Below are 132,043 nucleotides of genomic sequence, written 5' to 3' on the forward strand. Positions count from 1 at the left end.
AGATAGCACGTCACAATGTACTAGGAGTTTGGTATCGAATGTAAGCCAAGCGATTGTAGCAATTAATGTGAGATCAACATATTGGCCAAAATTTTCAAGCCATGGCTCAGTCCATTACGTTAGATTCCTAAATAAAAGAGGCGTGATTGGCCAAAAAGTGCTCAACAATAAAGCCAATGGCAGCTACAAGCACTCAGCACTTCTGGGGGACGAAAACAGTCTATTTTGATACCTAAATGTGGATGTAGAATCAGAGTTAATCTAGGACTAGAGATCATCTTTTCTGACCTCCTGCACATCACAGGCCACTCTACCCCACCAGTTATCCCTGGATTAGACAAAAGCAGTACAGCCCTTGGGAGATTAAACTACTGTGTGCCACAGGCAGAGACTAGGAGGGACCACAGTGCACCAATATCCAAGGCTCGTGCAATGGCAAGGGAATTGATTTGGTGAGATATAGCCACTATAATAGTAAGCGCAGGCACGGCAGGTTTGAAATTATAACCATTTTAATTAACTTAATATATTTTCTCTCATTTCCCCTAGGTGGCTAAGCAGCTACAGCCTTCAGTCATCTGGATTGGAGATGCAGAAAAAACATTCTACAAAAAAGTGCCAAAGTCTGAAAAAGAGGTGAGGGGCTCCTGTTTGATTTCTAAACCTATAATAATTTCACATACCATAGTAGACCTGACCCAAAGGAACCGGGGCATTTCCCAGTGTAACATGTACCACCACAACCAGACCTGCCAATGCTCACTTTATAATAGCTTGCCTCACTTTTACTTTTTTAAAGAAAGTCTCATGACCTCTCACAAGCTCTTGAAGAAGTCACCTCAACTGGCCTTATTTAAAAGTAATTTGCCCAGTGCTCATGAGTGCTGATGGCACAGCAAGAGAAACAAGAATGAAAGAAAAATGGGAGACCTAAAAAAGACAAAAGAAGAAACTAAGACTTAAGACAAGCTTAAATTATTCAGCTTTATTTATCAATAATAAAGGAACAAGGACAAATCTGCATTGTAAAAATCAAGAGAATAGGCCAAACAGTTAAGTTAACAGATTTTTATTTACCTCCTGGAATTCCTGTTTTAATTACTTTCTTTCCTTTCCATAATCAGCAATTTCCCACAAGTAAAGAAAAGAAAAAAAGCAATGCAGAAACACACTGTGTTTCGTATAAAGCAACTTGTACAACTGCAAACAGGGTCACATGTGAAATACTCATTCAATTCACAAAGCTTTCAGGACTTTAGCCACAATTGATTCTTTGAGTCTATGTCAAACGGAACCATTTTTTAATTATTTTTTTTTAAAGGTAGCTTGTATTTTTTGTCAGGACACAAATGCAATATTTTTAAGATACTGATGACATACTAACTGTCTTAGATTAGCCTGTCATTTTACAAGCTGTTTAGAGTGCTTATTTTATGACTTGCGTATATGGTGATTGATGCCCTCTGGTGGCTGACATACCATACTGAAAGCAAATAATTCCCTAATTCTCAAATCTTGGTTGCAACTACTATTGTAAAGAAGATTGTGGGACAAATACTGCCTTGAGTGTTCATAGCCTTTGTCTACTGGCTTCATTAGCAGCAGTCTGTGTACATCTAAGGACAGAATTTTGCCCTGATATAACTTCCAAAATGCAATGCTAGGGACAGTTGTATAAATTACACTCCGATCTGTTCACATTTAGTGGAAATTCACGTATTTCCTTGATTGAAATAGATGGGCTCCAGGACTGAGCTCACTTGTCTCTAGTCCCACTGCTACACAAATAGCACAAGCTGTATCCAACATTCTGAACCAGCTACAGGAGTCTATAACAAGCAGTCTGAGCAGGCCTCAATAAGAGAACCCCCAACAGTAATGACAGCATAGGGAAAGAGGAATCAAGGAAAACAGAAAGCAGAAAGGTAGCTGGAGATGGTAAGCTAAATTCTGCCTTGGGATACAGACAATGAGAGCCAATTGTGCACCTTCCCAGCCAATGATTTTGGGACAATAGGTTAGATTGTAATAATAGAAAACGTTATATTATGTGGAAGGCCCATTATAAAACTGGCCTCCATTGCCCTCCTTTCAGGGTCAGCCCTTTCCTGCCTTCCCAGAATTGACAGCCAGACAGTCAAGTATTAAATCAGTCATGATAACCCAGTTGCTAATGGTGCAAGCAATACAGTCACTATCTTTCTTCAGGAACCTGGGGCACCTTCACAATACACCCCACATTCTCCAATCCAGATTTGGAGACAGCTGAAAGCCGGGGTACCCTGCTCAACAGCCTTTCTTGCTACAGACATTTTTCTTTTAAAGTGAATGGGAGTATTATTAGCTTTCAGTATATATCCCTTCAATACAATGGACATACATTATTTTCCAATACACAACAGGAGCTGTAGACACACTAATGCCAAAATGGCTTTCTAGGCTTCACACTGGAGTGGCGAATGTAGGCAGTGTTGTGGGGTGGAGGGTTGGCACTAGTACAGTCATTTAGATTTTAAAAATAAGATTCCTACATGTAACTGACTCTAGATCAATGGAAATACAGAAAGCTACTACCTCGACCCAAAAATAGATTGCTCAAAATGTAATGGCTGAATTAGGACTTACCACAAAGACTAGGGGAAAGAGCAGAGGAGAATTTTTTGTTGTTGTTGGTTTTGGTTAATTATCTGACAATTCCTGTTGCCAAGACACCCTTCCCAGTAGAAGGATGTATTAGCGACCTATAAACCAGGAACTCTAACCGGCACTAATAGTTTAACCTCTACCATTTATTTCAGTGAAGTGCTAATTTTGGAGCCTAATTAGTGCCATTTAATAATGATAATTCTCTCAAATAACAGTTTTCATTTTCAAAACACTTTACGCACATTAAGGACTCCTTCCAACAACCTTATAAGATAGGCAAGTAAAAATCCAAATGACTCCCTAAATACTGGGCAGTTGTGCAGCTAGTGTGAACTCGCTACAAACCCTTTTTAACACAACTATGTGGAGCCAGTCCTCACCAGTAGCACAAACTTTTATTTTAAGAAGTGCTTTCAGTGATACTCTGACTAGTATGAACAGGGCCAGAGAAGTGAAATCTCTCACCAAAGGCTACCTAACTAATCAGTGGCAAAGCTGGGGTAAAGAACTCAGGAGGTTGTTGTTTGAAGTCCTTATTTCAGACCACTAAACTGTGTTGCCCACTAACACTTCAGTTCTAATATTATTAAGCAACAGTAGGACACGCATGCTGCAGCCCTGACAAGTTGATAACAGATAAGGCTCTTCCACCTTAATTGAATTGGCTCATTAGCACTGACCCCCCACTTGGTAAGGCAATTCCCATCTTTTCATATACTGTGTATTTATATCTCTCTACTGTATTTTCCACTCCATGCATCGGATGAAATGGGTTTTAGCCCACGAAAGCTTATGCCCAAATAAATTTGTTAGTCTCTAAGGTGCCACAAGGACTCCTCGTTGTTCAGACTCTCAGTGTGACTTTGAAGAATGACTTATATATTCTCTCTTTTTCTATATTTTATCTAACTAAACTAGAGGAAAATGATATTTCCTCTTCTCCTTGATTGTTCGGAGTTTTCTTTCATTTCTAATTTCTCATCCTTTGTACTCTTTAATCCAAAGAATAGGCACTTCCCTTCTTTCAGCAACTGCTGGTACAAGCAGATGAAAACCTTTGCCTGGCAAGGGCATTCACAGGGCAGGATATAGTCCATCCTTGAAACTCAGGTACCTCGGAATACATAGTCTCCTCTATATTAGCACTATGGAAGGCTGAGTCCAGAGCTAAGTGAAGGTCTCCCATGTTGCAGCCTGACATACAGTAAAAACAAGGAGACAAAGTAAAACGTTCAAAAGACCCAAAAGTGACTTGGGAGCCTAAGACCCATTGACTTTCAATAGATTTGGGCTCCCAATGCCTAGAGGCCAGATTTTTAAAGGTATTTAGGCACCTAATGTGATTTTCAAAAGTATCTAAGCACCAAACTCTCATTGGTGCACAACACCCATTGAGGTCAAAGTGCTTTTGAAAATCCCTTTGGGTGCTTAAATACCTTTAAATAGTGGGCCCTAAGTGTCTTTTGAAAATAGAACTTAGCCTCTCAAATCACTTAGGCCCTTTTAAAATATTTACCCTAATCCATTGCTTTGCAGAGCTGATTATTTTGTATCTACATGCATCAGTTTATGAATTTTAAAGATACAGTAAGACCACAGCAACATATAAACACTGCAGGGCCCTGCTCATTAGTGATATAATATCTATGATGAAATATGACTTCAAACTATTGCAAATAAATAAGTACTAAGTTTACACAGCCAAGTGTTTAAGTTTATGAACTTGGAGCCTTGCTAAGCTAAAACCAGGGCAGAATGCGAGGAACCCACTTATCTCGTTGAAAACACAGCTGCTTGTTTGTAAATCTAGATCTCCAAGATACCAGAGCAAACATTACAAATCCTAGCAGTTTTCTTGGTATTGAAATTAACCAAGTACACTGATATTATCCAGCTGATATTAAGGGATTTAAAAAAATAATAATAAAAGAGCTAGCTTCCTTCCTGCCTTTCAATTAGTCAGTGCCCGCAGATGAAACAGGGAAACACTGGAAGTCAAAAACGTCACAAATTCATAATAGAAATTAAGTGCTGACTCAACCTGCAGTAGCCAGACTTGACCCAGGAGGCAAAAGCTTAACTTAGTCCCACTTATGCTGAGTATCTCTTCTCTTTACACTAAGGCCTGGTCCCCACTAAGCCCCCACTTCGGACTAAGGTACGCAAATTCAGCTACGTTAATAACTTAGCTGAATTCGAAGTACCTTAGTCCGAATTTACCGCGGGTCCAGACGTGGCAGGAAGGCTCCCCCGTCGACGCCGCGTACTCCTCTTGGCGAGCTGGAGTACCGGCGTCGACGGCAAGCACTTCCGGGATCGATCCCAGAACATCGATTGCCTGCCGCCGGACCCTCCGGTAAGTGAAGACGTACCCTAAGTGTAGGACAACAGAGAGCCATAAAGCTTTCTTTATATAGAGCATTCAGAAGGTGTTATTTTAGGACAGTTATTTCACCTGCCTAACTCTAAAGGATGGGTGCTAAGATTTCATTTTTTTCCCCATGTATATATATATATCTGCTCCTGAAGATGGAACCTAAACGTCTGAAAAAGAATCTCCCCAAAATCCTGAAGAGTTTGAAAGCAGAGGACAGAGTCCTGGTTGTGGGGACTACCCAACGTCCCTTTGATGCCGACCTCCGACCTTTCTGCAGAGTTTACAAAAAAATCCTCCTGATTCCCAGGCCAGACTATGCTTCAAGATTTGGCAAGTATATTAAATCATCATGGCAGATCAAGATCAGCTGTTTATATGAAAACATGCTAAAGCAATAACATGCCACAGAAGGGATGCCTTTATCTGGCTATTGTCAAAAATATGATTTAATCTCAACTCATACACTGTGTGCGCCTAGGCACCTGAGATTTTCAGTTAACATTATGGTATAAGACAAGCTAAAATATATATATATCAGTCTCATAAAAATGAAGAAAAAAGTTTTGTTCTCCGGTGGCTGTACTTCATTTTATGTATTTAGGTTTAAGATACATTGAATCTGGACTTGGACTATTGTTTTTGGCTCTATAAATGCCAAGAACCCATCTGGGTGCTCATTTTTATTTTAACCCAACTTTTTACAGGAAGTCGAGTCTGACCGGCTGTTATTTCTAACTGGGTTCCACATTTTAAAGAACATAATTTAGGTCCTATTCATAAACGGTTTCATTTTTGGAAGATTGGGTTATCACTATCAAAAATCCTTTTTTTTTTTTTTAGGTTTATAGATCAACTTTAAGATTCCAAGGCAAAGTTGGCAGATGCCAGAAAAGTCACCATTAAGATTTAAGCCCATGTATTATCTTCAACAGTGAATTTCCTAGAGTTGCTTGTTATTTACCCATTCACAGTCATACATTGTGGCTATCAATTCTGTGAGCACTCACGCAATTTAAAACCACAAACAAGAATCAAACAGACATTTTAAAAGACTTGCCAAACTCCACAGCAATCTGCTCCCCAACATTCACTCCTAAGTCCCACTAGCTATTGGTAAGATCACCTCTCTTCCTTTGATATCTTGGCACAGCTGTGGATAGCTGCCTGATTGGAATGGGAAGGGGCTGGTAGCAGAGCATTCTCAATTATGTGTTTTCATCTTTTGAAATCACTTCCCCATGGTTCAGAAGAGCCCAGACTTGGTGACTTTCAAAACCACAAAGGCTATTTAGGTTAATTTAGGTCAATTTGGGTTGAATTACAGACTCCAGGGAACTTAATAGACCAATCAGTCCCCCTTCATACTCCTGAAAAAGTCTGGAATGAGGTGCTGTGGTGAACTAGAGGACTAAAACTAAGGATCTTTCATCAGACTCCTCACTGAGGATATCCTGCCACCAATCCCCTCCTATCTGAGCCGGGGGCTGTTAACATAAGCACCTCAGCTGCTCACAATTGCTAAGACAACAGACTTTCTTCATACTGTTTTATCACTTGTGGTGGAAGTCCCAGGCAGAATTAAAACAGAATTAAAACAAACCTCTTAAGTCCCAGCTGTACCACAATTAGTCATGTTGGGGTACTCGTTTACAACATGATTGTGCCGCAAACAAAGTACACAGGACTGCATCATACATGTACCAAATTACCAACTCATACAACAGCTCTGTGAAGCTCAGCGTTGTACCACCATTCAGAAGCTTGCTCACCGCAGTTTGGTGCACGAAACAGCAAATTTTTAACTGTGTTAAGGGCTAGTCTGTTGCAACTCTGTCCCACATGCCATCATTTCCATAGTGCAGATGGAACTCTGGCCTCTAGACAGGACCAGACTGTATAAAAACAGTAGGACACGCATGCTGCAGCCCTGACAAGTTGATAACAGATAAGGCTCTTCTTATGTTAGGGGAGTGAGACATGGCTAGGATGTGGAGAAGGGAGATGGAAGAAAGTGAGTTTGAATAGTTCAGATAAGCCGCTGGGCGCTTAACCGCCATTTTATGGGTTTTACTCATCATTCATTTAGAATCCAAAGGAGAGTTATAACCAAAAGGGATTAAATCATTAATCTTAGCATGCAAAGAAAAGTCATCACCGTCTAAATTTTAAGGTAGATAAAATTTGGCCCTTAATTATTTAACCCTGCCCCTTTAAAATTATCACCCACATTTTCACCAAACAGTAAGTTTATTCTTGAGATCAGACCGACAAACTGTAGGAAATCTTGCAACATTCTAAAGTGCTTTCTTGGTGCCAACCACCCTTAACTCCCTTGCTTGAGGAACTCAACACCTATCATGGCCAGTCCCCCGGTTTGAGAGTCCAATCGAATTTTTGTAGCTGATTTCTAACAGCCTTAAAACACCAGACATTCATAACTACAGATGCCCAATTTTCACATGTAGCCTGTAGCCCTTCTACTTTTCTACAGTACAAGATCTTTCATTTATACCCCATAGGGGTACAGCAAACACACAATGGCAGTCATTACATCTGGAGATCTGATATTAGTCATGATGTGCATCAGTTTCTCATCTTATCCATGATCCTCGCCTGCAGTGGAAGCTACGCTGCACAACACACGGAAACACAAAATAAATGTTCACCGCTGCATGTATCAATTTCCCTATTATGAATCAGTGATTCAGCCAATAGTTATTGAGAGTAGGTATCAATCAAGTTGAAGAACACTGTTTTCTAGAATGAAAAACGAAGTCAGTGGTTATGATTAAAAGTCCATAATATCTACATTACAATAGAAGGAAAGGTGAAGCAGTTTTTCTCTTACACAAAGACCATTACTAGATGCTGCAACAGTCTCATAATTGTAACTCTCCCCACGCATATTATTATGCCATGTACTGTGTCTTCAAACACAGATCACTCATGTGGCACAAACTGCACTACCATACTACACTACTACAATTTCAATCCTCTATATGCAATTTGTCTGTCACTATTTTCACTTGTTTTACTTTTCAGACAAAGAAAATATTTTTTAAAAGACTTTCCAGGGAGACATGTTTAAGAATCTGTGGAATCTATGGTGGTATAAGACTTGTAATCAGCATGACTTTGGGATATATGCATTACCGTGCAAAGGGTGAAGGATGTTTGTCTTATTTATTATGATATTTTTGTGGCACCCACAAAGTGCTAGGTGCTTTCAAAATCTGAAAAATATGGTCCCTGTCCTCCAGAGTTTGCAAGCTAAAAGACAAAGGCATGAGATTAATGCACCGTAGTATTTACAGACATAGCCCTACGCCTGCAAAGACATACACATATTATTTTAAACATTGTCCCCAAGTCTTTGGAGGCTCCAGGCCTTAGACACCTAAAGTAGAGTAGTGAGCCCTTGTTCCTCTCATTGACTGCAGTGGAAGCTACCGGCTAAGCACCTATTAAAATCATGCCATGGATGTAAGTGTCTAACTTTAGGCACCATGGTTTAAAAATCTGGCCACATTACCTGAATGCATATATACAGACACACACAGATATACACAGAGTAGATCAAAATATGCTTATTTTAATAGTGTATTTCCCCAATATGTACAGGGTGCATATATAAATATCTGTATATATATAAAATCAAATCTTTTGGTTTTGCTGATTGTACTGATGTCCTATGTTTTCATTTTCCTTCTCAGAAAGAACCTTAGGTTCAAAGTGATTAGCCAGGTCACTCAGATTGCTTTTCCAACTCCTTAATACTTGTTTTTGGGTTTCTCTTCCCTCTCCTGCTGGTGATGAACAGTCTTATGGAAACACATCATCCTACAGAATGGAGGGGCTGTCACCAAATCATTGAACATAAGTTGCCTAGCAAAGGTTTCCGATGGTTTCACCCAGGGACACATCGTTTATGCAGTGCAAACTGTCCTCAGTGAACGACGCCTCAGGCAGATGACTAACAAGCCACTGACAGCTGCTGAGTTCCTGAGTTCCCTGGCCAGGCAGGACCCAGTGTACAAAGAGGAAGAAGAAACGTATAAGGTGAAATTAACATCTACGTAAACAATGCTCGTTTCACTCTCCCTTTCAGTGTTCTCACTCACCTCCCACAGGTGTGTCCTCTAACTACAACCAAAATATGACCTGCTACAGACTAGTAGTAGTAAGCTGCATCTTAGAACGTGTCTGCACCTGAATGGGATTGGTGCCGAGTGTCTCACTGGGTTAGAGCCATTGTGTCTGCTAATTGCTCATGCTGTCCTCTCCGCTGTACAAGAGCCCTACCACATACTGAGCAAAGGTGAAGGCAATGGATGTTGAGAGTACCTCGCACCGTTCCGGACAGGGCCCTTACACTGCAACCAATAGCAGAGTGTAAGTGCCTCTCTCTGCTGCTCATTTCTCCTACATACACACAATCAAATATTATGTAGGCCAGAAGGGGGAACTTTTAACAGCTGTCAGTGCTGCACTCTGATTTTCTTTCTTTACTTCTCCAGCAACAAGCAGTATAGAGTTCCCAGCAACTTCGACACACAAAAATGACTGAATCACTGATCGCCAGTCACCTGAGTCTAAACTCAGCCACTGGTTGGCTGGTTGCTCTCATGAGACATTTACATCTCTCTCCAACGTCTAATCTCAGCTTGGTGCACACATTCCCCCAGTCAGTTGAACAGTCTCCAATTTCTATTCAGAAACATTTGGCTCTATGAATATTGTCAGTACTTGTATTATTTGGCATTTTAGTCTTTTTGCTCACCCTTACTATCTGTCCAGTATCTTACCTCAAGGTGTAATTAATATTTCAGTGTTGTAACACAGCAGGAAAAATTCATTCCCAACTCCAAGAAGCAATCCACTTATGCTCTGAAATGTGAGGCCTGATATTTGTTGTTTCTTTTTAACTGAGGGCTTGTCTACATTACCCGCTGGATCGACGGGCAGCGATCCATCCAGCGGGGGTCAATTTATCACGTCTAGTCTAGACGCGATAAATCGACCGCCGAGCACTCTCCTGTCGACTCCGGTACTCCACCGGAGTGAGAAGCGGAAGCAGAGTCGATGGGGAAGCGTCAGCTGTCCACTTACCACAGTGAAGACACCGCGGTGAGTAGATCTAAGTATGTCGACTTCAGCTACGTTATTCACGTAGCTGAAGTTGCATAACTTAGATCGATCCCTCCGCACCTCCTCGTGTAGACCAGACCTGAGCTAGTGAAACAGCAGATGTTATTCCTATAAACATAACTGGACAGCACAAAGTACGCTGACAGCAATCAAATAATTTTGAATCTAGCTAAAATATTTCCCCCACTATCCTGTGGCAATGATTTCTTTGCATTAACTATATCCTTCTTTCAAACGTATTTCCTTTTACCTGTTTTAAATCTGTTTCCTTTAAATGTCAGGTAGTGTTCTTGTGTCATGGCACAGAGGAACTGATTGCCAAAATGGCCTTCACTGTAACATTCAGAGATCACTCTTCGCTTTCTTTTTCACATGAATTAATTGAAGTCTTTTAATCTCTCCTCACATGGAAGCGGCTGTCCCCTGAGCCGCTAATCATTTTCATTGCTCTTTGCTGGACCTTTTGTGTTGCGTTGTCCTTTTTGAAGTGAAGTGACTAAAACTTAAAGCAGTATTCAAAGTGAGGATTAGTACACTGATGAATCTTTGATTTCTATTCACCCTCAACGTGAATCTCCCCATTTGACATGTGGTTATGTTCTGCCACTGTACCCAAAATGAATATAAATAATGGGAAATGGTGATAATAGGATTTCTTAAATTCAGTTATATACACTCATTTAAAAAGGGACCTAGTCACTGCACCTGTTTGATACAAAATAGTTAAGTAGAAACAAACAGATCACCTTATTGGATCAACCAATGATCCAACATCCTCTCCCGGACAGTAGTCAGTACAAGATACTTCAGAGAAAGATGCAAGAAAACCTATACTGATAATTATAGATCAGCATGCCCCCAGGGGAAGTTCTTTCTTAACTCAAGGAAGTCATTTGTTGGTTTATGCCCTGAAACTTCAGGGTTCAAATCTCTTAGAAACAGAAACCTAACTGTGTATCTTCTTATTCATTAGAGAAAATCTAATCTAGTTTGGATTCTTGCTAAGCAGTTGGCTTCAGTAATATCTTGGAGCAGTTCCACTAGTTGCAGAATCTGTGAAGAAACTGTCATGGGAACATGCCAGTAAATAGGTTAATAATTTAATTAAACTGAATATACAAAAGTAAGGAAAAGGAAACAACAGATGACACCAACAGCAGTTCGTGTTGGTCCCACTTTCAGCAGAAGGTTGGACTAGATGACCTCCTGAGGTCTCTGCCAACCCTAATATTCTATGATTCTATGACACTGGAAATCATTAACCCCACCCTGCCACATAAGGCAAGGCCTTTGCTAGCAATATGGAGTGCGGGTTGGAGTAGGTCTCAATATTCCCTCACATTTACCACGTGCTGCCACATCGTTTAGTTAGTCCTTAATAAGCTGTTCCTAAGAGTTCCATCACCATGCAGAATTTCTTCAGAGAAGTCTAACAGCCCAACAGTTTCAAGGTGCAACCCTTCAAAAGTTTGTACTAGCCCACAATATATGTGCACCATCACTAGACCTTTCTGCCCCACCCTCACCCCCAGTACAGTAAAGTACAGCCTAATTATTCAAACCCACCTAGTTTTGGGTGAGATTTTGTATAATGCAGAGTTAGCAGAGTGGGTAAGATAGAGAGGTTTGAAGAATAGGTATTCAGTTAAATCAGAATAGTTAGATTGTGCATCACAATATTATAGCTGTTCCACAGCCAGTTGGCCATTTTGCTACTGGTGCATTTTGTTTACCCGTTTAAGGCATTTAATCCACAAGACACTACAAGCCCCAACAGAGTGAACACCATTGTGAATGGAGATAGTGTAGGTATAAGTGTGGATGGAGAGGAGTAGAGATAGATGGGAGTTGACCTAAGTAGGATTCTGAGGTGAGAGGCAGAAGTCAAGACATCAGGATACTGGTTCTTAGGCTTCTGAGAGGGAAAAAGCCAAATTCATCCCTGGCATAACAAAAGAGATGAATATAGTTAATAGCTTTTTCATCATGCACATCAATATCTAGTCGCATCTTGAGCTGCAGAATGGACCATGACATTGTTAATACAGACACGCACACTTCAAGTTTGGGAAAAGGTTATTTCCTATGCACAAGTGATTTTCAAATATTACCAATTCAGCCATTTTAAATTATTTTAACATATCCCAGAGAGGTCTGGTTGCCATTACAGTCCAAGAGCTTTGCAAATTTGCAAAGCAACCAAAACAAAACCATTTACAAGACACAGGACTATGAACAAGCACATGAAATCAATAAACAGCTTTTGAAAAATTATGATTTAACTTTCCCACTGAAATTAAAAACAACTGAACAGATTTCGAGAACTACCAAAAAATAGGCTCTTTATACTGCCAAGTTGCAGATCAGAGGTAATTTTGACAAGAGCTACATACCCTTGGAAATAGGGTTGATCATGAAGTTCTAACACTCCAATAACTATAGCAACACAAGTGGCACAGCTAAGTGTTCATGTTAATGAGGGACTCGGAAAGCAGATGATTGCTACACTTCTTGTTATAATGGTGTTCTCAAGAGTTCTAAGGATCTTGTTTCAGCTTCTCCACAAGCCAACCAGAATTGTAAGGTTTTTGTTAGGAACACTTCATCGTACATGCAAAAGTTACTTAAATGTTCTTTCATGCTTTTTTTCCTCCCCTCTCACCACTTATTTGATTCTCCAGGTTTGGTATGCCAAGACACCTCTGGGGAAAGCACGCGCCAGAGCACTGATGGAAGGTGAGGAAGTAGGAAAAGGAAAAGGAAAAGGAAAGGATAAAGGGAAAAAGAAGGGAGGAAAGAAAGGGAAAAAGAAGAAAAAGTAATTTATTTCCTTGAGGAGATCTCATCTGGGAATACATCACAAGAAGTATATTGATCCATTTCTCTGAAGAGGGATGAGGACATTAGAGACAACATACACAAAAATCTGTGGCCACCTCCGGAGGACGGCTATATTTCTAAGTGTGTTTCATGAAAAAAAAAAAAGTTGCAAATAGGACGAGACACCAGTGTGACATTTAACTCCCACAAGATTAAGAGCTAATGACCACTGACTTTCTCAAGCATCATTTATTCTAAAGAGTTTTTTAAGAATTACTTAGGACTGTATCATACCATCAAGTTTTTAGGCAAAACTCCTTATTGATTTCAATGAGGAATTTTGCTTAAAAACTGATGTCGTGTTAAGAGCCTTTAATTATTTATTTTTATGTTATTAACCTAGATGCTTTGTAAAACTAACTGCTTTCCATACCTGTATGTCTAGTGTATTCTAATTCCCAATAAAACAGTTATAAAGGCTCTTTTTAATTTTTCTCTGACCACGGGCTGTTACCAAGCACTTAATGTAGGCTACCATAGGCTGACCAACATTTAGTTACAGAAGCATGTACTTATTCACAGGAGGACCAGCACAGCACTTCATCTTTCTACAAATGTCACCATGCACAAACATTCAAATGTTAGCTCATACACAGAGGAAATTCACTTGAATGGCGTTTATTTCAAAGAGTGTTTGTGAATACTGTTTGGTGATATTTGACTAGCTCAAACCACAGTGCTGCAATATTCAGGTTGCTAACACTGTAAGAAGATTTAAAAAAAAAAAAAAAAAAAGATTGGAACTTTAAGAAGCCATGGAAATACTTCCATTGGTCCTAGGTTTAGGCTAAATTTGGCCTGACCTGTACTAAGCTTTTCAAAAATATGCACACCTTATAGCCCTCTTCTGCAAAGACTTCCATTATGCACCTGAGCAATTCCATTGACTTCAACGTAACAGATCCATTGACTTCAGTGGGACTTCTCATATGTCTGACATCGTGCATGCACTTCAGTCTTTGCAGGATCGGGGTCGTGGTTTGTGTATGTATCAGCTTGTAGCAGCAGAACCTGAAGCTTCAAATGGCCTCATCTCTTCCTTTCAGGGAGACCCCAGAGGCTTCTGACAGACAGCCCTCTAATTGTTGGCTCCCTTGGGCATTTGCTATTGTTGTCCTTCTTGTTTAACAGCTAGAGTGTGGCGAGTCAAATAATGAAAGCATTTATTCACGAGTAACTTGTTTAGGGAATTGACAGAAAAAAATCCTTAAATCACGCACTGAATATGACTTGATCAACAGAGTAGTCAAATAACGACACAATTTATTCACAAAGTAGTTTACCCACAGAAACTAACCTGAGACTGGACCAGCTCTAACGCCTTTGGAGGGGATTGCAAGCCAGAGCCCCTACTGGGTACAGTATCATCAATATGCCAGTGATACCTCCAGAGGTCTTTTACCCAACATCTATCAAAGACTGGAACCTCTACGACAGCTTGCCAGCTCACAGTCCTGGTGCTTGGTGGGAGGAATAAACATTGAGGAAATGAAAAACGTTACACTGCACCTCAGTAGAGGGAATATGGCTGCTTGTTATCTAGTTAGCTCACAAACCTGGAGGTCTAATAGGACTCACATGTGCGCCTAAATTTCCAGATAATACCTGCTTTCATCTCTAACTAGCCAAGTGATTGCAGCCTTTCCTTTCGGTGTGGGCTTCATAATGTGTATTCGATCATAGTATTTAAGTTTATATACAATGCTCATCATCACCATGGTATCATAGTGCCTATACATACCTTTGTTTTCGCAAGGCTAGAATACTGTAACACATGCTACACGGGATTACTCTAGAAGGCCGGCCAGCAGTTTCATCTAATGAAGCCTGCATCATCTCACTTTTAGGTAGGGCAGTCTAATGAGACCATAGTACACCCATGTCCCATGCCCTCCTCTGGCTACCAATTCACCGCTGTTCTAATTCTTGTGTGACAGAGTCACTGAGAAGGGGCCTCAGAGGAAAAAAAAAGGGAATTTTTTCAAACAAACTGCCTGTATTCTTCTGTCTGGTTTGTTTGGATCCCAAAGCTAAAGTCCTGTGAGAAAAGTGAGTCAGGTCAGGGCTTCCCTTTCTCCCCAGTTTTCCACACCAGAGCACAGTGGTTTCAAGAAAAAAAGACCCAGAAATAAACCCTGAGAGATTTGTTCTTACCTAGAAAATGGTCAGATTATGCTGCCAAACAGGCGTGTCCTATTGAAAGACCAAAAAGAAAGAAAAGCCTACTTGTCAAGCTCCTCTTAACAAAGCATACTGGGAAGGGGAGGAGTCTGAGGCCCTATAAAAGGCATACTCTCTTACATCACAGTTAGTTCTAGAAAGGGTGTTGGTACTGAAGGTGATTCTAGCTTGGAAGAGAAACCTGGGCAAGGAAAAATAAGTCTAAAAAAGCTAATGTGAGAGATTAACTGCATATAGGAGGACTTTGGGAACCATATCCCTGAGCACAGTGGGAAGAACTAGTTGATTCTGGTTTAATAAACCCTCTCTTTTCTGCTACTTCCCAGGGGGAAAGGGCATGTTGACTCACTACTACAGGTGGTGATACCTCAGAAATAGGCCTCTTTGGGCCCATAACCACTACAGTCCCTGAGCAACTTCCATCATTCATGTATTCTTATCCTCCTCAACCCTGTGAGGAAGTATCCCCCAGTTTTACCAGTGGGCATTGAGACATAGGGAAGATTGCATGATGTACCCAACGTCCTACAAGAATTTTGTGGTGCAGCTGGAAATGGAACCCGTTTTCTGAGGCCCAGTTCACCACCCTGTGCACTGACCCATCCGTCCTACAACAGTACTTGCATTCAATGGAAATGAAATAATTCCCATTAGAAATCCATCTGAGCCTGACAATTTTTAGAGCAAAAAGCAAGATCTTTCTTTGTTCAGGTTTCTTTTTTCCCACCCCATCAGTAGCAGTTGGGATCCCATTGGTAATTAGTCCCCTGGCTGCTAGAGTCTTGACAGGTAGTGAACAATGGGATTCTATGAGCATGAACAGTGGCCTGTATTTAATCACTTGCACAGAACCGCTACAACATTTGGTGTAATTTTTTACAGACGCTTGGCTGCAGCCTGTTGGTAGCTTTACAAATTCAGGCATCCTGATCTTAATATATTCCAAATAAAAAAATCTCCAACTATCCTTCTCAAAGAGTTCCAGACTCTAAAAATAATATTGCTCATCTTTGTATTAACCTTTTGTAGTCTCTACAGTCAGCAGGAAAACTAATTTGGACAAATTCTGCCCTCAGCCCCACTGACTTCTTACACATAATAGTTATGGTCAACTTCAACAGGGTGGCTAGGGAATTACTGATTGCAGGATATGAACTGATAAAAATAAGATTAGGTTGGACATAAGTAAAGCCATTATATAACATTCAAGGAAGTTAAATAGTATTATTCGTCTAAAAACTAAATTAACAATGGGTGGAATCCAGGAAGGGACTTTGGCATTGCCCCACTCAGCATCACAACACCTAATGTTTAGGCAGCTAAACTATCACAGGAACAACACTGAAATACACAAAACCTGAGTTAGGCATCTAGGCTCCCTGTACAATGAATGGAAGAGATGGGCACCTAAAGAATGGGATCCACAAAAGCCAGCACACTGGGCAGCTCCCTGTCTAAGCTAGCCAGTGGGAGACCCCAGTATGCTAAGCCCTGCCCTTTCTCAGTGATAGGGGCCTCAGTCCAGGATTCAGGGAGGTGCCTAGCTCTGCTAGCAATCCACAAACAGGAACCCATGATCCTGTCTTAGGTACCTAATTTCTTGCGGGAATGAATTAGGTGCCTGCCCCACTACACAAAATGGCTGGAGGAGAAGGTGGTGGTGCCACTGCCAACTTACTAACTTGTAGCCCACTGGTTTGAGCGCTCACCTGGGAGGTGAGCAAACCAGGCTCAGATTCCCCTTTCCTGGCAGACAGGGGAGAAAGGATTTGAACGGGGGTCTCCCACCTCTCAGGAACATGCTCTAACCACTGAGCTACAGGACAGTCTGATGTGGGGGTCTCTCTCGGTCTCTCCTGTGGAAGCTGTTCCACTGTGGATAAATAAAGGCAGGGTGATTGGGCCAGACACAGAATGACTCTCTAGTCCAGTGGTTAGAGCTCTCTCCTGAGAGGTGCTTACAGGGGTCTGTGGAGTTGTGTGGACCACGGTGGGGTTTAAGCAACCAAGTAGCTCCCTGGATTCCATCCAACATGACTGGCATAGTGTATGTCTCTCCCTTGGCATATTGCTCCATTTCTAACCACGTACGCAGAAGTGCGGAGCATCTCACGCCCACTCACATGCCTGCACTGATGTGCATGACAGGAGAGAATTTGACTTCCAAGGTTTTTCCATGTGTTCTTCCAGGTTATAGAAGTAATTAAATGTTTCCATTTCTTCTCAATTTAGCCTTCAACTGAATATCACAGTGGTGGTCTCCTGGCTCTGCCCTTGTAAGCCATAAAGCTGGATTGTACGTGGATATTAATAGGACTGGGACTTGGAAACCACAATTGGCATATCTGTGTAGCAAAAAAGAACATTAGGGGACAGTTTCACTGGCTGGTTAAGCGGGGTTTACAGCTGACTTGCATTGCTAGAATGGCACAAAGCCGCCAGGTTGCTTTGGTGTGTGGAGGTGTATACCTACACCACCTCCAAAGAGCGCCAGTCTTAAAAAAAGTAGGGAGCAATTTTATTGCTATTTAAGTACAAGGTATAATTATTATCAGGGAATGTGTAGCTATTTGAAAATAAAACCCTTGCGTCAAGCAGGGGCAACACTCACTGTAATTTCAGTGTTAATGATTGAACTATGTAATTAAGTGGCCCCAGTTGATTCTCGAGCATTAGGTCCCACTGTGAGGCTAATAATACTCGCGAAAGTATTGCTGCTAAAGGTGTTCTGTGAGTCTTACATATTTTCAACAATTACAGGGTGGATTACTTCTAAGCTGTATACCAGATACAAGGTAATTAGACTCCTACCTCTTTTGAAGTCTTCCTGTTACCGCACTCTGATAGTACAGTTATTTACAAGAGCAGTTAGGAGAAATGCTGAGAACTCTAAGGGGAACTCTACTGCTCAGTTAACCTGGGTGACTGGCTTCTGGTTCTGAGAACCCAGGTTAGCCTGGCCTGGGTGTGAGTGTTAGAATCAGAGAATCTCAGGGTTGGAAGGGACCTCAGGAGGTCATCTAGTCCAACCCCCTGCTCAAAGCAGGACCAATTCCCAACTAAATCATCCTAGCGGGGCTTTGTCAAGCCAGGCCTTAAAAACATCTAAGGAAGGAGAGTCCACCGCCTCCCTAGATAACCCATTCCAGTGCTTCACCACCCTTCTACTGAAATAGTGTTTCCAGTAACAAAGCCACACCTGCATTACTGCGCCCTGTTTCTGCCCCCAGCTGGGTGTGTCTGGAGGCATATTGCATGGTTCTTTGTGCTGAGATGCTTTAGGATTCTTTCCCAGTCAATATATCTATTCAAGTGACATCATCATAGGACCTAATCACATCAGCCATACCATCAGGGGCTCCTTCACCTGCACATCTACCAATGTGATATATGCCATCATGTGCCAGCAATGCCCCTCTGCCATGTACATTGGCCAAACCGGACAGTCTCTACGCAAAAGAATTAATGGACACAAATCTGACATCAGGAATCAAAATACTCAAAAACCAGTGGGAGAACACTTTAACCTGTCTGGTCATTCAGTGACAGACCTGCGGGTGGCTATATTACAACAGAAAAACTTCAAAAACAGACTCCAAAGAGAGACTGCAGAGCTAGAATTGATATGCAAACTAGACACAATCAACTCCGGTTTGAATAAGGACTGGGAATGGCTGAGCCATTACAAACATTGACTCTATCTCCCCTTGTAAGTACTCTCACACTTATTATCAAACTGTCTGTACTGGGCTAGCTTGATTATCACTTCAAAAGTTTTTTTTCTCTTAATTAATTGGCCTCTCAGAGTTGGTAAGACAACTCCCACCTGTTTATGCTCTCTGTATGTGTGTATATATATCTCCTCAATATATGTTCCATTCTATATGCATCCGAAGAAGTGGGCTGTAGCCCACGAAAGCTTATGCTCTAATAAATTTGTTAGTCTCTAAGGTGCCACAAGTACTCCTGTTCTTCTTTTTCCCAGTCAATGTCTGTCCTTTGGGAGAATTCTGGGAAGGCATTGGAGGATTATCAGCACTGGAGTAACACCTGGTTCTAACCTGTACCAACAGCCAGGGCAGTTCGCCTGAGGTTAAAAGCACCTCCAAACTGAGGTCAGAGTTTTCTCTGTGTGGATAGTGGGGAGGGAGAGTGTCTAAAACTCAGGTAATAGCCAGGGTGAACTGTGCAGTGAAGACATATCTACACTCTGGCCCCTGCAGAAATGGGTGTTGCTACTCAGTGAGAGTACTGTGAAGCCAGCAGGGCTTACCCAGAGCAGACCAATAAGTACAATGGCCAACGTTTGCAACATACCGGGTCTGATTTACTGGTCACTAAAATACTGTAGTTAATAATACAGTGGGTTGATTCCCTAAATCATAACTTATTATTGTTTGTATTGCAGTAGCATTTAGGACCCCACAGTCATGGCCGGGACCCCATCAGGGCTTGCCTGTAGGGAAAGGCTGTTTATAACAGTTGCCACAGCTTGCAATACAGCAAATATTTATAATGGACAGCATGGTAGCTGGGCTCCCCATCTCATTCTAATATACCATGTCTCTTGACATTGTGCATTTATGGCAAATGGAGCCATGGCTCCAAAATAATCCAGAGTTTGCAGGGAGGGGAATCCCTCATCTTGAAAAGTCCCAGCAGAATAGGTACATTTCTTATAGCAATACCACTTTGCAACAGCGTAGAGGAAATCAGTGAAGTGTCTTCTGAAGGGGGCCCAGCGTAACCCAATCTCCTGCTGATTTCTCTATTTTACTACTCCCAGCGGAATCCCAGTGCACATGCGTGGAGCTGTCTGGCTGCCAGAATTGTTCTTTGTGTTGCCAGGAAGCTAATCCAAGAGCACCAACAAAGCAGCGAAAGGAAGCTGTCACGCTCGTTTATATATGTGAGTGATCTACAGAATTATTGGTTAAATTATTTAAGTGTCCCATTATTATTAAATTACTGGGCATTCATTGTAAGAACAGTCATAATACAGTAACTAATTTGGTATTAATGTGAGTGTCAGAGTTTCATTGCAGTTATTCTGTAATTCATCATAAGATAATTTACCAATAAATTAATTGGCTTAATTGCTTTCTACAAACCCAGGAGAACTACATATGATATGACTTTTTTTCAATGTTCATATTTCCGTCCTATTTCTTCTGTAATCCTTTAGCGGTCAATCTCATCAGATGAAAAACTTGCTCTGAAATTTTCAGGATACCTCTGTGCCATTAAGGTTCCGTCATGAGTAGGGAACAGAATTGGACAGTTCTACCCCAATGGGCACAAAGGACTCTGCATTGGCCCTTCATATTTTCACAGGGTTTTAAACATAGCTTTAGCTCCAATTTTCAAAGGAGCCCATTAATTTGGGTGCCCAGGTGGAGACTCCTAGATGTTTAAACTGTGCATCAAAAACTAAGCCCCCCAAAACTAATGAACTGTAGGGTCTAAGTATCTGTGCTTCAACTTATCTGTGTGTGAAATAGCTCTACTTCTAACCTGTCTCACAGGGGTGTTGTGAGGTTTAGCTAGTGTCTGTACAGCATTTTGGAGGTCTTTGGATAAAAGGGCCAGTACAAATTACAAAATGTTTTAGATTTGTTTCTGTTACAATAATGCAATGTGTTTTTATTTAAGCTAAGGCACTTACAAACTTGGTTGATAAGCCTAAAACAACACATGTCATTTACCAATAGTATTTGGGAAAAGGATAGATAAGAAGTTGAAACTATTTTGCCGTTGCACTGAAAGTTTTAGGCAAATAACCTCAATACCAAAAAAACAAATGTCACCTTAAAAAACAAGTTATGGTCTGAGATAACAAATGCATGAGCTCATTCTCCGGGCTGGTAAATTCATGGTTTGCGTTTTAGAAATAAAATTCCTACAAAGGATTACAATGAGATAATTGATTAGATTAGATAATTAGATTACAATTAGATAATAGTAAACTAAATCAATTTCTCAGAGCTGGGAAAGCCAACGACATGTATTATTGCGCGCGAGAGCTACAAATAAATCGTTTATATTCACTCATTAATTTCCATCCAACATTTATTACTCTAGAACAAAATATAGGGGGGAATTAAAACATTGAAAAGATGATTGTGGCCTTTGCAGTAGTTTCTAAACCTAAGTCTAACAGAGCCTTTTGGCACTTGCAGGCCCAGATAAGACCTTTCACTGTTTACAAGAATTTATTGTTTGTAAATACCCTCAGATATGGAAAGTACCTAGAGTATTTTTCAACCTATTAAATGTACTAAGGAAAAATGCCAGATTTCAATCTGTCTTATTTATTCACAAGTTGTACTGTTTTAACTGTACTGGCATTTTGCTGTTGCTCTGAAGTTTTGGACAACTAACTTCGTTACCAAAAAAGAGGGTATCGTTAAAATAGTATAACCTGAGCACTTCCAGCCAGTAAAATCTCTAAGTCACTAATGCTTTAGGCTGGATTTGAACCAGCAATCTTTATATGAATGGTTAAAATGTCATTATCAGGCCCATCAGCCCCCCGCCCCCTATGTGGGCTCAATACCAGTGTAACTTATTCCCATAGGCAAATCAGCTATACTGGGATAAGCACATTTATACCAGTATAACTACTGGTAAAATAAATCACACCACCAATCAAAATAGCTATATCGTCACAAGCTGGGTAGACCAGGCCTAAAAAGCAAAACCAAAAAAGGATGTGTAATCCTTTGAGAGTTAAGCAGAATATGCACACAGTCTGCTTTGAAGTGGTGGCATTGTTTTGCAATGAACGTGAGGAGATATGCAAGTACCGCTCTGGTGGATGGACAGTCAATATGCAAAGACCAGAGGCGGGAGTTACGGTATTCCTACTGTCAAGTGTCTGAGTATGGCAAATATGTCATCAAAGCACTTTAATTTCCAGCAGCAACAATTGCTCCCAAAAGTTAACATGGGAGTTCTCCATCAACCCTTCCCAAAGCATGGATGTAGGTTATTGTTATGTGTGTGAAGCAATAAATATCATATTTCAAGAAACAGAAATCACTTATGAAAAAAGTACCTTAGGAAAGAAAGAAAGAAAAATACTCCACAAACTCAAACCATTTGGATATGTTGTTCTTGAACTGGCCCCAACAGTGCCCTCAACACATGTACATGGAGTGGGGTTCTTAAAAGCACTCACTGCTAGTCTAGCTTTGCGCCCAGAGAAGTTGGTAAGAAAGCTCCCATTGAATTAAATGAGGGACAGTTAGGTCTACACTGAGTGCTACAGAGAAGTCCACCCCTGATGCCAAGATATTATGGTGCTGGGTGCTTCCTTGAAATAATCTCATGTGAGATGGGGAGGAGGAAATGGAGAATATATGGAAAAGGGCCAGCGGGGCAAATGTTGGGAGGAAAATTAGCTGGGGCTGGCTGTTTATGGACTTTTCAGCTAAGCAAACATAATCTGCCCGTACACAGAGAATTTATTAAACTTCAAAACCACACATGAGTTCAGGCTTGGTGCAGATGTTTTGCACAATCCTACTTCTATGTTGTGACGTTGCACCCCATATTGCTTTATGGAAATAAGCTTATGAATGTAAATATGACATAACTGGAATATGTTTTATGCTACATATGCCATGTAACATTTCTCTGCAAAGATTATGATCTACTGAATATATTCATGCTATTTGTATGTATGTATCATTTTTGTATTTGAAGTTATGAATATTGGCTGTGTACTTGTTTGACTTTAAGTAGCCTCAGTAAGGCATTTGGTCAGCTTCTTTAGAAAGGAATTTACAAGTTAAGTGCCCAGTCAAGAAACACTTAATTGACAATGGATCTTGGAAGACTCCAATCCACATAAGAATTCTACTTGAGAACATTCAAGATAGTATTTGAACAATGGCTGCTACCTATAAGTTCTGAGTCATGCATGGACATGTGACTTACCCATGTGACTCCAAAACTCCATTTTGTAGCTGGATTCTACACAGGGGAAGGGAGGAGTGTCCACCCACAAGAGAAAGTCTATTTAAACCCCTCCATTTTGTCTTCAGCTGGCTCAAGAGAGAGCCTCTCCAACCCCAAAGGATACCTGAAAGAAACTGGAACAAAGAACAGTAACCACGGGGGTGTGAGTGATTGCTGGACCCAGACTAGAAGGAGGCTAGTCTGTAAAAGAAACTTACTGGAACATCCCTGAGGGTGAGATTTCATCTGTAATCATTGACTTACTGTATTAGGTTTAGACTTGGGTGTTTTCTTTTATTTTGTTTGGTAATTTACTTTCTTCTGTCTGTTATTACTTGGAACCACTTAAATCCTACTTTTTGTATTTGATAAAGTCACTTTTTACTTATTAATTAACCCAGAGTATGTATTAATACAGGGGTCTCAAACATGCAGCCCCCTGAGTTATTTCCTGCAGCCACCAAGCTCCCCTCACCTCCTGCTCCCCCTCCCCGCCCAGCGCACCGTGTCCCTGCTCCTCTGCCTACCTCCAGGTGCTTCCCGCTGCCAAACAACTGTTTGGCAGCACGTAGCATTTTCCAGGAGGGAGGGGAGAGGAGCGGGGAGCCACACACTCAGGGGAGGAGGCGGGGCAGGGGCAGGGATTTGGGGAAAGGGTTGGAATAGGGGCAGGGAGGGGGTGGATTTGGGGCAGGGACTTTGGGGAAGGGGTTAGAATGGAGGTAGGGAAGGGGTGGGAAGAGGCAGGGTAGGGGTGGGGCCTCATGGAAGGGGTGGAGTGAGGGCGGGGCCAGGGGCAGCGGGAGAGGTGTCAGTGATGCGGCCCTCAGGCCAATGTACTAGTCCTCATGTGGCCCTTGTGGTCATTTGAATTTTAGATCCCTGTATTAATACGTGGGGGCGGGGGGGCAAACAGCTGTGCATCTTTCTCTATCAGTGTTATAGAGGGAAAACAATTTATGAGTTTATCCTGTATAAGCCTTATACAGGGTAAAATGGATTGATTTGGGGTTTGGACCCCATTGGGAGCTGGGCATCTGAGTGTTGGAGACAGGAACACTTCTTAAGCTGTTTTCAGTTAAGCCTGCAGCTTTTAGGTGACATGGTTCAGACCTGGGTCTCTGTTTGCAGCAGGCTAGCATGTCTGGCTCAACAAGACAGGGTTCTGGAATCCCAAGCTGGCAGGGAAAACAGACTCAGAGGTAGTCTCAACGCATCAGATGGCAGTTCCCAAGGGGGTTTCTGTGATCCAACCCATCACATATATACTTTAGGCTAGAAGCCTAATTGTTCTTTTGAGCAAAAGCTGCCTTTTGAAGAAAAGTCAACGATGCAGCCCAAATAGCCTCGTGAACCAATATTAGGCTTTAGACACAGCTTGTAGGATTTAATTTGACCTTTGAGTCAAGCACAGAAGAAATCCTTACAACACATACAAACAGTGCCTATACCAGATCATAGTAGCAAAGCAAGGACACCGAAGTGCCTAAGTTCCAAGCACTGGTCTAATCCAAGTACAAGACATTTATTTAAAAATGGAGATGGCTAAAAGCACTATGAAGTCATGTTTTTACAATGTAAGCATGTGGTATTATTAGAGACCTGGTTTATGTCAAGCTCTCAGGTTATGTCTTTAGTGCCAAAGTCCTTTAATCAGACACCGTAACTCCTGTTATAACCAGAGCCAACATTTGCCTTTGATCGTTGCAAGTTTCAAATGAAATATTTTTTCTTGGTACTCCTCACTGACCAATTTAGAGATAATGTATCTGTGATTGTAGTTGCTTTCCAGAAAGAGTTGACTCCTTTTGGATGTGGATTTTACAGACAGCACTTAAGTATTCTGGCCACATTGCAGTAAGACTCCAATAGTTTCCTGCTTCCTTGCAAAACTCCCTTCTCTGGGAGTTCAATAAACATATATTGTATTGTCTCAAGGCAGAAGAAAAAAAGTGCTCAAAAGAAGAGGGGTGGGGCAAGGCATGCAAAAATTCTTGTGTTTTCTACACATTGCTCCTCTCTACATAGAAATTAGATTGTAATTACACAGACTGTACAGACTGTAATAGACTGTACAGGATTCTATCGAAATCACCAATAAGCCAGGCTGTTCTAGCGTGTGCATTACTGCCATAGGGTGCAATTCATCCCAAGTGAAAAGTACTCAAAAGTCCCTATGCATGACTAAAGCCTCAATGTGAGACTGAAATGAGATTTAAGGGGTGCAGAGAGCCAGGTGCAGGCTCCCTTAGACTGGAGCTTAACTCGGTGCAAACCCTTTCATACTTGCTCAGCTTTATGCATGTGAGTAGTCCCTTTCACGTCAGTGTGCTCCCAGATAAATGTTTGTGTGTATTTCCAGGGTCAGAGCCTCTAAATATATCTTATCTGCAGTGTGAGTCGCTATTTCTCATAAGCCCTCTCTCATTTCTTCCAATCTGCACTTATTCCAGGACTTACATCGGGAGCTGGTTAACATTGCCAACGTTGGGCCTGATACTGCGAGCTTCTGGCAAGCTGAACTCTTGCTAAAGACAAGGGAAGAGGAAGTGTTGTTCAGTGGCTAGGGCTCTAGCCAAGGACTTGGGAGACTGGGGTTCAAGTCCCTGCTCTACCACAGACTTTCTGCATGACCTTGGATAAGTCACCTAGGCCCAGATCCAGAAAGACATTTAGCTGCTTAGGGTACATCTACACAGCAGTCCGGGTAAATAGAATTGAGGTTGCACACTAAAAATTGCAGGGTGGGTGTTGTGGCACCAGTGGAAGCTTGGGCTAGCCACCTGACCCCCTGGGTCTGAGCTTGGGCGGCTAGCGGGTGCCACCATGTCCACCCTGCTATTCTTAGCATGCCAGCTCGGCTCAAGCAAGCGCAAGTCTGTCTCCCTCGGGCGGGGAGGCTCTCTCCCAGCTGCAGCATAGAGATCCCCTTAGTCTCTTTGTGCCCCAGTTCACCGCCTGTAAAATGCAGGTAATAGCACTTCCTGACCTCACAGGAGTGCTGTGAGGAGACATCCATTACAAAAATTCTGCGGTGCTCAGCTACTCTGGGAAGGGTGACCATACAGCTGCCTGAGAGTTCCAGGCACTGGGCTTACAGGTTCCATCCCTAGGTAAGTGACTTGAAAATGACCATTTAGACCACAAATAGCTCCTGAAGGAATAGCTTGCCTCTTCTGGGATGGCGGAGGGGAGAGAGAGAAAGTTCCTTTACCAACAAAGGTACTCTACCAGAGTGCAAGCGCTCGTATTTCCTTCTCTTATCCCAACCTGGACTATGGTTTCTAATGAAAGAATGTTGCATTCAATCTCAAATTGACTGTAAAAAGTGACATTTCCAAATCTGGAATCCATTTCTCAGCGACAAGCACCAGAGTATACACTCCAGGCCACTGGTGCGTCTTCTCAGGGAAGGCTCTCAGTGTGGGAGGCCGTCTGGCCTGGAAATTAAGACACTGGACTACAACTGTATTCTAGTCCCATCTATGCCACTGACCAGCTGTCTGACCATAGGCAAGTCCCTTCTCCTCTATTTCCACTCCCACCTCTCTCCTGGTTCGAATATAACCTCAGCAGGATGTGGACTGCCTCTTGCCCCACGTAGGTACAGCGCTTAGCACAAAGGGGCCCAGATCAGAGCTGGGTCCTCTAGGCACTGCCACGGTAAATAAATCTAACATCAACCTTGTGCCTTACACCACTCCCCAGGCATGCACAGCTGGTTGTAGCTGATTGTTTAAGTGGCCATTAAAAAATAGAACATGTTTCTCCCCAGCAAAAACAAAATCCTATAATACAAAGTGAAACTGACTGTTCTATTAACTCCCATCCTGCATCAGCAAGTTTCTAAAGTGTTGAAATGTTATAATTGACTTTTCTGCTAGTAGCAAAATGTCACTTTTTCGTAATACCTCATAAGTCAGTAATACATTTCAAAAGCCTCTAATGCTACTACCACAACAGGACTTACAAATTAGCACATTTTTAGCTTTTCATTAAACACAATACAAAAGCCGTCTCATATTAGGGTTTCTCTTCCCATTATTGAAAGTACTGGCACTTTGGAACTTCTGGTAGCAAATTATAATGCACTCAGCTAGGGCCTATTGTAAATCAGCACTTCAAAAAGTGTCACATACTCGCTCCTCTTTAAGCACTGAAAATATTGGAGTCTATTTGAAAAAGCCTTATGGAGTCTCTCTCTAGCCTTGCAAATCATCACAGCACTGTGTAGAGCTTCCTTTTATTTTCTCATGGCATTAAGCCATTTTTATTCTGACAAAAAAGAGGATTGTTTCTTGCTGGGATTAAAAAAATACATAAGATAACAAGCTGGATAAAAACCCCAAATCATTTAGGGCTCTATTCTCTTCCACATTTGTCTTATGTGCTCCTGGTAGTGCTGCATCCGTGGGGCTGACCTAGCTAAGCTCCTGCGGAGATGAGTCCAGATCTGAAATTCTAGACCTGTCCCGTAATTCAAAATCTGGGCTTGGACAACACAGTGTGCCTGCTGCCGTGACATGCCCACAGCACATATAGATGGTGGCCTACAACGATGACATCAGGCTGAGGAAGGCTTTCACAGGCTGACTGATAGAACCACGGCCGCAGAGCAATCAAAGGCAAACGTGTACGTGGTTCTGTCTAATTCCCCACTCTTCTTCTAACAAAAGGTACTGACAAGGCTCTGCCTTGAAAAGCCTGGGCCCCGGGAGGACATCTTTCTGTTTTGCGCTGCAAAAGTGGGGCGGCTTCTCCTGTAGACCAAACAAGTGCTGGTGCACTTTTGTGTGCCTGCCTCACATGAAAAGACCTAGCATGCCCTCGAGTTGGCCCTTCGGCATTATGACCCCGATGCTGGATTCCCACTGCTCTGGGAAATCACTTGATTTGTAGAGGCAGGAAAGAGCTTTCCTGGCCCACAGCACAGCAGTCGGTGCCTTCGCAGGTGACCCTCTCTGCTTAGAGGCAGCTGTCTCCAACTAATGGCCAGTAAATTGTAGTAATACCTGTACTGCCATGCTGTTTCCTGCATGTAAGTGCTTAAAAATGGCTCACGTTAGTGCTCTGAACAGAGCAGACGGGGAAGCTGGCAAGCTGAAATGTCTCCCAGCACAACACCCCAAGAGAGGCAGAAGGAGAGCCAGAATAAAGAGCTATGTTTAAAATGGGCACTGTGGCATGTAAAGAGGCCCGCGGTGTTAAAATGGCGGAGCTAGCACACGTGGAGGAAAGCTGTAACATGATTATCACTGAGACGGACATTTCTATAGGACCTGGTGGACGAACGTGCCTGACCAATGGGGCCTAGTTGGAAGCCAACAGGGCTCTTCAAGCACAAGGCTTGGGATTCACAATCCACTGACAGTTAGGGTGTCCCCTACTCAGGACAGACAAGTAATAAACAGTTGAAGCCCAACTCATGCAAATGGCGTCCTCCTTGTTTGGTCAGCAGCAGAGCGAAGCCTAGCACAAGACAGAGCACCTCAGGGGAGTTGTCTTGCAGAAAAACTATCCAGCCCTTTAAAACATTTCTGGGGGAGTAAATCTTTTGGAGTCCGAATTCTGAATGTCTTAATTAAATAGAGCTGGTTGAAACTTTTTATCAAAAAGGTCTCGCACTGGCGGGGGTGGAGTGCGGGGGAGTTGTGTCAAAAGCAAAATGCTTCAGGGGGAAAGAATTGACTATTTTTTAATTTTGTGACAGGAAATTTCAACTGAATCAGAATATTTTGATTTCTAATTGAAGTTTTCATTTCAGTTTTTGAAACCAAAAAACTTCTGTAAAGTTGGGATTTCTTTCTTTCTTTTTTGCCACAGAATGCAAAAGAATGAATGCCAGGGTATAGTTTTCTCCTCCTTCTCCACTTCCCTCCCCCTGCCCCTCCCTCCCCCCCACACACACACTTGTTTTTCCCTTTCCTCCTTTTGGAAAAGTTAGAGTAGCAAAAAAAAAAAAAAGTGGGGGTGAGGAGGGGAAGTAATGGAGAAAACTAATAACTTTTTCCATTGCATTCACGGGCAGTTTTTATTTTGCCATTTTTCAACCAGCTCTATTAGAGAGAGAGAAGTAATTCTTCTGCTCTACTCCGTGCTGATTAGGCCTCAACTGGAGTATTCTGTCCAGTTCTGGGTGCCACATTTCAGGAAGGATGTGGACAAATTGGAGAAAGTCCAGAGAGGAACAACAAAAATGATTAAAGGTCTAGAAAACATGACCTATGAGGGAAGATTGAAAAAACTGGGTTTGTTTAGCCTGGAGAAGAGAAGAATGAGGGGGGATATGATAACAATTTCCAAATACATAAAAGGTTGTTATAAGGAGGAGGGAGAAAAATTATTCTCCTTAACCTCTGAGGACAGGACAAGAAGCAATGGGCTTAAATTGCAGCAAGGGAAGTTTAGGTTGGACATTAGGAAAAACTTCCTAACTGTCAGGGTGGTTAAGCCCTGGAATAAATTGTCCAGGGAGGTTGTGGAATCTCCATCACTGGAGATCTTTAAGAGCAGGTTAGACAGTTTATCAGGGATGGTCTAGATAATACTTATTCTTGCCGTGAGTGCAGGGGACTGGACTAGATGACCTCTTGAGGTCCCTTCCAATCCTACGATTCTATGAAAAGGAAACTATTGAAAGAAAGGAGTCGGGTGGGAGTGGAAAGGGGGCGGTGTGGAGGATATCTTCCCGGAAGCAGAGAATGAGGGAAAACTGGTCAAGAGGAACAGGCTTCTTGTACTGAACATTATAGAGGTTAGAAGGTGAACAATGTTGCTAGCTCTGGTTGGGGTTATTTTTAAAGCCCCAGCTCCTGGAGCCATGTGATTGTGAGAATCTCAGCTTTCTTTTTTTTTTTTTTAAACTCATGGTTGTGGAGAAAGATTGAAAATGTGAACCTTAAAGGCTCAAAAACTAGACCGGAAATAAAAAGAACCCACTTTTTTAATAAGTTGTTGTTTTTTTAGCCAGTCAGATCTTAAGGGCCTGACTCATGATTTTTGACTGCTTGGGGATGGCAATATTGACAATAGCTCCCAGCTCTTGTCAGGTTAGACACAGAGCTCCCTCCGCCCAATACAGAACAAGGAAGGAGCTCATGAAAAGAGGCAAGGAAGCTCTTAGCCAAGGGTTGTGACATGAAATAGCTGAAATTCACTGATAAACACCTGATAAATTCAGCCAAGCAAATGGCAGAGCTAAGATACAATGCCCTCAAGATGGACATTGGTCCAGATAATTCAACCAACCTCAACAAAAAGAGGGCAGCATTTAATGGGCTGAAGTGGAATGTCAGATGAACTGATGGTCTCAAATAGCCTGATTTGGTGAATTCAACTCAGTTCTTCAGGACTCAGTCTGAAGCATGGTATGCACCATGGAAATGCACGCCAAGCTAACCTAAACCAATAGAATGTTTGTCTCAATTAAAACCTGCCAAACAGTGCATTTCTTAAAGGATGGATTATCTTTGTTTTTCTCAGTAGAAAGTGTTACCAGCACCCTCCAATGTGGGCCTGATCCAAAACCCAATGGGAGTCTATTGAGTTCAGTAGACACTGGATCAAGCTGTTCAGAATGTTTTACCAACTAGCTAGAACTGTAATAGATCAAGTATTTAATATATTAACACTACGGTGCCATATCACTTATATAATTGCTGTACAAGCTTACAATGTTGCTGTCCTTGGTTTATTCTTTCAATGTTTGTTGTTTTATTCTGTAGTTAAAAGAGCAAATATAGTACCTTTTATTAGGATGTTTGTTCTATTTTAAAAATAAGAGCATGTGCATCACCTTTGATCCTCATAGCTGCTCATAAGTGCCTAAGGGACTTAAATTCCATTTTCAAAAGCAAGTTAAGCACCAAGGAACCTAAATCCCTTGACCTTCATTGAGACTTAGGGTCCCAAATCACACTGAGTCTCTGAAAATTTTACCCCAAGACTTTAACTTTTATACCACATGCACAAATTTCCAGTACAATATGTTATTAATAGTTTTATGGAAATACCCTTAAACCAGTGGTTCTAAAACTTTTTTTTACTGGTGACCCCTTTCACATAGCAAGTCTCTGAGTGTGACCCCCCCCCCATATAAATTAAAAACTTTTTTATATATTTAACGCCATTATAAATGTTGGAGGCAAAGCGGGGTTTGGGGTGGAGGCTGACAGCTCATGACCCCCCATGTAATAACCTCGTGACCCCCTGACGGGTCCTGACCCCCAGTTTGAGAACCCCCGACTTAAACTGACATTTCTCCACGGATATAAATTTTCAGTGTAAACAGCAAAAAGCCTATTGTGTAACAAAGATTGGTAAGTTTTTAATATGAAATTTTTTAGCAAGTTTTTAATATGAAAATTCTTGATGGGCTGTTAATTCACTTGGAGCAGTCTTTCTGTTGTAAAGGCTAAACTGGGAATTGTTCAATATTCCAAACATACCCACTGCATACAAAGTTAGTTGAAAGTGGCTTTTGGGAGGGGCAGCCATGCCATTCTAGGGGAAAGAGGGGGTGTCCAGTGACTCTAGGGAACCTTAAAGCAGAAAGAAGGTACAAGAAACATTTCTTTATTCATCGTAAAAAGGTACTGTGCTATTCTGGGTGTCTGACGGTACTTAGGACAATACCACAAACCCGGGAGCAAACCAGAAAGATTCCAGCAAAATGGCACCCCACCACAACTCAACCCAATACGCAGGACTTCTCCTATCAAACCTCCATCTCCCATGTGCCATCCCCCCCCACTCCTGCCATTTGGCCCCAACCTTTCCTGAAGCTCAGGACATGATGGGCTTAGCAGCATGCCCTGAACCATCGGACTATTTCAGACAAAGGCAAAAGCTTGTGCCTCCACTAAGAGCCCCTCTCGGAAAACACTCTATGGCCAGTCCCCCCTCTATTAAAACGGACAGGGATCCAGCTTTGCAGACCACCGCTGACACTCAGACATGTTTTGGTGATGAAATTCTAGCTGTGCACTATTGGGAGTTGATTAGTAGGTGTGACATCAAAAAAAACAAAACAAAAAAAAGAAAGAAAACCCAGCCAGCCAATCAGAAGGTGGCTGTGGACACTCATCCAAAGCCACCCTCTGCCATTGACTTGCTGCGTGGCTTCTGGCAAGGCACCTCATCTCTGCCTCAGTTTCCCAATCTAGAAAAGGGGGATAATGCTTATCTCTGCCAGGAGAGGAGTGAGCACACTTTGAACGTGTCAGTCACTATGACCAGATTCTGCTGCCCTTAATGAGTGGTACCTTACTATGTGAGTAATCCCATTTAAACACAGTAAGGCATTACTCAGCGTGCGTAAGTAATGGGGTCAAAATCAAGCCTTAAAAGTACAGATCTCCTGGGCTGAGATCCTTTTACAGGTTTGTCTCACACATTTATTTCCCTACTTCCAGGGAGGTGCTGGTAGGATTTTTTTTTTCCAAAGCAGGATTCCACAGCGTGAGCCACTGTCACATGCTCCAGCGAGCAGTTTCAGCACTTGGAGCTATTAGACTTTCCACACCAGGACTAGCTCTTTCCATCCGCTTCGCCTAACGTGAGCTGATGACAGCCGCCGCATTCTCTGCAAATTATGTCACCCGTTTGCTGTCTCGCATAGTTCCAGGTAGACATGATATATCTCCCTGAAAAAGAGGGAGGGCCTGAAGCACTGCAATGTCAAAGAGACTGACTCCTAAGTGCATCGAAAACCACATTGGTACCTTGGTGAAAGTGGGGTAATTTTCAGTCCTAGAGATGGGGCATAGCCTTTTACCAATTCCCCTGTAACTGCGGGGCTGGATAAGACAGAATCTGTATCTGCAACTCCCCTCGATTTGGATCTGAAAAACCAAAACAGTCTCCTCTGCAGGTCTATTGCTACCATAGCTGAAATGGGTGTGGGAAATGCATACGGTTGTGCTTGCCCCGGCACTTACCCTCCATGAGTATGTGGGGGAGGGAGAGTGCAGAAATGGAAGGGGAAGTGTCTCTTCTGGTGAAGGGGCAGGTGCTCTGGGCTCTCTCCCTCTCTGATAGCAAGCTGCAGGTTCCTTCTCACTCCTGCGGGAGCTGCTGAACATTTCTGCCTGCCTGCTCCTTGCAATAGGAGCAGTGATGTCATCAGCAGGGACTCCAGCTGTCTCTTCTCCTGTTTCTCTTACAAGCAGTTGAGTCCAGCTGGACTGTCACATGTCCCCCTGCTGGGATGGACTGTGGAGGACCTTGAACTGAGGAGACCCCACCTATGTGCCTCCATCCCCATGAATGCCCCAAACTACTATTTCTAGAAGAAACTGAAGCACTTGCAGGTAGCCCTATTCCTGTTTGGCCTCCCAGTAGCACATGATCTGAGTGTCAAAGCAGGAAGCAGAAGGCTCTGGGTCCTACTGCAGAGTCTGACAAGCTAAAAGAAAGCAGAAATGCAGATCTAGTGTTGATTAGATCCCACTTATCCCTTGGACCTCATTGACCCAAGAGGTCTCAGAAGCTCTCAGTAATTCAGTGTTATCCAGGGTGCTACCAGTGCACTACCATAAGAGATACTACTTGCAATCCACCAACATGCCAGTCAAGATGAGACCTTGTTGTTTCCATTATTGTATCCCTACCAACACTCATCCCAAGCCTGGGCCAGCCAGAGAAAAGGCAGCCTGAATTTAATATCTTCTGCAGTTTCTCCTTTAAAATGCTAGAGTAACGCCCAAAGTAGTTACAGTAAAATGAATGCTTCTCTTAGCCTACTCTTTACATCCAGTAGAACCTAGCCAGGAATCATGGGATGTGAACAATTTCTATCAATTAGTGTCACTGAATGATGTTAACACCTATTAGGAATGGCTAATAAATGTAGCTAAATGTCCTTTTCTCCTCCTGAAAATACAGGTATGGCCTACAGGCACATGCATGAATACATGCTCACACAGAGATGCTGGTTTGAAGCTGACGTAACAACTTACCACCGTACCGACCTGCTGATCTTCCTTGTTTCCCACCTCTACGCGACAGTGGGTGAACCCAGAAACATATGATTAAGAAACAAATCAGCTCATCACTTCTCGCATGCTTCAGGCAAGGTTACAGAAGTTTCACTCCTTCCATAAACAGAGGGGATATCAACACACACTTTTCTCTCACCAGGAAACTGGGACCAGACATATTCAGGACATGAAGGCCCTCTGTGGCCTGCATCTGGCCTTCCATAAGTCCATCACTGCTAGTTCACAAAACTCCTTGGTGGAGAGGCCCCCAGGAGGTTCTGGTGAAGCCTGTTTCCAAAGACCATTGTATCTCCCTTGTCACAAAGGGTTTCTTAAAAGGGCAGCAGTGGCATGAGAGGGGCTCTGGGGGAGTAGTGAGGTGGTCAGAGAGATTCCCATAGTTGGAATGACAGATTCAAAGGCTAAATCTGCCCCCTGCAGTTTTGAGCATTTTGTATCATGAACTCTTCAGCTCAGAAAATCAGGACTTCAGCTGCCACAGAGTTCATTTGGGTTGCTATGGCACCCACAGTATAGGAAGACTGGCAATGGGACCAGTCATTAGTCGCTGAAGGAAATAAAGTTCTTACCTAGAATCTTCATGTTTGCCTCTCCTTAAAGCCGGTGGGCAGATTAGGGAGCCCAGGATGTGATCTGGCAAATTCTGCATGCTCCTCTTGAATTTCTTCACCTAGGGAAAAAACACCATTGTTACATCTTCTCTTCCTGATGGTGTAAGCTTGGAGCTGGGAAATCATGCATTCCATCTGCACCTACAGGCCGCGCTCATGATAACCTCCAACGGAGATTGCCCTCCCATCCCCAAACCACACCGTGGAGCCAGATTCCAGTCCTGACCAAAGCATGCAGATTCCAGGAAATGCACCACCTATATTTAGCCTGTACTCATAGACTCATAGACTTTAAGGTCAGAAGGGACCATTATGATCATCTAGTCTGACCTCCTGCACAACGCAGGTCACAGAATCTCACCCACCCACTCCTGTAACAAATCCCTAACCTATGCCTGAGTTATTGAAGTCCTCAAATACTGGTTTAAAGACCTCAGTGTGCAGAGAATCCTCCAGTAAGTGACCCGTGCCCCACGCTGCAGAGGAAGGCGAAAAACTTCCAGGGCCTCTGCCAATCTGCCCTGGAGGAAAATTCCTTCACGACCCCAAATATGACGATCAGTTTAACCCTGAGCATCTGGGCAAGACTCACCAGCCAGCACCCAGGAAAGAATTCTCTGTAGTAACTCAGATCCCACCCCATCTAACATCCCATCACAGGCCATTGGGCATATTTACCTGCTAATAATCAAAGATCAATTAATTGCCAAAATTAGGCTATCCCATTATACCATCCCCTCCATAAACTTATCAGGCTTAGTCTTGAAGCCGGATTTGTCTTTTGCCCTCAATACTCCCCTTGGAAGGCTGTTCCAGAACTTCACTCCTCTAATGGTTAGAAACCTTCGTCTAATTTCAAGTCTAAACTTCCCAATGTACAGTTTATATCCATTTGTTCTTGTGTCCACATTGGTACTAAGCTTGAATAATTCCTCTCCCTCCCTGATATTTATCCCTCTGGTATATTTATAAAGAGCAATCATATCTCCCCTCAGCCTTCTTTCAGTTAGGCTAAACAAGCCAAGCTCTTTGAGTCTCCTTTCATAAGACAGGTTTTCCATTCCTCGGATCATCCTAGTAGCCCTTCTCTGTACCTGTTCCAGTTTGAATTCATCCTTCTTAAACATGGGAGACCAGAACTGCACACAATATTCCAGATGAGGTCTCACCAGTGCCTTGTATAACGGTACTAACACCTCCTTATCTTTACTGGAAATTCCTCGCCTGATGCATCCCAAAACAGCATTAGCTTTTTTAATGGCCATATCACATTGGCGGCTCATAGTCATCCTGTGATCAACAAATACTCTAAGGTCCTTCTCCTCCTCTGTTACTTCCAACTGATGTGTCCCCAATTTATAATCAAAATTCTTTTTATTAATCCCTAAATGCCCTTTACTCCATTAAAGGGCAGTCAGGAGAGCGAGTCCCAAGACTGGTAATAATAGGAACAGGACACCATGCTGAATCAGGCCAGCTGTCTCTCTAGTTCAGTATCCCGCTTCCTACGGTGGCTAGCTCCAGAGGCTTGGAGGGAAGGTGTACCATCACCATAATGGAGAATTATGCAATAAAATGCCTGAGGGGGAAAGTTTACGCTAACCCCAGGCTGGGAGTGACTATCTTACAGCCTGAAGCATAATATCTGATATGGGGGTAAAGTCGAGAGACCCCTATCCCTGACACTGGCCACAGAATGTGCTTACCAAGGACCTATCTCCTAGTTAGTTTCTAGCATTCCTTGCAAACTCTTTGGGGCTGGGGTTGTCCTTTTGTTCTGTGATTGTAAAGCACCTATCACCATGGGGTTCTGGTTCATGATTGGGATCCACGATAGCAATAATAATTACTATTATATACATTTCCTCAACCCCTTTCCCCTAGCTCTTACATTCATTTGTCTAAACCATGGAGTGCCAAACAAAGAGATTTGGGCCTGTTACGTGATCTGACCCAGCTCTGGTTGTCTCTTGTTCTGACTTCAGATCTTTTGAAAGTGTAGAATAAAAATTAAAGATGAGGCCCAAATAAAAATCTCAAACCCAAATCATCCCCCTAAGGCCGTAACTCGGGGGGGGGGGGGAGAAGCAGGTTTGTTTATCACATGCTCCTTCAACTATATGGCAACTCTGGAGCTGGGACCATGCCTTCCATTTTATTTTTTATAGTCTGAGGTGGTTTGCTGTGTTCTCCTCGCTATACAGGAATATTTGAGAAATTATAGAGGTTGCTTTATTGCCTGCCTGCTACAACACCTGCTAGGACTAGATTGGTCAGACCACCCATTCCCAATACTTTATCCAATGGACTTTGGCATGTATCATTGAACAGACTCGTGAATACAATTATTTGACCACAGTGTTATAGATTTGTAATACAGATGCTTGAGTAGTTGTTGTTTTTAAATCCCCCTAATAATAATAGAAGAAGAGTAAGAGTTAAAGGGGAAATGGAGATATTGAGTTTGATTATGTCACAAGCGACTAGAGGGAATTTGGCAAGTGACTAACACTCCAGAGCCACGCAGACCAAGTATTCAACCCAAAAGCAAATATTGTCATGCAGAACAAGAACAGGACACTAATGTTTTGCCAAAATAGAAGCCAAAAATATGGCTGTCTGAACCCATTTTTATAGAAATTAACTTATAATGAAAAGAAGCAACACACTCGCATTTGAATCCCACACAGCACCATAACTGTGCTATGAATCTCAGCTGTTGTGAAACATATGGAAAAGTGGAGAGAAAGCATCAAATCTGACCACATAAACGTTGTTTTAAGGAGTATGCCTTTAGGTATCTAACTAAAATTGAATTGAGATGAAGTACTATGGTGTATTTGAAAGCTATGCTAAAATTGTAAAAACTGTCATTTTAAATTTCAGGGGGGTTTCCTGCTTGCAGGGTACGGCAGAGGGCTCTGTGGGGAAGCATCAGTTTGCAAACAGCCTAGAATAAGGTGGGTGAGTGTAATCTGGATGTTCTAGGGAGCAGCCTGCTTTGTCTCTCTCTATTTTGGGGTTCCCTTGTTCTGAACTCTAAAAAATAAAGTAGTGTTACATTGCAAAACCTTCCAGCAAGAGTACTTCCTGTTGTTTATCTAACTTCTCTGCTTGTATGCCATGAATGTAACAAGTACCAAACAAAGTGGGGTGGTTAAAATTTAAAGAAAAACACCAGAAAACACTAGGGAAGATCATAGCTGTGAAAGGACCAGTTAGACTGGAGCGCATATAATATTATTATAGGCCAGGCCCTGAATAAAGCAAACAGAGGTTAGGTAGACTATCACATTCTCATTATGAACAATTGGAGCAATGAACAGATTGGACAAACCAAACAAAGAAACAATGCAAAAGCTGAGGAACAGACAGTTAGCTCCTGCTTCCTACTGAGAGTTTTTGTAGTTGTGCCCACCGTTCCACTTTAATTAAAGGTGTGTAAAATGTCTCCATTATAAACCCACCAAAGGTACAGACAAACATCCAAAATGCCTTCGAAAGCAAATGCCATAGCAGAACACTCGCTATTAAATGGAATGAATTTACAACAAATGCTGAGCTGTGTCAGAGTTCAACACCCTCTTGTCTCTAGAGTTATCCAGAAAAGAAGATGGAACGATATGGGACCTGTGTTAAGAATGAAGCCAGAGCATCTGCCATGACAGAGGACGCTATTGGGCAGTGGTGGGATGCACAAAAGGGACCGACTGAAAGAATCCCTCCATCAAACATACTCAGAAAGGGAAAACTTACGGCACGTAGCAACAGAGAGGACATGCAAAGAATGGCTCAGGCTAGACAGGGATGGGGGAGCCTCCTTTGTGCCCTGACCTAAGCGACATTCTGTTCAAATAATTGGCCCAGACGCTCCTGATTACATACTACTCATTTGAGCCTTTGGCTGGTAAAACAGTTTAAAGCCTGCTAGCTCACCGGCTGCTTCTACACTCCTGAGTCCCTCAAGCCAGGTTAGCCTATGAATAGCCAGCGGGAACAAACATCTCGGTTCCCTTTTCTACCCCTTGATACTGTGGCCTGTCAGTGTTCTAAGGAAGGCCTGTGCTTGATATTACACTGTTTGTGTTGTTTCAGGTCAAAGTACAGAGAGACTCCAAGCACTGTGAAAACCCACAGGGAACAGAAAGGGTCTAGTAAAAGACTGACATTGGCTGGTCCATTGTCGCTTATTTTGACAAGTTTCTTGAAGCTTTCCCTGCAGCAGCTTTGGACAGGACGGATCATTCTAAATGGAGTTTTCTTAACAAGCTAAGCTGCTCTTTGCCAGATTGTTCCCCCTTGTCCTCTTTCTAAATGTTGCTATTTCTGTGTCAGTCGGTTCCTTAGCTTCTGGGTTCGTTTTAACTGCTCTTAGGGGCGAAAAGGGCGTGTGTCAAGTAAGCAGTTCTGGAGATTATAGAGGGCTCACACTGATCTATAACCACCACTCGGAGCATCTGAAAGAGGAATTGGGGAAGATGAAGGCCGGGACGCTCTCTCTATCTGTATGCCACTCGCTCAACGCCGCTCTGGAAATGAAAATGCTTCTGATGAAGTAGGTTCTTTTGGAAGCACTTGTTTCACAGCTGATTACTCACACGCATATTGGTCAGGCATGAAAGAGTTACAGTGTTCCCGTTCGCATACTCAAGCTACGTGCAGATTTTACATCTGTCTGAGATTTTTTTTTTTTTAAGAGCAATGGGAGGCCAGATTTAAAATAAAGATAATCACAAACAGGTACATTCAAGTGTTTTTTCCACACAGATCCTTAACTCCTACAGGCCTGGATCCATTGCTGTTTCTACACTAGAAGTGACATTTATGCTATTCATGCGACACATTGCCACACTGCAGAAGCACTGGAGTTGAGGCTCCTTCAGTATAAGAAAGGGGTTGGCTGGCAGGACAATCTGTCTTAAGGCTACGGGCCTTTAGAATTCACTTCCTCCCCAGGCCTGTAACAACCATTAGCAGAGTGGGTTAGCACTCAGGGCACACAGAAAGGTCCAGCTTCTCTCCAGGTCTCCTGAGGAGATAGGGGTGGGGGAGGTCAGAGACTTTGGGGCTTGTGTTTAGGGGTGATTGATCTCACTTATGATTATGTTACCCCTCTCTGAGGGGATCTGGGGGAATTTACGGGTCTGTTTATTTGAATGTGTTTCTAAAAATTTGCCAGTGCGTACAGCTCTGAATGAGTAAATGTTCACGTAGGGTCTGGTTCTGCCACCCTGACTCATGCTATGCAGTACCTTTCTTAGTAAGTTGTAGGTGAAACCAATGGGACTATTCTCAGGGCAAGGTACTACTCAACTTGAGTCGACATAGCAGACTTAGGTCCAAAAAATGCTATTTGCTGCACCCATCCCTGAGTGGGAGTAAAGTCGACTCATCCATCGCTCCAGCCCCATCTCTACCACTCCAGTCCTTCCTTGGCTCCTGTGGATCCTAACGACAAACCTCATCCAGAAGACACTGAAGGCACGACCAGGTCTGCTGTCCCAAAGATGCTCAAGTGGGAACAAAAACATAGGTAATCTATATTTGAATGCGATATAACTAGCTTGAATGTTACATATTGGACTTAGGTGAGGTCAGGATATTGATATGTACACGAATTAGCATGAAAGTGGCTGATTTCATATCTTCTCTCCATCCTTATGTGTGTCCTATCACATGAGAGCAACAGACACACACACACACACACCATCATGCTCATCATATTTCCCATCCTATCCATCTATATATGTCCTTTCCACATGGGTCAGATTCATTGGACATTCCCCACTGCCAGCCACCCTGACAACACCAAATAGAGAGAAGGGAATACTTTGGAGGAGAGTCTGTTGCACAGCCCATTGTGGGAAATAGGTTTGCACAGGGATAGAGGACGTATAGCAAGGTGGGGCATGTGTAGAATGCGATAGCACAGATAAGCCACAACTTTGGTTGCTTATTTAAGCCAAACTAGGAGACATATTAAGACCCCCCACACTCCGTTTAAGTTTTTCCCAGTAGCGCAGCTGCTTTACTATTATGTCGTTTTGCACAGTGATGCTGACTTACTGAGCCCGTCTAAGCAATATGGACTTTGCATGCGCAATTAGAAAGTCCAAGTCCCAGAAGCAGGACAAGAATTTAAAAGGGCAACAGTAGCTTTGATCAGCAGAGTATAAAATAATCATATTTCTATACATGACTGTAAATCCACAAGCAAAACAAGGGGGTAATTTTATAATTGTAAAACCAAACCCACCCCTGGCATTTCCCACCTCTACAATTCTCTCACAAATTGAAAAATCTCTTAGGACAGAAACCGAATATTATATTGAGGGGGAATTAAACATGTTAGAAGACATTTTTCCAACCTGGAATTTGTTCAATTTGTCAGGGCTAACACCAGCTCTTGTGAAAAGCACCATGAGAGTTTTAATTACAAGGGGTCAAGCCCTTAATTATACAGCTTATCCAAAAGATGTTAGTTAAAATCACGATCACCAATGACGCCTTTAGTTCTCCTCGGCACTAATGCACATTACTGTACAATACGTTCGGATTTCTTTCTCTGGACCTTGTGTCTCATCCCTACAGTCTAAAACTCTCTCTAATAGACGACAAGGCCTCTGACAGTGTTTGAAATCCAGAGTCCTCACTGGGAAAGGGAGAACTTCCGCTCACACCCTATACTGCTACTGAACTCTGTCCTCTTTAGCACCACCTACAGCTTTGCCTAGAACAGATCCAATCATTAGGACCCAGCTGAAACACTGCAAAGCAACAAAAGGTGCAAACTGTTCAAAACCTTAGATAATAAGTAGACTCGCTGGGAAGACAATGTGACTTGCTATTCACATCAGCTTATATATATGGCAAACAATATTCTACAAAGTATATTAATGGGGAATATTGGAAACTATTTTCATAAGAACATTTATCCTTTATTCTGTGAAAAAGTTAAATTATTTAAATCTGCTTCCAACCAAGATTATAGAGAACCACTGGCCAAAGCACAGCGCACAGAGTTTTTCAATGTAGCTGGCAGCTACTCCCTTCTTTAAAAGACAGGTGTGGGCCACAGAGACAACAACTGTTCCTCTGCATGACCGGATTTGTAGCATGCCCAGGCTGTACCTATGGATTGGAGATGATAGTGAGTGCAATCGGCTGTTTTATGCAAAGTAAGAAGCAAATCAGATATCAATTACCCTTGAATCATAGCCAAACTAATTTAAAACAAGCCATAAAAATACACCCAGGTATATTTTTCTTTAACAGACCAGGCAATGGTAAAAGCTAGACTATATCTACTTGACAAGTGAATTCCTCAAACCCTGGAAGTGAAATCAAATGGCTGAACTCTGCTCTCTGTTAAACCCATGTAACTGACTTGAGTTGATTTACACAGATGTAACACCAGAATTCGGCCCAAAGTCCCTTACTATCTTCCTTTAAAGACACTTTAGTTATGGCACATTTCTTTACCTGGCGTACTCTTCAGTAGAGATGAGCGAGTAATTGATTTTTCAGTTAGCACGTTGGCTGTTGGTCAGAGGTGGTGGTTCAGTGCAACACTATGGCACGGAGGCTTAGGGTGCCCTCTATGGACCAAGTGGGCCTGTGACGGGGTTCGACTCACCACTGCGGTGCCTCCTGCTCGCCGCCCTGGGAATTAGCTAGGGGCTGCCAGTGCGCCCTCCTCAGCTGGTGTCTCGCCCATCGCCACTCCTGTCTCCACGTCCAGAACCCGTGTCACTCCCTCCCCCCCCAGACCGCGTTGTCCTCTTCTGGACACAGCCCTCCGGCTGTGCCCCACTCAGTTCTTTCCCCCTTCCGGGGGACCGACAGTCCTCAGTCCTGCCACTTGCCTCAGTGGCAATCTGCAGTCCAGGTTCTAGCCCCTCGTCCCAGTGGCAGACTGCAGTCCATGCCCTGGCCACTTCCCTCAGTGGCCAGTGGCAGTAAGGGGGAAGGGGGAGTCCGGGCCCGACCCAGGCCCCGATTCCAGGCCCCGACCCAGGGACCCTATAGCCAGCAACCATGTATTGCCCCTCCTCCAACTCCGCCATCTCCTTCCCTGGGCCACTTCCCCCGCAGCCCCAGCATCTCCTCTGTCCTTGTATCAGGGCCTCAGTTTGGCAGCCATCAGCCTGGAGCTTTCTCAAACTCTGCTGACCCTGCCCAGCACTGCTCTGTCCATGGTGCTCCATCCCTATAATCAACCTGGCCTCCTCCCTTGAACTCCAGGGAGTGACTGCCTGTGCTCTGCTCAGCGGCCCCTTCTTATATGGGCCAGCCTGGCCCTGATTGGCTCCTCCAATAAACCTTCCCCTAATTGGCTGGCACTAAAAGCCTTTTCCTTATTGGCTGCCTCCCACCCAGCCTCCCCAGGGTTGCTTTAACCCCTTACCTACCAGGGAGGGGCAGCCGCCCCATCACAGGGCCCAAGTTCAGTACCGGGATTCTGACATCATCCTCCTCCCTTGGGGTAACCTCAGGGTGCTGAAAGATGGGGCTTATCTGGGGGGATTCTGTGGAAGGCTCTGACCTTTTGGGGAGCATGCACACAACGGGCTTGTTCCTGGGACAGCTCCTGCAGCCTGTATCCTTACACATGGGTCTGCCCTTCTTGAGGTGTTTGGCCTACTGCAAATGTAGGGCTCTCCCACCAGCGAGGGTCAGCATGATGTTTGTATGCCATGTTGGCTGCACCTACGTTTTGTTTCAATTCTTTCTCTGTTTGATGGATTTAACGAACCAGGTCTGAGGCTGTGAGAACTGTGAGTGCCATGGGCAGTATAAGGTGGAAATAGGGTTAGAAGCTATAATTTTCAAAGACTGGGCTCATCTTGGTCAGGGCATGGTCTGTGTTGTTGTACTCCAATTCCACATATGAAATCAGTGAGGCGCAGTCATTTTCATGGCAGATTGTGAAGCTTCGCAGGTATTCTTCTAATACCTAGTTTACTTTTTCTGACTGGCCATCAGTTTGTGGATGGCAGTTGATGCATGGAGACACCCCTCTAGTAGGCGGAACACCTCCCGCCAAAACCAAGATATGACTGAGTCCCCCAGTCTGAGGTGATGTGGTCCAGGAGACCATGAAGATGGAACACATGAATGATGAGCAGAGTCCTCGGTGGTGGGAAGAAGTGCGCAGGGAATTAAGTGTGCCACCTTTGTCAGCTGATCCACTATGGTATGGCATCCCTCAGATTCTGGTAATTTGACAATGAAGTCCATTGTGATATCCAAGGCCTCAAGGGGGCCTTGGTGGATATTAACATCCCAACCGGTTTAGTATGGTGAGGCTGTAGGGCTTTAGCACTAAGACTGAGGTGCAGCACCGCTGAGGTGCAGAGGTTCAGTAGTGGGGTCCCTAAACACTACATTTTTATCAAGTGGAAGCATCAGTGGGAAAGAAAGTCTAATACTCTAAGTAACTTCAGGAGACCATCACTGCACCTGCCTCCTTGTCCACTTGCTCGTAGATCAAGGCTCAACAGGCCACACTTTGGCTCACCCAGAGTTGCCGCAATGATGCGCCAGGTTGGCTGGTTTCCTCTCTACGCTGTGACTGTGGGGCAGCATTGAATTCACAAATCGTTTTGGTCAACCGAAAACTGCATTTTTCAGCAAATACACTACGTGTCCAAAAAATGTCACCCGGCTCTCGTCGTCTCCGGGCAATTGGTAAGCCTGAAATCAGATCCAAAATCTACTGGCTCCTCTCAGATTCACTCCCTGAGAAACTTAGAAGTCATGGGCCATTTTTCACAGACAAAGGCAAATGTACTGAGTAAGCACAATTATCACCCTGCAACAGTAAAGTTACCAATTACCATCTATTTTCCAATCCACTTCCATTACATTTGCTAGATTCTCTCACCCTCTGGCATTCCTTAGTCACCAGTAAGAATCGGGTGTTTACATTTCTCTTGTGTGCTCTATTAATCATAACCTCCCAAGATCATAAACATTCCTTAGCTGTTATTTTATATTCACCATTCAACACAATTAACTGAGTTTACTAGGGAAAGTGTAACTTGGGTTTCTTTATCTTAGTCTTAAATGGTTCGTGAAAGACTGTAGAAACAAATACCAGACAAACATAGCATTTAGACCGTGAACAATTTGGTAATTGTTGGGTATAGTGGCTGCTTCCCTATTGACAAATAGTTCACCATTAGGGGAAAAAGTTCCGCAGCAAAATGCTGAGAGCTGACAAAATGATATATGGAACCAGGTGCAGTGCCCAGCCCAAAGAATCTAGCAAATTGTTCCAAAACTTCAGCATCCTGTAATTTAGAATGTGTCAACTCCCAGATACATTTTATTTCTAATTCAGAAACTGATGTTAACGAGGAATAACCCATTCCTTTGCCTTATTCCTTGCCATCCAAAAGACACATGGAATGAAGGCAGTGAAATGCAAGTAGATCTCAAGAAACCAGATGGTTCTTTCATTAAGCTACAGATGTGCCAAAAAGATGGTGTGTCCACAATTACACAGGCAGAGTCCCCACTAATTAATGCTGACAAGTGAAGTTCAAATGTATCCACTGGTAAGGAATAAATCAATCCCCCAGAAAAGCACAAATTTTAAAAGGGTGAGCAAGTTTATTGTTCTGCATCCCAGAAGGTAAGCAATTATCTGCATAACTTCTTAGCAGCAGGTATCTGGAGAATAGCTCCATAAATATGCTATTTTTAGTGTTTTCTCCCCACAACTGATGGTCACTTTCTTCCCTGAAAAATGGGTCCAGTTCAAAATTAACATCCGTCTCCCTTACCCAAATTTCTGCAGTCATCTTCCCATTATCCTGAATTTAGATTGTTATGGACACTACAGACTCTTGGACAAACATCATCTGTATCCTCAGCTCTACGCATCGGATTTTCTTGGTGACAAAGTGCTAGAGCTCACATCAAGAAAGTTTTAGAGCAGCCTCTTATTGCAGGGTTACCTGAATCGGGCAACTGAAGACCTTTTGAATAATGCCCAGATTCTCCAAATCTGTTTTTTTTTTTTCTTGTTTTTCAGATGTTGACAGAATTTCCTATTTTAAGATGATTGCATCCCTGAAACAGCATGTAGCAAAAAAAATATGGGGTATGCCATAGTGAAATTCCCCTTCCTGCCAGGGGTTCCACTATCCTGAATCTTTGTCCAACTTTTAAGTTGTCCTTCAAAGGAAAAGAACAGGCTTGTGCCCTTTTGCTAATTTATGCTGTATAAAGAGGGATTGAGGCCTAGATCCTCAAAGGTAGTTAGGTATCTAACTCCACAAGTGCTGCCGCTCCCCCGGCTTAAAGTAGTCATAACAACCCAAATACATGGTTTCCGCCTTCAGCGCCCTCACTATAAAAACTGTTCCATCACCAATGCCTAAATCCCAATGAAATCAATGGGAGTTAGACACCTATATACCTTTTAGAACTGGGCCTGAAAGCCTTTTTTTTTTTTAATCTCCGAAGTGTTTCTCAGTGGAGCTACAGCAAAGTGCACCAGCCAGGGATCTAGCCCACAAACACTATGTAGAAGTATGAGCTGCAAAACAAGTCGGCCCAAATCTTCAGCTGGTGTCAGCTGATAATAACTCCAAAGTGAAGCTAGACAGATTTACAGCAACCGAGGAACTAGCCCAATGTAGGGACACTGATTTTAAAATCAGAAGCTCCCATGTCTAATGAAATGCAATGTTATTATTTTTCACTCTGCTCTTTGGCATATTTTCTAACTCCCTTCCAATGAGAAGATGAGAACACTTCTCATGTTCTCCACCATCTCTCTCGGCTTGCCCCCAAGCGAACAGCTCCACACCTTAATCAGCCACAATTCTCACAAATCAACTATCATCATCCAGTGTCAAAATTTTTAATCATCACGGCTCTATGTTCTTTATTCTTAAATCAGGAATACTGGACCTGGCTCACTCAAGCAACACTTTAGGCACATGGTGAATTTTACTCACGCAAATCAAGTCATGCACAGGCCTATGTGTTTCCAAAATCAAAGCGTTAAGCCCCAGTCCTGCAAACACTTTTGCATGTGCTCAGCTTTACTACTGTGTGCAACATGATCAGTGCCTTTGATTGTAAACTCTGATATCAAAACAAGATGCCAGTCCTGAAATCGCGGCGAGAGACTATATTATTTGTATGATTGAATGTGTCTTTTTTGTTTTGATTTTTAATGAGATTTTTTTTCTGCTCTTTGTCATCTTCCACTCCACAATTTTCTTGTTGGGGTGGGGTGGGCTCTACACTTTTTCTCCCTTCTATTGGGGGGTGTCAGTGGGTCCCTCCACCCCCTGCTCAGAGGGGTAGGGGAACTCTGGGCTAAGATTGAACATTGTGCTTAGGAAGTGATACTTGTCACAGCCACCCTGCTAACTGCACTTTTGACCCCTCCTGGTCTCTTAAAGCATCACCACCAACCCCCCCACCTACCCCTCCACCCCGCATAGACCTCTAGTCATCGCCTCGCTCTAAAGATGGAATCACGCAATTCTCCCACTCTCAGACTGGGCCCTGTGCTGCAGTCCCCTGTGATCAACCATTATCATCTCAGCAGGTCACTGTTGGCAGTCCCTATGCCAAATAGAAGCAGGTTTCAGGCCTTGCAGGTCAGTTTCCCATTGAAGGAGAAATTAGTGATGTGGTGGATGGATATTTTCTTAGTGCACATTATCACATTATTTACACTGTGTTCACCAGCCCCTGAACAGGGGTGGTCGCAAACAGCACATGGGCAAACCCGTTTCAGGAATCTCAGCCCAAACAGTTCTCAGGGAGCAGCTCTGTCCTAATCTCTCTAATGAGAGTCAATTATTGGCACAGAGCAACAGCTTCCCCAAAAGAACCTGCATCACAAAACTAACAACAAAGCAGCATTTCTTCAGAGACTGTACACAACTTGTCCTCTAAGGCCAGATGTACCATGACTTGGAGGCAAGTGCTAAAGGTGTGTCAGCTGCTGGGCCCTATAGATCATAGCCCTGATGGGTCACACATACGTAAGTGTAAAGATATTTTAATAGGGCTAGTAGAAAAGGGGAAGGTTGCAAATATCCTATGTGCAATAGCTTAACTAGTTACAATTGAAAGTAAATATGGGCGGTTCCTTGTTGGGCCCTGGGGCCAGTGGTGTAGTGGAGCTAGAATGGTCCAGGACACATTATGGAACTTTCAAGAGGTCATGCCATATTGTGGGCACCATTTTGTAACACAAAATGGCATCTTCCACACACCATGCTGCTTCAGCCATGGTGGTTGCCAGACTGCAAGACCACACAGTGTCCTGGCTGTATATAATTGCCCTTTACAAGGGTAGTCCCTTGAGACCAACCCCAGTTAGGGCACACTGCCCAAGCTAATTCTCAGTGTCTAGGGCACTTCCTTGGAAGTAGCCTTCTCCAGGCCCCCGTCCCTCTAAGAGTCCAGGCCAGCTGCTGGTTCTGCACCCCAGCAAGTTCCCTCAGGCCCCTCTCTGCTCAGCCTTCTGGTTTCAGGACCCCTGCCTAGTCTCTGCAGCTTCCCAACAAGTTCTGTACAGACCTGAGTCCAGATGCAACATCTGCCAGTCCGAGCCTGCTCCCCCACGTATCGCAGCAGCTTCCCCTGCAGTCAGCTGCCCTGAGCTGATCACCAGATGACTGCTGCCTTTCCCAAGGGGGAAGTTATTTCCTGGGTCAGGGTGTTTCATAGAAAAGTTTCTACCACTTCCCCATATTAACCAGGAGAGGGGTGTATGCCTGCGTCTCCACCCTGGAAAGTCAGCAGTCAGTGGGAAGGGGAAGAACAGGAGTACTTGTGGCACCTTAGAGACTAACAAATTTATTAGAGCATAAGCTTTCGTGGACTACAGCCCACTTCTTCGGATGCATATAGAATGGAACATATATTGAGGAGATATATACACACACATACAGAGAGCATAAACAGGTGGGAGTTGTCTTACCAACTCTGAGAGGCCAATTAATTAAGAGAAAAAAAACTTTTGAAGTGATAATCAAGCTAGCCCAGTACAGACAGTTTGATAAGAAGTGTGAGAGTACTTACAAGGGGAGATAGAGTCAATGTTTGTAATGGCTCAGCCATTCCCAGTCCTTATTCAAACCGGAGTTGATTGTATCTAGTTTGCATATCAATTCTAGCTCTGCAGTCTCTCTTTGGAGTCTGTTTTTGAAGTTTTTCTGTTGTAATATAGCCACCCGCAGGTCTGTCACTGAATGACCAGACAGGTTAAAGTGTTCTCCCACTGGTTTTTGAGTATTTTGATTCCTGATGTCAGATTTGTGTCCATTAATTCTTTTGCGTAGAGACTGTCCGGTTTGGCCAATGTACATGGCAGAGGGGCATTGCTGGCACATGATGGCATATATCACATTGGTAGATGTGCAGGTGAAGGAGCCCCTGATGGTATGGCTGATGTGATTAGGTCCTATGATGATGTCACTTGAATAGATATGTGGACAGAGTTGGCATCGGGGTTTGTTACAAGGATAGGTTCCTGGGTTAGTGGTTTTGTTCAGTGATGTGTGGTTGCTGGTGAGTATTTGCTTTAGGTTGGGGGGTTGTCTGTAAGCGAGGACAGGTCTGTCTCCCAAGATCTGTGAGAGTAAAGGATCATCTTTCAGGATAGGTTGTAGATCTCTGATGATGCGCTGGAGAGGTTTTAGTTGGGGGCTGAAGGTGACAGCTAGTGGTGTTCTGTTATTTTCTTTGTTGGGCCTGTCTTGTAGGAGGTGACTTCTGGGTACTCGTCTGGCTCTGTCAATCTGTTTTTTCACTTCAGCAGGTGGGAAGGGGGTTGATGGGAATACTAGTTTCCTGCTTAGCCGATTCAAAACTGTGTTAAAGTTGGGCTCGATTCTCTTCTCACTTACACCAGTGAGAATCTCTAGTAAACTCCACTGATGTTATTGGGTTACCCCAGTGTATGTTCAGAGTCAATGAGGAGCAAGTCCAGCTCTCTCCTCTGCAGCTGGGCAAGGGACCTGTGCAATTCGTGGGGTTCTGCTGTGTTAATGGGGGAGCTGGATGTGAGGGAGCTATGCTGGATGGGTGGGCATGAGGCAGGGCATCCATTGCTGCACAGATCTCAGCACAGGAAGGCCACATAGGAGCCGCACCCAGGCCTGGTTAATACTGGGGCGTAGCCCCAACTCAACTATCAGTGGCTAGGGCTCAGGGTAGCTGAGCTCGTGGTGACCTCTACATGTAGGGGTTTGCATGCACTGAGCTAGTTGGGGTTTATCCCTACTTGCACTCGGTCCAAACCCTGACTTGCCCCGGCCTATACCAAAGAGTCAGTACCAATGCAGCTGCACTGATTGCTGCCCGATCTGTGGCCATTTCCAAATGTGCAATTCCATAGGCCTCTTCAGTCACTGGGCTAAAGCAGCGTCTATGACTAGGGGTGGAGGAAGATTCCTGACGGCATCTCCCAGCATCCAGCCCAGCTAGTCAGTCCATGTTCTGCCTAGATTTTAGCCTGGGGACACAAGGACTACAAAATCATTAACCAGCTCACCTCCCTAATGAAAACACTTCTCCATCCACCCAAGCATTTTTTGATTCTGCCTAATACACAGTATACAGGATTTTTCCTTACATCCATCCTACAGTTCAAATGCTCCAATGTGTGATGCATTGTTTAATCGGCAGATTGTTTAATCTTTTTTGAGCATGGCCTTATCTTATTTGTCTCTCTTTCTTCGGATGATTATTGTCTTTTCAGCAGACAAAGGGAAAACTGGAAATTAAAACAACGTTCTGTCAAAATTAGACCATTCTGGTCAGACCGGACCCCTGCTGAACTAGAATTGATCTCTCAAGTGAGAGAAATATCAAAAGGCTTCTCTCCTGCTAAGCAGAGGTTTCGAAACTCTAATCTCAGCAAACTATTTTTTAAGCATTATACAGAGGGTTTATTGTGTTTTGGGTGAGGGTTTTTCTTTTTCCTCATTCTGTGTGACAGTTCTGAATGCAACAGCTTTTCCTCTGGAAGTCCTCTGGGAGGGCCTGTCTCAATTTCTCCCCTGCTACACTTATGGTATAAACACCAAGTTAACAAAAAAAAAAATCACCTCCACCTTTTGAAAGACAGTTTATTGTGTATGGTTCTTTTCAGTGGCTCCCTTACATCTGGCTCCTTCTCCCCTTGTAATTCCCAACTGGTGTAATATGAGCAGAGCTGTCTTTTTATAGCACACGCTTCTCATTTACAACTGGCCGCCTTTGTACGCTGTATTAAAAATAATAAAACGTGCTTCCCAAGTGCAAAGAATTGAAAATGTCCAGCTTTGACTGTATTCCTGATCACCCGGCCAGCTCCGATTTGGTGAGGAGATTAAAGGCTGCCCTGGACGTCGGGGATGAGAACACAGTGATGGATTTGATCTGCACTGAAGTTCAACATGTGAATGCCACCATCGAACTCTCTAATGACGACTGGATGAAGGAGCCACAAGCTCACCTGCACCCTTTAGTGCTAGTAGGTAACTGTGATATTTTTTTAAATGGCAAAAATAGAGACTTAAAATGTCATTATCATTTTCATTGTGTGAAGAACTAGCATTCCTTAATGGGAAGACATTGACAGATGAAATTTTGTTTACCTGAACATTAGATATAGTCTAACAGGGCACCGGTTTTCCATGCTATGAGCTGGCACTTTAGACTAGCTCCAAGCTTGATCATCATCACACTAGTTTCACCTCTTTCCAGTATTCCACCCTATGCTCGGTGTTTGCCATGGTTTAAACAATTGAATACATTATTCTAGCAGACAGGCCACCATAAGTGCAGCAATCAGGTCAGGATCAAAGATCAATTTGCTCTCCACACTGAAGAGTGTTTCTCAACCCTACCTTGCATTAGAACAATTTCCAGGCAGATAACACTCATAAATTTAACTCTGTTGGAGTCTGCCTCTCTTTGTAAATTAGAGTTTGGACAAAAACCTAACGGAGCTAAGTACGCCATCCACTCCCTAACAGGAATAATCACATGAATCTTTTGCAATCCCAGCACTCAGGCCTCTAAGTTCCAGGTTACTGAGTTTTGCTGGCTTCTCTGTCTACCTGTTATGCCCAAGGGTCACTGTCGCCTCCCAAACATTCACCTGTGGCTGCGTGTGGCTCTGCTGTGGCCTGCCTCAGTTTCCCCCATGACAAGGTAACAATTAGTTAACAGCCCTGTCAAGGAGAAGCCGAACTCTTTAACTAACTTCAGCATAGCTCCATTTAATAAATCATTCTGAAAGGACCACTTGCACAATGGTTTAAAGGCTCTTAGCACAGAGCCCAGGCAAAACGTTAAAAGTCCCCAGAACAACAGTTTCTGAATCTCTTCAGGGAGCTAGGCCAGGATGAGTCTCCCTTGCTAGCTCAGCAACTTCTTGAGCAGTTAGTCTCAGCTTCCTCTAGCAGCAGCTCCTGCTACTGTAAGCCCCAGGCTTCTCTGCTGTCTGGATAGCTCTGTAGTCTCTCTCTGAGATGGTCAGAGTCTCTCCTAGGCCTCCCCAGCTGGACATCTTTGCAGTCCCTTCTATGGGTTCAGCCTCTGTCCCAGGCTTTCCTGCTGTCATAACATCTCCACCTTAGCTTGCAGCTTCTTTTTTATAGCCAGCTAATTAATACCCACATCCCAACTCAGCTGTGGTGGGCCACCTAATTAGCCCAGACTAATTGTTTCCAGGCCTCTGGCCTTAGAGGAGCAAGCCACCCTATGACATGGTGCTGACCCCAACATTCCCAGTCTCCTCTGTTACACTGAACAATTCATTACATCACTGCTTTTACAGCTACTTTTTCTCACCCTTAGGGGGCAGTGTTGCACCAAAACAACCGCCACACAACTATTTTGCCTTCCGTTTCAGCTGTTTCAAGTTTGATATTAACTCTTAAACCCTTTAAAGAAAATCTTGATACCAGAGTGCAAACAGTACTTCATTTCTTAAAATTAAAGCAACCAGAAGTTATCGTTGCATCGTGTTTATGAGGACAACATGCAGACAAAAGTGTTATGCCCCCAAGTGTTGGGGGGAGGGATAGCTCAGTGATTTGAGCATTGGCCTGCTAAACCCAGGGTTGTGAGTTCAATCCTTGAGGGGGCCACTTAGGGATCTGGGGCAAAATCAGTACTTGGTCCTGCTAGTGAAGGCAGGGGGCTGGACTCAATGACTTTTCAAGGTCCCTTCCAGTTCTAGGAGATGGGATATCTCCATGAATTATATTATATGCCTCTGTATCAACATAGGAGCCTCTCTTCCATGGAAACAGTGAGAAAAATAGAATGCGCTCACTTCTGAGCATCACAGCCTCTTTGTCCAGCCAGGAAACAGAACAAAGTGGGATAGCTCAGTGAGGGGGACATAGCTCAGTGGTTTGAGCATTGGCCTGCTAAACCCAAGGTTGTGAGTTCAATCCTTGAGGGGCCCATTTAGGGATCTGGGGCAAAAATCTGTCTGGGGATTGGCCCTGCTTTGAGCAGGGGGGTGGACTAGATGACCTCCTGAGGTCCCTTCCAACCCTGATATTCTATGAAAGTACAATATGGAGCTAGCTCCAAGAGTGACCTATACCCATTTCTCAGAGGAAGGCAGAGACTTGGACTCAGGACGTAGTGCATGGGAAGGGGATTTCACTGGCGCTCAGGCTGGCTTCCACGCATTCAGGACTTTTGGCCATGCTGGAGACACCATGGCCATAGTCTCTGCAACTCTAATAGTCATGTGGATTAAGAGAGAGGAAAAGGATGAGTCTTGTCCAAGTAAGCCAACTGAGCATGTCCTGTCATTGTCTAATCCACGCGGGGGGTACATTATTGTCCTGGTTCTTCTGTTTTTAAACTGTTTTATATCATTTTTTTTCCAAATACAAGAGAGAATTTACCCTAGAGAACAATCAGATGTTCTAATTTCCCCTTTTAGGTAAGTTAGTTTCCCATGCAGTGCAGCATTCAGAGAAAGAGCCATGAAGCAAGCACAGAGAGAGCAGCTGGGGAGAAGAAGCAGTGCTGTCAGAGGTCTGGGAGGACTGCTGATTAGGCCCAGTCCCAGGCCTGGGGGGATCAGTGTGGAGAATCCGCTGCTTAAATGCCCTGTATTGAATTAGCCTTTGGAGCCTGGAGTCCGCGGGGTCAGAGTGCAGAGGTTGTGGGCAATGAAGACTAGTCAAGATGGGCCAGTGGCTGAGGAACTGGCCTGGTATCAAGAGATGGGGTGCAAGTGTGAACTTGGGCAAGTCCCACAGGGCCTGATTTTCAGAGGTGCCACCAGGGCCGGCTCCAGGGTTTTTGCCGCCCCAAGCGGCGCAAAAAAAAAAAAAGCCGCAATCGCGATCTGCGGCGGCAATTCGGCGGGATGTCTTTGGCTCCAAGCGGGAGTGAGGGACCGTCCACCGAATAGTTGGACCTGCCGCCCCTCTCCGGAGTGGCCGCCTGTTTGGCAAGCTGGTGCCTAGAGCCGGCCCTGGGTGCCACACACCCACAACTCCTATTGACCTCAAGAGGAGATATGGGTGCTTAGAAGTCTGAGTACCTCTGGGCCTTTGCAAAATAGGAATAGAAGTAACGGCCCGTTTCACGGGGTGTTGCAGGGATAAAGTCACTAACAATCGTGAGGCACATAGCAATAGGACATATAAAAGCTGCTAGAGAGACAGAGGGAGCAAACTGGGAGTTGCTAACATAGAAGAATTCAAGCCCCTGCTCCCCTCATATTTAAAGTCAACTGTGTTCAAAGGTGACGTTTCAGCTCTGCCCTCACAGTCATGCTGCATCTTTGAACAAGGCGGTAAAACCTTGAAAATTCACATTAATGACTGGAAGCCTCATTGCAAGTTACCAGATGTTGTGGATTAGCCATGAAGGGAACACACCGTTTAGGAGAGCAAGGATAATGCATCCTAGCATACTTTGGCATTGATTTTGACAAATGGAGCTTACTTTAAATTATTTACGATACTTCCTGGTGTACAAGTAAGTATCTTCCAGCACAATTTATGAAAGTAATGAAGTCTTGGTAACATGAGACATCACTACTGTACTTAGCTATCACTGAGAAGTGGGGAGAGACCATTGTATATGTGAGAGCACTATGGAGCGTACTAATCAGCAAACCTACTGTAACTGGATGGAATTTCACAAGCCATATGACATGAGGCCAGTTTGCCAAAGCTTCACACACCATTATTCACCTTACCATTTCATAGCTGCATGCCACAGGAAAAAAATAATAGGCAAAGTTCTCTTTGCTAACATCAACTTCATGGGAAATTTGATTTGATGTGGATTCAGATGAAATCTGTACACAGGTATTGAGGAAGTGGTCTCTCTTTGGCCAGTGAAAACTAAATCCATATCTGAATGTCTTTATTTCTAATTAAACAAAGAACTATAATTTTTCTACCTGCACCAAACCAAATATGATATACGTGATACGAGTCAAAACAAAACATTGTGACCTTATCTAAATGCTTGGATAATTTCTCTTCAAAAATGTTGATGAAATCAATATGTTCCCACAAAACAGGGCAACTTAGTCAAATCCACATTTTCCAATAGAAAGTTGTTGCATTGGAATAATTTTGACCAGCTCTGTGTATTTAACCACACTGAGCAGAGGTCTTCATTGAGCGGTCTGCAATGACAGATCTCTTTCCTGAATTAATACAGTTACTTCTGAACGTTATAAGGTGTACGAGTCATTTAAATTTTTCCCTCCAATGTGCATTACTTTGCCTTTATAAACATTGAACTTCATTTGCCATCATGTTGCCCATTCACTTAGCTTTGCTTGGTCTCTCAGGCGAGTCTCACAGTCCTCTCTGCTCTTCCCTGACCTACATAATTGTGTGTCTGATCCAGAGTCTAACCAAGGGTGTTGGTTCTCCCCTGCCTTGCACTTTGTGCCTTCATTTACATATCTAAGTGTGCACAAAATGCTCCCAAATCACAGGATACGAGACAGCAGAGAATCAGTCTCAAGAACCATAAGTTTATGCTTGAGCTGGACAAATAAATTATCATTAATAATTTATTGGACAAACTGCCTTTTTCTCTATTGCAGTTGTCTCAAATTTATTTATGATTCAACATCATTTCCTAATAATGTGGGTGGTAAGTTCTTAGCCTATAGCGTGTGTGCAATCAATTGCAAGAACCCGATATGTAAATATGAGCTGGTTTAATTGGATATTTAAGTCACATGAGTAATTTCCACAGGTAAATAAGCAGTACAATAATTATAAACATATCAACGCTACTGCAATAAAGCAAACTGTCTCTGGGAATGAGAAAAGGGCCTTAGGGAAAAAGGTACCATGCTTTGTAACAAGATAAATGCATCCTCCCTCTTTGTTTGTTCACAGCCTAAGAATGCAGCCCTGAAAAAGAATGGGGCCCTTCTTTCTTCCACAGGGTTATCAATCTGGAACAGAATGGTTTGAGAGAGAAAAAAAAGTGAGGAAGCAGACCCTAGAAAATTCATCCTTACCTGGAGAACACACTTAAGACATGGTTAGAGCAGACATGATTCTCTGAAAGAGCAAGGAAAAGGGAAGCCTCGGTCAACCTGCTTTTAGCAAAGCATGATGGGAAGAGAAGTCTAGGATCCTATAAAAGGCAGGCTTTTCTACCTCACCTTTAGTGTTGATAACAATAGTACTAATAAAAGTACTGTTCTGATAAGAATGCTAGAAGGTAAGCTTTGAAGAGATTCTTCTACTTTAAAAATTTTAACTGTCTGTTAATAATTAAATTAATGAAGATATCCTATCTCCTAGAACTGGAAGGGACCTTGAAAGATCATTGAGTCCAGCCCCCTGCCCTCACTAGGCAGAACCAAGTACTGATTTTTCCCCACATCCCTAAGTGGCCCCCTCAAAGATTGAACTCAAAACCCTGGGGTTAGCAAGCCAGTGCTCAAACCACTGAGCTATCCCTCCCCCTCAATGCTCATATTTATGACTGCATGATTTACATGATGAATATTTTCCAATATTTGCTCAATTTCTTGTTTCCACAAAAACTCCTGTCAGCACTAGCACTTACTAGTACTTTCATGGACTACAAATATCAGAACTAAGATCTCGGTCAAAGAGTATCTTACCTCTTTTAAGAATCTGAATGAGAGTTGACTTGCATATCTCCTGTGGGGGAAGGGATTGTTTGTTTGTTTTTCTGTATTTACACAACTGTGAATGAAATACTCATGTCTCAATTACAATTAGTTATTTACTTTTAAATTTGTTAATACACGATCATTAGAGAGGACACTATTAATTAGTGTTGACACCTCTTGTGACTATTGTTTCTCATGTTTACTTGGAATTTTTCTTAAAATATGTAAGAATCTTAAATTTCATTTAAAAAAATATTTAGTTCTCTTGGTTGTGGAGCAAGGCTTCAAAACTTAACCAGAATACACCCTAAAGGTTTAAAAGTCACCTGGATTCTAAAAACCCCAAAATGTATATGTAAAAATCTCCTGATTTTTAAGCCAATCTTGTGATTTTGAATCCTTGGGGTTGACAGTATTGGAAGTTATGATTTAAAGCCTATATAATGTTATAAACTAACAAAGCTGTTATGTAGCAGCTTAAGGGTAATAAATTAGTAAACATGCTCTCAATTTACTCTTTTTAGTTTTGCATATTGTGCTCTTTCACATGACAATAATGAGTTTTCCTAATAATGTGAAATCAGCTCAGACAATTTGAGTCATTATTAATAGACACACTTGATCTGAAGAAGTAAAATTGCTTAATGTTTTGTTAAATGAGGTGTACTCTACAAACATTCATGTTCAGAAAGAAGGGTAAGATACTAAACATATTAAAGATTAATGGTTGTAATACTATTGCTAATGGAGGGGGCATGCTTGTGAGCTGTACCTTTATGGGCCCTATCCTGCAAATACATCCCTGAGTAATTTACAGATCTGAGTTAGTCCATTAAGTAGAGTTACTCACGTGCATAATTATTGTCCGGATCAGGCCCTAAACCTAAAACCTGTTTGTTAGTCTGCCCACCCAAAATAATAAAGTGAAACTATATATCAAGGGCTTTCTCTTGAGGATTACAAGGAAGGAAGAATGACAAAAACACTGAAACTAGGAAGATTACTTTGGAACAGATTGTGGTGCCCTTAGTCAGGTAGGGAAGCATTTTACTCCACAACCAGTGCCATTGGTTTCAATAGAGTGAGACATAAGTAACTTATCATTTCAGTTGGTCGACTTTTTTTTAAAACAAAAAAGGCATTTTGGAGGGCCCAAAACTATTTGCCAAATTCAGGTTGAATTCAAAGAATAGTTTCAGTTGGGAAAAAAAAAATCAGAAGAGTCAAAATGTTTCTTTTTCACTTTTTTGTTTTGAAACATTTTGGTTTTGATTTTTGCTTTGAAATGGCATTTGGATTTCAAATTTGACCAACTTAAAAAAAAAAACCATACGCACACCAAAAAAAGATGAAAAATACCCAAAACAGGCGACTCAAAATGAAAACTTTGACAAATGTTTTGGTCCATTCAAAACAAAATTTTTCAATTTGACAAAAAAAATCATTTCAGTTTGAATCAAATCAGATTTTTGGGGAGGTTGGTTTTTTTTTTTTTTTTTTTTTTTTCAATTTAGCCCACAAAGTGCCCGAAATAAAGTGCATTATTTGCTTAGCTCTGCTCATCACCATCAACTAATCAGAAACTGACCCTCTGTCAACAGCAGTTCCTACTCTGCATATGAATAGACAGGAGAAAAGACCATCCAAAACATAATATATAAAGGCAAGCAAAAGAACGTAGCTTTGTCCAAGGTCATAGAGTGATATTTCACCATCACTGATGTAATTTCTGACCAAGTCGTAACAAAAATTAATTTCCCCATACAAATAGAGCAAGAGATCTGTTTCTGTCTAGATTACTTATTTTATGTTAAGAAAAACAACACAAAGAACAAATATCAAGTCTCCATGAGTGAGAGATCACTATCATTAACATTCTGCATGCTGACCTGAAACGCAAGATAGTAGCTGTGTCACATGTTCCCAGGTTGCAGGCAGGAAGAGAATTTTGTACTTTTAATGATGAAGTACACAGAATGTCTACATCTCCTTCAAGTTACATAGAGAATATATTTGTGGTCTATTGGGGAGGCAGTGCGGCCTAGTGTCTTGGTTACTGAATTAGGACTTGAGTTTAATTCTGAGCCCTGCCACTGGTTTGCTGGGTGACCTGGGGCAAGTCACTTCCTCATTCCGTGCCTCAGTTTCTCCATCTGTACAAAGGGATCATTGATATTGACCTCCTTTGTAAAGCATGTTGAGATCGGCACATGGCAAACAGTATAAAAAGGCATATTTTAAGGAGCATGGAACAATATCTACTGCAGTTTTGATCAGGATTATTTATGTTCTGAAATGGATTTTAGTTTTAAAAATACAGTAATTTCAGACCATTGAATATCATTCATAGAAAACAAAAGAAACCCAGTAACACTTGATTCCCAGGGAAGAGTATCCGAAAATGGTGCACGGGCCAAAAGCAGGCAACTCAAAGTGTCCAGAAGTAGGTATATGGGCTAAAATCCTGGCTCTACTGAAGTCAATGGTGCAACTCCCATTGATTTCAATGGGGTGAGGATTTCACCCACAGTGTCTGTATGAAGTTCCCTTTCTTGAAAATCTATTGACTATACATCCAAATTCTGCCACAACTATGAAGTTTCTTCATTCTAACAAATTAGGACAACTTTAGATCCAAAGCTGGAGGTTAGTTACAGTCTTTTCTCTCGTGGAGCAATGAGGTTTATATCCTCGGCTTCTTTAGCAATCCAACTGGGGAACCTTCCTTGCTCTTTCCTGTTTATTAGCCAGCAGCATTTCTATGTATCCAAGATTTCACTCAGAAGTGCACAGACTTCAGAAAGTGACCAACAAACCCACAATAATCCACCTGCCAGGAATCAATGCTAATTTTATTACCCCTACATTTAACTAAAAACATGAAAATATGGCTTCATCCTGATCTTCATACCGTAGCTTCTAATGATTTGGAAAACCAGCTTGCCTTAGCTAGCATATGAGTGAAGTAACCGACACAGAGTGGTGTTGGTTACATGCCCCACTTAGGGATACTTAGGGATTATTAAAATCCTCCCAGTCATGGCTAATTTTAGCCTCACATGTTAGTAATGCTGTTATTATTGTAACTGTGTCCCTGCACTGACCGCAACATTTGAGTAATTGGATGGAAATAATGGCTCATAAAAAGGGGGAGGGATGAAACGCGGATCTGAATATTGTAACACACTGCCTCTGGCTGTTTAAGTTTTGGGGATTTTCTCCCCGTTTTTTCCACTCCTGTGCTACTCACACCCCTCTTTTCCAGACACAATACGTCCCACTTCACATTCTTGTGACCGAGAAGGACTAGGTTCTCTACTGAACATATCAACCCTGCTCCCTAACTTGCATGTGGGGGGGGGGGGTGAGAAGATAATCCCTTCCTACATGTTGATTTCCCAGCTGCATCTGGGGTGGGAAATAAAAGATCAGGAGCCAAACCCAGATTTCCTCTATGGCAACCACCAGGTTAATTGCTGGGAGACATTATGAGACGATATGAACCAAACACCAATCTGAATCTCAAACCAAGCCCAAACTACTGTACATTCAGGTTCAAAACAGTTCAAGTGATACAACTCATTCCTGCCCCTACCTTCCTTCCTTACCCCAAAAGTTTACTGCCTTTGCTCAAAGACACCTCTGGAATGCAGAAGGGTCAGCAAGATCTATTGGGACATCTGCCATATTACAATGGTGCAACATTCAAGTCAACCACGTAATACATGGAGGACGAATAGAGCACATCGCCAGAGACCTCCCCTGCCTGATGGAATATCAACAAGCACAGAGGCTTGGATGAGACGAGGAAGAGGCACTGGAGGCTAAGGATCAGCTGAAGGTTGGAGAGGCAAGGGTGGAAAAGAGGATAGGAAGAATCTGATTGGATTTGGAGGGAGAAGGAAAATTAAGAAAAACGTTAAAAAGTTTTGGATGATCTTAGATAAACTTCAGGTGCTGACACACGTGGAGACGTCATTTTATGGTTCAGGAAGAGTCCCTCTCTCAAAGCCAAAAGGAAAAATAAAATATTGAGGAGTTGAAGCCTTACCAGTTAGGATAAATCCATGTTCTATTTTAGTTCTAGTTTTCTAGCAGGTGGAGCTGAGACACAAAAGTTAGGTCCGGATCTGATTTCAAATTCACCCGTCCCTCAAAAGATTGAAAGTGTTCAGATCTAGGAGTTTGGCTGGGGTCTAGCGCAACTTTCAAGATGCTGCACTGTAGAAGAAGTTCAATGTGACTTTTGCAACATGCTTCGTTACAAGGTCCTCTGATTCTTTGCAGTACCGAGGAGGTGGCACAAGAGGCTATAGTGGCGTCTATACTGCAGACATGATAGCACAATGATGAATGCGGAGATACACATGGGTCTGTGGGAAAGAAGGTAAAAGGAAAACAAAGCAATACATTGACAAACTCTAGGAAACAACGGAAAGCTGTCCGATTGTAGAGAACACCCTCTACAGAAACGCCAGAATCACTTCCATCCTCACCTACATATTCTGTCAACTATTCCATCCAACTAGTGACCTTATTTAGTTTGGGAGCTGTAATAGAATTTCAGCACAAGGCCACAACTCCTCCATTTTTTGTACATTGTTTGCTAGCTTCATTAGGTTGCAATTTCTTTAGGTCATTGTGTTTTCTCAAGGAGATTTCTTTGGATATTTACTCTGGGGGGGCAGTTAGGACATGGATCTTAAAGTTTTAGATTATATGAAACCTATTAATTGAAAGGAACGTTCTTGGGCTTAAGCCATCAGACTGGGAGTCATGAGATCCATCGTCAGTTCTTGACTCTGCATAGTCATCCTGCGTGAGCTTGAGTATATTAGTTAGGGCTTGATCCTGCCCCCATTGTAAAACTCCCAGTGACTTCAGTGAGAGCAGCTGAACCGACCCGCACATCCTTGCAACCCCATTGAAGTCTATGGGAGTTTTGCCTTTAATTTAAATGGTAACGGGATCAGGTTCTGTCTGTTCGCTATACATAGCACAAGGATATTAATTCTTAGATCAAAAGGTGCTGTGAGTTTTTAATTCATTCATGTTTATAAAGTGCTTTGAGATACTCAGAAGACGCTATTCTGAGCACGGCTTCTGCGGCAGAGTATTATCACTTAATGTGAAACCCAATTGCACCTAATGGCTCTTTTGTGCTCAAAAGCATATGACAGTGGATTGCGCTGGAAATATGGATCATAGTCCTGAAAAAAATCAGTCTCCCAGCTAAACCACTTACAACATGTATTTTTACACAGACTCCAGAAGAATACAAGTCATATAAATTCATTCAGCTAGGGAAAAAGAAGTTAAAGACCTTGGGGTGAGTGGTTTCTTTTATTATGGGGAAATTTTCCTCCCAGATTAAACTGGTCTCTTTCTCCGCCAACCTGCTGTCTGGAATTAAAACAGGAGTTTAATCAAAGAGGTGCTGACACAAAGCTGCACTGTGAACATTTGACCTTAGCTATCACCTTGTGATTACATACATACATATGTATATATATAACTAGGCAGGCTTGCTGTTGCTATATCCAGGAGTCCATATGACCCCTACTGTATCAAGTAACCATTATCATCTGACCCCACTGGAGTTATAAATACAACAACAATAAAGCTCTAACTGGATTATAATTGGACAATGGTAACAGGACAATGGAAACCTATAAAAGACCATCTATCCACACGGCTAGGTCTTGTACTAAAATAAGTTGCAGTGCATTGCAATGGATGAGCTGCCAGGACCCGTTATAGAGAAGCTACAGATCCTTCGGAAAGTGGAATCAGAGTACCCATTAATGGCTCATGCTCCAGCGGAAAAGTACTATACAGCACTGGTCACGGGAGACCTGAGAAACCTCAAGGTCCTGACTGATAAATATTATGAAGACGTCAATCTGATTTTTGAGATCAGTAAAAATGAGCTGGAATGGCAAGTGAAAAGCCTGGCCTCTTTTGGATTGTCAGGTACTCTTGCTTTCAAGGACCAGTTTAAAAAGTAAACAGGCACTTACTAACACTGCTTGAGAGAAAGGTGCGGTGTGTTCATATTAAATGAATTACACTCTGTTTTTAAGTAGCCTGCTAATATGTTACCGAAGAGTCTGATTTCTTTTGAGATGATTATACCATATGCTCCATGGATGCAGCCTTTGTGCTAAATGTTTGCAGTGCCTCGCTGTTAGCAAGTGCTCTAGACAGGGAAAACGAAGGGCCTGATTCTGCAAATTCTCACTAACAGATCTAGGGTACAAATGTTCAGTGATTTAGGAGCCTAAAGTGCCTAACTTGTTTTTAATGGGTCAGTTTGGCATGTTTGAACATTGTATCCACAGTGCTTACTACCAAGCATAGTCCCATGGGGCCAGTTTGTGCCACTCACGGGCAGCTTTGCATTCGGGGCAGGATACTAAAGGGGTGCAGAACGACACTGCAGCAGGGGGCGCTCTGGGGATGTCCTGCCCTGGGGAGATGGAAGGTTTCCTGGAGCTCTGCAGTGACAGGGGGAGCGTGCAATGTGCTATATCCCTGCAGCATTTTACACCCAGGCTCTGCCTATTCTTAGCCCCTCGTTAGCACTATGACCCCGTAGGGAAGTAGAGAGGGAGCAGAGCCTGCAATACCCAGAGCACACAATGCCATTCTGCACAGGCTTCCTCCCTCCCACTGCGCACCTACATAATGCCTAGGCTGAACCTAGCCCATCATGGGCAATGGAACGATATACCCAGTGCCAGGGCTGGATAAAAACACTGAACAAAACACCTGAGTGTCAGAAAATGGGGCTTCACTGAAAACAAAATCTCCCGTGGGAAAGGAGAGGGCTTTTCACAGGATTTTCTATTAGAGAAAATTGAATTAAATGTTTTCCTTCAGGTCAGTGTTAATCCCTGTGACCGCCTAAGCTGCCATGGGGCCTGATGGGAGTTGTACTTCTGGATTCCTTATGCTCCCATTCTCCCCTATAAGCCCAGCTCACTGGCTGGACTACATTTCCCATGATGCACCACTGCCTCTCCATGGCGTTTCAACCTTTCCAAATCAAAGTCTTTCTGAACTCCTTAGTGTGCCACAAGCGTCGTTATTTCAGGTTTTTGTCCCAGTTCAGGGCACAAACAAAATATCCATTTCCCACAGGATGGAAATTCCATTTTCCAATCAGTTCTGCCCAACAGTCAGCACCGCACATGGGGAGATGGCGCCCAGGTCCCACCGCAACCAGGAATAGAACTCAGGTCTCCCAAGTGCCGGTCTGTCCACTAGGCCACACTGCAGAGGCATATGGCTGCTGAGGCAGGGCTTGAAAAAGCAGGGCAGGGCTCCTACCAGTGTAACTGAAACGGCCTCAATCGACAAAAAAGTCATTCAAGTCAGAATGGGGCTAAGTTGCTTTAACGAGGTTTATTTTTAATTGCTCTTATTACACTGTACATATTAAAATATGCAGAAACCGAGAGTTTGACTTTTAGGCTGAGCCAGAGGTGAAAGTAAGCCGGTACGGCGTACCGGCAAGAGCCAGTACGCCGTGCCGAACTGGACCGGCTTCCGTGGCGCTGATTTAAAGGGCCCAGAGCTCCTCAGCAGCTGGAGCCCTGGGCCCTTTAATTCGCCCCTGAGCTCCCAGCTGTCTCTGCAGCTGGTAGCTCCGGGGTGATTTAAAGGCCCTGGGGCTCCCAGCCACAGCCGGAGCCCCAGGGCCTTTAAATCTTAAAAGACCCCGCCTCTTCTGGTTGAGGCCACGCCTCTTCCGGTTGAGGCCACGCCCCCGCTCAGGACTCCGACATACCGGTAACTCCTTTAAGTTACTTTCACCCCTGGGCTGAGCCCTCGCCCCCTACGAACAAACACACGACTTGTATGAATGTGGGCCTCCCCCTAGAGTCGTAACTGCTCAGTTGTAGGTCACAGGCCCTGTACTTGCCCCTTTAGTTCAAGTGGCTTCTGAAGCAGACAAATCTGACTTCCATCTCTGCTGTTGCCATGAAGTGCTAAGTGTACTGGATTGGGGAGTGGGGTCAGAAATATGATTTGAACGATCCCAGAGGCTCAAGGGGAGACATTTGTCTAGGCAGTTCTTTAAACGCTTCCTTGGATACTAGGGATGTGTCACTGTGTCTATACTGAAAGGAATCGGTAACATTTCATAGCGCTTATCCAGCACCTCCTTTGGTTCAAGGGATGGGAAAAGCTGGGACAAATGCAGTCCCAAAATAGGCAGTCAACGCAATCGCAAAATCTTCCCCTCCTAAACTTTGGTCTGAAACAATAGCCTCCATCCTTCCTGCAATGGAAGGGTCTGGGGGAGGAGTTACACCATACATGCATGCACCATTGGCCGCTGGATTTTAATATCCTGAGGCCACAACTGAAGGGAAGAGGATAAAATAATTTGCAGGATTTCTACCTGTGCATAGGGAGGAAGGCTGGTTATGTGGCAATAGACCACTAGAGGAAACCACTAGCCTGGGACTTGGGCGTCCCCAACTATGCCCCAGACTCCCTGTGAGATCTGGAACTTCATCACTCCACACTTCATCTCTCTGCCTCAGTTGCCCATGTCTAAAGAGGGGATAATACTTCCCTTGCCGATGCCTCACCAGCAAGCTGGGGAAATCTATTTATGTATGTTTTGGTGGCACAACTTGGGTATTCTAGAGCTACTGGAGTACCTAGAAAGGGGGTGTACCTGCTCCCAAACACATGTAGCTCATGATCTACAGAAGGCAGGGTTTGACCTGCTGTGTGTGACGGCATATTGACTTTAGGGGATTGTGTGTACATAAAGCAAGCAGGGGACAGTGGAACTGAATAGCCAGGACATCTCTGATGGCTAGCTTCACACAGGAGCTACGAGGCAGAGAAGCCAGCCACTTGAATGAAATACACGCATATAGTTCTTTGCAAATCCAAACTCTATCCGTGCAAGGGCAGTTGTCATGTCCAGGGTCACTGTAGTATCAAATTCCTGGTTGGCTCTGTTACTTCAGGCCCACTAAATGTCCAGCTAATGCAGGCTTTCCCCCTGGATGAACAGTAAGCTGCACACCCAGGGGCCAGGCACGGCCCTCAACAGGTTACAAATCTGTATTAGATGCAGGTGGGTAATTAATGAGCTGTCTTTTAAAACTTCTCTGCATGGGCTCAGGGGAAGAAGTTAAGTCTCTGAATAAGGTACCCTTTGCGGCTCATTACAGGCACGATATCGATTCTTCCATCATTATAAGACGGTATTCCTGCCATGTGAAATCCTGCCCATTGATGTGCATTCACTGGGGAATTTTCTTTTCCCCTGTAGCCACCACTGCTCAGAGTGGCTAACAACCTTAAACAGGCCTTTTGAAAGCCCCAAAGTTTTCAGAGAGCGAAAAAATGTACAGTGCACTGCTCTGTTTTATTCAGCAAAAGGGCAACGGCTGCACACACAGAGAACTAGAAAGGGGGAAAGAAAGAAACCAGAATTGTGTTGAATGAGGAGCCAGTAATCCTTTTCGAGAGCAATGTGCATTAAAGAGCTGCAAACGCACAGGCATTTTCTGCAGGTCAAAACTTTCTCAAATTCCTCTTCCTGTGCACTGTGCGCCAGGCAGGAGAAGGGAGGGGGCCCACAGGTGCCAAGTCTCTTGGTTTTGCTTTGTATTTTAATTGCTCCCGCTGTCAGGCCTGGTCTACACTACCTGGTTAGGTCGACATAAGCTGCCTTACGTCGCTGTGGAAATGTCTTCACTTAAATTTGGCTCCCATCAATGTAATTTGCCTATCTATGCTGATTTAAACAACAAGGAGTCTGGTGGCACCTTAAAAATTAACAGATTTATTTGGGCATAAGCTTTCGTGGGTAAAAAAAACCTCACTTCTACAGATATTTTTTACCCTCGAAAGTTTATGCCCAAATAAATCTGTTAGTTTTTAAGGTGCCACCGGACTCCTTGTTGTTTTTGTGGATACAGACTAACACGGCTACCCCCGATACGTGACACTATGCTGATATAGTTACACCATCTCCCCGAGCGGCGTAGAGTCACGGTCAATGGACACAGGCCAACACAGCATCATTGTAGACACTGCACTGCATACGTCGACTTTTTCTGCCTTTCGGGAGCCATCCCACAATGCCCCACACTGACAATTCCTGGTGAGGCTGCACACCACTGACATCAGGAGCTAAGTGTGCTTACACAAGCCATTTTATAAGTGCCGGGCTGTGTGCTGACATAAGTTAGGTTGACATAACTTTGTAGTGTAGACAGGGCCTTAGTTTGTGCAGCTGGAAAGTATAACATTTACTGTATGTCTTGTATAAAATAACAGGTCACTTCACCTTGAATGGGCCCTTAGCGTAGCAGAAGCAGTTAGCAGCACATATGTTGTTCAACCTGTGTTTAGCTGTGACACTGGGAGTACCTTTCCCAAACCTGAAGAAGAGCTCTGTGTGGCTCAAAAGCTTGTCTCTCTTACCAACAGAAGTTGGTCCATAAATGATATAATCTCATCCACCTGGTCTATCTGATGTAAAAGGGCAAAGTCTCTGGCATCTGTGTCTGCCACTCACCCCAGTCCTTTATTGGCTTCCCCCTGGTGCTGTAATGATCAAAGCTGGGCAGCTGCTAATGAAGTTATCCTCAGCCCTGGGAGGAAAGGAAGCATGGCTACCACTTTGCAGATCAGAAATTGAGGCATTTAAAAATTAAGAGACTTGCCCAAGGTCCACAGGAAGCCGGTGTCAGAGCTTGGATCTCAGGAGTCCCTCTCCTGTGCCCTAACCACAAGTCCAGCCTTCTCACATCTCTCTCTCTCTCTCTCTCTCTCTGCCCTACAGGCCTGTGGTCCCTCGAATACAAGAGGGAACTGACCACCCCACTGTGCATCACCGCCAGAAATGGACACACCGCCTGCGTGCGTCATCTGCTGTTTTGGCGGGCAGACCCCAACATGGCTCCAGGAGGCCAGAGTGCTCTGCACGAGGCCTGCGCGGGGGGCCACACAGACTGCACGGAGCTGCTGCTGGAGCACAGAGCCAACCCCAACCTCCTGAGCGAGGAAGGCTTGGCACCACTGCATCTGTGCACCAACCAGAACACGCTGGGGTAAGAAGAGGGCTGTGCCAGGCAGCATGTACCCACCCACACACGCCCTTCTCTCCCATTATTAACCACCACTGCCCTTGCAATTGTAATGTTCATTTAACCTTCCCTGTGCAGTTCTCTCCACCAGTCCATATATTCTTCTCTACATGGGCCTGAGCCAGAGCCCTTTGGAGCCTATAGAAAGACTGCTATGGAGCCTATAGCATCTTGGCGATTGCTCAGCACAAACCTGCCTCAAGCAAAGTGACTTTCCCCTATAATACTCAAGGCCGCCCAGAGGGGGGAGCAAGTGGGGCAATTTGCCCCAGGCCCCAGGCCCCATAGGGGCCCCGCAAGCCCTGGCCCAGCAGTGGTCCGGGTCTTCGGCGGCATTTCGGTGGTGGGGGGCCCTTTAGTGCTGCCGAAGATGCGGAGCGAGTGAAGGGCCCCCCGCCACCGAAATGCCACCGAAGACCCTGACCTCCACCAGGTGAGTACAAGCACCACAGCTCCCCCGCTTTGCCCCAGGCCCCCTGAATCCTCTGGGCGGCCCTGATAATACTGAGTTCAAAGGGAATTAGAGTCAGAAGAACTTGCATCAATTTGACTACTTCTTACACGCCAGATGTACATCCTGTGTGTAGTCAGCATCTCCTCGCCCGACTCTGTTAATGACTGGAATAGGTTTTTACTACTTGTTAGCCCTGCAGAGCCCATATAGCAACAGGGAGCTGGATTTTGGCTTGGCTAACTCCAGACATAGAATCTTTAAGTCCAATGCACAGGTGTGTACACGACAATAGCAACTTAACTCCATCTATCATACCCCTCTGCTTTATCTAGGTGATGAGAGATTATGCAACACCAAGACCAGTTAGACTTTCAGGCCGACAGAACAAAAAGTTGATTTAGATGGAGTACGTCTGAGCAAAACCGGGAAATGTTTCCATTTTCCCACAGAACAAGTTTGATTTTCATATCTTGGAATAAGGAAAATTGCAATGCTGTCTCCAGGAGAGATCTCGGTGTGAATGTGTGGCAATCTCGCCTCTAACGTCCTGTATCAACTTTGCCTCACTAAGTCAGCCAGGCAGATGTGACACATGGGGCGGGAGGGGACATGCAGGATCATGTGCCCTCCTCCCGCTCCCCCCGATTTGCCACTTGGTTTGTACTGAGCATGCTCACACGGACTGAGCATGCTCAGTGACACTGCTGAAGTCTGCTGCCCTCCCTCTGCCCCCCCCCCACACACACACACACTATCAGCAGGCACCAGGCACCTCTGCAGCCAGGCAGACTCCTTTTAAAAATATCAAGATGCAGCAGTACATATAAAACAGTTAGGGTGCCCAGATGTCCCAATTTTATAGGGACAGTCCCGATTTTGGGGTCTTTTTCTTATATAGGCTCCTATTACCCCCCCCACCCCCTGTCCCGATTTTTCACATTTGCTGTCTGGTCACCCTAAAAAAAATGCTAATAACCACAACCTACATATGCCACAGTCCTGGAGAGAAGAATAAACATGGAACACCCAATGCCAAGTGGATGAAAGTGATACAGCTGTGTCGCTTCCACTGATTTGGTATTTGGTGGTTGTGCAAAACGGGTAACTTACATGCCAAGGGAGTGAGAGTTGAGTATAGCACGAAGAGCAATGGACAACAAAAGTCAAAGCCCCTCCTACTGCACCGTCTAGGTAATTTCTATTCTGATGGAAAAAGCTGAAGCAGTTCCCCCATTGGTGTCACATTGACATTACACCACGTGGCTGATCAAGATTTACCTGCATGCAGGGGTACCAATTCTTCATGCCCATTGAATACAAGTGATACTGTTACCCCTCTCTGACCCTTGACATAACTTTTCACTACTCTTTATATTCCAGCCGAATTTGGCCCTGTTGGCCGGGTTCTGACTTCAAGCCAAGTCCACACTACTATCATGCCATTCAATTCTGTGGAATTACTCTTGATTTATTCTATACTAACTGAAAGCAGAATTAGGCACAACCCTTTTCAGGCAAACTTCCAAAACAGTCCAGTCTTTTTTCCAGCAAATAAGGGCTTGTAGGTTTCCAGGCCTGTCTCATTGGGTCTCCTCTGCACTGGCTCCCTGCTCAGCCACTGCTGCTCCCCCATAAGCCTCACCCAGACCTGCACCCAGCTGTAACACCTGGCATTCACAGCCTTGTTCCACACGCAGCTCTGCATACAGTTCCTGGGGACTCCAGTTTGCGTTCAGGTTCTTTGCCGCTCCTGGCACGCCACGCACACCAGCTGCCACTTCCCAACTAACCCCAGCCACTTTCAGGACCTCTCTCATTACCTAGCCAGCAGGAAGGATGTGCAGTGGGGAGGGAACTGATGGGAGTTGTAGTCCCCTGCTTAGCAGATCCAGCACACCTGCTTTACCAAACTTATTACTGCCATGTGACCAGGGGCAGCTCCAGGCACCAGTGCAGCAAGCGCGTGCCTGGGGCGGCAAGCCGCGGAGGGGGGGGGCTGCCAGTCACTGTGAGGGTGGCAGGCAGGCGGCTTTCGGCAACACGCCTGTCTGCTGGTCCCGCAGCTTCAGCGGCAATTTGGCAGCGGGGACGCTGGAGGCACGGCACCATCAGACCTCCCAAAGGCATGCCGCCGAATCCGCGTGACCAGCGGACCGCCCACAGGCATGCCACCAAAAGCCGCCTGCCTGCTGTGCTTGGGGCAGCAAAAAACATAGAGCCTCCCCTGCATGTGACAATGACTAAATCAGTCTCTTTCTTCTAACACTGAACAAGGAACTTCAGCAAAAATGTTTGTTTCCTGTAGTCCAATAAAGTGATTCTACTTCACTGTAGAACTTATGCCTACAAGCTTTGCCCATCTGTTGCTTCTAGCTTACTGTGACAAAGCAGTACCCGCAACTTCACATCTTTCCCCCACCTCTTTTCCCCATAATCTATAACAATAATTAAAGTTTAACTAATTCTAGGTTGAGATCCAGTCACAATTTAGGCTTGAGGAGGACTCTGTCCAGGTGACTTACAGCGCTTAACAAATCCAAACAAGTGGAGACTCATGTTTGGTATGGTTAGGACTCTTCTCACCCTGGCCGTGAGGCACGAGGGTTCACAAACGAGCTGGGTTTGGAACCTGCTGCGGGTGCTGCCTGGTCCTTCTGTGGTGAGGACTCGGGCTGGTGGGAAAACAGGAATTCTAGTCATGAAAAGGTTTGAGGGTGTTGGCATTTTGTTTCATTTTACACTTGGATAAAATCAAGACCTTTTGAATTTTTTCATGGCGCATCAGTGAGCCACCCCAGAATAGCCCTCTTGTCAGTGCCCTCACTGGAGATGTAGAAGACCCAAGTCCAAGTCACTGCTCTGGTGGTGTCAAAGCAGAACTTGAACCTGGGTATCACACATCCCAAATGAGTGCCACTAAGCTATTGTCAGGCAGTGCTTGCCATCTCTCATACACCAGAAATTCCACCATCCTTAATCAGACCTTCAGCTTCAGAGCATAGATTTCATAAGCTAGATGTGGGACCGTGGCAAGTAACTTGGCCAACAACATCTATTGCACACTGTTGAGGGGGTGTGCCAGCAGTAATGGCTATTTTAATCAGTTTTGTCTTTGGTGGTGGGTCTGGCAGAGGCCAGGTCTTTTCTAGTTACTAATGGCAAGTGCAGCTTGTGGTTGTGGGCAACTTGAAATGATCAAGACTGTACAAGTAGCATATTAAACTCTTGCACACCCCTACAGAGACAAACATTCTCTCTTTGGGGGACAAAAGTACCTAGAATAGGCTATAAGCTGCCAGCCGTATCTGTGCCACTAGAGTAGCAACTCACCAAGGGTGTAGCTGTTGGCATTTGCTGAAATGACTGTAGGCTTGGAAACACCATCAAATGCCAGTAATGGGGCTGTGGTCAATAGAAGCCTGCTTAAGAGATTGTTTAAATCCTCTGGTGCCCCTTACTATTGTATCTACACCACTCCCAATGTGTCTGTGAGGTAGGGATGTATTACCTCCATTTCACAGATGGGGAACAGAGCCACAGAGTCTGAGGTTACACAGGAAGGCTGTGGCAGAGCAGGGCCTTGAACCTGGGTCTCTGGCTAGCACCCTAACCACTGAACCATCCCTCCTCTGGTGTCTTGGCTCCCACCTTAGGGCTTTAGAATCACATAAATAGCTTGGCCTTTTGAGGATAAGTTAGGTATAAATTTGCCTTCACTCTTTATATCTAGAAACAGCATCAGCTCTAATACAGTCCGATAGCTTGGCTCTAGGAGTCTTCTGGCTCTTCCTTCAGCCTCTATCAAGCACATGCCCGAAAACATGCCATTGGGTTTGCTTCAGTGTACACTCCTCATCACTTTAGCCAAGCAGCCACACAACTCCCTTAAGAACCTACTTCAATCTTAAATTCTTCCTCAGACTTCCCACAGACAAAAACGTCATCAATATGAACCTCCTCCCTCCAAACTCCATTGAATCACATTCACTTTCCCTTGTAAGATAGCTGGCTGTGTCAACAAACAGACGGTGATCTCAGCCGTTTCTTACATTTCCTGAGCATGCTCCCGGTGGCTGAGCAAATCTCATCTGTCCTGCGTCAGTCCTTACCACACCTACCATGTTACTGCCCAGTGCTCTTCAGAAGCCATGTCTATGGCACTTCTCTTCCTTTACTACTTGTACCTTGCTTCTGTGGAACACCCTGCCCCCCGCCTCCCCAGGCTGAACTGCAAAATCAGTACCCTTTTCTTCCATAATGCCTACAACCAAAAGTTATCCATTAATAAGCTTGGTGATAGGGCACTTGGATATAGCTGGGACGTTTAAATATGTTAAATGTGCATACTATGATTGCATCTCTCTTTCCACCCCATTTATATCGCTTCTTGTCTTAGGCCCCAATCCTGCAAATACTTACACAGGTGTTTGATTTCAATGGGACAACTCATGGCAATAAAGTAAAGCATATGCGTAAGTGTCGACAGGGTTAGGGCCTTACAATCCATGCCCTTGTTGTCTGTGGCCAGTAGCCAGAACCAGGGTACTAGCAGGATTCAAATAGAGCAGGTCAACATTTTTCAAACTTGGATTTTTTTGACCACGTTTCATTGATTGTGAATTTCAAACAGGGAAATAAAACCCACCAAAAAAAAGTACAAAAATGAATCTTTTTGACCCACTATCCGGTTATTTTTATTTCTGAAAATATTTTTGAAATTTAAACACAGTACAAGTTTTTTATTATTATTAATTGTGAAAAAAATTTACTGGCATGAGAAAATAATTAAGTTGTAATAATCTGAAAAGAAATTCCAGGTATGAAATTTTTACCAGCAGTCATTCCACAGAGAAGTGAAATTTCAGGAGGGATGGTCTGACCACACTTTATGCAAACGTGACTTCACTGATCATTTACAGAGGGTCAGCACAAATCAGAGACACCACCCCCCACACAGCCCTCCCTCTGACACCTGGCAGCTGGTGAAGATAAGCAAATGTATTGGTCACAGCATTGCCATGCTATGCGGACATTGTGCATACTCACACAAAACCATATTTGTTGGGAGTAAAAATGCTCACTGTTTCAACACTGTTGCTCACCAAAAGCCCAGCCCTAAGCTAAATTCACCCACTGTCTTCCCTACCTACAGGTCCTGTAGAGGGGGAATGAGTGAGGGAAGGTGCTGTGGCTGTTTTCCACAGCCACTGCCTGTAAGGAGCTCCCCACTCACTGCTACTGTGCCTCCTTGTGGCTGGGTCTGAGGATTTAGCTTTCGTCCCCTCTGGCGCCCCCTTCCGACACTTACTTACACTGTGGCCCCCTCTCTTTCCTTGACTCGGCCCACTTCATTGTGGCTCAGCTTTCAGGGCAGGTCACTATATAGTTCTCCCTTCTGGGATAACAAAGTCCCACTGGACAAGCCGTCCAGACAGTGTCTCAGACAGTCTCCCCTTCCAACTCGAGGTCCTGTGCTACTGGGAACCTGGGCCAATTGTTACCCCAGTCCAAGGCCAGTCAAGGAAGTTTCGCGCCCTAGGCAAAATTTCCACCTTGTGTCCCCCTCCCAGCCCTTTGGCATCTCCCTGCCCCCTCCACCCTGAAGCACCCCCCTTGCAGCAGCTCCCTCCCCTCCCGCCCTGAGGCATCCCCCCCGCGGCAGCTCCCCACCCCCCGGCCGGGGGATCCGGGCAGCAGCTCTGACCCAGGGGAACCCCTGGGCTGCCTGCCGGCAGCTCAAACTCCCTCTCCCTCCCAGTGCAGCGGCCGCTGTAAAAAAAAAAAATTGGGGGTGCCACTTTTTGGCACCCCCAAATCTTGGCGCCCTAGGCAACCGCCTAGTTGGCCTAAATGGCAGCACCGGCCCTGCCCCAGACCCAGCCCAGGGACCCTCTCACTGGCAATCCAGGTCTGCTCAGATTCCAAGCTGGCTGCTGTTTCCCTGGACTCCTCCCTGCCTCACCTCTCTATCTCCTTACCTATCTCTGGCTTTACCCCAGGAGCTTCCTACACTCCCCACGGCTACTTCACCTCTCTAGATCTCTTGTCGGACTCTCTAGTCCAGGGCAGGACCCCAGGGCTTGATCTCCTCCTGTCCCTGGCCAACTCTCTTCCCTCTAGGGCAGAGGTTTTCAAACTGTGGGGCACACACCCCTCAGGGGGCATGGAGGAACATTTGGGGGAGCAAGTGGCAATGCCAGGCAACTCATCCAGCTCCACATGACAGGGTCTGGGGCAGCCTCTATGGGGGGTGGGGAGGGAGCACCACCTCCCCAGACTTACCTCAGTGAGCCACCCAGCCTGTGGGTCAGCGTCAACATCTGCCGCGGCCACACTCATTTCTGCTCCAAGCAGTCTCTGCGTCCCACGCTGGCTGTGCCCCCAGAGACTTTCTCACATGCCTTCCCGAGAGGGGTGAGAGGCCGGTATTGGCCCTGCCCGAGTGGTGCTGCCTGGCTGGAAGGTAGAAGCAGCACACTGCTGAGGAAGCATTGGCCGTGCCATTGGCAAGCAGCTGTGTATTTGAAACTTACAGGTGCAGGTAACTTAATTAAAGCTACGCAAAAGTCTCTGCGAGGTTTATGAGCAGCTCTATTGAGCATACTTTTGCACGGGTCTATTTTTGTCTCGGGGATGCAACCAAAAATTGTAACTTGGGGGATGGGGCTCAGCTCAAAAAGTTTAAAAACTGCTGCTCTGCAGAGTGACTGCAGACCTCCACCCTGCTCTCCCTTCCTGGCTTTCTAATCCCATCCCAGCTCCTGCCCAGCTGGGCTGCATCTGCCATTAAGCCCTGGTTTGCCTCTAGGTGCACCAGCCTTAGGTTAATGGGCCCCTCCGGGCCCACATTAACCCCCTCAGAGTTTGTGTGGGGCAGGCACTAGGGTTACCATATCTGAACTTTCAAAAAAGAGGATATTCCATTGGGGGGGTAGCCCCGCCCCTTAGCCACTCCCTCACACTTCCCGCCCCCTGACAGCCCCCCCAGAAACCCCAACCCATCTAACCCCCCCGCTCCCTGTCCCTGACTGTCCCAACCCCTCTCCACACCCCTGCCCCCCTGACAGCCCCCCCAAACTCCCGACCCATCCAAATCCCCCACCCCCCCGCTCCCTGTCCCCTGACTGCCCCCCTTCTCCAACTCCCCGGCCCCCTTACCGTGCCACTTGGCTTAGAGCAGGTGTCTGGCTCCACGCCCCAAGGAGCGCCCCGCCCCGCCCGAGTGCTGCCGAGCGGCGTGCTGTGGCTGTGGAGGAGGGGGGAAGCGGGGGAGGGGCTCTGGCCGCCGCTGCCAGCACCGCCGCCGCGTTCCCTCATAGGCGCACAGCCCCGCCCCCCAGCGCTGCCAAGCGGCGTGCTACGGCTGCAGGGGATGGGGGGAGCTGGGAAGGGGCTTTGGCTGCCGAGGCCCCAATGCGAGCGGCGCTCGGCCGCCCTGTCAGCCGCTTTTCGGTCGATAAATAGCCGACTGGGGGGAAATCACGGACATTTTTAGATTTTTAGAAATCCCCCCCCAGACGGCTATTTAAAGAGCGAAAAGCCGGACATGTCCAGGGAAACCCGGACATATGGTGCCCTAGCAGACACCCATCACACAGCCTCCACTCCACGGACTTTCTGCCATGTTCCCAGAGCCCCCAAAGGCAGAAAGTTCACAGAGTGAAGGCTGTGACTGTGGAAAGCAGCCACAATACCCGCCCTCCTCCACTCCCCCTCTGCAGGGGGTCGACAGAGCAATGGGGCAGGTGATGACTGGGGAGAGAGTATAGCCAGGATACCATGGAACAGGATGATGATTCAGTGCATCTGCAGGGTAGTTGCTGCAAGCAGAGCACGTAGGGGTCCCGGCAGGTTTTAAAGCAGCCTTCTGCTGGAATATCTCCTCCAGGGGTGTGGTGGTGGAAACACTGCATGCCCTCTTCCGGGAGTGAATTCCCTTAGCTTCCGTGAGGCCCTGAGAGTGGAAGGAGATACCCACTTCGTCAAGGTTGTGGGCCCTTCTGTCTTGCAACAAATACTGTACTGTTTCTTGTCTGACATGGCAGAAAAGTAATGTCTGGAACCTCAGGACGAATACATGTGCCATGCGTTAGAGCAGGATAGATTACGACGCTGGTATAAATGTTTAAAGAAACATTCATCCTGGCTGTGATTTACGTCAAGTTTCAGCCCAGTATGACTTGAAGTGTCTGAATCATTAAAACTTGGAAAGCTTTTTTATTTAAAAAGCTAGGCTACCTTGATATCTTGGTAACAATGCTTACAAGTGTAGTGAACTTCATTGCCTGCCAGTTTCAATGAAGTGCCACCCTGGTTTCAAACCAGTCCCCTTTAGACAGGTAGAGACGCTAAACAAAACTAGGTTGAGAGTCTGGGGTAACGCTACAGAACACAAATATGATGGGCCAGATGTTGGACAGGTCTGTGAGTAAGGCTCCTGAGAAAAGAAGGTATCTGCTCCGGGGAGGCAGATTTCAAACATAAATCTCTCAAGCATTTCCTATAAATGTGAATCTTGGCAAAGCACCAAAAGATACTAACGATTCAACCAAAATATGTGGGTGGATCAAAGAACAACTTGATGATGCAGGGAAGCTCTTGAGTGACACAAACAAAGCAAAAATGACTTTCCAAGAGGATAGCTGGATGAATATTGTGTTGTGACACTGAGCCACAATTACTAATAAAGGACCTGAATTTTTACCCCATTCATCTCTATCGGAGCAGGATTAATCCCTAAATTTCCCTTTTAATATTTTCTCTCTTGAAAGAGAAAGCTTGGTCCACAAGCCTATGACCTAAAATAAGTGTTAACCACAGCCTTGCAATCCTAACTATTTATTTGCCCAGACGCCAAATTCACTCTCCCATGCCATAAAAATGATGGGAAGGAGGGTGACAGTTTTACTTGCTGGCATAAAAGATAAAAGTCTCGCACACAGGATTTTTTGCCTGGCTCTTTTAGTCACTCTCCAACCTTAGCTGATTTACATGTTTTTACAGGAATGGGGAGGCAGGGGTGACATGGCATTTGAGCTGCCAACCTGTAATCAGACGGAGACAATGTGGAAACAGCTGAGTTAGAAGCCCTTGAATATTGGGGCTTTATAATGGAAATGTTGGCAGACCCTTAACTACAGCAGCGCTACTGGGCGCCTCTACAATAACTAAGCCAACTACCTTGCAGGATCAAAAATTAATAGACATTTCAGACAGGTTTTGAGGTTTCGACCACTGCTTTTCAATTGCAAAGACTTTTGCTAAAGTTAGACCCTGAGGAGGTCAAGCTTTTGGTAACATAAACATTTTGTCTGATTAAGAGAGACTACTTGTCCCTGATTTTGAGTAGTAGATTTTAGGTCATCCTTAATTTTTTACTGACAGTAAAGAGCAGGTCATTGACCTACATACAGAGCTATTTTATTTTTCTCCCTCTTGATAACAATGGCCAGGACACCTATGTGTCGGGTTCTTCTGTATTCCCATATAGTCGGCAATTCACCATGGGGGCAGGACTTAAAACCTTTGAGCCTCTGAGTGACTGGGATAAAAAAAAATTACCTGGGCTTCCTTCCAGCCATTTGAGCTTCAGAATCCATGAGAATTCAACAAAAAAAAAGCATATCAGAGCTTTAATCTAGGAGCTTTTTGAAGAGATTTAAAAAAAAAAAGTTCCAGTAAAGTTCACTCTTACCTTCTTCGCTTTAGGAGCCATGCATGCCAACTTCGCCCTATTTAGTAGAGAGTTCCTCTCCTTGACCTCCTTTTTACAGCAGAGATAATTAACATGGTGGGGTAAGACGAGTCTCTAAATTCACTGCACTCGGTCGTTTTTTCCCTTTTGTTAAAGGTGGGATGATTAAAAAGAGGAGCATTGAGTTGATTTTTCCTATAAAGAGGCTAAAATTGAGGGGGAGAAAAGGTTCTTTGCTTCTAAACTTTGTCAGTGGCGCCAGGAGAAAATAAAAACAGGAGCCTGGAAAGAGTCAGGTACGCTGGTGCTGAACTACTGGGATCTGTGGAAAATTTCTGTCTGCTTCAGCCTGAGATGGAGACACAATTGTATGAAATTGTATGCATCACTCCACCCCATTGCTTCATACAGATGGGCTTCTGAAGGAGCTCCATGGACTGGAGGCCAGCAATGGGAGAGGGTGGAGCAGGTACTCCCAGGCCCCTGTCCCAGCTCTCCTCCGAGGCTTCTGTGTGGTACTAATGTTCTGGGACCCCAACCCATGGCGGTAGGGAGCCTTGCCAATCGCAGCTGATGGTTGGTGCCATCACAACCAGCTACAGCTCCTCTGTCATGGTGGCTTTTGGAGATCCCCATGGTTGGAAAGGGTGCAGCCTTCCAGAACCCACAGCACCCCTACACTCTCTTCCCAGCAGTAGGGATAATACCAGGGAAATCCAGAAAAGGGGAGGGGGGAAGGTGCCAATGGCAGAGCCCATGGGGAACCTGCATGGAGAGTGGAGTAGTAGTCATCGAACAGCGATCCCTGTTACAGGGTGCCACCTTTTCATAACCCTAACCAGGTCCTGGGGCGAGGAAATAACACGCAGCCTCTTACTGTCATCCTGTGTGTCTCCTGCTCTTGTTATATGGTGTCAGAAGTAAACTGAATCTTTGCAAAAAGACAGCAAGTTAAGCCACCTGAATTCCTCAGTCTGAAAAGGAACCTGGCAGCAACCTGGGAGCGACGGTTTTTTATGCTTCCAAGTTTTCCATGAAATAATGTTTGCAAGAAATCAAAAGGGTAGAGGGAGCTGCTGCTGCTAAAGACCCATGCGTGAAATTTTCAGCCTAGGAAGATGGAGGTATCACAGATGACCTGTATGCTATGCTATAGAAAACAGAATGTAAAAGATCCACTGAAACGACGTGTGATTTCAAATGGCCTTTGGGCTAAGTGAAGGGCTAGTGAAGGGCTACCTGAATTAAAGGGGAAGGATAATTCCTTGGTAGCAATCTACCACTCAGTCATTTTTAAGACTCAGCTGTTGCACAGACCTATCAAGGGGCAGTGCTACAACACAACATGTATCACTTCTTGCTCATGGAAACCTGGTGAACTAATAGAGAATGGCCCACAACTAGTTAGTGGCTCATTGTAGCCTTTCTTTTTGAAATATCGATTCAAGCACACCACATCATACTCTTCTGCTAATGTATTTGATTGTGCATAATAAGAGTCATTACAAATAGCAAAAACAATGATTTAAATATCCCTGGCAAATTCAGGGGACCCATATTTAGCATTGCTGGAATATTGCAATACACTCCACAACATCTTACGATCCATCGGTTCATAGACTGGCACTAAGGTTTTTTTATTCTTCTGCCTAACAAGGCCCTTGAGCTAGAAATAATTAATCATCAAGCAGTTTCCAAAGAGCTCTGTAACAGGAAACTAGAAGAGAAGAAATATTACAACAAGAATGCCAAATACTTAATCCCCACCCCTTGCTGGAGGAAAAAGAATTTTAGACTCCAACAAACTTTGTGCACCAAGATCCTACGTCAGAACAATTCCTGAGATCAGTCCCAGAGGAGGAACAGGAAACATCTCAACAAAACCAAGGAGGATACTGCCTCTGCTTCTGGAGAGCACCCAGAAAGCCACTGTCCATGCTTCTCTGCTGAGAGATGTAGTATGCAGCAAATAGACGTTCCAGGTGATGCAGTCAACTCAATGGCTAAAACAAGCCTCTGCAGAAGAAACAGGATCAGCAAACCACTGAATTTCAGAGTTTTTATTGACAGATGTCCACCAATAAGAGGCAGATAAGCCTCTTCTCTGTCAGGGAGCTCAGAGCATTTACCCTGAACTTCCAGCCTGGATGTGTCCATATGTGTTACATGAATTAGCTGGACTGGCTTGTAGTTACTTTTGGTTGATTTAATTTACATACGTTTTCTTTAAAGGCAAGATGTAACAGTAACCACTGGAAAAATAGGATGCTGAATTCTGATATGTGAAAGGGATGTTATCTAATATAGATCAGGGTAACAACAACAGGAGCAGGAGGAAAAAATTTACTCTTACCAATACAGCTGGTCAAAAAATCCATTTTTTCCCCTGAAAAAAAATTGCAAACAAAAATTTGCCATTCAAAATTTTGATTTTCTGTGGCAAATTTTTGGAAATGGTTTGAATTTTTTATTTTAGATATTAAAATAATCAGGTTTATTTATTTATTTATTTTCTCTTTTTCACCACAGAACGAATTATGTCACGAAGTTTTTCCACTTTTTCCTTGATTTTTTTCCATCCTTTTCCCTCTCTAACTTTTCCAACGTTGGAGAAGCTGTAAAAAGTTAGTTTGGCAAAAGGGGGGAAGAGAGGAAGAGTGTGTTGAGGGAAGAAAACTTGGACATTTTTCATGTTATTGCACCTCGTCAAAAAGAGGAGATGAAAATTCTACATTTCAAATATATTTTGATTTTTAAAAACCTAAAGAAAAATTTCAGATAGAAACAAAATGAAAATTCTCCTTGCCTCCAATTAACGAGATAAGGAGGATGAAGTAATGTATTTTATTGTTGGTGAGAGAGACAAGCTTTTGAGCTGACACATAGCTCATCATCAAGCTCTCTCACCAACAGAAGTGGGTCCAATAAAAGATATTACTCACCCTCCTTCTCCCTCTAATATCCTGGGACCAGCCTGGCTACAACAGCACTGCATACATTGCATCAAAGGACATTTTCCCACAAAAATCTTCCTTTCGATTTAAACCCCATTTTCACAGTGGAAGATATTTTCAGTCAAAAAATGTTGACCAGCTCTACTTCCCCGTAATCTTATGTGTCGCTCACCTTTATTACCAAAATAGTTATTAAAGGAGTAACTGGAGAGGTAGGAGGAAAATCAGGAGAGGAAGGAGTCAGGAAAGCTAAACGAGCACATGAATTCAAGGAGTGTGTGATCAATGGTGTCAAAAGCAGAAGCGAGGTCATAGAGTCGTAGTGTGTAAGGCCAGAAGGGACCATCAGACAATCTACTCTGACCTCCTGTATATGTCAGGCCACCAACATCCACCAGCCCCCGTAATCTAGAGGTCAAGGAGGAGAAGATGGCATACAGGCCCTGTCGCCTAGCTACGAATATATTTACTTACATTGATAACATGGACCGATCACCACACATTTGCAATAAAAGCAATATTATAGGTCAGCTACACTAATGCTAACGTACACAAACCTAACAACGTCTCTACAAAGGAACTCTCCCATACGTACTCTAACACCCTTCTGGCAACCCCCTCAGAAGCCTGACTATACAGTGTGGCCAGAAAGAAGGCTGGTCAGAGTTGGGTTTTGTCACACCAAAAAGTGGGGACAGAATTCAGGAGTCAAGGACCTTCTTCTCAAATGCCCTGTCTCCAGCCACCAGAGAAATGAACCAAGGAACTATCAGCTTGAAAGTCTCAACTGTAAGAGGAAGACACAAAGAGAGAGGCAGCCACTGAGATAAACAGGACCTCTGCTGTACTAGTGCATTCTATTCACATCTGTTTGCAGAGATACTTTTAACTTAATAAAGTTGGTTACTTAAGATAAAACAGAAGCAGAACAGAAGCACCTTGATGTGCAGGAAGCACCCTGTAGGGTCTCTAGGGAGCTTCATAACCAAGGAAGGGAGCTAGCCTCATTGCTGTTTTTCTGTCTCCTCCTCAGAGGTAATTACATGGGCAGCAGAGCGCTCTCAGAGATGGACATAAAGTTAACCCCCTCTTAAAGCTAATGTTGCACTTCGAGTATGTCTACATTGCATTGTAAACCCAAATCTGTCAGACCCAAGCTTGTGGGTTCAGTTTTCCAAGACCACACTTGAGAATCCACACTGCATTGTAAACCTGGGCTTACAGTTTCTGGACCCAACTAACACATCCATGCTGCACTACGCAGACCTTTTAACTTGGGTCTGTGGCTTGGCCTGCATTCACACAGCAGAATGACAGGGCTTAGACCCAAGTCTCAGCAGGACTTGAGCTCTGACCCACCCCCCCCTTAGCAGGGCCTGTGTCCTGAGTGCTTGCTGACCCACGTCAGTCTGATTCATGTGTAGACAGAAGGAGGGCTCGGGCTCAAACGTGAGTCAGAGCCTGGGCTTTGTGTGCAGTGTAGACATGCCCAAAGTGTCTCCCCAGCTAGTGGAGAAGGAAGCTAAGAATCCTGGCAAGCTGCCTAGAAGGACGTGAAAGGCAGTGTCTGTATGGTCATGAACTTTGGGAGGAAAGAGTTTAAGAAAATAAATTAAAAAATAAGAGGCCATAAACATTGTTGAATTTTCTCAGGCATCACCCAGCCTCTCAGAACCAGCCATCTGACTTTGTGAGAAGATGAAGAATTGTTTTTTTAGAGGCTAGTTTATACTACACTTATTTATGTACTGAATGTCCCCCTTATAAGTTCAATGGAAGAACTAAGCTCATCACCGACAATTCAGGAAAGCATTTAAGCAACGCAGAAACGTCCCCATCTTAACCAACCATGGGGACTGAATGTGGAACCGCCAAAGCGGAAAGCACAAGTGAAAAAGCCTCGAGCTGAGAGCTTCAACAGACCCATATCGTCTGTGGATCAGGCATAGCGGCAGGTACATAGTACACTAACCAGTGGGTTACATGCTTCCCTTGGAGAGAAGACACTCATTCTCAGGCCCACAGCAGTCCAAGTCCCCATGAGCCCCTGCTATGTGATAGCCACCATCTTGACTAACAGTGGAGATTGGACCAGGGACCTCCAGAGCTAAATATGTGAGTCTCTAGAGACTGATCTAAAGAACCAGGACCTGTAGCAGGCTGTGAACTGGTTACAGAGGGGGACACATAACATGCACCAAACAGTGGTATGCACATACGCTTAAGGGCTTTCCTAAACCAGGACTACAGTGCTGAGGTTAGTCTGATTTTAATTTGTCCTTTACAGGTCACCTTCAAAAACCAAAGGGCCAAATGGAGCTATGTCAATTTGCACAAGCTGGGGATCTAGCCCATACCTCCAATTTCCATGGAAATATAACCATTGAATGAAAGAAAAATGAGAGAAGGGAGGAGAATTAGATGGCTACATAACATGTTGTCAGAAGGGTCTCCAAACAGATTTTTCATTAGGCATCTGGTTGGTAGTCTTTAACATGGTTACAAGTCAGACTGTTCTAGGCACCAAAGCCAAATGGCAACGTATAAGGAGAGCTAAGGGCAAGAAAACCTGCTTGAAGTTTATGTGAGTCAGTCTGGACCTGAGCAAGGTTCATTTCAGTTAAATATCAGCACTGAATGCCACTAAACTCTGTAGAAGCAAACTTGAGCAAAAAAAGTAGGTGCACAGTATATATAGAAAGAAACTTTAGACACGATTTTTACTGGCCAAGCCACAAAGGAAAGTAAATATCTCCTCAGAACCAAATAAATCAGATGTGGGCAATATCCGTGAGATAGGGATTGCTGTACAGCTGAGCCCAATACTGTCACATCAGTTTCTATTATGAAACCTACATCCCAGAATATTTTCAAGGTCTTGCATTATTACCTGTGAGTCTCCCCTCCTCCCTCCTCTCATTACCTAATAGAAATCCTAATCACAGCATGGCCAGTTGTACCGGCATTGGTGCCAACTGCCCTTTGCATGTACTGCAGAATTTGACATTGTTTTGCCACCATGTCACCGTTACAACGGTTACAACGTCAACTTCTAGTAGAAAAAGTAGCAGTAATTTTGATTCATTTAGACTGGCTTATCACATTCACTTACTTGCACTAAAAAACCATTGGTGTGGACTGTTTAACCCCCTTCTGTTTGTCAGAAGGCATTCTGTGCTGTGATAGAATATTGTAAAGGCGGGGGGGAGGGGTGTCCCTTTAATGGCCAAGGTTTCATGACAGCCTGAGATCACTCTTTTGTAAATTTCCAAGATTAAACAAAAAACATTCCTGTAATATAAGTAAACACAAACCCTGTTCTTCTTGAAATGGCAGGTGCTGCTACATGGGACAGTCCCCAAAGTTGGGTAGCAAGCAATTCTGTACACTGCTCACAAAACACATTCCTTTCGGTGGGCTTGAACCAAGAAAGGAAGTGTTCCTTTGCAGTACACACAAGGGGTGAAATCTTACAGGCAAAACTCCGAGAGACATCAGTGGGATTTCTGTCTGAATAAGGAGGGACTCAGGAAAGACTGCAGAGCTTAGCCAAGGAAGAAGACAAACCGGAAAAGCAGTTCTTGTTGGATAATTGCCACTCATGCCCCAATGCACTTCCAACTCAAAGGTTTAACCTCAGAATGAAAACATCTGTTCTCCCATTGATGCAAGGCAATTGAGAGATTTCCCTTGCAACAATTTGGAAATAGACCATTCTAGTGTGAGTAAAGTTATGCTACATTTGGAAAGCCAGGGAATATATTTCAGCACCTTACAAGTTTCTGAAACTAGGAGAAGACACAGGTGGTAGTTTTGGTCACTTAAATGGCAGAGTCAGAAATGGGTGGAGAAAGCATTTTTAATGCCAGACCTGCCCGTGTACATCACCCCATGCGTCTCAAAGCAGCCCAAGTCAATGCATTAGGTAGCTATAGAAGTTTTTTTCCCTTCTAGTTATTCTGGCTCAATACCAGTGTGAACAGCCTTGACCACCGGCAGCCAAGGTCCAGACAGTGAGTTTGATGTTTTCAGCTGAGACTCATTCTCTGATTCACTTACAGCTGATGTCTATTTAAAGAACCTTGCCTTTCCACACGGCCTCCCGCCTACACACAGACCCTTGCCCTAAGGCATACATGTCAGACAAGAGTTGGATTATATGGATAGTCTGCATCACACTCCGGGGATGTTATCTACACCAAGAGATTAAACGACTGCAGACACATTGATTGCATGAACTGGCTGATGGTCTCATGTGTCCTTGCAATGGTTTAATGTGTCTCCAGAACAACATTGATTTTGACAAAACCTTTCTGGCACATCCACACGCAGTGCCCGCCTTGTAACCTTGCCTGTATCAGTGGACGCTGGGTCTCCAGGAGCACCTATTATGTAGTGCCCAGAGCCCTTGCTGAGAGCTGGGGCTTTGGGGCAATTCCCAAATGTGTAGGGATGGCACTGGGAGGACTGACTGAAGCATCATAGCTTTCCGTACAGAGAAGAAACCGCAGCAGGCTACACTGACATAGCCAGACCCCATCGTGGCCCAGGCATTGCAACCAGGCACTAAGGAGTCTGGTGGCACCTGGAGGAGAAAGGAAGGGCACTGGTTGGAGAGGTTCACACTCAATACCAACCCCAGGCAGTTGAGAAATGTTGGGTGTCAGTGCCTGGTTGTCAAGTATCAGGGGGTAGCCGTGTTAGTCTGTATCTACAAAAACAACAAGGAGTCTGGTGGCATCTTAAAGACTAACAGATTTATTTGGGCATAAGCTTTCATGGGTAAAAACCTCACTTCTTCAGATGCATCCTTGTTGTTTTTGTAGATACAGACTAACACGGCTACCCCCTGATACTTGACAACCAGGCACTGATACCCAACATTTCTCAACTGCTTGGGGTTGGTATTGAGTGTGAACCTCTCCAACCAGCGCCCTTCCTTTCTCCTCATGTGGCCAAGGCCCGGGACCTTAGCCCAGTGTTTGCACTTGCAGCAACCAGCCAGAGTCACAGCCTTAACTTTTCAACAGCTGGGGCTAGAAGACTCTATCACATAAGCCAAAGACGACCGCCTTCCTCCCCTGCGCCTGGAAAGCGCTTGTGGGTGGCTGTGTGGACCGTAGTCCCCAAAGCTGGAGAGATGAGCTAACGGCTACACACAGCCATGGCATGCAAGGGGCAGGCTGCTCTCACCTTGCTCCAGTGTTGATAAGGCTGTGGATTTGGAGAATTATGCAAATAATACCCAATACGCATGCTCAGTGAATATGCATCACCTCATTTCCATAATCCTCTCTAACACCCCCTCCCCCACGCTCCTCCTTGAGTTTCACCTTCCCCCCTCACCCCTGTCTTGCCTGAGGCAACAAGACCTTTTCCCCTAGGCTCTGGCCGGGCCAGGGGATCCCCCCTTCTCCCTATGGAGTATTTTCTGGGGAGGGGGAGCCAGAATCTTGCTCTCTCCCCAGTCTGCTGATGAACTTCCTGTCTGCCCCCCTACTCTGCACAGCAGCCTGCTGTCCCTCCCTCCCCCTGCTGACCAGCTGGCTCTGCAGGGAAACCACAGCTGTTGTGTAGCTCTGCCAGCGAGACCCAGGTTCAACTTCCTACGCCGCTACAGCCGTCCCGTGTGGCCATCGCTGAGCCTCACCTTGCTGCAGTTCCCCCTCTGGCTGGGGATAGCAGCTCTGCACTCCCACGTGAGAGTGTTGTGAGCATAAATGCTTTAAACACTGAGGTGATGGAGGCCATGGAAGTACCTTGGATAGATAAGGGAGAGGGAAGCAAGGAAGCCATCCCTGCCAGGATGCAGAGCCTCTGGGCTCATTTCAGGCTCCCTTTTGGGGGTTCCTGAGAGGTTGCCTGAAAAGCCCGGCAGAGGGGGCTGGAAACTGGATGCCTTCGGAGGAGACTTACCAGGTCTGATGACTCCCAGCTGTTTGAAGAGCAGAGGGCGCTCTACACTGGATCAAGGGGTGTTTGCCTCAAGGTCGAGTCGCCCATGCCATGCTGTTACCAGACTCCGAGCGCTCTCCCCGCACATCACCCTCAGTGCTTATTCTGAGTGGGCTCCCTTGTGTATGGAGCCCCTTCCGGATGCAGCGGCGTGATGATGCAGCCTCGTGCTGGGCTCCCTATCCTGGGTGGGACAGTGCCAGAACCCCGGTCCTGACCACCACCCCCTTCAAAACACAGATGTCTCACCCACTGATTTGACCGCAGCATCAACACCTGTTTAATGCCTCCATTGTCCCTCCTTTCCTCGCTGCATCAAGTTTAACCTTCTTGTTCTCCCTTTCCAGGGCCTATGTACCACTCTGTCTCAGACCTCCTATCAGGTCACATCCAGCCCACCCAGGATGTCCGCCTGGTTCCTTTTACCAGTTTCATCTTATGCTTCCCCCTGCTCCTGCACACCACCCTCGATACACGGGATGTCCACACAGCACCGGCTTGCCAAGCATCCCCCACTCCCTCCTCCAGAACTTGCCAAAAGACTCACTTCTTCTGCACTGGCCATAAGTAGCAGTTAAGAGTGTTTTCTAAAAAGCACACACACAAAACATTTTTCCCCCTTCTGGTAGCCCAGCATGTGCTGGCTGTGTGCATCTGCTCCACTGTAACCATCTCAGGCAGACGCTGCCGATTTTTCTGGGCATTGCTCTTAAAGAAAACACAATTTACATTACATTTCAGTTCATTTTTAAATAAAGGCTGCTCATATGTTTTGAATGAGCGTGGGCACCCCGTCAAGGTGGGCCACCCCAGCCTTAACCGCATTGTTTCCATTCCTTCAACCTCGTGTCCCATCATGCCAATAGTACCTAAGTGAATTAGGAGCAAAAGTCCCATCAAAAGTCAGTGGAGGCCACTCGAGCTTATGGGCTCGTAGATCTGTTTTCTCTAATCTTAGTGGTCTCGCTAATGGGAGGTGGAAAAGATGGCCCAATAATAACCAAGTCATACAACTCAGCTTCCATTTCTCCTTCAGTAAATGGCCGTGTCACTTCATTACAGATGTGCCAAACTTTTGGTGAGGTATGGAGCAATGGTTGATCTACCAAGTGAAGAGACACAGGAGACACCACTTCACATAGCAGCTAAACATGGCCTCTATGATCACGCTTTCCTGTACTTGAGGTACGGCGCTAGTGTGGATAGGAAGAACAGTCGGGAAGAAACTGCACTCAGCGTGGCTTGCGGACAGGCAAAAGAACAAGCAGCTCAAGGAAGCTACTTGCAGGTGTGCAGATTGCTGGTTATGTATGGAGCAGATGTCAACACCACAGATGAAGAGGAGAAGAGTCCTCTCCACAAAGCCTGCAAGAATGCCAGTCACAGCTTGGTCCAGTTTTTGCTGCAGAATAAAGCGGATGTGAATGCCATTGATTACAACGGCGCCTCCCCCCTGTCCTGTAGCCTACAGACCGCAGCCTTCAAGCAGCAACTGAGGCCACGTCTCACAGTGCAGACGCTGCTGAACCATGGCTCCCAAAAAATCTGGCCTATGGCCTTTGGGAAGGTACAGTCTCACGCATTGGCTAGAGGCAGAGGCAGTTAGCCAGCTTAAATACCGGCGAGGCTTTTCCAAGGGGATCGGTAAAGGGCTACAGTAAGGTTGGCCAATTGGTTGCTAGTTCTAATCCAGGCCAGTAATGGCGGAGGGCAATTAGCATCCCTGGGCTGTGCAGTGGCTGATGTGAAAAGGATTTGGTGGTTTCAGGCAACTTTCCAGCAGATAGGAGTTCACATCACAGCATCACTGGCATCCCTGTTGGCCATCTCAGCAGAGATTGACCTGCTCTCTTAGCCCCATTTGAAGTGACCCTTTTGGCTGCGGTGGGGCGGTGAGGGCTAAAACTTGCAGTGCAGCTTGCTGGACTGTCCCCGGTCTATAACCAAGCAGAGGAATTAGCCCTCTGAGGCCAGCCACCCAGCACCTTGCCTGAGCACCAAATTCACTCACCTATTTCTTTTAAAGAAGGGAGGACAAAGCGTCTTTCAAAAGGCCGATGTCAGCACTCAGCTGGCTGCTGAGTGAGTGGTGAGCAGCTCTATTCGATGTAGGAACGGGAACAACAAGCTAATAGCGCCCGACTCATGTAGCGTGTAGTGACAGTGGGTAACATTTTCAACAGCACCTAAGTGACTTAGGCTCTGAAGTCCCCTTTTCAGAAGTGACTTAGGAACTTAGTACTATACTGGCATTAGAAAAGGTTCAGAGAAGGGGAACTAAAATGATTAGGGGTTTGGAACGGGTCCCATATGAGGAGAGATTAAAGAGGCTAGGACTTTTAAAAAAGAGGAGACTAAGGGGGATATGATTGAGGTATATAAAATCATGAGTGATGTGGAGAAAGTGAATAAGGAAAAGTTATTTACTTGTTCCCATAATATAAGAACTAGGGGTCACCAAATGAAATTAATGGGCAGCAGGTTTAAAACAAATAAAAGGAAGTTCTTCTTCACACAGTGCACAGTCAACCTGTGGAACTCCTTGCCTGAGGAAGTTGTGAAGGCTAGGACTATAACAGGGTTTAAAAGAGAACTGGATAAATTCATGACGGTTAAGTCCATTAATGGCTATTAGACAGGATGAGTAAGGAATGGTGTCCCTAGCCTCTGTTTGTCAGAGGATGGAGATGGACGGCAGGAGAGAGATCACTCGATCATTACCTGTTAGGTTCATTCCCTCTGGGGCACTTGGCATTGGCCACTGTCGGTAGACAGGATACTGGGCTGGATGGACCTTTGGTCTGACCCAGTACGGCCGTTCTTATGTTCTTAACTTACACCTCATTGCAAGTCACTGGAGCGTTGCAAAATAGACTTAGAAACCTGAGCTCCACTGATTTGCAATGAGATGAAGGTTCCTAAGTCACCTTTGAAAATGGGCCTGAAGAGCTAAATCAACAGAGGCGCTTTGGAAAATGTTCCCCAGTGCAATAATAGCGACTGTCAGCTTCCATTTTGAGAAGGAAACATTTCTTGCGGTAGGTTTACATCATTTTCTTTAGAAACTCGTCATTTGAATCCAGCACCCAAAACAGGGTACAAACTTGAAATACGTTGCCAACATGTATTCAATTAACTTACATGTTGAGGACTAAACATTTCCTCTGGGTATCGCCAGTGAAGAAAACGGAGTTACCCTACATATTAACCTGGCCCTAGAAGGCTTCTGTGTTATGAACTCTGTCCCATGTACACAGGCCACTCTGTGCTCACACATGTGTAAGTAGAACCGACAGAGCTGGGAGCATCTAGCTAGTAAACTCTAAGCCAGGCAGGGCATCAAATAAAAGCTCTCAAACTGCAGCAGAATGTCAGTGTCTTTCACAAAACAAAACAAAAGTCCAAGATAAATTAAACAGATAAACCACGTCCCACTGCTTGGCCCCTTTCTAGGGCCTTCTCGCCTGAGCTGGGGGCCTTGTGCAGGTGCCTACCTGCTCCCAGCAAACAGCCGGAGCTCAGTCCCCATTTAGCTGCTTGTTGGCCTTTGATCTAAGGACCAGGTGACCTGCAGCTATGACCTGAACCCTGGGAGGCAGCTAATTAGTTCCATTGGGGACTTAAAGGACCATCAGCTCCCCTGACATAAACAAATAGTTCTGGGTTTGGGAAGGAGGCAAGGCTGGGTTGTTCTATTTAACCGTCTGTCTCCAAATCTGTGATGTTCCTCCCTGGGGTAACGGCACTGAAGTCAGTGCAGTTACACTAAGAGTTCATGTGAACAACTGTGTACAGTGTGATTGTTTGATGTGCCCAGTTCAGCACTGCATTAGTTCAGTCTGAGGCTGGTGTGCCTCTATGAAGGCTTTGTCTACACTGGTACCTAAATGACAAAAGTTTTGCTGACGAAAAGCATCGATGTGAACAACACTTTGTCGGCAGGAGAACTCTCTCCTGCCGACAAACAGTGGCTACACTGTGCGCCTTTTAGCGGCACGGCTGTAGCAGCACATCGTGTAGACATAGCCTAAATCACACGGTGGTGAATCACACCCCGTATATTTTTTGCCGCCTGACCTTGAGAGGTGCTGAGTGCCTATCAGGATCAGGCCCTTAGCGTCACATATCATGTGGCTTTAAATCACGTTTTAATGAGCAATGCTGGTCACATGCAGACAGAGGATAAAGTTTTCAAAAGTGCAGGGGTTTATTGCCCTCCATATTTATGTTAATTAAAAACATGTTGGAAACTTAGTTCAGTGATCAGAGAGGTTTATATCCTGCTGAGAATGTTCCATTGGTCTTAGACACCTAAGTCAGTTAGACACTTTTTAAAATTTTACCCAGAGTACTTTGCTTTGTAAAGGGATGACTTTTTGATGCCCTGTGAAAGTGCTCAAATTCAATCTGACTTGAGAGGGGGTAACCTTTCACTGGGATCTTGCTGCCTGGAGTAATGAACATTGAAATGTTTCGTGGTGATGGGTGTATGATGTCTATAGGAGGGTAAGGGGGCAAAGGTTGGATAGGCTGAAACTAGTTTTGTTGTGGAGGCTAAGAAACAGAGTGCCCTATCTATCTATCTATCTATCTATCTATCTATCTATCACAGAGCCATGACAGATCAACTTTGTATTTTTGTCATCAAAGTAGTCTTGCTATAGCTTTGCATTTCATTGATTTTACCTCAAACCATAAAGAAAATATTATCCTGGCTTATCATGTACAAGCAAAGAGTGTAAACAAAAAGCAAATGGGGCATCCAGTGAAAATAACCTCACAATAAAAGCAAGCCTTCCACCGGTTTTTACATATGAAGGAGATTTAGGGACTTGGTACAGAGGAGAACTTCTGTTAATATTGTGTGCACCATTCCCAAGGACTGCCTTGGTTAAGTGGGTCACACAGACAATTAGGCTGTCGTTGGCGGAACCTCTGATCCTAGTGACGCGATGAAAAGTGAAACCTCTAGTCGTCCATATTTGGGTTTTTTAAGAGCCTCAGTACTGAGGCATGTACATCACCCCCCGTGAAATCTCACAACATCACTCTGCATTTGTTCTTCTAGGTGCTGAGGTCTTGTGCATCAGTGCCAGAGATCATTGAAATCCTCTTCAATTCCTACTCTCAAGTCCCCATCTCTGAGCAGTGGCGGGAGGCTATTCCAGAGGAGATATTTCAGGTAGGAAAGCTCTGGGCTGGTTTCTTAGATATGCCTATAGCCAGTGGCGTAGTTTTGCCTCCCAAGACATGGGCTGATGTCCCACAAGACCTGAGGCCATGCCACCATGAGACTTTGAGCACTGCAAGTTCCTTCCCACACCACTCCCATATCAGAATGGTGCCTCTTCCACCTGCCCTGCACAGATGTCAATAACCAGACCAGGTGCAAGGCAAGGAAAAATCAAGCCCCTGCTTTTGCACCCAATTGCTTGGGAGCCTGCTCTAAAAATGAAAATAGCCAAATGACATCCAGGGCAAGTACAGTTTCCAGGGGACGGCGCAAATGGAAAAGAGCAACTCCAAAATGAAGGTTAAAATATGTTCAAACTGACCTTAAAAAAAGAATGCTCACTCTGGGAACGTTTTATATAGACCAGTCCTAAATTTCATCTTTGCAGTTTTACAGTGGATTAACGCCATCCATTCAAAAAGCGTTACTCCTGATTTACACCGGCGTGAGAGCACAATATGGCCCAACGTGGTAACTGATAGGTGCATTTGTAACATCACCTCCCTGCAGGTCCTGCACGGATGACACAGAGAAATGAGTTGCGATGGTCAACGCGAAGCCAAGCATACAAAGTTACAGTCAAAAGGGCCAACAACCGAACACTTGTTTTGAATGTTCTTTCCCGTTTTCTCCATAGTGACAGTCTGTACAAAGCCTGCCTTACTTAGCTCAATGTCAGTTATAAGAGAAAGTCAGAATAGCTTTAATTTTCAGTTTGTTTGGTTTTTTAAATGTTGGAAAGTAACAAAAATAATGGCGGGGCAGTGCATAGCTGAGAGTAAAGGGAAATACAGCCTGAGTCCTCTAGTCAGTTCTATTTCCGATCCAAGCTGGAGGCAGCATGGTACACAAGGAGTCCATGGCAGAGCTGGGAACACAACCCCGGTCTCCAGACTGCAGCCTTAATCACAAGACCACCTTCCTAACTGTGAAGGGGCGATAGATGGGATGCACATTCCTATTCTGGCACCACCCCACCTAGGATCCAAGTACATTAATCAGAAGGGGTATTTCTCTATGGTTCTCTAGGTGCTTGTGGATGACTGTGGGCATTTCATTGACATTAACACAGGCTGGCCCGGAAAGATGCATGACACACGCATCTTTCGGAACACTTGGCTGTTCAGGAAGATACAGGCTGGGACTTTTTTCCCAGAGCGGAAGATCACAGTAGGGGAAGTTGAAATGCCCATTGTGATCCTTGGAGATCCCGCTTACCCGTTAATGCCGTGGCTTATGAAACCCTACACAGGGAGTCTTGACAGCAGCAAGGAATGGTTCAACTACAGGCTTAGCCGGTGCCACAGGCACTGACTTTTCATTATGCCAGGGGGTGCTCAATCCCCGGCTATGTCCCAGGTCCCGCCCCCACGCCACCCTTCCCTCAATGCCACACCCCCGCCCCGCCCCCGCTCCAACCCTGCTCCACCTCTTCCCGCCCCGTTCCGCACCCTCCCCTGAGCATGCCCCATCCTCGCTCCTCCCCTCCAGCCTCCTGCACACCGCGAAACAGCTGATTGCAGTGGGAGGGAGGCACAGGGAGGGAGGGGGAGGCACTGATCCATGGGGCCCATGGTGGTCGGGAGGCACTTGGGGGGTGGAGGAGAGGTGATAGGGGGGCTGCCGGTGGGTACTCAGCACCCACCATGTATGTATGAGTGTATGAGTGTAGATGCTACAGTGTGAGCTGTACATGCCTGCCCAGGGACCCTGAATCTGTACTCATGTGCCATCACATCTTCACCAGCACTATTTTTGCCATGCTAGCTAGATTAAAGCTCACCCAGGTTTGCCTACCCATGCTACAATCAAACCTCTGATTTACCCTGAGATGTGCTCGCATCCCCTCTCCCTGCTCAGTCCTGCCAGTGCCACCGTGGGACAGTCCTCAAATATTCTGAGTTCACACTTGGCATCGGTCAGGGAAGGAAGGCAAGAGTGGTTCTAAGCCACCGTTACACCCTTCCCAGTCCCAGGAAGCCACCGCACAGCTCTAGCTAGCACCAGCCAGAATTGTTCCCCAGGGGCTGTTCCTTCAGCCAGAGCTCAATGAAGCAAATTGCACTTTGGCCCCTCCCTCTCTTGTCCCCATCATGTCCCCTATTACCTGGAACTAGGGTGACCAGGTGTCCCGATTTTATAGGGACAGTCCCGATATTTGGGGCTTATTTTTATATGGGCTCCTATTACCCCCACCCCAGTCCCAATTTTTCACACTTGCTATCTGGTCACCCTACCTGGAACTGCCCCAATATGCCCCCTGCCTAAGGAGGCAAGTATCAGGGGTAGCCGTGTTTGTTTTTGTGGATACAGACTATGAGGAGTCCGGTGGCACCTTAAAGACTAACAGATTTATTTGGGCATAAATTTTCGTGGGTAATAAATCCACTTCTTCAGATGCATGAAATACCCATGAAAGCTTATGCCCAAATAAATCTGTTAGTCTTTAAGGTGCCACCGGATGCCTCGTTGTTTTTAAGGAGGCCAGGAGGGTCTGGGATAATGCCCCATACCAGGGCAATCATCAGCTGCCCCTTTATGGCAGCATTCAGTCTCTGCACTGCTCCTGTAACCACAGCCGTGATCTATCATCTGTTGCTTGGTGTATTTGTGAACGGCTTTGAATGGATGCAGTACGTCACCCCCTATTTCTATTGCTTCCTTCCACTAACAGAGTTGCTGCTTAGCTCACCAAGTTCAGGTCTGTGTTTTTTGTGTCCTCGGGTCATAAGAGCCAAGCTAACTGCTGTGGGACAAGGCTGGGGTTTACAAAGTGCAAACCCCCACCCTTCCTCCACAAAGTCAATGGGGGCCAAACTCCTTTGAAGACCTAGGGCTACAACATTTAAAATATCCACCCCTTCCTTTTCTGGGTGCACATCAAATTGTTAGACAGGGAGACCAGGCCTCAGCCCAGCTAAAATCTCACCCTTGTATGTTTACAACTGGTGGATGGCAGCATATAGGTATGCGGCAATGAGCACTACAATGGTAGTCGTTGATTGCTGCTACAACCTTTGATCCTTGTAGATCTACCCCAGCCACACTTGGAAAGAAAAAAGAAAACTGGCATCTAAGGGCTGTTCTCTGTGCTTTCTGCAGTTGTTTCTACCAAGGATTGAGCAGCCATCTTAGATGCTCCATGTCTCCTATACTTCGCGTCAGTATGCTAATGCTTTATGAAGAATTCTACTGTCAAGTATATTTAAAATCACTAAAAAATAAAACTGTCTTCCACAATGAGGTGTTGTACCTGCAGAAATTTCATGTGTGTCCTTTCAGATGGGAATTACTTTTATAGCTGTGTTTCATCTCAGAGAATCCTACCAATACCTAGACTTCTTAACGTGCGAACAAGTTTCAGTAATTATGTTACCTTACTTAATCTAATTATGCCATTGATTTTCAGTTTGAAAATGCTCTGTTTTGTCTAGCCTATCAAAAAACTTGAATTCAAGGTTTACTCTCTCTTGCTTTACAGATGCACCTGCCCTTTTATGAATCCTTTTTCATGCTATCATGCACACCTCGGTGTCTGCAACATTTGTGCCGTTGTGCCATTCGGAAAAAGTTTGGCAGCAAATGCCACTACCTTATCCCCTCATTACCTGTGCCCAAACCCTTACAAAACTACCTGCTGCTGGAACCTGAAGGAATACTGCTTTGAACTACTTGATCCTCAGCAGTGTATTACAGTATCTTTTGTGTGTGCCTTTAGAATTAAGGATCTGTCATTTCCATTATAAATAACTGTTTTTCGGGGATATACACTGTAACATAAACATTTGCTTTCAGCTGAAACTTTGTATAGAATGTTTTTTAACCACATTATACGTTAAGGTGACACTTATCAATAGTCTATAAAGGGTTAACAAATGAGTAATAACTGTTATAAGCGTATTACAGACATGAGTAGTGTATGTTATAAAAACTTTATTGAAGTCAATGAGACGACGCAGATGCATAATGTTAAATGGGGGTAAGCATCAGCAGGATCTAACCCATGTGCAGTCCTAATGATTTCAGTGGTATTATTCCCATGACTAAAGAAAGCCAAATCTGGCCCTTAATAGAGTCACTGCTGTAACCTTTGGCAAAATACTGGAACTGATGAGGATAATCTATAATATAGAAAGGCTTGGCAGAATTCTATTTTTATTTTTTTACCATTTTGATAGATAATAATATTTATTTTTGAGTATCTTTTTAGATTTTCATCTATGTAAGTTTTCATGGTTAACCAAATTATGGACTTTAAACACTTTTTTATCAATTAAAATGTTCAAAGTTGCGGAAATTATGTGGGGGCAGACAATTAATTAATGACAGCGGCTGATAAGATTCAAAAAGTCAAAGCTTTATAAGCCACTCAAGCACAAATTGTCAACATCCCATGTCAAAATATACAAAGCCTTAAAACTGGACATCATCCCTGTTTTTACTATTCATTTGCTAGTCCATTTGTAACAAGCCTAATTCAAAGCTCTAAATCGCTGGACTTTGACTCTAATAAGTTCTCAAGCAACATTTGTCTTACTTTACCTATCTGTAAATGTTGATTATTATCAATGGAAATATTTTTTCATCACTCTGTGTGTGTATGGTGAAATCAGCATTTACTGACTTTTGCCAATAAAAATCTAATTCTTCCAAGCCTAAATAGAGACAAGACCTATTAGCATTTTAATTGTCCTTTAAAGAACAGGCTGCTGGCTGAAAGCTGGCTACACTACATACACACATAAACTTTTTCTTTGATCCCTATATTAAAATTAAAATGGCTCCATCCTACCACAGGCAGCTTGTAGTATCTCCAAAGATGCTCTTGGCACCACATATGAGTGCAGCTCTGCTCTGAGCATGTGTCACGATGCACTGACCCTAGTCACATGGTGGGGCCCCTCCAATCACGCTGGTATGGATTAACGCAGGACAGCTGGGAAGTGTTCATTTGAAAATTAAGGGAAAACATTTCGGATCCTTTCTAAATCTATATAATATAACTTTAAAATAATAGAGATCTGACCAAAACATGGAGCATTAGACTAATGGCAGTTGCTCTCTCTTTAACCCTCTTACATCCAGGCACTTGAGCAGGGATGTTCAAAGGAGTTTTAGGCAGTCACGCGTCCAGCTCCCTATGAGTTTCATTATTTCACGTCTTCCAATGGGAACTGGGCACTAACCTCCCTTAGGCTCCTTTCAACAGCATCCCAGCATACAGCAAAGAAACATTACACTGTGGGTGAAATCCTGGCCCCATTGCCATCAATGGCCAAACTCCCATTGATTTCACCCAGTCCGTGGGGATAAACTCAGAGATTCCAAGGCCAGAATGGAGCATTGTGATCATCTAGTCCAACCTCTGGTATAACACAGGGCAGAGAAATTGCCAGAATTAATTCCAGTTTGCACGACAGCACGTCTTCTAGAAAAATATCCAATCTTGAGTTAAAGATTTCCACTGACAGAGAATTCACCACAACCCATGGTAAGTTGGTCCAGTGGTTAATTACCCTAGCTGTTAAAAACTAATGCCTTATAGCAGTGTTTCCTAAATTTGGGACGCCGCTTGTGTAAGGAAAGCCCCTGGCAGGCCGGGCAGGTTTGTTTACCTGCCACGTCTGCAGGTCTGGCCGATCGTGGCTTCCATTGGCTGCGGTTCACTGCTCCAGGCCAATGGGAGCTGCTGGAAGCGGCGGCCAGCACATCCTTCGGCCCGCACCGCTTCCCGCAGCCCCCATTGGCCTGGAGCAGCAAACTGCGGCCAGTGGGAGCCGCGATCAGCCGGACCTGCAGATGCAGCAGGTAACAAACCGGCCCGGCCCACCAGGGGCTTTCCCTACACAAGCGGCAACCCCAGTTTGGGGGAAACTGCCTTATAGAATCATAGAAATGGGCTGGAAGGGACCTCGAGAAGTCATCAAGTCCAATCCCCGGTGCTGAGGCAGTACCAAGTAAACCTAGATCATCACTGGCAGGTGTCTGTCCAGCCTGTTCTTAAAAACTGCCTTGAGGGGAAGATGCCACAACCTCCCTTAGAAGCCTGTTCCAGATCCTAACTCCCCTTAGAGATAAAAAGCTTTTCCTAATATCAAACCTAAATCTCCCTTGCTGCAAATTAAGCCCATTATTGCTGGTCCTACCTTCATTGGTCATGAAGAACAATTGATCACAGTCCTCTTTATAACACCCCTTAACATATTTGAAGACTGTTATCTTCATTTCTCAAGACTAAACATGCCCATTTTTTTGTAACCAGTCCTCATAAGTCAGGTTTTTCTAAACCTTTTTTCATTTTTGGTGCTTTCCTCTGGACTCTCTCCAATTAGTCCACATCTTTTCTAAAGTGTGTCACCCAGAATTGGACACAGCACTCCAGCTGAGGCCTCAGCAGCGCTAAGTAGAGCAGAACAATTATCTCTGATATCTTACATATAATACTCCTGTTAATACACCCCAGAATATTAGCCTTTTTTGCAACTGCATCACATTGTTGACTCATATTCAATTTGTGATCCACTATAACCCCCAGATCCTTGTCAACAATACTACCACCTCGCCAGTTATTGCCCATTTTGTAGTTGTGCGTTTGATTTTTTCCTTCCAAAGTGAAGCACTTTGCACTTGTCTTTATTGACGTGCATCTTGGTGAAATCAGACCAATTCGCCAATTTGTCAAAGTCATTTTGAAGTCTAATCCTGTCCTCTAAAATGCTCACAACCCCTCCCATCTTGGTGTCATCTGCCAATTTTATAAGCGTGCGCTCCATGCCATTGTCCAAATCATTAATGAAAATACTTAATAGTACTGGACTGACCTCTGCAGGACCCCACTAGATATGTCCTCCCAGTTTGATAGCAAACCATTGATAATTACTCTTTGAGTACAGTCTTTCAACCAGTTCTGCATCCATCTCATAATAATTTCATTTAGACCAAATTTCCCTAGTCTGTTTATGAGAATGTTATATGGGACTGTGCCAAATGCCTTACTAAAAATCAGGATATATCATATCTACTGTTTCCCCCCATCCACTAGGCCAATAACCCTGTGAAAGAAGGAAATTAGGTTGGTTTGGCATGATTTGTTCTTGACAATTCCATGCCTGCTATTCCTTGTAATCCTATTATCCTCTAGGTGCTTACAAATTGATTATTTAATAATTTGTTCCAGTATTTTTCCAGGTAGCAAAGTTAGGCTGACTGGTCTAGACTTTCCTGGGTCCTCTTTGTTCCCCTTTTTAAAGATAGGTGCTGTGTATGCCCTTCTCCAGTCCACTGGGACCACACCCATCCTCCAGGAGTTCTCAAGATAATTGCTAACCGTTCCAAGATTGCTAAAGCTAGTTCCTGAAGTACCCTAGGATAAATTTCATCAGGCCCTGACAATTTGAATGCATCTAACTTATCTAAGTATTCTTTAACCTGTTATTTCCCTATTTTGACTTGCATTCCTTCTCCTTTGTTGTTAATACAGTATTAGTTCTGTTGAGTATCTGGTCACCGTTAACCATTTTAGTGAAGACTAAAGCAAAGTAGGCATTAAACATCTCAGTTTTCTTGGTGTCATCACTGTGTAGAAGATCTACACTTTCCTTCTGCTTTCTCTTGGTCCTAATGTATTTAAAGAACTTCTTTTTATTGCCTTCTATGTCCCTTGCTAGACATAATGTAGCCTTTTTGATTTGGCCCTAACGTTCTTGTTATTTTAAGTCCGAAGTTGTCTAGCTTCAATTCCCAGACATTGGGTCTTGTTATGCCTTTGTTTGCTAGACTGAAGAGCCCCCATTACCAAATTTCTGCTCCACACTTGAAGGCGTAGGTGGTAGCGGGGGCTGCTGCCAGTAGCATATATGCACAAGAGAATGGAATGGCAACAGGAATTAGGCCCAGATTTTGCCAAGTACCTAAGCATGCGCTTGTCTGTAAGTACCCAAATAGTCCCAGCGATTCATATGCATCCAGAACTTCAACAGGTGTTGCCCATACGCTGCCCATCACCATTCTGTCTGAGCACCTTTCATGTCAAATCTAGAGCAATCCTGAAGTCTCTGGTGGACTTCATGGAGTCTCTGGCACCCTATTAAAGGCAAAAACTCTGTTTGGTGGAGAGTGTTTGTTTTTGAGTTGTAAGATTTCATTGATTGTTTTGGGGGAGTGTTTTGTTTTGGGGGGTTGTTTGTTTTTTGCTTTGGGCTGAATTTATCTGGGGGAAGTTCGATATAAGGGGCGTCAGAGCTGGGTTCCATTGTAACCAAATTAGGTCTAGTTTTCATCCCTGTCTTATTTTTCATAGTCCATCTGCACGGTTGCATATAGAAAAAAACATTTTCACTGTAGCATTCACATATCCTACTGGTACTTTTTAACTGTCACATAATTAGCAGGGCCACTTCTCAGAGGGGCATACTCAGTCAAACAGTACATATTTAAACGTAGTGTTCAAAACCTATTTCAGAATGAAAGCACGGGACAAGGTAGTAAATTGGCAGCCCAGTGTAGAAGCCAGCAGAACGTCTAATGAGAAGGTAAACTGGCCTTCACGCATAAGAAATATGGCCTTCTCCATGTGTGCTTAGCAAGGAAAAAGGAGATTTTCCCCATCTTATTATCAAAATTCTCCTGTCCTGATCGACCAGTACATCCAGAAGCCAATAGGTTTCCCACCTCAATCTCTTTAAATATCTCTTCCTGTGTCGTCATTGCCAACCCAGGTATAGAATAGGAAACCTGTGTCAGCTTGAGATCTACATGCATCAACAGCCACTGCAAAATAAGAGAAGGCGACATCCAGACCAGCATAGCCCAGCTTGCTAAATCAAGGGAAATTGCTGATTGCTGTATTGTTTAAAGGCATCTTCCCTACATCCTCCAGGTGGCGCCATATGCACAACAGTCGTACTATTAGCCTCGCCTGTGGTAGTTACCTGCGTTTCATCCGAATTAAGGCGTATGGGGTGGGGAGTGGATTGTTCTCCTTTGGGGTATGGAGCAGTCTTCTTTAGCTCTAGTAGAATATAGAACTGCACTGCCCAGCCCAAGACATTCAGTAATTAAAATATCGATTAGTGGATTGTGCTAGTGCCGTCTCTGTATTAATCACGAACACTGTATAGGTTATGAGTTTGTACATAAATGCAGAGCTAAGCAGCCTCTCTTGATCACGATGCTCTAATGACAGCATCATTCTCGACCGTGTGTTCAACGAGTTCTTTAGCAGAATGATACACTTAACCCTGGGGTGTGAGTACATGGGCTTTCCAGGCATCGTTTTTTGAGATTGGGCATTTCAGTGCTACTGCAATTCTAAAAGTGTTTGCTTAAGCACTCCACTAAAAAAAAAGTCGATTTCTTTTGTAACGTAATTTGTAGGCAATAAACATGATTGAAAATGCAGTATCTGCTGTTGCCTCTGCTCAATGCAGTGGGTTTTAACTCTCTGTGTCATTATTCATGTGGTAGGCAGTTTTCTGTACATATTTTGTTCCCCATCTCTGAGCAAAGTTAGCAAGTTTCCGAGGAACATTTTGAAATGCACATTTCAGTGTTTTCCTACCAGCCCCTGGTTTTGATGCAGATGTTATGGGAAGGGATCATTTTTTTCATCAGCTAAAGACAGGAGGTCACATTAACTTATAATACAGAGACACATAAAAATGCGATTATGACTGCTAAACAGAACACAGTAGGCTGCTAGTTAACACAATGAGATTTCTAGGAAGCGATGCATAAATTCTTCAAAAATGACACATTTTTCACGTTTCATTCCAATTAAGTTACTGAGGCAGCTAACACAGCAATGAGCACACAATACATTTGGGTAAAATGAGGGTTTTTCTGGTGGTGGGTTTTTTTGTTGTGTTTTTTCCCCCTTCTCTCTGGATGCGCGTGTGTTTTATGAAATGCCCTTAATATTAAGCTGCTACTACGGATGAAATGTCAATGACCTTAACAGGTCTCCCTTTCTCTTTGCACGAGTTGTTTATCCAGCGTGTGCCTTGCAACAATAAAAATACGAAAACACTCTGCACTGAGCTTTGGTGAACTGGCTTTTTAAAATACACGTCGTTGGGCAGAATAAAGAGCAACGATAAGGGAGTGTTAAAGGTTATTATAGTCGCCAAATCCATTTCAATAGTTAGATGCTTCCAGGAAACTTTAAAAAACAAACCTTTTTAAATAAGATCTATTCAATGGAATCTATCTAGCGATGGTCTCCGTGTGTCTTCTTATCACCCTGCATATTTAGGACCAACAGCGAGCTGCAATGCAATCTTGGCCAACTCTTACTTACATTGTGACTCAGGTTTTTAACCTGGTAGGGGCGGATTCTGGCCCATTCCCAGCGAGTGGCTCTAGACACAGCAATCACCGAGCTGACCTTACAGACACAACAACAAAACTCGCCTTGGCCCAGGCAGGATCCCCGCACCCCCGTTTGGACAGAGTGTTCCAATGTCCTTTCCTATATTTGTGTGGGGGGGGGGTGTTAGCTTTTCAACCACATACACACTACTGAACAGAGTCCCGATCCAGCCCCCATGGGAGGCAATGGCACAACTGCCATTGGGGTTCAGGAGCGGGTCCTCATTTTTTTTGGGGGGGGAGGAAATATACTTACAAAATGATCTGGTGCTGAATGGGTAAAACGCTAACCGCCACAACAACCCCCCAAGCTGGCCATTGTAATGAAATAGCATCTGATTTTAAAAGCAAAGGCTTTCCACAAGCTGCACTGAGGCGGGTGATCCACAAAGCAATACAAATCAGAAATGAGATTTCGGAGTCCTAATGAACCTGATTGCATGAACATTTATAATCCCCCATGGCTTTAAATGAAATCAGATATAATCAGGAGCTATGGGGAAAGGGAGTGTTTACAGGCTGAGATTGGGAAGTGCTGCAGTATTAGTAAAGATGCTGTTCCTTCTATTGATGTCTAAAATGATGGATAATGTGAGAATGGCAAATATACTATTTGTCTAATGGCTCTGCAATTAAATTCCCCTGTAAATGACCCATGCCTCATTTCATCCTAATCTATGGAATTTTGATTGAATTCGTCAGCTCTAATTGAAAAATACTGCACTTTAATGTCTGCATTGCAGTTTCAGGACCATGGTGGTTTTAATGAGACAGTGCCCCTCTGACCTGGGAATATTTTAGATTTTTATTCGGGATTTTAAACCAACAGATTCTTCACCTCTATTCCATGCAGGAGTGAGTGAATATGCATGTGTTTGTACAGGTATATCTAGATAGAAAGAGAGAGAATTTTGCAAACCACAGTTTTATTAACCTCTGCTTTACTTTTCTTACAGTATTTTTACTTTTACTAAAACAACAAGGAGTCTGGTGGCACCTTAAAGACTAACAGAAGAAGTGAGGTTTTTACCCACGAAAGCTTATGCCCAAATAAATCTGTTAGTCTTTAAGGTGCCACCAGACTCCTTGTTGTTTTTGTAGATACAGACTAACACGGCTACTCCCTGATACTTTACTTTTACTACTTTCAAAAAATCCAGTGAAATATATTTCCAAACCTGAGTCACCAAATCATCGGAATTAATTAATTTAAGAACATAAACCAAGATTATTCAAACCATCTCTCATTTTTCTGCCATCCTCTGATTTTTTTTTAATCTTGTAAATCTTTTTCGTTAAGATCTGCATCTATGGTTTCCTTTTATGGCAGCAAGTATGAATTAAATAACAAAGCAAATGTGTACAGTAGCCAGGAGCCATGTAAAGAAGGAAACCTACAACCCTCCCCAAAAGAGACACCACGGAGCACAGAATTCATAGATATGCTTTCTATGCAAATAGGGAAAGCAATCCGGGAGAAATTAGCTAGTTGTTGAAGCATAGTCTCTAGATTGAAATGAGTTAAAGAGAAACATGCAAACGAGCTAATTGGATTAAGCATCGAATGTTTTCTCTTTTCCCGAAGAACAAAAAGAGAGAGATTTCAATCAAAGGGGCTGACAAGCAGTTTGATGGAGCGTAGGTGCTGGAACTGCACCCCCTGGCTTGCAGGGGTTTCCATCATATACAGGATTTACAGTTTAGTTCTATGGCTTTCAACACCCCCACTATTCCAATTGTTCCAGCACCACTGATGGGGAGGATGGAAATACCCAGCTCACTCTGAAACACTCCTCATGGATGGCAACTTTGATTTGTAACACTGATCTGGAGTTTTGCAGGGATCCTGCTTTTGGGGTCACATTCGGCTGTGAGATCTCCCAGTGTCAAAGAGCAGCAGCCTGATTGCACTTGACAGGGGGATAATTAGCAGGCCTGTCACAGTAACTGTGATTTGGTCACAATCAGCCCTGCAGAAATCAGTGCAGAACAGCCTTCTGCAGCCTCCTCTGCACAGGATCCGATCCTGCCTCCCTCCTTGCAGGCAAAACTGCCGGGAGTGAGGCCTGCAGGATTTGCCCTTTGAGCTCAAAAGGGAAGTGGCTAAGGAGAAAGAAGGGGATAAAGCGGGAATTCTGCCACATGCTAGACACCAAAAACACTTCTCCATATCCAGCTGAGCATAGCGAATCACAATAGAGCCATCCCAGGAGTAAATATCCATCGGATGAGCAGCCAGTGCTATTAGGGGGAAGTGGTGAAAATGCAGGTATATTCCTGCAATCTTCAGTCAGGCAAAATTCCTAATGAAATCCTAGGGACTAACGGATACTATCTGTGTCTGTCTAATCCCAAGGACTAACGGATACTATCTGTGTCTGTCTAATCCTAAGGGATACTATCTGTGTCCCTTTCCTATTTTAAAGTCCTCAGTGATCACATGTAAACTACATATCATTAAACATTGCCCGGGCACATTATGTTATTTCCCCCCCCCCCTAAAATTGATTTAATTGCATGTAGTTTACATATTAGTGTGAGGAGCTTTAAAATGCATGTACTGTGTAATTACAATTTCAGCACATCTCCCAGATGAAGGCAGAGCTTGTTTTAAATGATTGCCTTGTTAGGGCCTTTGTAAGTTAGTTTTCCTTTATAATTTGTTAATTTATTTTTGCAGTATTTGACTTTTTTTTTTTAATTCTACCTAATGCCAGGAATTAAACCTACCGGATTTAAAAATAAAAAGCTGCTGTTACATAATCCTAAAATGTACAGCCCTGCACAATGGTGTAAGATTTGTTTTTGTTTGTTTAAACCACAAAACATAAAACAAAGCTTTCCAGATGGTCCCCTAGGGTTCAATCCTGCAGTTTAAGTCAGCAGGGCTGCTAACCCTGATTCAAAGCTCATTAAATCTAACACAAGTCTTTCCATTGGCCTCAGTGGGCTTTGGATCACACCCATAGTTAGGAACAACAACTTGCCGACGACAGACCACATGCATATTCAGCACAGATCATTCCATGGCATAGCGCTGCTCTTCAGAGACCAACAAGGCGAGTCTCCACATTTGGAGGAGTTGGCCCTTAAATTGTTTAATATTGTGAGCATGTTCCTGCATGAGCTAGGCCTTGTATGGCCCCTCTAACAACCCACTTGCATACCCCAAGGCCTTGTCTACATGAGGAAAATTAGAACCTGTAATGCAAAGCACGTGCAAAGGGGGCAGCTGTAGTGTAGTCAAGACTCAGGCCTTCTAACCTCTGGCTCATCTAATCCTGCAACGAGACTGCCCAGTGGAGCCTGCAGAGGTTCTTCCCACCCCTTGTCTACTCAGCCCGCCTGTACAGTAGAAGCAGCATTGGGTTGGAAAGGAGGCACATTGGAGTTCTGCACGCTGGTTATGTACGGCACTTCATCCCCTCGGACATGGAGTAGCTGCCCGCACAGTCCTTCCAGGGGAGTTCTGAAGTCAGGAGCTGTAAGGTTTCTGTACAGTTGGCAGGACCGGCTCCAGGTTTTTTGCCGCCCCAAGCAGCCGGGAAAAAAAAAAAAAAGCTGGATCACAATTGCGATCAGCGGCACTCCGGCGGCAGTTCCACCACACCGCTTTCTTCTTCGGCAGGAATTCGGTGGCAGGTGCTGCCCTCCGAGAGGGACCCGCCGCTGAATTGCCGCCGAACAGCCCGACGTGCCGCCCCTTCCCCTTGGCTGCCCCAAGCACCTGCTTGCTGGGCTGGTGCCTGGAGCCGGCCTGGCAGTTGGATAAGGAAAAGATAAAGGGCTCAAATCTCCTATCACATCAATGTGACTCCCTTGGTTGGAATGGGGTTACTCCTCTTTTACACCCATGTAAGCATGGGGCACAAAGTTAGAGAGCCAAGTGCAGTGCAATTCCAGGCGTGGCAGTGTATACCGCCTTGTAGCACTGTGTTTTGTCTACATTTAAAGGGGCCGTGCCACTTTCCCTCGCTTTTAGTCCTTGTGTATTGCAAGTTGCCTTTCTAGCCATTTTCCTCCAGCACCATTTCCCAAACTTCCCCTCGCCTCCTCTTGGGGAAAAAATGGCTAAAATCTTAATGAACCAATGACGATCACGGAGACAAAATCCTGTGCTACCCCACTACAGTGCATACACTGTAATGCAGGGTGGATGACTGGTGCAAGACACCCGACATGCAAGGACAACCCCCCCGATTTGTTGTGTAACTCTAACACGGGTGGTCAGGTGAAGGTTTGTTTACTCCCAGGAATGGACAGGAAAAGTGCCACACGCCCAGTAAATCCTGATCCTGCTCCCCAGCTGAGAACTGGGAAAGGGGGCAGCAATGGAAATCCCACATGAAACAGGATCCCAGGATTTTCAAAGCGGGCAAGAGCTGTTCCCCGGAAAGGGAGTTGGTATTCACCATGGGAGTGTACTGTTATCTGATACTGATGTGCTCCCCCTTGTATGGTGCTCAGCCATTCCCATATGAGCTCACGGTTAGTCCAGCTGTCTTGGTTACTTACTGTGACGTGCTCTCTTTCCTGTAATTTTTTTCTTGCCTTTTAAGGTTCCTCTCAAATTAAATCTCCGCCACTAAATTGTGTCCTACTGAAACATAGGATTTTTCTGTTTACCTTACATTTGCTTTTATGGGGGATGACTTGAGCAAACTTTTCAAAGGTGCCTTAGTGTCTTAGGAGCCTGAAACGCAATGGGACTTCGGCTCCTAAGTCATTCATGTGCTTTTGAAAATGTTACCCTTTGTCATTTTTTTAAGCGCGACTCAGAGGAATTTGCCTGGCTATTTTGACCCTCCTGTGACAGCCCAATGCTGTGCTTGTGGCATTGCGATCACTTTCTTGGCAAGATTCTTTGATGTTATAGGTCTTTTGTCACGTCACTGCAGCTGCAAGGGCAGGCAAAAAGAGAAGCCAGGTTGTAATGGAGAAGTCTCTTATTCAGATACAACTACCATCCATAACTGAGGGCTAAATCATCACCTGGGTGGCTTATTCCCATACTATGGCCTGATCCAAAGCCCAGTTATGCTAATGGGAGACTTCTGAAGTGCATGGGAATACTATTAGTGAGCCCTGAGAGAATACTGGAGTAAGGACTTGCAGAGTTTCATTCGCCCAGGGGAGTAGCATTTACCCCAGCTCCCGGTCCACACAGTGGAGAGGCAGTGGATGGGATACCCATGAACCAGGGGAGTAGCATTTACCTCAGCTCCTGGTCCACACAGGGGAGAGGCAGTGGATGGGATACCCATGAACTAGGGGATCCACCAGACACCAGAACTATCCACATGAAGGAACAGAGCCTCCACATCCCTTCACTCCAACCTTGCAGAGGAGCCGGGCTGTCAATTGCTGTGTGATGGGGACAGCCATACACATTAATGCTGGCTGACTTGGTGCAGCAGAAATGCCCACGCGGCTGAGGGAGGGGATAATGCTGGGGAAAGCAGCCATTCTCTCTGCCTTTCTGTGAAGTTCCATTTACGCAGAACATTAACTCAGGGCGACATGTGACCATCCCAGGGGGGAAAACCTATGGAAAAGGCCCACAGCTCCAGGCATGAAACTTGGTGCCTCCTGCTCCCCTCAGGGAGGAGGGACTTATTGCCTCGTAGAGGAGAGAGCAGCAGGGCCTGTAGAGCGCGTGGATCCACCTGCTCTGCAAAGGACTCAAGACCAAACACTGCAGATTTGTGATACCTGGGAATGGGATACAGCACTCTTCAGGGCTGGGTCAGCACGGCTCTCTGAGGAACTCCCCTACCATACTCACCTTCAGCCCATGAGAAGCTGGAAGGCTCATTTCATGTACAGAGAGTTGATACTTTCTTGTAACTCTCCGCCACATTGTTCCCCTGGCTGGTCTCAGCTCCACTGGCCCTTAGGGAGGCCATGGAGCTACAGCATGAAACCACAGCCAGGCTTGGCCCCTTCTGCAGAAGGAGCCTGCAGACCACCACACCACTGAGAGAGAGTCCTCAGCACCACAGCTGGGGCTGATCCTGCCTTTGAGCCTGACGGGAGCCCGGGCAGCCCCAGCAATTCCAAAGTCAGAACACAGGCAGGGTCAAAAGCCAACCCAGCCAGGGGGATCCTAGCCCAGAGCCCAGCCCAGGAGAGCTGTGAAGGCAGCACTTTGGAGAATGCCACCCTTCTCCTTCCCACAATCTGACCCTCGGCACTAGCCTCTTCCTGGGGTGGAGGGTGTAGAAGACATAGATGGAAAGTAAGGCTGGTTCCCTACGGGGACCCAAAGCACTGCAGTTGCTACCCACCTCTGCTTCCCTCCTCCCCTCCCCGCATCTTGCCTCAACCCCACCACCTAAACCCACAGAGCCCTGCCACATGCTCAGGAATAAAGATAACTCCCCCCATTCCACAAGTTTAGGGGCCTTCCCATGCTCCCTTGTACCCTGGCATCCTCTGCGCCATTTGGCCCTCCTGCATTCCATGTCCTGGGCGCAATCACACTTGGCTCACTTCCTCCCCAATCAGCAATCGCAGCGGTTCGCTAGAGAAAAATCAGCCAGTTATGTGGTGCGCAAAAGCTTGGCCTCATCTGAACTAAGACGCCTGTCTGACAAGGGCACTTGTTTGTGGGCAGATTCTTAAGGGGTCAGACAATGCAAGAGCTGGAGTGTTGGTGCACAGCGCCATGTGCTGACGGATTACCAGGGCTAATTACCTGGCATGCCAACAATCCAAGGGCCTTTCCTGGAAGTTTTTCTAATCGATTATATGTTCATAAATATTTACTTTTCTGCTCTTCGCAGCGTAATGCTGTCTACTGGGCTTTTGGATTTCCGCATTGGGTAGCCTACCATAAGGCAATTGATTTAGTTGGGAATTGGTCCTGCTTTGAGCAGGAGGTTGGACTAAATGACCTCCTGAGGTCCCTTCCAACCCTGATATTCTATGATTCTCACATTAGCTGTGTCACAGGAGTGCTTAAAATGCAGAGTAAGAGAAAGTTACCTAGGGAAGTGGTGGAATCTCCTTCCTTAGAGGTTTTTAAGGCCCGGCTTGACAAAGCCCTGGCTGGGATGATTTAGTTGGGGATTGGTCCTGCTTTGAGCAGGGAGTTGGACTAGATGACCTCCTGAGGTCCCTTCCAACCCTGAGATTCTATGATTCTGTGAGGTATGACACTCTGGTTTAGCTGCACCTCCTGAGATGGGAAACGCAGACAGAGTAGCCTAGGGAGAAGAGACGACAAAGGTGACTTTTACACTACTTTTGCGCTGATTCTGGGCTTCTGCAGGAGCCAAACTGGCCCCTAAGAGCTGCTCTATCTTCCAGCCCCCTCCTCGGGGTTGTCTACAGGCTGCACCAGAGCCCAGACTCCTTCATAGTGCCTATGGACACATCCTTCCACCCCCAACACATCCCTACGCTGGGCTTGTAAAGCAGCACAGGGCCACTTGCACCAGTCTGGGGAATTGTTTCCCTCTACCTCTGCAAACTGCCACAGCAGCATACAGAGGCCAGAGTGGAGTGCAGAACTGATTCCTCTGAACTCAGGCTACACTGATACTTTTGATGCATCTGAATGTAGCTGTGCTGACGTTAAAGTTATGGACGAGCTTTTCGAAAGTAGGGCCTTAATCTAACCTCCTAACTCCATATTTTGGCACCTCAATTAGCAGCCTGATTTCTCAGCGTGCTGAGCACCTCACATTCTGCAGCCCCGATGACTTCAGCGGGGCGACACAAGGTGGAAGCCAGAAGAGAGGGCAGCCAAAGGTTTGTGAGATTAGGATGCCTCTGTTAATTAAAATGGGCCATATACCCCTCTTTGTTGTCAAGACGTATAGAGAGGGCTGAGGTCACCGAACGATCGCACAAAATGAACCTGGAGAGATCCTGCAGTCACAAGAAAAAAAGAAAACATCTGAGGGAACCAGCAGTGGGCACGCTAGAAAACACTCACTGAAGAGATCAAAAAGTTACAGACCCTGCCTTGGGGAAGCTGCAGAGCCCTGAACTATTACACATATGGCAGCAGCGGTAATATGGGGGCAGGGCGTATGGAAATGAGTAGTAAAAGAAAACTTTTCCAAGCCTCTGAAAGTCTCAGATGAGTAAGTTTGAGGCTCTTTGGTGCAGATTTTTAGAGGCATTTAGATGCTGCTCCACTTTGAAAGTGGTGTAATTCTACCGGAAGAGTCTAAAAGTCACTTTAGAATAGAGTGTCCAAATGTGGGGTTATATCAGCATAGCTGTAGCAGGATAATTATTCTATTCTAGCTATGCCTTTCCATTTCCACCATGTAGACAAACCCTTAATCTCTCTGCACCTCACTTCCCTGCCTGTAAAATGGGGTGGGAATCTTTCCTTTCTTTCCACCTTTTGACCGTCTTGCTTAGATTGTAAAATTAGATTAGATTTTGAACTGTCTGCAGGAGGGACTGCTTCTTACTGTGTGTTTGCACAGCACAATGGGACCTCTAGGAGCTACCGTACATCATAGTAACTCGCCAGCGGCCAACCTGAGACGTGACCCTGGGTTCCCTGAAGTTGGAGGCTAACAGAAATGATCAAGGCGGACATCGGTATAGCCAACGCTGCAATAATAAGGGCTATAAATCAACAAGTGGAGCTTCAAGCCAATCTACAACTTTGCAGGCTATGAGTGCAAAGGACAGCCCACTGAGGGGGTCACCCAACTGCGGTTGTTCTGTCCCATGAGCCCACATGCTGCAGCCCCCTTGTGCACCAGCTGTGAGGGAGGTCCTGAACAAAACCTTTTTATGAGGAAACTGCAATGATCTTGTGGTCCTCTGGGCATGTATTGCAAGGTCATTGTGGGATAAGCAAGGGACAGCCTGTCCCAATTGCAGGGCCAGGCAAGACACGGCCCTACATAGCACAGCATTGACTTACTGTCCGCTTGGTGGAGTAGCTGAAGACCAAATTCTCTCATTTACAGGGGTTGAGCTCATGATTAACTCCATGATTTAACTGGATTGAGACAGAATTATTCTGAGTCCCACCCTTGTAATGAGCAGTATTTGGCCTTTTAATTGTTTTTCCAGGATAGCAGCAACAGTACCTGTCCCTAACTCCTCCCACATCTTTTCAAGCCATGCCCCCTTTTTCAGGGGTTGCAGTGTCGTTTTGCCTGGTGTGTTGTAATTTACATGGCAGCTTCCCAAGGAAAAGCTTATCTGGGCTGTGCATAGAACATGGAGGCAGGTGTCTAGCAAGCTGCTGCGCTTTATAGCTTTGCAAGCCATGGGAGCATATGGCCCAGATCCTTAGGACTCCACCATGTCTGCTTCCCTTGTGCATTCAAAGCTCCTATTGAAATCAATGGGTGCAGGGGTGGAGAGAGAGAGGGGAGATGAGACCCCTACCCTACAATATGTGATTGTAAAGGGATATATCAATGTACCTAAGACAATACACCTTCACACTGAAAAGAAATCCCACTATATAATGAAACTCTGTCCACCTTGGCCCAGCTCCACAAAGAAATCAATGGAAGTTAGGAGCCTAAATACCTTTGTGACTCTAGTTGTTTACTTCTGTTTTGTTTCCCTTCTCCTTCTCTCTATCTTGTCTATTTAGATGGTAAAGCCTCTGGGACTAGGCCAGTCAGTTTAGAGGGCCACTCAGTATATGTGTTTGCACAGCGCCTACCGCAATGGTGGGGCCCTGAGCTCTCCCGAAGCCTCTAGATGCGGCTGCATTCCAAATACACCAATAATAGGGGGCTGGGGAAGGAATGAAAACACAGCTCCCCCTGGAAATCTTGAATCCCTTTCCTGACATGTTGCTGTTCCCGAGGGGGTTCTCCAGCCGAGCTTTGGCCTGCTTTGACAGCGATGCCTTGGCATGGGCTCTACCTCTGAGGGGTCGGCAGCAATACCAGAGCTCATTTACTCTGCATTTCATTTGGAAAATCTCAATAAGCCCTGCATGCATGCCAGTTATTCCTCCTTCCTGACCCTGCTCCTTGGCACCCATCATTCAACCTTGATTTACTGTCATTTTGCTCACTTCTTCCCCCTCCTCCTTTTTAGCCAAATGCCAAACATCTGTCTTGCTTTTTCTTGCATTTCCCCAGAAAATATTTGATCCAATTATTTATAAATGACTGTCATGTAATTAAGACCTGCCTGGGCACAGGGGCCAATTTTTTTTCCCCTTCTTCCTTTGGACAAGCCGCTCAACAAGGTTGGATTGTTTCATTTTTCTTTCCTGAGGAGTCATTTCAAGGCACTTTGACTCAACTGGGCCATTTCGATTGCAAAGGCTGAGATTTGTTTATTAAGCTTCATAAGCGTTTGGTCTTAGGAGATCAATTAGCTGGCGGGGAATATTAATCAGAGTTGGGGGGGGGTTGCTAAACAGCCCTTAAAGGCAGCCACTGGGAGTCACAAATCCACAAACACAAGCACACAATGCAGTGCTTCGGTCACCCCTTTCACCCTTCTCCTGTCCCCGCCCTCTGTTTACAGGTACCAGGGATTAGCATATCTGTGATCTCTCCAACAATACTCTGTGGAAGCAGATAAAAAAGCGAGGCTACTGGGCTAAAGAGGGAGATAGCCGCGCGTTTGAAGTTCACCGGAGATCAGTAGCTTTGTTTAACAGGTTGGAGGCAGAAAAACAAATCTATAGGGCGAGGAGATAAGGACTCACCTGGCCACTGGAAACCCGCAGGGGGAGCTTTCCAAGACTTCCTACCTGCCAGAGACTGTCGTCAAACACCAGTTCTTCTGCCTGCTTCAGCAGCCCAGATGTGACCGTCCCGAGGGCAGCCCCGCTCTCGTGTGGGAGAGGTTCTGCGAATTCAATTCTCCTTGGATTTTAATTTCTTTTCGTAACCTCCAAAGTGTAGCATTAGCCCCCTGAATATCTGGTCATCCTCCTTCGGAATCAGGGTTCTCCTGATCTCCTCTAGACCAGCTCGCCCTTTCATTTACCAGCTGTTCACTCTACCCTTCTTTTCGGTCCTTTCTTGGTCTCGGGTCTGACACTTCCCAGCTGACCAAACCTGGCATAGGCCCTCTGGTTTGCAAGAGAGTTTCCTGCGAGCCATGTGCATCCACTAACTTTGCAGCTCGCTACAAGCTGTATCTAGCCGATTGAAATAGGGGACTGGTACTTTAGTTGTTTACTGCTCGGGAGAACTGCATTGGTCCTCTTGCCTCTGATCGTGAAGCTAGTGCTGTGTGTATGTGGTAAATCAACAGCTTGGCAGAGAACAGTAAGAGGCAGGGAGAAAATTATAAGGGGAAAAAAGGTAAATGGGGTGGTGGGAAACAGACAAGGTTATTCATTACCCCGGTGGTCACTCCGTAATCAATAGTTGCCAACCCCACCCCAGCCATCAGTGAAATACCGAGGCAGAAATAGTGGTTTAGATTTGGCAGGCTGCGTACAACAGCCAAGGAACACGGCACGGGACAACAACAGCTTTTAAACACATTGTGACTTTCACAGAGCCTAGCGTTATTGACTTCTTTTGTTACGTATAGAAATGCTAATGAGAGGCGCTGAAAACACGGCCATAGAATGGCAAAGGATCATTCAACACAACAGCAAGTTTAAAGTAACCGAGTTATAACCCGGAGCGTGGAAGGCAATTCCTTTCAAAGAAAAAGAAAGGAAAAAGTCATCCGGCTGGATGCAAAGTTTCAAATTCCCGCAAGCCAACTTTGCAACCAAAACAAGAATACAGGCACTACACTTCCTGGTTGGAAGTTTACTAGTAAATACGTTTATTTCCCATCCCCCAGTGATGTTTGAAGCAGACTGGGGTGGGGAGAAGGGGGGGGGGGCTTTGCTGCCTACATTTGTAAATTCCACCGCGGCAGAAGAATAGAAGTCAAACTTTATTTTTATTGTATTTTGTAAAGCACTTGATCTTTGCTTGGGAAACTCTATTAATTGAATGGGTTTGCCTTTTTGCCAGGTCTCTTTATCATTATTTATGGGCTTTAAATTGTTTAAAGTTCCCTTGACGTTCAATTTACAAGTTGGGGGACTTTTTTTTTTGTTCTGCCTTTTGTCCTCGAGCAAGACATCGTGTTGGAAGGGCTTTGAAACGCCAAACATGAGAGGCTTGCCCGTGAAAAGGGAGCAGGCTAGATCGCTTTTAATTCCACCGTGTTAGTGAATGGCTCTTTTACATAATTGCAGGAGCTGTTTCAAAGCCAAGCCAGAGGCTGACTTCACTTAGAACCGCATGGAGTCTATTTTGGGCTTTCAGATTAAAAAAAAAAGAAGCATGAATAAAATCGTTTAAAAAGATGAGGCTTTAATGCTTTGCCACTTGCAAATTGGTGTGTCTGATGGGGAATTTTACACAAGAACCCCTTTGTCAGCCCATATTGGACACTTGAGGGACTCTTCTAGGTTAGCTGGCTATGAATGCAATCGCCCTGCCCCTAAATAAAACCATCCCGAGCTATTTCCCAACGCCTTGCCGGGGAAGGTTGCAATAATGATTGAATGATCCAGGCGTTGTAAAGAACCCCAAATAAGAGTAATTCCCGGAGAATCCAACACATTTCCCCGGGCAAATGGGGCTGCTCTGGTAGACAAGCAAGAAGTGCAGAGCGACACCGCAAGCAAAAGGAAGAGTGTTGAAAGCTGACATTCACATGCTGCCTGTGTGTTGTGTTTCATTCAGTTATTTCCTCTCCAATCCCAGTAACATCAGCAAACGACCAGGTGGGCGCTTCCTCCACCGAAAATTACGGGAATCCACATTACAGTTCCCTCGCCCTGCTTGTGTTCAGCCATCAACCAACCCTTTAAATGCTGTTAACTCCAGGCACTACACACCTACATGCAAAAATGGGAACGCTGAAATAAACAAAATCTAGCGTTGCTATAGAGACTTCTTAGCTGGTGCTGGTGATGCTGACTAATCCTGGCCTCTACCCGGTCTAAAATTGGTGTCAGGAGTGTTCTCCTTACCTAGTGTGCTGCAAACTTTGCTTACGGACAGAGTGCTTGCTTTACCAACGGAGCTAAACTTGTGCCTGGCTTGTGAAGCAGAGGTGGCTTTCCAGAAATGATTTTTGCTTTTCCTCTGCTGATCGAAGTTGCAAAGGAATATATGCAAACTGGCTTGCATACAGTGCATGAGAAGAATAGACTGCGGCCCTCTGCTAATGATAGATAGACAGCTAGATACTGGTTAATCTGTACAAGGAGCAGGCTAAAAACTGTAAAGGATTTTATTATCTGCAGCCCTCAAGCTTTAAACGCATTGCAGATAGTTTAAGGTGTCTGGGATCGATCTTGTTAATCACCACAAAACTCAAGGAGACTTTTATGACACGTACAGTTGTTTTCTAAGCAGTTAAACATTAAATGAGAAAATATGACTTTTGCGTTTTAGGAAAAGCACCCCAGTAAATAAAACCTCCCATTGATGGGTCTATGCCGGAATCCCTGTACAACAGTCCTCTGCAGTCGATATCTCCAGTAGCACTTTTTATATAGATGCAAATAATATGCCATCAAATTATTCCAAATGTGGAGGTACTTCGAGGGATTTTAAATCGTCTGGTGAGTGAAATCTAAATACAGAATGATGGCAATTTTCCCGAGACATCGAAAGTTCCCACCATGATATTTGAAAGTACGATTTCAGATGTTTGTTTCTTGATTGATTGGAAAAAAATATTTGCTCGCCTGGCGATTTAAAAATCAACTGATGGGCACATCTGTGACAAGTAGCAGAGAAAGATAAACCAAACAACTTTCGGAAAGATTAAGGGTCTGTCATAACCATTTTGACACGCCAGTAAATGAGTGAATTGCTGTGGTATTTCAATGAGTGGGATTATTTAACGTCCTCCGGGCTTCAGAGTTTCTATCTGGATTTTGACTCAGATGACATCAGTCGATTCTGAAGTAGTGTTTCATGTGAAATGTACTCGTTTCCTGCTACATGCCCCCTCTGTCTCTGCACCCATAACGAATTGATGTAAATATACACTGGGCTCTAATGGAGTCCCTCCAAATATACAGGCATTCTGATGGCTCTCCCGGTACACTTACCAGATGTCTTTAAAATTTGCTGGGGTGTGTTTTTTTCCCCCTTCGGGATTAAGTACAGTGAGGTCTCCAGCATTACAGACAGTCTGGTGTGATGCAAAGTGGATTTCCCCCCATCATGGAATCGCTGTAAGAGTTATACTGGGATGAAGATATTCCCTACCGTGCCATAGAGTTAGGAGTCTGAGAGAGAAAAAGACAGACAGATTTGCAAAGAGTTGGATCGATAAATTCATAAATATCGATTTGCCTTTATCTTCCAATTAAATGTACATGTGAAAAGACTCCCATCACTGGGGTAACAGCACCCATCTAGAGAGATCACTGTCTTGGTTAATGTTTCAAAAGGATGATATCCCACCCCTCAGCCCCCATACACACACACTTCTGTCCTATTGCAGCTGTTAAAACTGAACTGCAAAACATTGGTACATCAGTGGGGATCTGTTCAGTAGATCTGTTTGGCATGTGCACCGGTTAGATTTGTATTTTCCCCTCTTAGGTTCCCGTGGAATCTTTTATATTTTAATCTTAGTTTTAAGAGAGAGACAGAGAAATCAACTTTTGATAACCTTTTAATAACAGAAAATCAGCCCAATGAAAGACAGTTTTATGCCTGTAGGGGCTACAGCTCATCATTAAATCTTCGTTTTCCTACTAACTAAGCGGATCTACTGTCCTTTAAAAACATGATTTAATTAGTGCATCTTTTTAAAAGTGGGCTTTTATTTGGACAAACATCGTAAAACCTCCAGCAGGCTCCAGCGATGTAATCAGGCGACCATTTCAAGCCCCCCACTTCTCCTTGAGGACCGACCACATTCAAAACCCCCAAAACTCGCCTTTTATTATCGTAATTACCACGGCCGTTATTGTGGGTGGGAAGGTGCACGGAAAATGTGTATTAAGGTTTCAAAAGACCAAGATCTTTTTTTTTTTTTTAATTCTGTTCACCGCGAAAAAGGAAACAAACTGAAGAAGGGGGAGGAGGGAATCCCACCGGGCCAACCACCCGCGAGTTATCCCAGCCCCTGTGAAACACACACCGACTCAACCCCCAGCTCCAGCCTGCGGAGGGGGAAAGGGAGATCTCTGTTTGCACACGCCGAGCAGCGCCCCGAGGCTGCTGCACGGGAAGGGGCGGGCGCAGGGTGGCCCCCGGGCAGTGTTAATGGCTTTTCACAAGTTAGCCCGGCCGGTCCCCTCGCCCGCCGCCTCCCTGACCCCACCCCGCCCCTTCTGCTGCGGCCCGGAGCCCAGCTCGGGAGGGGAGGGGAGGCGGGGCTAAGGCCAGCTCCCGCCCCGCCCCCTCCCCCCGCCGCCGGCCAATGGGCAGCCAGGCGGGCGCCCACGTGAGGCGGGGCAAGGTTCGGAAGCTGGCAAAATGTGAATGAGAAGCGGCGAGCGCAATTTAAAGGTGCTGGCGGCGCCCGGAGAGAGCCCCGCGCGCTCCGACCCAGGCCCCCGGCCCGCGCGGCAGCGGCAGCAGCGTCTCGCTCACCGCCCAGCGGGGCCCCAGGCGCCGGCGAGGGGATGCCCCCGATGCCCCCCAGCAGCACCGGAGCGGACCCGGCGCTCCCCCTGGCCTGACGCCTGCTCTGCCCTGCACCCCCCAAGCCAGCGCCGCCGCCCCCAGCCCGCGCGGGCTGCGAGGCGCCTCCTGGATCTGCCTGCGCGCCGCGGGACTGGCCGCCCGCTCCTGCCTTTCTGCTCCGCCGGCTCCGGTCCCCAGCAGCTATATGAGTGCAGCTTTCCAGCCCTCCCTCATGATGATGCAGCGCCCCTTGGGAAGCAGCACGGCCTTCAGCATAGACTCCCTCATCGGCAGCCCGCCCCAGCCCAGCCCGGGCCACTTCGTCTACACCGGCTACCCCATGTTCATGCCCTACCGGCCGGTGGTCTTGCCCCCGCCGCCCCCACCCCCTCCGACCCTCCCGCAAGCCTCGCTCCAGCCGGCCCTGCCGCCCTCTCACCCCCACCACCAAATCCCCAGCCTGCCCACCGGCTTCTGCTCCAGCCTGGCCCAAGGGATGGCGCTCACCTCCACGCTCATGGCCACGCTGCCCAGCACCTTCTCCGCTTCCCCGCAGCACCAGGAGGCGGCCCGGAAGTTTGCCCCCCAAGCTCTCCAGGGCAACTTCGACAAAGGCGAAGGGCTCCAGCAGGAGAGCGAAGAGGGGAAATCCTTCCTGAGCAAGGAGAGCTCCCTGCTGTCATTCGCCGCCGCAGAAGCCGTGCAGGCTTCCCTGGGTGAGTGGCTACACGCCTTGTTCTGTGCGCGCAGTTAGACCAAGTTTCTTCCTCCCTTTCCTTCGCCCCCTTTCAGCGGAGCCAGGGTGGGAGGAAGGGTGATTGTCAGGCGATAAAGACAGATTTTGTTTGGTGTGTGTCCATCCATACCATAACCATGTAAATTTCACACACGTAGCAATTCCATTCCACTTGGAGAGGTGATCTCCAGATATTTTTTGGCTAGGAAATAAACCCCTCTCCGCCCCCCCAACTCAAATCCTGGGGGAGGTGATGAGCTCCCCACGTTATTTCCAAAGGAATGCACTCGACAAGGGTGGATGAGATCTAACACTGCAAAGCGCAACCTTATCAAACCGAAAACTTAAAATCTAATGTCACATGTAATTACTACCTTCGGTCTAATCGCTATTTATAACAGCGCTGCCTGTGCTGAAGGAGGCCAGTTTGATCTTACAATTGATTTTAAGAGGGTTTTAAAAAAAAAATCGCACGCAGGAAAGAGTCTCATCAATGAAATATTTAATCCTCCCATGGAAAAAGATGTTTTCCAAAGAGAACTAATCTCGCTGTAAACACTTTCTTCCCACTGTTCACAGTGCTATCGAAAGAGAAGTTTTAAGTACTTCCCAAACAAATTAAGTTTCCCTTTCTCCGTTTTTTTGAGAGGTAAAGGACCCATCCTCCGTTTTCCTCCCATTGTTACAAAAATATTGGCAAGTGAAATATACATGGCTACCGGTAGGTACATGCAGAGAACTCTCTCTTCAATCTTGAGTTGTGACAGAAGGTAACATTTCATAAATCGGTTTGGTGCGAGGCTATGGGGAATGATGTTCCAACAAATCTATAATGATGAGAAAATATCGGCCAGTGAAGAAGTGTTGAACCGGGCAGTGAGAAATTCAGTCTGAAGGAAACTGCTATGTGTCCCGAAATGTTACTTTGTGTCTGCCAAGATCGGTGTTCTCTTTCCTCCCTATAAGCCCGCTTGCTTTCTTCAAACTGGAATAGAGCTTCCTCCCGTATATAAATACAGAGACCTAAATCGAGGAGGGTTTAATTCAGTAGAACTAAAATTTATGCTGGAAAATGTGCTGGTTGAAGCTAAACATCTGCAGAGCTAACCGTGCAAAATGTAACGAAATGCCTTTGATTTGCTTTCAGTAGGGGCTGTCCGGGGTCAGGCCAAAGATGATTCCAAAGCGGAAGACGACTCCAAAGGCAAAGAGGAAAGTTTCTCGATGGACAGCGATCTAGATTATAGCTCTGATGACAATATCACAAGCCAAGCCGCTCATAAAGAAGACGACTCTGGCAACGCACTAGAAGAAAACACCCAGAGCACAAATAACTCAAACACCACCACATCCACTGGCAAAAACAGGCGGAGGAGAACAGCCTTTACCAGCGAGCAGCTGCTAGAGTTGGAAAAGGAATTTCATTGCAAAAAGTACCTGTCTCTGACAGAGAGATCCCAGATCGCTCATGCCCTCAAACTCAGTGAAGTGCAGGTCAAAATCTGGTTCCAGAACAGAAGAGCCAAGTGGAAAAGGGTGAAAGCCGGCAATGCCAACTCGAAGACAGGAGAACCCTCCAGAAACCCCAAGATCGTGGTACCCATCCCAGTCCATGTCAGCAGATTTGCCATCAGAAGTCAGCACCAGCAGCTGGAACAAGCCAGACCCTGATACATTTCCACTACCCCTTCCCCCCATCCAAAAGTTTTGATCCGTGTTTCGAAATCGGGTTAAAAACAAACAAACACACTTTAATCTGAACCTTTCGACATATCGAGTAAAGCAAGAATCGATTAATAAGAGGCTTAAAACTGTTCTTTTGTTTTGGAGCGGGAATATCAAACCCTTGAAGAGACATAATAAATATTTATTATACTGTCCTACTTTGTATATAAAGTGCTGGATCTCAGCTGCAGTGTTTTGACTCCTATGGGACCAAATAACCAGTAACATGAATTCTTACATTCCAGAAGAAAACCACAACAAAAAACTGCAATGCATATTACTCATCTTTTGGTTTGTTTTTTATCATTTTGAAAGGTAAAAATGAAACAAAACTAAGACGTTTGTTTTCCCTTTTTTGGGCTGGCTGAGTGGCAGACATTTGGGTGAATTATTTTCATTACTATTATTATTTTGCCTGGCTTGCTGTCGATTTGGTTGCATCTTCTACTAAGCCATGTTTGAAAAGCACGATCCTCTCTATTGTGTTTAATTTATTTCAATGTAGCTTTTTCCTGATAAGTTATGAAATTTAAAAAGAAACTCAGTCTTGTGAATAAACAAAATCAAAAACGAAAAAGAAAAAAAAAACCCAACTGACTTCTGTACAGAATTTCTTGTGTGAGAGTGGGAGCATTTTCCCTCCTAGGACAGTATCATTTTAGGTCTGGGTCCTCTACTTCTTCAAGGTTTATTGTCAATAGGAAACATTTAGCAAAATACCTAGAGTTGAACTCTGGGGGAAGGCAAAGCTTGTCCCCCAGAGCTGATGGCTGAGTTTATGGAAGCGAATTTCTTCTATAATAAATTGTAAACAAAACGCTGCTGAAAAGGATGTTATAGAAACAGGCTGGCATTGCAGAGCCTAGTCGAGGAGGGAGCTGACCAGAAGGGAATAGGGTAGCCATGCCTGTGATTCTAGGTACCTTGAATTGAAAAGGACCAGACAGATCTGCCCCCTCTCCGTAAATATCCAACACACACCCCCATGCACCAAACTACCTGGAGCTTTAAAACCAGCCAGTACTGAAACGTCTGTAAATGAATTGTTCTGATTTTACTTCCGCTCCAGTCCTGTGGCGTGTCAAACAATGAGAGAGATGCAGGCAGTTTACTCTAGCAAGTGGGACTGACTGTGTATTGTTAGCTGACCTGCCGCGCTGTAGCTGATTAACGCTCTAGGAAATTAACAGGGCCAAGTCAGTATCTATTCGCTGCCTCCGATCTGTCCGATTAGGAGGAAGAAAAACTGCAACCCCGCAAAGTTGTCAGAACTGTGGAGGGTCTTTAGTGATATTTAAAAGCAAATCCCCCTGCTCCCCTCCAAGTTGTCATGATGCCACACTAATTGGTATGTGAACAATGCAATACTCTGTAACTACATGACAAAAATGACAATATTCCGCTAAAAACTCGGCCAAAATAAACCCATCGCAATGGGGATTTTTTCTTTTCCACATGATCGTGGGATTAGGAGACCAGAACTTGTTTCCCCCCGCCTGGTTATTACACATATATTTGATCGTATACTTCCCTCCTCCCCTCACCGAAAGCTTGTTTGCTAACAAAAAGTCTTTGATGATTAACAATCATTGAACGCAAAATACTACCTTTCCTCCCACAGCTATTTAAACAAAAACATTGTCTCTATAACTCACCTAGAACGCATCTACTGTGGGTATCAGGGACAGAGGCGATCTACAACTAGAAAGACAGGAATTAAAAGCGTGAATTTGCTAAATAAAATTAAAAACAAACCAAAAAAGCAGCCAACTCCTAACTGGCTGTGAAAGTGGGCAATTACGGAGAGCTGCAAGGAGCAATTTGCTATGCAGATAGCGCTGAGACTTGTAGTTTAAGCTTCAGTGAGTAAATCAAATGTTCCAGAAGGTCAATACCAATATTGACATAATTTATATCAGTTGCACTTCATCATTTTTTTTTTTTAAATCCCGGGGTTTAAATTGCATTAGAACGGCCTGGAAATGAAGCTTTGTGAGGACTTAGCATCTTGTGTGTGGTTTCCCTTCGAAACTGCCCTACAAATATTTCAAGTAAGTAGCCTGATCAACATCGATTTTTTTCCCCCTTTTGCACGACGGACTATATTATTTATAATGACTGATAAACGGCCTAGACGGGTTAAAAGAGAAAGAGAGGAGAGGGTCATGAATAGCTAGCCTACATTTGAATCATGGCCACTGAAAGGACAAGGCCAAATATTTCGGCACCAGCAGATAATGACTGGTCCTTTAAAAAAAAAATCTATTGATACAGAGGCTGTGACATGAATCACACCTCATAGAAGACAATTTATAGCCACAGAGGCATTGAAGGAATAAAGTATGACTGTGAGTGGTGTATCACATGGATGTGGGTTGTTTTAGGGGAATCAAGTGCAGAAGAAAAGTCATTGCTATCATGTACCTGTGCTCATTAGGCGAGGGGCTGGTGTGTGTCTGCATGGAATTTTGAGGGGGGGGATTCTATATATAAAACCCACGTGCGGTCCCCATAGAGTTGTCAAAGACAGACTTACTGACACACCCAGGTCAAGCAGAGAAATGTAGGCGCTAACTACACCCCCTGGAGAAGTCAAAAGAAAGTATGGGGTATAGAAAAATGTGTAGCCCCAAGACAAACCCTAAATTTTCAATCTAACACCTGATCTCTATGTATTTTTGTAAGCAATGCCAGAAGCACTACAGTGCAATCTTTATTCTACAAAGGGAAGCGCAGGCAGTTATGGGGCTACCGTGTGTCCCTTCTTAGAACACCCTGAAAATAGAAGCTCAAGTCACTTAAGAAGTTTTCCAGCCGTCCTTAGCTGGGAGGAATGCGGGAATGACGCCAGCGCTTTGGATTGGGGTCAGTTCTATCGCTCCAGAGCTGGGAGGGTTTCATTTTTTAGGAAAGAACAGCTGTTCTTCACCCCCTTTTCCGCCAAGGGGGCTGGGAGGGGAGAGACACACGCGACAGTAAATACAATAAAAGGAAGCAGCTGCCAAACGCTTAGCAAAGTTACTTACTAATCAAGTCCCCCCCCCCCAAAAAAAATAATAAAATAGCTGCAAAGTATGTGAGAGAGAAAGGGAGATCCAGGGCTTGAGGTGCCCTGAAGTGGAAACAGGGACAGAAGAAAAGAAGATAAACAAGTGAGGGGGGTTGATAGCTGTCATCATCACCACTATCATGGCTTTCATTTGGCTGCCTAATGAGTCAGATCACAGGCAGAGAGAAAAATTGTCAATCGCCCAGGCTCTAATGAATTTTTTTGCAAATTGTAATCAAGCCAGGCCGTCTCAGCTCGCTGATTAATGAGACCCAGGAGGCTTGGCCAGCACCTCAGCTTTTTATTCCATCCCGTCCTCCCTGCACTAAATTAACAGCAACTTGTCTGAGCTTCAAATTAACTCCCAATGATTAATTCTGATGGGGGGGCCTGAAGAATCGCTCGTCCTAATAGGCACTGGCCTGTGATGCTGTTTGAAATTAATACGCTTCCCCTTTGGCTGCCTGCTTTAATCCAAGGTTGGGGTTTGACATCACTATATTTGTTGTTACAATAAATTCCAGTTACATCTGCAGATCAAATAATTACAATGTCTCAGTCACAGAGCAGAAATCGGGGCCCAAGCTCACCAGCCCAAAGTTGGGAGTTTTCTCCAATCCATTCGCAGCTCATCTGGCCCGCTTATTGGACACTTTATTATAAAATAATTTTCCAAAAAAAGTAAATTTACCACTAATGCTCATACAAACAATCCCTCTAATTTCTTGGTACAATGCTATTCTATTAGATCAGATTCATTCATTTTAAATACACGCCTGGTATTTATAATCATCTCATTAGGAAAATATGGGGGGGGGGGTTATTTTGGTAGAAAATACTCTCCACCACTACCCCCCCACACACACACACACCGAACCTAAAACAAAGCTCTGAGAAGAGACTAGCTTTGATTTTTGCCAAGCTAGAGTTGTGCTTAACTGACAAGCAGACTGTGTTTAAACTTAGCAACTTTCATTGCACGGATGTCAGGAAAGCAGGAGAAAGGGCTAACCGGTGTTCCCTTAGAGACATCATTTCAAAGGGAAAGGCACTAACATTGTCCCGGAGATCAGGAAGGGTTGTGTGGTGGGTCTGCTACCACTCGAATCCTTGTGTCCAATTTGGGTTTAATACTCCCCTACCCGCATACACACCACAGCGATTTCTTTAGTCCTTGAGCCCGCAGGTCTGGATTTTTTATTATTATTAACATGACCTCCCATCTCTCCTTGGTGGCGATCTTTAGGTTCCCCATTGACTGCGTTTCCCACTTGTGTTTTTATAGCTTTGATGATCATCATTACATGTTGTATTATTGTAAACTCATCATGCTATTCCCTATATTGCATGCAATTTACCACTACACATATGTCTCTGGGGCAACCACATCTGTTCTAAGAAGCCGAGACACCTCCCCCCCTCCGAAGGGTCAGACCTCTCTTCCATCTTGTTTCTGTTTGTATTGACTTAATTGGTTTAATTATTTCAGCTGTGATTGGCAATACTCAGCATTGTACCTTTTTAACTGCCCCAGGGGTCTGCCAGTGATCTCTGTCAGAAGGATGGAGATTGCTTAGCCATCCTGCAATTTACAAAAGTCCCTTTGTGCTGAAGAATCGAGATAAAAGTAGAACTGTTCGCTTTCCATTGGGAACGCCGGATGAATTTATTATCCCAGACCCCAGCAAAGGTGGTGTGGGAGGGGAGATTATGCTTTCGCAATTAATTTACTATTATCGGTCGCCGATTGTCTTCTCAGACCGGGGAGGGGGGGGGGGGGGGGAGGAAGTAACCCGATTGGCCTTCACCGGACAACGCAATAGGGTGGAGATTTGAAAGAGATCGTTTGCAAATAATCGTGTCGTGAAGCCGGTGGCCAAACAGAAAGGTTAGAGCAGCACCTGAAACCCACGCGAAGCAATGGCACATAAGGGCCCAAACAGGAGTAAAACTGAACCAAGGTTGACATTCTTCTGCCTTTTCCCGAGAACGACCAGTTTGCAAAGTGATCATTGTCCCCCTACGAAATCAGGTGTTTGAAATCAATTTCCTTTAAATAAAAAAAAAAATGAATTTTATTTCAGTGTAACCATTACTTTATATCGATTTAAAAAAAAAAAAACCTACCTGAAAATATCCAAAATCCTCCCCTGTGGCTGAGCTAATATTATAGTGAGGAATATTTCCAGAGAAAGTTTGTGGCTCTCCAGGCAGACTGAGTAATTTGGCCAACCAGCAGTCACTGGAATGAAGAGAGAGGACAAATGGAATTGCATTTAAGAATAAGATCTGGTGGCACTATATATCCGCATTTTTAAAATGCCCGGCGAACAGTGATCGGACAGCACGATCTGGACCAAGCCACGCTTACCTATTTCTCTACTGCGATGTAGCAAACCTCGGCAGCGAGATCAATCTTCATAATTCGGCCCTTCTGGTGTAAACAAGAGAAATATGAGCAGGGTAACTGAACGTGAATGCAAATCACACTGTCACCGTAATAAAGTACCTGAAACACTGACACACAAAGGCAACACCATATGTATGAAGACAACCTGTATGAATTATAAATTACATCATCAAAATTGATTGCCTATTTTCCCCGTTCCGAAACACACACACACACACACACACACACCGGTGTTGACTTTCACCTCGCTCTCTCTTGCTAAAGGTCACGGTGCCTCCCGGGGATCGCACCCATGTTGCGAAGCCAATAGTTTGACATGGGCCAGGGAGAAGCAGCCCTAGTGGTTTGCCAAATTCCCAGCCATCCTGGGGTGGCCTCTAATTACACGCCAGCACACGACTTCCTTACTGGGTTCTTGACCTTCCCACCTCTCAACACAGGTAGTTTAGGCACAAGCCTCATTTTCTCAAACCCGCTAGTGACACCTGGACAGGACTAAGGGGCCTTAACTTCCAAAAAAGCCCAGGTGTCCCCTCCCTCCAAAGTCACTGCAGACTGCACCGTCCGCCAGCGCCCTCTGCTGGCCAACTCGAGAGGCAGCAGCACTGGCCACGGAGACAGCTGCAGCTGGGGGGCGAGGCGCAGAGACGCTGCCCTGTGCAGGGGAGGAGCAGGGGCTCACTGGCAAATGCCATCTGCCAGATGTCACCGAGTGGCCCCCTTAGGCACCGCTAGCGGAAGTTACAGCTGGGCCCGTCAAGCTGCGTAGTGCAGGCGGGCAAGTCCCAGCGCACCCCTTGGATAGGTGCTGGGCCGCTCTTGCTTGCACCATCTTCCTACCCTGGGAGAAAGTGCTAGACAGCACCACCCCCGGATGTGACAAGGGGAGTGGGGGGGGGTATCACAAACAGAATCTAAATCCAGACTCTGTTGCATAATAGTCAGGCCAGCAAATTCGGAAGCACCGCTGGCCAGGTACTTACCACGAGCACTACACCCCCACCCCACTCTAGAGCAGATGACTCCGGCGCACGCAGCAATGGAGCCAAGATTGTTTTCCAAACGCCTAGATTACCACTCTTCATTTAATCTGGTGCTAGACTCCCAGCTGCGCGCCACCGTTTGCAGCATCTCTTCCCTACCCTCGTGCGTTTACAGAAAGCAAACGTGTCGCTTGGGTGGTTGCTTGTTTCGATCTACCTTGTGCATCGCGGGCATCGTGCAGTCATTAAGGTCACATGTCTATTACTGTCTGCCTAGAAACACCCGTGGATTCTGCGCTCGCCCCAGCCGAGAGGAGGACTTCAGGAATTTCAGTTTGTGAAATCATTTGCAGCCTCAGACACCTCTGGGATCTGCATTGGTTTTAGATCCTTGGCTGCTATGGGGAGTGCAGGTTTCCTCCCCCCTAGGTGGACAGTTGCTTCTTGAGCAGACAGGGGCTATTTGTGTTTGGGCTCCGAGGAAACTCACGTGGCGCTAGCATTCAAGGGCAGGAGAAGTGTAATAAATAAGGGTGATAGATTCTCACCAAGCAGTGAGATGTTTGCACCTCCTTCCCTCCCTGCACAGATCCCAGCACCTATAACAATAGCCTCGGGGCAAACAACAAGGGGGGGTGTGTGTGGAAACATCACCGAATTTAGGAGGGAGGCACATGCTTTCATTTGGCCGTTTGATCCAGCCATTCAGAAGGTTTCCCTCTGATCTTCCTTAATTAAACGATTCTCTGTTCTCTCTGGCTTGCTTTCCCAATCAATAGTACATGTATTCCTGGTGTCTGTTGCAGAGGGACACAATCCTCTGCCCCCCTCAGAAAATTACCGGGCTTCCCACAAGTGCAGCCCGGCCCTGGGAAAAGAGGAAGGGCCAGGCAAAGGCATTCGAGAACCGAGTCTGCATGGCCCTCGGTTGCTCTTTTTTCCTGCTGTGCCTCGGCCATAGAGAGAACGCTAATCTATTTATTTCAAGCCACTTCATCCACTCTCTTGCTTTTGTCATGGCACCAGCCCCTGGCTTTGTGGTATGGCCGCTGATCTTTTTAAAGCCCCTTCCCCTCTAGTTCGGGGTCTCCTTGGCTGCCTAAATTACAATAGATAAAACAGGATTACACTGACCTGATCCTATTAAACTCTGCCAATCGATCTGCAGTGACCTCCCTTCAGCTTGCTCTGCAAACTTACTTAACTTTGCTCTGGCGATTTACGCCCACACCCACACCTCCCTGGGACTGATCTTAGCCAAAACGTCAGCAGGAAAAGGTTGATTTTCGAGTTGGGTCTCACATGGAATTTTAATTATTCTAAGGCAGTTCTGGCCACGTGTCTCTTAAGTCACCCCAGGGACGCTGTAATGAATCAGGCCAAGAATACCGGAGATAGCCGTACACAGAGAACTGCGTTTGCCCAGCGAGCCTGCATGTGCACCGGTTAAGGATTCACAGAGTTTTGCACATTTCTGGAGGTGCACAGGAGCAAAGGACCAAAAAAAAAAAAAAAAAAAAAAAACCCACCCCATAGTTCCCAGGACCCCTGGAGGCACAACTGCAGTCCCTGCAAATGTCACCGTTTTTATCTTGGAAACTGGGAGCAGTGGAGGACAGAGACGAAGGTCCTGATGCTGCTCTCATCAAAATGAGGGACAAAACTCACACTGATTTAAATGGGAACAGGATCTGCCCTCATTATTATTGTTTATGTCACAAGAGCAACCCAGCTCAGGGCCATGGTGTGGTAGGCTGTAAATTCTCTTACTATCTTACTTATCTTAGGACAGATAAAGTGGGGAGGAAACAAGGCATTATCATCCCCGTTTAGCTGACAGAGAATTGAGGCAGAGAAAGGTTAAGTGCCTTGACCAAGGTGTCACAATCTGTGGCAGAGCAGAGAACCGAACCCACAGCCAAAGCCCTGTGAAATAGATAGAAAGGCTCTCACTGACTTGGGATCAGCCCTCTTTGGCTACAGGAAATGTCAGAAGTACAAAATGTATTTGCATCAAATGAGTGTCTGTTTAATGATATTTCTTTAGCTTTGGATAAACAGACTAAACTCACTGAATGACATTATCCATTGCTAGTGGAAGCGTCACATTTCGTTTGTGATAGGACACACCACCATTGGTGAAAGAACAGATGCTTGGAATTAGTCCCCGCATTCCAAGGGGGAAAATGATCGCAAAGATAGAGCATATTCTAAAAACATGAGGAAAAATATGGGAAATTTATATCAATCCATCAGGATGATTGAATTAGTGAAATCAATGGGAGTTTGGTACCAAATCCCTTTGAGGATCTGGGCCCAAAAGGTCTGAGTCTTGTCCCGTTGGCAGTAATGCCAGTTTTGCCATTGACTTCCATAGGCGTAGTTTCAACACTCAAACAGTGTAACTGAGATGCTTCAAGAGACAAACTGAGGGTTCCCATAAACTTCCTAGGACTAGTGTTATAAACAATGAGTAGATTGACTGAAGGGTGTAAATACACATTTCAAAGTGTCTGTTGTTGTTCTCTTTCCACAGCAAGACAAAAGAGGAAAACGATTAAGAACACAAAACATTGCTGTTTCTTAAACCCATAAATGCAGAAGTTAAACATACATTATGAACAAATATGGCTTATCTGCAGTCACCTGACTGGAGTTATGATGAACTTCCTCCAAAATCAGCTGAAGGTTGTTGCCTCGCATATGGGCTTTTCCTTTAATTATTTTTGTAAGATGACTTTTCATGATGTTTTGTGTGAGAAGGGCCTGATAATAGGTGGCAAAGGTTTACACGCTTTTACTCCTCAACACCATAGCTTGCTATTATACTTTCCAATATGCTTTTCTGGATGACTGCTACTGCTTTTTAAGCATTTAGAATTGATCAAGAGAACAATGAAAAAATGTACTGTTATCACATACCAGCAAGCATTTTCAGGGACAGCCTCACTACATCATCTCCTCAGAACAGGAACAATTACAAAAAACAGGGATATCAAAATGGTGATGTAATTATGCAAATTAAATAATTGTTTATCCGCTGGCCAATTCAGCTCATCAGCAAAAGGAGAAGCGGACGGGTTTGGCATCAGTGACATGTGACAAACAGGATTCCTCCCATTGTTTGACTTTGAAACACTAGAACGCTGAGGTCACAGATCCTCCATGGGGCCAATTCCCACAGTCCTTACACAGGCAAAATTCCCAATTGAGTCAAGATGAATGTCAGTGGGAGTTTTGCCTGTGAAAGCTGTGACACAGAACACAATAATACAACCTAGTAAAACAAGAATGTCCGAGAGCTATGCCTGAAAAAAGAATCACAATGAAGAAAAAAAATCTTTAAAGCAAAATGGGCTGGTTCCTCCTTCCTGCTGTAGGAAATGGAACTGATACAGTCCAGCAAAGCCTTGTTTATCTGAACCCTTTTAATCTGAAACTCTCTCATCCAAGTCCTAGTAACAGCCCCAGACTGTGTCTCTTCACCAATAACTCACTCAGTTACTCCAAATGCTATACAGCCAAATGCCTTTGATGCATCCAAGGGATTCTGGGTAAACATAGTTTTACTGTATATGTAAAGGACCCAATTATGAAACATTCCTGGTGGCTCAGCAGAAGTACAAGGCTATATAAACATATAGGGAACATTACCAACAATTGGCAAAGTAACTTAGTGGATCCAGCAACAATGGCTTCCTAGATCAATGTAGTGCATCCCCACCTTGCTTCAAAGGGATTTAGGTGCATAACTTCCATTGAAAGCAATGGAATTACCTTTGAGGATCTGGGTCTGAATATACGACATAAAGGAACTTTGTAAAACCATTGGTAGTTCTACAGTGACATGATGCACTAAGCACTTACAAATAACCTCTTCGCTAAAAACATACTTGTGCTTTGTGAACATCATTATATTCCTAGTTTAATATTATCTATCGATAAACACATTGCAGTCCACCAACAGGCTAATGGTCTTTTTTTAACACACATCGGTATTTGTTTAAGCAGATGCCCTGCTCCTAGGTCTAACATTGCTATATTCCTCCCTTCTCCCCTCTATTATTTTCATATTTCAACATTTCCAAAGCTGTGATAAATTGCCACGAAAGAAGGATAATAGCAAGTCTCTCCAAGAGAAATTGTTAATTTGGGATTTATAAAGGACTTTCCTTAATGAATAATAGTTGAGATGGATCTGTCTTCCTGACTCATTTTGCAAAGTAACATTTGTAAAGTTAGGTGATCCCAATTACTCCCTCTAATAACTCTTAATTCAGAAGGAGGTTTCACAGTTATGCTGAGGAAACCAGGGGGGAAAAAGCAGGTCTTTTAATACTGAACCAATATCAACAGAGAACTGCTTTAGTGGTAGCCAAACACACTATCCACATAATGAATGGTGGCTACTGTGGTGTATTCAATTACATACCTGTTTTTAGAGTAACAGCCGTGTTAGTCTGTATCCGCAAAAAGAAGAACAGGAGTACTTGTGGCACCTTAGAGACTAACAAATTTATTAGAGCATAAGCTTTCGTGGACTACAGCCCACTTCTTCGGATGCATATAGAATGGAACATATATTGAGGAGATATATATACACACATACAGAGAGCATAAACAGGTGGGAGTTATCTTACCAACTCTGAGAGGCCAATTAATTAAGGGAAAAAAAACTTTTGAAGTGATAATCAAGCTAGGCCAATACTCACCAGCAACCACACATCACTGAACAAAACCACTAACCCAGGAACCTATCCTTGTAACAAACCCCGATGCCAACTCTGTCCACATATCTATTCAAGTGACATCATCATAGGACCTAATCACATCAGCCATACCATCAGGGGCTC

At 44.8% G+C, this 132,043-nt stretch overlaps 3 protein-coding genes across 5 annotated transcripts in view; all 3 read left to right on the forward strand.

The window, feature by feature from the left end:
- Positions 1-13,465, forward strand: part of IQCA1 (IQ motif containing with AAA domain 1) — a 149,118-nt gene extending 135,653 nt beyond the window's left edge. The window contains exons 16-19 of the mRNA XM_034786437.1: positions 550-636; positions 5,176-5,353; positions 8,844-9,082; positions 12,853-13,465. Of these exons, the coding sequence (XP_034642328.1) occupies positions 550-636; positions 5,176-5,353; positions 8,844-9,082; positions 12,853-12,993 (645 nt within the window). The 3' untranslated portion in view covers positions 12,994-13,465. The remainder of the gene's footprint in view (positions 1-549; positions 637-5,175; positions 5,354-8,843; positions 9,083-12,852) is intronic.
- Positions 13,466-51,050: 37,585 nt separating this feature from the next.
- Positions 51,051-96,909, forward strand: ASB18 (ankyrin repeat and SOCS box containing 18). 3 transcript variants are annotated; one of them, XM_034786486.1, is made up of 6 exons: positions 51,052-51,297; positions 62,763-62,907; positions 67,757-68,024; positions 88,180-88,684; positions 92,186-92,299; positions 95,832-96,909. In XM_034786486.1, exons 1-6 carry the CDS (start codon positions 51,103-51,105, stop codon positions 96,015-96,017), a joined length of 1,413 nt encoding a protein of 470 aa, XP_034642377.1. In that variant the 5' UTR covers positions 51,052-51,102; the 3' UTR covers positions 96,018-96,909. The 3 variants fall into 3 exon arrangements, with proteins under 3 accessions (XP_034642376.1, XP_034642377.1, XP_034642375.1); XM_034786485.1 differs by lacking the exon at positions 62,763-62,907 and having other exon boundaries at positions 51,051-51,307; XM_034786484.1 differs by lacking the exon at positions 51,052-51,297 and having other exon boundaries at positions 62,502-62,907.
- Positions 96,910-118,458: 21,549 nt separating this feature from the next.
- GBX2 (gastrulation brain homeobox 2) lies at positions 118,459-121,313 on the forward strand. The gene is made up of 2 exons (XM_034786003.1): positions 118,459-119,003; positions 120,171-121,313. The coding sequence occupies exons 1-2, from the start codon at positions 118,493-118,495 to the stop codon at positions 120,692-120,694; spliced, it is 1,035 nt and encodes a 344-aa protein (XP_034641894.1). The 5' UTR covers positions 118,459-118,492; the 3' UTR covers positions 120,695-121,313.
- The last annotated feature ends 10,730 nt before the right edge of the window (positions 121,314-132,043 follow it).

This window comes from Trachemys scripta, chromosome 11 (genome assembly GCF_013100865.1).
Source record: "Trachemys scripta elegans isolate TJP31775 chromosome 11, CAS_Tse_1.0, whole genome shotgun sequence".
Classification (NCBI taxonomy): domain Eukaryota; kingdom Metazoa; phylum Chordata; order Testudines; family Emydidae; genus Trachemys; species Trachemys scripta.

Coding starts and splice junctions, on each gene's coding strand:
- GBX2 (XM_034786003.1), top strand. CDS start 118,493: ATGAGTGCAGCTTTCCAGCCCTCCCTCATGATGATGCAGCGCCCCTTG. Junction 119,004..120,170: donor AGCCGTGCAGGCTTCCCTGG/GTGAGTGGCTAC, acceptor ATTTGCTTTCAG/TAGGGGCTGTCCGGGGTCAG.
- ASB18 (XM_034786486.1), top strand. CDS start 51,103: ATGTCCAGCTTTGACTGTATTCCTGATCACCCGGCCAGCTCCGATTTG. Junction 88,685..92,185: donor GGCCTATGGCCTTTGGGAAG/GTACAGTCTCAC, acceptor TTGTTCTTCTAG/GTGCTGAGGTCTTGTGCATC. Junction 92,300..95,831: donor TTCCAGAGGAGATATTTCAG/GTAGGAAAGCTC, acceptor CTTGCTTTACAG/ATGCACCTGCCCTTTTATGA.